The 144,179-nt window shown below is 39.8% G+C and overlaps 2 protein-coding genes across 7 annotated transcripts; one reads left to right on the top strand and one right to left on the bottom strand.

Moving 5' to 3' along the window:
* Positions 1 to 9,296: 9,296 nt before the first annotated feature.
* On the bottom strand, positions 9,297 to 13,601 carry LOC104638803 (cryptic protein). The gene is made up of 6 exons (XM_075740721.1): positions 13,489 to 13,601; positions 12,934 to 12,983; positions 12,612 to 12,788; positions 11,594 to 11,708; positions 11,379 to 11,488; positions 9,297 to 9,429 (listed from the first exon to the last, which is right to left on the bottom strand). Exons 1-6 carry the CDS (start codon positions 13,599 to 13,601, stop codon positions 9,305 to 9,307), a joined length of 690 nt encoding a protein of 229 aa, XP_075596836.1. The 3' UTR covers positions 9,297 to 9,304.
* Positions 13,602 to 59,197: 45,596 nt separating this feature from the next.
* LRRC2 (leucine rich repeat containing 2) lies at positions 59,198 to 132,814 on the top strand. 6 transcript variants are annotated; one of them, XM_075739543.1, is made up of 11 exons: positions 59,207 to 59,307; positions 59,969 to 60,084; positions 63,240 to 63,461; positions 72,476 to 72,621; positions 82,732 to 82,942; positions 90,696 to 90,852; positions 102,480 to 102,616; positions 124,323 to 124,468; positions 126,727 to 126,882; positions 129,553 to 129,689; positions 131,148 to 132,156. In XM_075739543.1, the coding sequence occupies exons 3-11, from the start codon at positions 63,450 to 63,452 to the stop codon at positions 131,195 to 131,197; spliced, it is 1,152 nt and encodes a 383-aa protein (XP_075595658.1). In that variant the 5' UTR covers positions 59,207 to 59,307; positions 59,969 to 60,084; positions 63,240 to 63,449; the 3' UTR covers positions 131,198 to 132,156. The 6 variants fall into 6 exon arrangements, with proteins under 6 accessions (XP_075595662.1, XP_075595658.1, XP_075595661.1 ...); XM_075739545.1 differs by having other exon boundaries at positions 59,249 to 59,307; positions 59,972 to 60,084; XM_075739546.1 differs by lacking the exon at positions 63,240 to 63,461 and having other exon boundaries at positions 131,148 to 132,814.
* Positions 132,815 to 144,179: the final 11,365 nt, after the last annotated feature.

Raw genomic sequence — 144,179 nt, 5'->3', positions numbered from 1 at the left:
GGAAGACTCTTGGCAGAAGAGATACATACCTGTGTTTTATTACTGCCTTTTGTTTAATGGTGGCACAGTTGTGGTGTTAGCCTAGCTGTACCTGTAAGGATTTTGAGTGAAGTTGGAAAATGGGCATCTAGCATAGACATTTTCACAAGTCATTAGAAGAAGGCAATTCACTGATGAGAGCACCATACAATTTTTCCTGACCTTAATGTTTCTGTGATATGGGGTACACTGGCATAACTAAAATACCAGTCTCTTTTTGCTCTTAATTCCTGAGAACATTATCACAGGCAGAGCTGTTTACCCATAGCTTTTTCTAGGATTAGAGCAACCCTTTAGTTTGCCTAGCAGCAGTTCTTATCAGTATTCAGGAGCAGAATGATACAGTAAAGGAGTCCAGGTAGCATATACCACAATACTTGTTTCAATATATTTTGAATTATTAAAGAAATATTTTTACTGTAGCTAAGATAATCACATACGCAGAATATCAAGGTCAATGCATGAGACTGTTAAGGAAAAACAATAAATGCAGCAGATATAAGTAATTTATCTCTTGGGAGTGTTATTTCACGCACTGACACATTTTCCTCTTTAGCATCAATCTATAAGGCTGAGTTCTGTGAAGTGCTTTAATTAACCTATCATCATGTACATATTTGTGGTGTTCCTAAATGATATTATCAAAATACAATAATTTGTTTTCTATCTCCACTCTATAAAATATTCCAAGATCTGAATATTTAGAGAAATATTGATTTTTGAAAAGAAATATTTTCAAGCCTATTTTATATGTATCTTGGCATGCTGTCAAACTTTAATTGCCAGCAGCCAGGCAATGCATATACTCTTGAAAAGTAACAAGTCCCTGTTACTTCTTTTCATCTGGTTATCTGATAAAACTCCTTTAAATTAGTATTCAGCGCCTCAGAATCCATGCACACAGTGCTGGTATAATTTGTCTTTCTGACATACTTAACCCAGCAAGTGGGTTCCTTGGTCTCTTTGATAGAACAGTAAGATTAAAGGTAATTATTTCACTTTCTGTAAGTCTTTGCACAGTGATACAAGAATCACTTCTCATCCCTGCAGTAGGTTGGATCATGCTTATTCACTCCCTGCAAGTTTGATTTAACATGAGTGGAATGGTGATATGAAAACCACTTGAAAAAATAATGTATTATTGCCTATAACTTTAATTCTGTGATATCCTTTACATAATTGCATGCTTCTTTTACCAGCCTAAGATTTTCTTTCTCTTAATTGCCACAGAAAAACTGTCTTTCATTGATTCTACAGTAAATGTAAGAGCAGCCTTTGCTAAGTGCTGACAATATTTTCAGCCTTAATACATACATGGAGGTACGTGATTTGCAGCCAGAGTAGCACATAATAGCAGCTTCATCTTTTGAAAATTACATTTAAGAAACGGACACCTTGCATTCAAATACTTGCTGTGGTTTGCTTTTGGTATGTTAGGTTTTATCAGTAGTGTGAAGCTCAGGAAGTCATTCATTAGTACTATATTCAGTCTCACACTTGGGTCTGACTGCAAAGTTAAGAGTCAGTGTTACTGACTTCTAGTGATGCCATCTCCTGGTGAGTGGTAACTGTGCTGGTGGTGTGATCTAGGAGCAGTAAAGACAAGATGGAAAATAAACAGCAAAACCAACAGGGCTGATAAAAACATGACTGAAGTAGGAGTGTGCGCACACTAAGGGTTTTGCCTTGGAGTATGGAGCCAGACTTTGTGGTGACAGATACTTTATTAACTGTCAGAAAATAATCCATCAGGTTTTGTCAGTTGCTGAGGGCAGTTCATTCTTCCTATGCACTTGTACAGTGCCTAACACAGCGAAATCTCAATCTTGGTCAGGGCTTGTAGGCACTCTACTAATAATACAGTTGTATTTTAATACAATGATGTTTCTTGCAATTCATGTTCATGGCTTTTAATATTCTTGTTTGCAACGAATCAGTGCACAGATAGCTAATAATGTGTCATCTTCACTCCATTTCTTTGGGCTTCCTCTTTCTTCACTTGTAGCACCTTCAGTGATTGCAGCAGCAAAGCCTGCTAAAGAGTTGCCTTCGTTCACCAAGCACATGCGTGCACACACCAACGTGCATGCAACAGTGCCAGTTCATTGGCTTGATAGACTTTTAATAAGAAGTCTGTCTGCAAATACTGGATTAATCTAGATTTTTGACACTGGTAACGAATGGCGTCTTTGTCTCCTGGTGAAAGGTACACTGGCTGCATCAGGGCACCTCTGTGTAAACAGTGAAAATGGCTCTATCAGTTCAAAAAAGTAATGGGACTGAGTATCTTCTCATGTGATCCTGTGGGGAATTAAGTTACTAGTTATTCTTGCCTTCATAATGGACTGAGCTTGCTACACTTTTCATGGTAGTGTATATTTTCATATCTTAAATGATGCTTTTTTTTTTTTCTTTTTTCCTGGAACTTCTACAAATTTCAATACTTTTCAAATTTCAATACTTTTCAAAGTAAAGATGACAAAATGGCATGTAACATTCCATTAATGGTGTCACTACTGCCAAATACATAATTATATTTTTCTTTTGTCCCCATGGGATGTTGTACTGCTTATACACTGTAATGGAAATTCATGACCAGCTTTTCTGCCCATTGACATTTAGTTCTTTCCATTGTCTCTGCATTCCAGGTTGCTGTCTTCTTCTGAAAACAGGACCTGCAGTCTTTCTAACTAACTAAGCTATTAGCATTAAAACAGTTATTACGTAACCAGTTTTGGCATGTCTAATGTGTGCTCCCCTTCACCTTTGCTGCATGTCTCCACCACATCCTTGTGTCAGTAAAGATGATCTAGCTGGAAATTAGGACAATAAAATCAGAAAAGAAAATTTTGGATGGATAAATGAGTGAACCTGGCTGATAGTTCGGCTGTGCCCGATACCAGTACAAAGGGGACAGTAGACACATGTCTTTGTAGTCTTGTTATCACCTCAAACTACGTGAGAAAGTTACAGCATTGGGCATATAATTCACACCTGGAATTTGCATTTGCTACCTAATTTTACCTGCATAGCTGATTTCCTGTTGGAGCTGTTGGACTGGAGTTTGGCCTACGTATATTTTAGCACTGAAGTCTTACTGCTGAACTTTTGCAGCTGGTTTTGGTTAGTATCACTCATGGCAGGCATATCACTAAGAGGATGTGCTCAGATAAAAGGAGAACACGACACAGGAATATACTGAATTGGCTTTTGTTGCACGTTATTGCACTGCTGGAGATGTTGTACTTCACAGCATTTCTGCACAGGTCTTTTTTTCCCACTGAGTTGCTACTCACACGTCCATACAGACAGAGCTGGAATATAATCGCTGTGAATAACAGTGGAAGGGAGAGACACAAAGGAGGGAGCACACGCCTCTATTTTTTGTTTCCTCTGAAGACCGATGTTAAAAGCAATAGGAAATTTCCAGCTGTGTTACCAATATGCATCATAAATGTTATTAACTAAATTTAGCAAACACACACCTCCATAGCAGAAAGGAAAACAGAACTCATTTCATTTTCAGCGTCACATGGCCTTCATAATCTACCTTCAAAGCTAAAGACAATGTTTACCGACACTTTGTTTTCCAGCTGGGATTTCCCCCTTGTACAAGAAGCACCTTTGTTACTGGTACTGCATTATACAGGTTTGAGGTGAGGGAACATAATGCTGTGACTGAAAAAACAAGGCTGATGTGTGAAGCATGGGAGTTGACAAGTCTGTTACTCTTCCTTCTTTTTTTAAACTTTTTGGTCCAAGAAACAGTCTTCAGAAGAGTTCGTGTACAAAATCAAGTGGGAAGGATCTTTGACACCTATTCTTTTTGATCCTGAGTCTCTGCTTGTTCTGTTTAAAGATGCTCTTGCAAAGATTGTCTTTCCAGCATTGTACCACTTCTTCGTCTCAAATTAAATTTTTCATGGTACTCTTTCCATACTTTTTGGAAAAAAAAATCTTGGTGATATGAAAACAGGAAGCACAACTTTTCCCACAAAACTTTCTAGAATTTGACTAGACAGTTTCTGTCAGTACAGGAGACAGAACGGTCTGTTTCACTGGTCTATATATGAGATTTCTTCTTAACAAAAATCTTTTGAAATGCTTTATGAGTAGGACAAGTCACGTAAAGCTTTCTGTTTAGTGGGTAGATACAAGCATCATATTGAAGAGAAAGGGGCAAAAGAGCTGCTGCTGGTAAGAGATGCAGGATATTATATACCATGCCCATAAAGGATGTTAATGTTCAGCACTCTTGTGTTGTCTGATGACAGAAAACTCTGTATGGATGGGTAGAAAATATGTGCCATAGTTCTGCCAGACCCCATCTTGTGACTTGGGACCTCATAGGATGTATGCCTATTTCCATTCACAAGTCTCTGTGCCTGGTGAAAGGTGACCAGGTATGCCCTAGGCAATATGTGAAGCTCAGAGAAGTATCTTGGCTGGCAGAAAAAGAGATCTTCTGAGTCCACGGGGACAGCTGCCAGGAGGCTTAGCCAGGACAATGTGCCTTCTTTAACTAGTGGAACTATAATGCTGATGCTTTTCTGGCTATTTGATTTTGAGCCTTTACCAGTGCTTCTGTTCTGGTGATACATTCCCAACATTTCACCCGCATGTTACCATACAAATAATATCTGAGCTGAAGCCTCACATGCTGGTTTATAAATTGTAGTTTCATAAAGAGGTAGTTGGGCTGCAGCAGATGAAGACAGCTGCTAATGAAAGCTATTGCTGTGCCAGCATGTACCTGAAGATAAATGCTAGGGCCAACATGCATAAAGTTTATTCCAGTGGCATGTGGCAGCTTCACGCCCTTAACAAGAAGTCACCCTCACAGCAACATTAGCCAAGGGCAAGTTCAATCCATCAAATGTGGAGGGAATTACATGTTTTAATGTATACTCTGACCAAGAAAGTGCTTTGCAATCACAAGGAGTATTCATGACGCTTGGGTAATTTTACAGAGTGCAAGTATACAGCTGCTCGGTAGTCGTTAAGTCCCCCACTCTCATACATGACTCTGCTGTAAAAAGCTGAGAGAGGCACTGAATTACAGGTACTGATTGCAGGGTGACTACATAGGACTCCACACGACATACACCTATAACTTGCAATTCACAGGGCTGCTCAGAACATGAGCCAGCCTGCTGTACTATATCAGCCTTCCAATAAACAGAAGCCAAAATATGAAGTTGTTATATAGTTGCTCAAGCACATGAAGCTGGTGGATGTAATGATCCAGACACATAGCTTGCTGACGTGCTGTTAACGTCAATGAAAGATGAATAATAAAATGTGTGAGGGTAGACCTTAGCAATCTTAAATATGCCAATTAAAAAAAACCCCAACTCTGGGTAAACAAGTGTGGGAAATTACTTCTGATTCTGTTTTGGCTGGCTGGAAAAAAAAAGGCCTTTTTCACAGTTACAGGTCAGGGAATGCTATTGGCACCTATGGGCACCATTAGCACTTCTCAGACAAAACAGAAATTCATCTCTCCTTGCTAGGAATAAAGTGACCTTGAGAGATAACCATCAGATATCAAAGAGCCAAATGAGTGACACTTCTTAGTGTCTCGTGCCTGCAAGTGAGTTTTTCAGGTTTGCATGAGGAAACCTTGTTGGACTAGATGGCCTTTATGCAAAACGAGTCGCTTCCTTTAAATGGGCGGTGCAGCGTCCCGCTGTGGACCTCTGCTGGGCTACGGACCTCCAGCTCTGGGGGGTCTTGGCGACAGAGGAGGCAGCTCCCACCACCACATTAGTCCCCTGGTCTGGGGTCCTTATCAGCAGCGTGCCCCAAGGAGTGGTGGAGGCTGGAGTGATTGCCGGGTGAAGCCACGGAGGTCAGTGGCGGGCTGCACCATTTGTTTTAGTTTTGGAGTCAACTGTGAGGAGCTAAAGCTCTAACGGCTCTGGGGCCTATGAAGAATTTGATAACTATTTCTCTCTGAGATTCTTCACCCTGCCCAAAGGTGGCTGCATATAGAGAGGGCACATGCATGAACTTGTGGCGACAGATGTCTATTTTGCTGGGACGTGCCATGTTTGACGGAGTGGCCCATAAAGGGTTAGCATGAGGCTGGAGAGCAAGCATTGCTGTTTGCTATAAACAAACCCTACCAAAGTGCCTGTAATTGCAGTGTTGGAAGGTTGGCCAGGCCTACATGGTAGCAGGGGAGGAAAATAATGCTTTCTTTTATCTGTTCTTGCAAACAGCTGGAGACAGATAAAAGCGGAGACAGTTTTAACCTAAGCAAAGATTGTGACTGTATGCTTTCCTTTGTTCCTCTGTGCTTTCTGTTTTCTTCCTTTTTAGTTATATTTTTATTTGCGAATGAGACTGTGCATGGGACAGCTTCTGAATAGTTTTTCTTTTTTTTTTTCCGCTTCTTTCTTTTTCTTTAACTTAAGGAGATACCTGTTTCTCCTCAAACTGAACTCCTGTGGCTGCCTGTGCTTCAGAGGTATGCAAGGATAACACATTCTGTGCTCTGTTCTGCCTACTCATGGCAACTTCCAGAGCCCTGACGTAAAGACCAGACAAACATTTTCTACAACTACCCATCACTGAGGATAAGTTTTGCCAGAGTATGGTAGATGTAAAACAGTCCTGAAGCAATCATTTTCAGATTTTCCAGTAACACAGAATGCAATGGCATAAGAAAGACAAAGAAAAGGAACTGTTATCTTAAAATCAAAGAAAGGCCTTCTTTCACTTCTTCCAGGTACGCAAGAGAAAATTTTCAAATCCTAGCATTCAGAGTGAGTAGTGATTTACACTGACATTGATTAGAATCACTTACTGAGCCAAGTTCCCCATGCAATGCTTTGAAACTGTAGACACTGTACCTTGCTGCTTCTAATTAGATGCCTTGGACTGATGTTTTGGTACAGCAGGCAGATGTTGCTTTGCTAGACTTTTCAAATGCTCTAATTCTTCAAGTCATACTGATCCAATAACGTACAGCTCCATCAGGGTGACACTTACAGGCACATAGGCTCATCTACATAAGGAGTTATTCCAGATCAGCTTTTCCTGATTAAATCTGCTGTGGAAGTTACTGCAACAGAAATAGCTCTGCTGTTGTAAAACTTGTATTAGGCCACTCTTTCCTTTTGTTAATTGCAATCTTTTAAGGCTCTGTATATTTTCTGTAGGGATAAAAAGTAAGTATTACTTCAGATATATTTTTACTGTACTATGTACTTTCCACGTATCTTGCTGCTTTCTTTCAAAAAGTAAAGCCTATTTGAAACACATTACAATCTGTATTGCCTACAGTCTTCTCAGGTATGCTTTATGGCAAGCCAAGATGTTTTCATGATGGCATTTGTGCAATTTCAACATCTGATAAGTAAAGGGATGACTATTTTCCTCCAGCTGTTCTCTTTGATATTTAATTATCCTAAGCTGGTACTTCCTTTTCAAAGTCTGTGGAAACACCGGCATATGGGTACGGATGAGCTTGTGGGAAATAATGAGAAAAGGACCATTTCTGGTCTAGTGTATCTCATGTGAAGAGTGAGAAACCTTACTCTTCCCACTCAAGGGATTTGTTGGTGATGTATCCTTCTCTGCTTAATAACTGGACTGTTGTCTAGGTTTGTGGCAACAAAGAAATTAATGAAGAAATTTTAAGAATTAAACATATTGAACTTTTTCAATAATAATATCTTTTAAGCCAGCAAAATTGTAAATCTGATTGTTTCTATGAGGTAGCTTGTCTTGGTTTTGCCAGGGCCGGCAGCTAAGCACCATGCAGCTGCTTGCTCACTCCCATCCCCAGTGGGATGGAGGAGAGAGAATTGGAAGAGTGAATGTGAGAAAACTCGTGGGTTGAGATAAAAACAGTTTCATAGGTAAAGCAAAAACCGCGCATGCAAGCAAAGCAAGACAAGGAATTCATTCCCCACTTCCCACCAGCAGGCAAGTGTTCAGCCGTCTCCAGGACAGCAGGGCTCCATCACGCGTAACGGTGTCTTGGGAAGATAAATGCCACCACTCTGAACGTCCCCCTCTTCCTTCTTCTTCCTCCAGCCACCGATATGCTACGGATGACACCACATGGTATGGAATATCCCTTTGGTCAGCTGGGGTTAGCTGTCCCGGCTGTGTCCCCTCCCAACTCCTTGTGCACCCCCAACCTCCTCGCTGGTGGGGTGGGGTGAGAAGCAGAAAAGGCCTTGGCTCTGTGTAAGCACTGCTCAGCAGTAGCAAAAACACCTCTATATTATCAACACTGTTTTCAGAACAAATCTAAAACTTAGCCCCATACTAGGTACTATGAAGAAAATTAACTCTCAGCTGAAACCAGGACATAGCTCCACAGTCAAAGACCAAAGGTATATTTTAGGTTTCTCTTTACAATTTTTTTTAAAATAAACATATTTCTGGGTTTTTATAAACTTGCATTACAAATGTAGTTCCACGTTCCAGACATTTTTTATTGTACAGCCTAGAAATACTCATATTTAAATAGTATATAAATCAAGACAGGTTTCCTATAGAAAAGTTTAAAGAGGTTGCTGTTTGCTGTCCTTTTAAAAAGAAGAGAAGCTCATATTTCTAGGGTGTGAAATAAAATAAAACCCCAAAGACAAGTAAGTATCAGCTGTGCTCTGAAGAAGCATGTTTCCTGCCTAAATTATGAGTACGTACAATTTAGCTATAATAAATAATAGTAAAACCTGAAAGACTATATAACTTTTAGAGTTCTGTATATTAGGGTTTGAAATATATCACCCCTTAAAACCATTCTTATCTCTTCAAATTTCACATTGTTCATTCTACCCTGCCCTTTTCTTACTGTTTTGTTACAGGATACAGTACAATGACAAATAGTAGATAAGAATTTTCAAGTCTAAATAAAACCAAACATAAAAGCGCTTCAGAAATGAAATCAGCTTTATTTGTTAAAATAGTTGTACTGTGTACAGAGGAAATTACTATAATTTACAGTACTTAAGGCATAGAACATTGAGAGTTTTTTGCTTCCAGTGGAAGAACAGTATTTTAGAACTAAAAAATCGTTAGTATCACACATTGATAGTAGTAATAATATAATAATATATAATAAATACTTCACATTCATATAATCTGAATTTATAATAAACCAAGCATTTCAGCATTGACTAATACATCTTAATCTGCCTCTAACATGTAGGTATAAGTGTATTCTGTAGGTCAAAGAAGAAAAAAGTTGTATGACTCATTGTGAGGGTTACATCAACCCTAAGATATTTCCCTTTCTCCAGTTTCACAACTGCCAGCAGTAGAACTTCAGGAGGAAGAGAAGCAGGCAAGCAAGTACAAAATTTGTTTGCTGTAATCTTAGCCCATTAGAAGATACTGTGGTATTTTCCTCCTTTCCTGACTTCAGGTCTAAAAAAATAGCAAGAAAATAAACTGGTTAATAAGTAAAATAGGTAAATTTTAAAAGACAAGGGTTTTCAACATACTTTGAAAGTCCTCTGACATCTCACAGGTACTTAAGTTAAAGGTATCAGCTGTTAAAGGCAATCAAAGAGTCTATTCTCAGGGGAGAGATGTGAATAGATGTCCCATCAATGATCGTTTGAGGAGCAACAGATAGCACTTATCAGTTCTTGCAGGCATTAATCTCAGAATAATCAAAAGTAAATACCAAGCAAGAGCAAGATCTTCACAAGAGGTATGCACTCAAGTCTGCATGTAGCCTTTTAACCCTTCCTTTACAGGAACAGCCTTCACTTATTAGCACAAGCAGAAAGCCATGCCCTCAAGCAAGTGAAAGCCAGTGAGTCCCGCTTAGAATATCATTAGACGGTTCTCCACTGCAGCCTTTATGGCCTTTAACAAGCTGAGCTCGAAAGTAGTAAGCAGTAGACTGCTTTTACTGAGCATGGCGAGGCCTGACAGGTCTTTAGCTCCTGTAATGGTTAACAGTAGGGCTGATTCAAAGGTGAACACCCAAGGGACCTTGACTTCATTTAACTCTTCTGAAGAGTTTAATGAACAAGTTGGGTGCCACACATAATTAGTCAATATGGAAGACTTCAAGGCAAAAGTTGTTTTGGTGGTGGTTTTTGGTTTTGGTGGGGTTTGTGTGTTGTTTGGGGTTTTTTTTGTCTGTGGTTGAAAAGATAGGAATGTCACCTTTCTTTTGCATTTCACTTCTTTGGACTTGTGGACTTTATCACACAGTAGGGCATATCCTGGGGAACTAAGAGACTCAAGTTTGAAATATGTATTTACTTCTGAGCTGGTGGTATAACTCAGGAGTCACAGCTTCAATGCACTGCTACTCAGTCAGGAAAGAAGCAACTGGTAGTTCCTTGGGGTGCAAATGAATCTTTAAGCTATTTAGGCCTGTCATTTTCTTACTCTATAAACTAGTGATGTTGGCACAACTGAAGGAAGGTGATCACAACACAGGGTGGGATTGAGACATGGGTAGAGAAGGGCAAGAATATTTTGCACGAACTTTGCCATTGGAGACAAAATAATATTAAACTCTTTATTAGTCATCTCAGAGTCTTGAAAATAGTCTGGATCTTAGTAGCCAGCTCTCCATGGAAAATAAGTACCTGTAAAGTAATCCTTCAAGTTTCTATGCTAGCTATCTGATATACACTGTTTTCAAAAATACTCAAACCATTTTAGAGGGATTTTCACAGGCTGATGTAGAGAATCTTGACTTTAAGTAATATAGTGCTTTTGGGGAGACTGGGTACTACTACTTTACACTGATCAGGACTATGGCTACACATTTTTTGTGGAGTGTGCTCAGTCTTAGAACTCTGTACAGGAATATTTTGGACATTAAGATATAGATTTTAAAATAAGATTCAGACTAGTTTTCTGCCATTTATGTGTTAAGTAGTTTATGCCAGAACATGCAAGTTTTCAGTACTTGTTTCTCTAGTGTAATACCGGTTTCTACTTCTACCACATCAGTTTACACTACTGTGTTTTGTCTTTCCTCATCTAAGAAAGACTTTTGTATGCTTGGATGTGGTTTAGTTGTATGAATTCTCCTGGTTAAGTGGGAAATCATAGACATGTGCAGGTTTTGCAAATCAGAGAAACATTTAATCCCTGTAGTTTTCAGTTAAAATGGGGGAAGTTTCCTACTGCACAGGATTATAAAGATCTCAAAGCTTTTTATGTGATGTACTATACAGGCAACAGCAGCATTATTTACTGTCTCACTAATGCATTCTCTGAAGCAAAGCAGGCCACTACATAAGTCTAAATAGAACACATACAGCATCCTTTGAGTACCCCACCATTGCAGAAGGCAATTCTGTTACCCAAAAGATAAAAACAGTTGATTTAATGCCATTCCTTACCACAGTTACCGTGCATTATTTCTGAGAGACAGTTCAGATTACCATAGCCACACCGACACAGCCGACAGCCTTTCAGCACCCAGGTACCATGGGCAATGCTGCCGCAGTTGCTGTCAAGGACAAGGGAAACATTTGGTACGTCCCTGATCCCACCACAGAACAGTAAGCACCCAGAGCAGCTTGCTCGCTCTCTCTGGTTTTGGTCTGGTATTTACCTCTTCCGCTCATCATGTTCACAGTATCTGCCAGTGAAATGCTTTAGGCAGGCACAGAAAGACCCGAGGATACAGGTCCCTCCGTTTTGGCAGCACTGTTTGTTCAGTTTTTTACCTGCAAGACAATATTACAGAGGTTACCAAGCATACAGGAGCTCCAAACCTCCCCTTTTCCTCACTTGTTCTCTCAGGTCTCTCCAGTTGCCAAAGGATCTTAAGGATATCTAGTTTTATTGTCTTTAGAGACAATAAAATTATCTGCCTGTTAGGAGTGTTTGTTCGGTTAAGCCCAGTTTGTTTAGTTAAGGATTAGAAGCAAACTACTAGGGATTACAAGACGGTCAAGAAGCAACCCTTGGCAAATCCCGTAGCAGCAGCAGCAGCAGCAGCGTATATTCAGGTGAAACATTTCACTTTAACGGAGGCAGGTTTCAGTCACACGGAGAAACGGGGCATTGTTACCGGGAAGCGGTGCTTGTTTTTTTAAGAAAGGAGGTTGTGTAACTGGGAAGAGTTGCTTAGTTTTGAAAGGGGAGGGAGAAGCTTCCATAAGCTTCTCTCAGACTCCTGGGATTAAGCATCAATCTAAAATTTTATATATGTATGAGAAAACATAAGTCTGTCCTTGTTTTTTTCTGTTAGTACTGCTGCTTTCCAACAGCTCAAACTTTTTTTTAAATTAAATAATTTTTGGTCATGAAATATGGTGAATGTTAAAAAAATTAACAGAATTTTACAAAATTTTATAAACACTTTTCCAAATCCAAGTGACCAGCCCCTTCTTAATTCCTAGTATACATCCCTGATTTTCGTTACCACCTTTTGCAGGTAAGAGATTCTCGGTTCTACCTTAAATTTTTATCACCATTTCCCAAGTGGCCATGGGAATAATTTAAATAAGCGGCCACAGAAAACCAACCGGCTGGAATCTTCAGGACAACAGTCAAAGCATTACTGTGATATAATATTTAAAACCCCCAAATTTTATGGCATTGTGTAAATAAATAATGTTACCTACTCTCTGTAATCCCAGTGAAAGGTACCAATACCCTGGAATGCTGTTGCCTTCCGTCTTCGTAACTCTGATTCAGGTAATTGAGAAAATTTATAATAGCGTCTTCTTTCCTGGGCTGCTGCTTTTGTGCTGTGGCATTGAAACTTTCCACATCTCCTTCTCGTTCTTCTTTTTCACGGCCTTGACAAGAAGTGCAAATATGGAAAAGAAGGGTAACTTCTAATGAAGCAATGCATACTGGAAATGTACATGAGAAACACGGGGGGTGGGGGGTGGATGAGGGGAGGGAAAGAGAGGGAGGAGGGCGGCAGGGAACTTTCCTTACCTTTTCCTAAATGAACAGCCTGCCAGATCAGAATGACAGTGAAAAGAATTCTGGAAAAAAAAAAAAAAAAAGCTGAAATAAATTTGTGCTAGTAAGACACAAACACCAAAATGACGATGGGGGGCAGGAAGGAGCTTTATCAACCATTATGATATAAACTGTAAATATTTTTATGTCAGTAGTAATTCGAATTAATACATGAAAAAATCTCAAACTAAGCTTGAAAATTGGAGGATGGGGCGGGCAGAGAACAAGAACACACAGGTTAGGCTTTCTTCCAGAAAGCTACAGTTTCCACGCATTTGCTGGTTGACAACCAGTCAAAAATGTCTTTTTCTGTACATTTCTTTACCACAACTAGGTTGTTGCCAGCAGTTACAAAAGCAACAAAGGCAAGAAGGAAACATTAGACTTCGTTTCACCTGCAGTTCCAGGTATATTTTTTTCTTTCTGCTTCCTGGCCTGATTGTCAGCCAAAAAAAAAAAAAAAAAAAAAAGGCACTGCTAAAAGGAAAAGCAGAGAAGGTAGGTCTCTGGCAGCTCAGGCATCCTTACCTAACGCGATTTGCCCAGTACATTTTCTTGCAGCTTGAAATACCCGTGAGATCCTCCGGGAAAGCTTGAGCAGAAGGAAGAGGTCCAAAGCCCCTCACTGAAGGCTGTTGCATGCAGCAGGCATCACACCATACACGGCAAGAGAAGGAGAAAGGATGAAACTTTGATCTTTCTGTCCAGCTTATAGCAACGTCGAAAAGACATAGTTCCCAGTTGTACTGCTTGCTGAGTGCCCACTGAAGTTCTGGCAGGCAGGGACCATCCCTCCTAGCTGGGACTCCCTGGTCTGCCCCTGATTTACATGCACTGCTGAAGGGTGGAGCAAATTTGGGGCACCTAATGCTGGGGGGAGACTTAAGGGCCCATGGCCACAGAAATGCCCCAGCCAGGAAGATCTCAACCCCAGTTTATTTTTTAACATAAAAAACTTTGTACCACCACATACTGCATGGGGAATAAAAAAAACGTTCAGCAGAACTGCAATAGGTATGTATAATAAACTGCAGCAGGTATATAATGAAGGTTAAAAAGCCTCAATTCTACCTACATGCCTTGTGTCTACCAGGGCTTTCCAGAGGGGATCTACTTTATGAAATTGTACCACTTTGCAGCACTGATAATCCTTAGAGCCTGCATTAGACGTTTCTACCAAAAGTATTACAGAAAGGTTCTTGACAGAAGTTTATTGTCTCACAAGAGCTGTTAATAAACTCTTGAAATATCTTTTGCAACTTTTTTACTATTAGTAAAATTAGACCCATTAGTGCATATTCCTAGTCTGAGTCCATGTAACATCAGCAGATACCTGGATTTAATTTACCACATGCACTGAAATGGGCTAGGACCACTCATACAACTTTACTATGGCTCAGCAGCATCAGCAAAAAGACCTTCAGCTGGACAGTGGTAAAAAAGCAGCTCTGGGCAGTCTTTTCCTAATTGACTCTACCTATGTCTGGGAGTCTATATGGCCTTTACCTAAGTTGTAAGAGGAAACTGCAGCAATACAGTTTTGTTTTGGGGGGATGATGTGGAAGAGGGATGCTTTCACTATGCCAGTGCAAATCAAGCCAGTACAAATTGCACCTAGGCTAGATATATGATCACATCAGACATATGGGTCAGACCTTCACTGAAGAAATGGTTATACTGGCTAAAGACATTGTCATCTCACGTTGTTTGTAACTTGCTGTGGTTGACACTTGTCAGCTTTGCCCCTAAACTGAAGGTTTGGAAGCTGTGAACACGCCTCATCCAATTTGGTACAAAGGCTGTCTTAATTTACCAAGAGAGCTGTCTGAATTAAGTCAACCTGCTTGGCACTGAAGCAGATGGAGAGTGCTCTGAGGACATGCTCTTTCATGCCTCCTGTGAGGACACTGATCTCCAACAAGAGGATAGAAATGCATGGCTGGAGATGTGAAGCGGCTGTTTCTGCAGGGAGTGCTCTGCTGGTCTACATCAATCTTAGTGGATAAGGCATTCCCAGCGCTGGCACATTTGTTGAGTCCAATTGATCTAAGCTCAACTATTTTCTTGTAGATGTAGGCTAATTCCTTTAGCTTCATGGTATCTTGTTTCATTGTGTGTTTTATGTTTATTACTAATTTAAGCTGATTTAGATGATGCTATTCTTGTTCCAGACTTGTACTGAAGTACCCTGTCTTTTGGAATTGAGAATCTGTGATGTCCGTTTGTGTGTAATTCAGCTAAATCAGTGCTAGAAGGACTTATATGCTAACATTTGTAGGTAAGATATTTAATAGAAAGAATGTTATGATAAAAATCACAACATGCTGATTCAGGAAGGGATTTTGTTTTTCCTATCTTAAGTAGTGAAAACTTTGAAGAAACAGATTACTCTCACCATTATGCTGCCTGCCTCTACCTGCTGTGATTCACAAGAACTTCTAAACTAAGCATGTATTAAGGTTTAAGTACTTGCTTAAAGCCTATCACAGTGTTCAAACACTGTTGTGACAATAGATGCTGTTCTGAATTAGGACTTTCACACAAAATGAAAGAGATGTAATTTTTGCATGTAGTCATAAAACATGTATGTTTGTTTTATCAACATATTAAAAAGTATTATTGCGGAAAATACAATCCAAACAACTCTTGCTTTCATTTGAGTTCTCTAGCTGTATAACAAGGTTAGTATTTTGAGTTTAAAAAGAACAACTGTAGTTACATTTGTTCACTGTTTTCTGTTACTATATTAGGGACAAAATATTCATTTTCAATTTGGTCTAACTGGTAGCATCACTTTAAGTTACGATACTCAGATGCTGAAACGCTGTCATTCAGCATCTAGTTTGTTGGTTTTCCACTCACCATAGATCGAAGGCAGAAAAAATAAACAGAGATAAGTAAACACAGGAACATCACACTTACTGTTTTTTTTACTAAATGCAGTGTCAATGTAATTCTCCTGGAGAGCTTTTCTGGGTATCAGATTCCCAGCCCTATACTGGAGGTAACTTTTAAAATGGGGATGCTGGTAAAGAAACACTGATCAATTTTCACACCCTGTGCCATTTGTTTAAGATCAGAAGTCATCCCTGTAAGTGCAAGAGCTAACAACCTGGGGAACTGTAAAGCAGTTGGTAAACATTTCTCACTGTGATACCTTGTTTCTTCCTTCCTTCTCCCTACAGTCTCACCAGCAAGGCACACATAGGAATGGGGACAACATAAATTGCTCAGATGCTGCTGTTGCCTCACTGTCCGATAGAGGTGAGATTGGTGTGAGACTGCGGAAAAGCGCTGCTGTTTGTTGTTGACAGAATCTGCCAGAAAGTGATTGCTTCTGCCCAGGCATTTGCAAGGAGCCGCAGCAAGGGAAGATGCACCCCCTTTATCAGCTTCAAGTAAGATAAGAATGGAGCCAACCAAAAAGCTGGTCCTGAGCATTTCAGTCAAGCCCTGTGTACACAGGAGATGGTTAACCATTAGTTAGGGGCCTTCAGTGCTGTTAGTTCCCACAGCAGGTCAAGTAGCCTATAGGAAAACATGGCGTTACTTTATTAGTCCACATAACCTCTCTTGTGCTCATCCAGGGAACTGTAGGTCTGTAGCCTGTAGATCTTCTGGCATTGTTTCCCAACATGCAAGTGAACCACTACACTGAAAGATGAAGTGTGGATGATACGTGCTATTTTTTTTTATGTATTAGTGTTTCATACCAACTGTATTCCTCTGTAGATACTCAATATTTCTGAGAGCTTCAGGTGCCTAAGGACTGGAGATAGCAATGAAAAAAAAAAAAAAAAAAAAAAGAAAGAAGGATGAGGAAAATGTGGGTGTTCCTGGCTTCCTGGGAGCTGTGCTGAAAAACCTACTCAGGGGTATGTAAAGTTTAACGATGGCCAGTGCAGTCAAAGTGTCTGCTGACTAGAAAGCTTTATGTTCCCAAATGCCAGTTTAGGGTTAGGATAAGATCTCTGACCAGACTGGGCAATGTTAAATCAGTTATGCAGAATATTAGGGAAAATAATGGGAAGCAATTATCACTCCCGGACATTTATTGAAATCTTGGGAATAGAGACTTCTGTGAAGCAAAACTGTCAGCTTTGCCTGGGTGACTTACAGCTCTCTGAGGAAAGGGCAGACCACAGGCAGTCTAGACTGGTAGCTCTCAGAGTGTGCTTAACTTTTTAAATGGTAAGGATCCTGGATGGAAAGCCCTAATAGCAGCTTAGTCTGAGATTTTATTTTTTATTTGTGGGTGTTTGGTTTTTTGTTTGTTTGTTGGCTACAGCTGCTACTAGGACTTCTGACAGCTGACAGGTCTTCTTGCTTTCTAAAGGCTATGTAAAACTTAAATACAGTTGGACTGAATGATTTTTATGGTGTCACAGAACGTTTTTGACAGGGCCTGGTTAGATCAGCTCTTATTACTGACAGGAATTTCTTGTAGGATCATGTAGGGGTTGCTGTTGCCTCTTCAAGTCTGTGTATGTATGAAGCAGAGATCACACACAGGCACAAGAGCTTGCATTTGTTCAAATGAGCAGTATAAATGCCATGAGCAGCATTGGTTTACGTTGTTTTAGTTGAAATCTGCCACTAATTGACTTGACTAAGGAAGAAGTAGGAAAATAAGATAATCCATACAGTGACTGGCACAAGTTTAACTAATGCCACAGGTCCACGATCAACTTAAGCAGGATAAAAGGCTGCTGCTGCTAAAAGGATGAGTCCCCCTCTGTCTTACACCATGGACTATTTGTTTGTACTGCCTCCCTCACACTGCCATCGCTGTTTGTGCAGCCATGAGTGAGCTGAAGCAGGGAATTTATCTGAGTGAAAACTCAGCTGGCAAAAAAAAAAAAATGGTTAGTTTTCATCTGGATCAGCTCCCTGATGCAGTTCACCTCATGGGCACTAGTGCTGGCAGAAGCAGGAGGCAGGGATAAGCAGCCATGGCTGTGTGATGGGCAGCCCCTTTCTGTAGCACAGCTGATTTATACCAGATTAAATTGACTGTGGAATTTGTAAATAGACTTCAGTTCATAAATTTAAACTAGTGTTCCCCTCCCTAGGAAATAAACCACAGCCAATATATCCACTTGATTATGATACCACCTTCTATGCTCTCACGCTATTAGCACTGACTGATAGAGAGGAGTAGACCAGTCATCCTGCATCTCTCTGACAGCATATGGATGAAGGTTAGTACAAACAAGATGGGAGTGATATGACGAAATGAAAGGAAACAGCTACAGCAGTCCCTTGGAGAGGGAACCTTATGCAGATGTTGAACAAAAATGTAATGCTCTGTCACAGACTGACATAAATTTATGGTATAAACCCAGCCTCATAACAGAGCATCCTGTAGGTTTTCCTTCTATTGGGTCTAATGGTTAATCATTAAACATGATGAAAAAAATCAATATGATAATGAAAGGGTTTTGTAATGCAAATGAATGTAATTTATGTCTTTTGTATACAGGAAAAAAAAAAAAAATTCTGCCAGTACATAGGGGAAGTGATAAGAAGATCCCGGTTATCTTCATCTGAGGGAAAGGTTCTTTGGCAAATGAATCAACACGAACACTAGAAGACTGCAAGACAGACTTCTTTTCTTCTTCAAATAAAAGAAGTTTCAGTATGTTATTAAAGAAAATGTTAGTACTGAGAAAAACAAAGTTTTGCACAATTATTTATTTTGAAGTTTGTAAAAATGATGCTTTTAACCACCCCTGGCTTTGCAGAGAGCCAGAAAGTATTTTTGTAGAGTTTGCAGTGTTGAGCTCTGCCACATTTTTGGCTGAACGCGCTTCTACTCCACATGCTATCAGGTGTGTTTCTCTGTCTTGTCCACCTTTCAGGAAGCTGCGTCAACATTTCAGGTTTAAGAATGGGCTCTTTTTGGCTGCATAAAGCTTACCAAGTCTTGTGCTGTCTTACTAAAGGGTAATTTGGGGACACTGTATTAGTGCAGTCATGCACTCAAGCTATATCTCTCTTGCAAAATTACCTTAGGCATCTATCTGAAAATCTTTTCCATATACAAAACACAATTGCTTGAGTTTAATGGTGTATTTTGACCTGGCTCAGCAGTCTTGTTTGGTGCTGTCAGCTGAAACCAGAGTGAAATTTTCACTCAGTCAGGTGATCCACCCTAGCAGTAAAGACAGAAGCAATTCAAAGGTTGAATAGCTGTCAGGTGTTTCTTCTGCTGTTTTCATTTGGAAGTATTGCAGTGTGGCTTAGCCTGTTGTTAACAGTGCTGCAGTAGGATATGACCCCAGAAAAGCTTCTGGGTTTATGTGGCATGATACGAACTAGGAATTTCATAGCAGCCTTGAAGGAGTCCCAGATGAAATGGTGATCCCACAGGCTAATTTAGGGATGGGGATGCATATACCAGGTGGCTGTGAATGGAAACCCTTGCATAGATCTTGCCTTTGACATTCAAGTTAGCTAAGGGTGCTGACATTTCTTTAAGATGAAGCTACATGTTAAAGCTGAGCCAATGTTAGAAGGCTAATTCCCAAGTCAAGCATGTGCTAAGATTTGCACTAGCTCTAATGGCATCGGACCTTTTATGGAGCTGAATCCATTTGTTAAACTGCAATAAACTTATCTACCTTTTTTCTGCGCCAGCTTTCTGGCTTATGAATTGAAACACTGCAGCAAGAGGTCCACTGAGCACTGCTGCTGACATGTGAGGGAATGTGTGGCTGGGATCCAGGCATCGAAGGAAGGCAGTGGCCAGGATATCTTTTCAGGTCTTATGAGCTATTAGATAATCCTAAACCATAGCATTTTGCTTAATCCTTCTTTCCCCCCCCCTCCCCTTCACTGTTTCAAATACAAAATAGAAAGCAGCTTGTATAAATATATAAAAGTCGCTTTGCAAAATTGAATATTTTATGGTGGTGAGATATGTGTAAGGAACAGGTCTGACACTTCTTGGAGAGTTATCCCTGTAGGCACTAGGGATGGCAGGCAAAAATGAGAGATTCGGTGGTTATTTTAATCTATGAAAATAGCAGTTAAATGTTAGTATCAATTCAAAGAGAAACAAAACACTGTGTCATAATTTATACGGCTGTCAGCAGTCCAGGCCTTCCTTTTGTCTCCAGTCTGTTGCTCCACTTGAGGGCTTCTGTCCCTTGTGCCAGCCCTGGGTTCCAGCTTGAACCTGGCCCAATAATTCAAAATGGGCTTCATGTGCCACTGCTTGCAGATGGCTTGTGCTCCACATTGCTTTTCTGCGAGGAGTGTGTTGAAGTTGAACTTCTGCCATTACAAAGGCTTCATTTCTCTTCCATGCTAACTGGGGGACTGTTTGAATTGAACTGGAGCTGCATAGGTCGGTGTCTCTAAAACACATCTGTATACTGGAGCTGGCACATACGTAATGATGCTTGGGCAAAACTGCATTTGTCAACAAAGGCCAAATTTTAATATCTTCATCCAGGCACTCAGAATGAATTGCTGTATTAAAAGGCAGTTTTGAAAGTTGGTCTGTGGTTGTTAGGGACAGTCTGTGAAACGCTTCTGAGAATACAAAAATCCCACAACAGAGAACAAACTAGAAAGCCCATGAGTGAAGTTGGGAATATCAGGCTTATTTTAAGTAGTTAGATCACACAGGGGGCTACAGAAAGAAAGGAGCCATTTCTGTTTCAGCAATGGTAGACTGCAGTGTGCTGGAGGGCTCTGTGCTGACAGTGGGATTAATGTGGGGGGAAGCAAAAGCAACAGTGGGATCTGTACAGAGAGTCATGCTCATAGGGACAGAGCACATCTCAACGTATGTTTGTCTTGGGGATTAGGCTTCTGACATTCCTTTTCCCTTTCGGTTTGGGAAGAGTGATTGCAGATTTAAGGAAAGTGACTGTTGCGGTTGTTGCGTAAAAGGCTGTAAGTCTGATGTGTGGCTGAGGGAGGCCCTCCCATTGAGTCACGAGGTTCAGACAGGACCCCCTTGCTTTCTATACTCCTTCTCAGAGAGGAGCCTAGGTGTGGCTAGGTCCAGTCTCAGTCCCAGACTTGGTCAACGGTTTATGTCTAATGGATTATGTGTGTAGCCACGTATCAGAGTCAGCATTTGCTTGTTGGAGCCCCCAAGGGACTTTCACTAAGGCAGTTTCATAAAGTTGAAAAAGGTAAGTAACTTATTAAGGTGACAGATATAAAAAGTTCAGAATTGCCGTTGATAAACACACTTACTGTAGTAGCACTAGTATATGATGATAGCGCTAGCAAAATGCTATCCCGGGTATTCTTCACCAAAAGGTGAAGGCGCAAAGCTTACCGAGAAGGAGTCCCTGTCGTGGGTGGAGGAGAAGGAGCACAGCCCGTCCACTGCCTCTCCTGGATCTGCAATCTCTTCTCTCCCCTGGGGTATTTTCCTCAATGTCCTTTATATCCCAGCCTTAGCTGTTCCCCTCCCTGGGGTGATCAACATCATTTGGGCGGAGAGTTGAGTGTTATAGTCACATATGTTCAGCATGTACTTCTTTCAGCTCATTATCATATTTAGGGGTGTTAACTTCAATATTCATTTCACGGATAATTGAGCAAAAGGTCTCACTCTGGGTGCTGAGACCTTCAAGATTCAGTGTTGAAACCATTTATCTGCTTATTCTACATTCTCTAGACAAAACAGGGCCATCCTGCTGCCGCAAGGCTCCATCCTTTGGCTGCTTCTCCTGCCGACCTTGTGGTTCTCCATCCACAAGGTTTGCTTCAGAGATAAGTGGACATCAGCGTTTTCAGTCTCTTATGTTCAATTCTCACAGTAATTCCATAGTCTGTTACTAAGTGTCTGCAAAAAGTAAAACTTTCTCTTTTTTTTTTAAGCATGGCTATATGGTGAGGAGAAGAAACAGTTATGAGTGACATCATAACTAATTATGACAAACTCTGCTTGATGCTATTTGTTTGTTAAGACTGGAGAGATGCATTGTGAAAATCCAATTTTCTGGTTACTCTGCAGGTTAGGAATGATTTAACACCGGCATGGTAGGACTGTCACTCTGCCACAGAAACCACTGGCTATGGCATGAATGTTGTTAATATAATTCCCTGAAGACAAGAGGGTAGAAATAGTCTGAGTCACCTAACATGGGCATATTGAGAGCAGTTATACTAATGGTGTGACTGCTTTAACATCACATGTTGTGAGGAGGAACTTCCAGAAGCCAGGAATGGTACATTGATAGAAGATTTTTCTGGAACACAAAGTTTTACTTGATAATAAGCTCTATGAAGGGTACAAGACAGGATGCCAGCTGCAGTTTCACACTGCGATATACATACATATATATATTTGTGCAAATGTACCTTTTTTTTTTTCTTTTTTGGCAGAAAATTTGCTTTTTATGAGCTTCCTGCCTTGCTTCTCCTCCCACAGGCTTCTGTCTCCTCAGTTGTGCTGCTCAAGTCATTCAGATCATCATTCACAGCAGAGAAAAGGTTCAAGTTCCCAATTTCATTTAAATTTGAGCCTTTAACAGATCAAACATAGAGGGCAGCTTCGTAAAAAAGTTGAATGGACATAACTTTACCTAAATGAAATCTTCACCCATGTGCTCAGCTCCTCTGAATATGGCACACCTAAATGACTGAAGAAGAAAACTAAACTGCTGTAAATATACTGATTTTTCAGCAGTGTTTGCTTGTAGCTGCTTCTAGGGGTAAAAAAAGATTGAACCAGTTTAATAGATTACCACTACATCCTGAGTCTTCAAGGGACATAGAGGTCCGGAATGAGAACATGGTGTGTGTGCATTTTGTTAATGCAGTTTTGTTTGGCTAAAGATGAGAAAGAAATAGTTTGGGAATTCTTGTCAGCAGTAAACTTAATCCCAGGCAATGACAGCAGAGAAAATATCTGTGAATTTGGGACAACTTTACAGCTTGAGATGTCTATGTGTTTAACATTTATGGTGAAACTTGGCCTAGCTTAATTCATTTCAACTGGTGCTTAATGGATACTTTGGGAACACTTACAAACTTCCTCTTTGAGTGAAAATCTACCATTTTCTCTGCTAAATCTTTCTGTTTTTACAGAGGCACAGATTTCCAGGGGCCTATGACAGTTTATCATTTGGAAAACTGCCCTTCATTTCCACACATAAAAATTGACAAGAAAAAAATGCTTTCTTCTTTTAGTAAATTGTGTTGATGCTTCTCTAGCGGTATAAAATTTCTTCCACAGTCCTTTCCCTGGCTAAGTGTGCATTTGTAGTAGGTTAAATCTATTCAACAGAAGAGATTCTTTTCACAAGAATAAAACCAGAAGCATTTGTGGGAGAGGAACACAACCCTTGATCTAGGTGAAGAAACTATGTCATGATACACCCTCTGATGTATGGAAGCGTTCTGTTCACTGGGGAGAGTGCATGTGCAGCTGGGGCTAATGTCACTGAAACACCCATGCCCACTGATCCCATAGTGATAAATCTGTACTTGCACGCACATGTCTTATGTGGTCTTATCAAAATTATGGCTGCCATCTATAAACTACTGCAAATCATCTGGCAAGTTAATTTGCAAATTAGATGCAGAGCTACATTAATGAATATTTAGTCTAGCACTGCTTTCTGGGACATATTTTAACACCCAGATAGCAATCTGATCCAATGCCCATCTATGTGTGCCTGACCTTGAGTGACTACATCATGATAATTTTTATGTGTCTTGTCTTCACTGTGATTTTAGTCTGAGATAACTGTCTCCAGTTAGCTGTATTTTCCCTAAAAATATCACAAGTATATACATATCTGTTGAGGTGAAGCCACATCATTATGTTAACTTTGTAGGCACTGGCTGGCGTTCTGCAGAGCTGCATTTGCCCCACAAGGATGGGCCGTACCCCTTCTTTAGCCCTGTGCAGGGACTGGAGGTTAATCTTTGTCTTCCTGCACACACTAGGTACCAAACTGAGTTTGCTTTCCTCCAGCTGTGCAAAGGAGCAAAGGAACTATGTTGGGGATCATTTTGCTTTTTTACCTCTTCCTGCACTGAGTGAGCTGGCAGATTGGCAAGAATTTATCGCAGTGGCTGAAGGTTCACCAGGATGTCCTGAGGCTAACCTCTCACCAATTGATACAGTTTGCATTTTACGTTTCTGCTGGGCATTGCCACTGCTCAATTTGGTGGCTGTCAGCCAGGGCCTCATCATTATCTAGGACTCTGTTGGGATAGGTGCAACCAAACATTGACAAGTAAGAAAGCCTCTGCTCCATAAACCTTGTAGATCACTAGGTACTTAGAGTAACTTCTAGCTTCACATTTTTAAGTTAATGAAGGAGAAAAGGGGAAATGAATAGCTACTTTTCAAAGCACTGATCTACCAACTACTTCTACTGCTTGATAAGCCTGATCTTCAGTCTGGTTGTTTTTCTTTCTCTAGCATTGCATCTCTATTTTCTCTCTTTCAAACTTGCCCCAGCACTAAACACTTTAATGTAGTGGGGTGTACCTCCCACTCTGATTAACCTCTCTGGGATGTTCCCTGTTTTAACCTTTCATTGGGTTGTGCATAGGAAGGCAGATGTTGGTGCATGCCTGAGCTTGCTGTCCAGTAGACTGTGCAGAAGAGCACAGCCAAGTAGGGACAAGTGGTAGTTCTTGGTGTACAGAGTTATCGTGTGTGCTGGTTTTGTCTGGGACAGAGTTGATTTTCTTCATAATAGCTACTATGAGGCTATGTTCTGGATTTGTGCTGAAAACAGTTTAGATGATAGAGATGTTTTTGTTATGTGCTTACACAAAGTCAAGGCCTTTTCTGCTTCTCACCCCACCCCACCAGCGAGGAGGCTGGGGGTGCACAAGAAGTTTGGAGGGGACACAGCTGGGACAGCTGAACCCAACTGACTAAAGGGATATTCCATACCACATGAAGTCTTGCTCAGCATATAGGGGGCTGGAGGAAGAAGAAGGAAGGGGGGGGATGTTCAGAGTAATGGCGTTTTTCTTCCCAAGTAACTGTTACGTGTGATGGAGCCCTGCTTTCCTGGACATGGCTGAACACCTGCTTGCTGGTGGGAAGTGAGGAATGAATTCCTTGTCTTGCTTTGCTTGCATGCACAGCTTTTGCTTTATCTAATAAACTGTCTTTATCTCAACCCACGAGTTTTCTCAGTTTTACCCTTCCAATTCTCTCCTGCATCCTACTGTGAGGAGAGTGCGCAAGTGGCTGTGTGGTGCTTAGCTGCTGGCTGGGATTAAACCACGGCACTCTGTGATGTGTCAGTTTAACTATTCATTAGTAGCTGACAGTTTTGCAGCATTAGGAGCTTCGGGGAAGAGTCTATAACCCTCTGCAGATCAAAGGGCCAGAACAATATCTTATTTTATATGAAACAGCCCTTTCAATGAGCCATGCTACATCTGTTCTCTTACATACACTCTGTCACTTTCCTGCTAACAGGAGACTTTTATATATATTTACATTAACAAGACAGAATACCAAGCATACTCAAAAAATATTTTGGAGGATTTGATATTAGAGGGTTCCCCTGAAGGGTTTTTTTGCTGCTCTACAAACTTTGGATACCTCCCTTCTTCTCCAACTGTGAAAAGACTCCTTGTGCATAGGTTGCCACCTCAGAAAGACTGGCTAGAAACTCTTAGCACTGGGTTGTAATATTAAAGAATAAGAGTTGTGTGATGAAAAAGAATTACTCTTAAAAAAATATTACAGGGACCACTTTAGTGATGCATAGAAAGAAAATGGAAAATAATGTATACCCCACAAAGGAGTGCTTTGAGAAACCAAGGTGACAAAATGTGTAGGCTGTATGTAGGACTCTTACATACACTAGATATAGTTCATTTGTCTGTTTTAGGTGAATGGTGCTTAGACTACACAGGGCAATGCTAGCGTGGGTGGCATTAATGCTGCAGGCTTGTTTTTACCACAGGATTCCACCGCGCTTCAATGCAGTTCTGAGAAGCTAGATTTGCTGGTGTGATGCTGTTGTGGGACAATGGGGATTGAATGTGAGCTTTACATTGCCTGTAAAGGAGTGGTCAGCCTGAGCATGAAACAACTCCATCCTAGGGATCAGCGGAACTGTGAGCTACAACCTCCTGGCTTCTACTCCAGCTTAATTTTCTGTCTTTTAGAGACCTGCCTGTGAATTTGTACCAAAACAAAAGGAGGTAGATTCATAAAAGATTTTGCAGCAGAACTTATATTTCAGTCTGATCACTTTCTCCCATCTAGTTTACAGCATAGCCTCCCAAATGCTTGAGTAGCATGTCTGAGTGGAAGGTGCACCCTGCTGTGGAGACTGGAGGAAGGAGAAGAGGAAATGGGAAAATTGTAAGTTGTTATTTCTCCTAAAAGGGGAACTGAACCTCTAGTAGGGAGAAAAGGGCAGAAAATTCACAACAACATTGAAAAATGATCTGTTATCAAAAATTCAGATAAAGGGTTGGTTATATTGTTTTAAAAGCAGAGTCCTGCTGTCAGTATAGTTTATTCTGTGTTAAGGTTTTACTCTGTCAGAAACTATGTAAATTCCCATGTGTCTATTTAGCAAAAAGAAAACTCATCTTTGGATGAGAAGAAAAAAAAAAAAGCTCTGTCTTTATGCCAGGTTGAATTTCTGGGCTTGCATAGAGGTAGCCTCAGGCAACCATTCTGTGAGTCTGACAATGAGGATGCAGTCCTGTAACTATGGCTGGTTGGAAATGTTGACAAATTGGAAAAGGTCTGATGTCCAAATGAGATGCTGTGGAAATGTATCGTTTTGACAGAGCGTTGTTCAGGAACAGGATCTCAACTTCAAAAAAGGGAAATAACTTGACAGTTATAGCTCTCAGCTGGGATTTGTGAGACCTAGGTTTGAATTCTTACTTCTTCTGATTTAGCCTAAGGAATGGACCTAGGTTTTCAGAAAATCTAATTTTAGTGTCCTCACCAAAAGTCTATTAGCTATTTCAAAGCCCGCCTCTGTTCATCTGTTCCTTCCTTCCTCTGTCTTTTGTGTCTTGCAGATTCTCTTTCCTTTAAAAAAAAAAAAAAAAAAAAAAAAAAAAGAGAAAGAAAAGGCTTGGCTTTGTCCTGATGCAAAGCAGAAATACATTTTACATCTCAACATTTGCAGGACAGGGAATCAATTTTGTGCCCAGCTCTGTCTGGAATGCAATTATGGCAATTTTAATATCCTTAGCTTTAATTCTTATTATTGATCCTTTTATTGACCCATGTCTGCTTGTTATTGTGTAAATACTTGGAAAGAAACTGGTAGAAAATAACAGTTTTCAGGTGGCATCAATTATTTTTTTTCTTTTCTGAATGGAGGAGGAAAGAAGGTTCTTAATGTTTCTGCAGCAAAAATCTAAACTTCTCCCATTGTCTTCACAGTCCTCAATGCAACCCTTGCCTTTCGTTTGGTTGCAAGCATTTTATAACTCTCTACTCTCATATTCACATTGTGTGGCTAAAAAATCCGCTGTGCCCTAAAAAGTGAGAACTGGGGGCAGCATAAAGCCAGAAATAAGTTCTATGCCCATTTTGGAATCAGAATGTAGGAAAAAAGCCAGCAAAGGGCCCTGCACTGACTGCAGTGATTTCCATAATGAGTTTGGTTTTGTTTTTCAAGTATTACATTTGAGTTAACTGCTTTGCTGAATGGCTGCAGAAATCAGAGGTGGAAAGACAGTAGGATACAGTGGCTTGGACTGTGGGCTTACACCTGATGTGAATTCTTGGCTGCATCTAGGCCATTTCTGAGCTTCTTCATTTCTGATGTCAGAGCATGTCTGGCATCCAGGGCATGCATAGCACAGTACTTAGATTCAGTCTGTTTTAGCATGCTTTGTGCATAATTAAATGGGTTAGGGGTAGATTGTCTTTGTCAAGCACCTTGGTAGATTGTTTCTCCTGCATGGTCAACATAAGGAAAAATGATCACCTAGCTCTATTTTTATCTACTTACTTTATTGTTTTAAAAGAAGTAGTGATCATGATTTTGCTGTGCTCATGTATGCAGTCATGACAGACATTTGTTTGACAGAAATGTGGAGCTCTTTTGCTGGGTTAGTCAAAGCCAAAGCTAACTGCAGTTAGACTGTTTGTATTTGAGCAGATTTTATTTTTCTCTCTCATTGTATTCTGAAAGAACTACCTAATGCAGACAAAATGTAATTATCTCATTAATAGCTAGGAATACCATGTCAATCTGTTCATATTCATGGTGGAAGTGAAAGGTTTTGATGCAAGCAGTGTGTTGCAGTCACAATGAACCAAGCAGAAGTAGGTCAGGTCACATGTAGGGACAGATTTCCCGGTAGGGTCTTTTTTGGTGGTTGTAGTTTGGCATTGCTGCCAGTTCTTCCTTTCAACTCCTATGTGCAGATGTGGGGAGGTGGAGGGAGGCAAACTGTAGTGCAACACAGCTATTAAAGAACATGCAGTTCTATCATGTAACTGCTGACCATGAGGAAGATGGCCGAGGTTGTGCCCTCTTTGTGCTGGGGCTGCATGTGGCCCTGGACTTGTATTAGGCAGTGTTTTTGGGCAAAGCCAAGAATGATGCCTCAGCTGTGGGGACTGGGACAGTTACAGGCCACAGCATCAATATGTGGCTGGAGTCAGAGCAGCTCAGGTTTTTACTCACTGTACCAGGACATGACAAATCATGAAAACAAAAAAGACTCTAAACCTTTTTCTAAAACCACATGATAAAATATAGGATGAAATAATAATGAAAAACAACAGAGGCTGTCAGGGGAAATGAGGTATTATGTTTGGTTGGAAGTTTAGAAAAAAGGCTTGAAGAAAAGCCTACAGGCGATGAAATGAAATCTAATCTGTTTCCCTCTCTGCAGGACCTCTGGACTGGAGTGTAATCTCTGTTACTGTCATATTGCTTTCCAAGGATGCAGGTTTAAAACTGACTCTTGTTAATTAGTTTGTTTATTTTGCAACTACTGGGCTTCTTCACTCCCGTCACGAAAGATCTGTTAGTTGTGCAGTTTGATGAGTGTGCACGAACATACCCTCACTGAACATTACTGTTATTGAGAGTAAAACTTCTAAAATTCTGCAATCCAGGTTGAGCTTACATTTGCATTTGGATATTTGGAAAAGAGTGAGGAAAAAAAGCTTCCTTGAAGTTAGCACTTTTAATTTAATAGTTTTTTCCTTTTTATGAGTGTTGTTTGGACAAAACAAATGATGACAAATACTCTGAGGGCAAGGGGAAAAAGGAAATTTAAATATCTTGTTAGAAATTTGAAAAGTTTATGTTCGAGTCTGGTCACGCAACTTTACTTCCGCAGTCTATGGGTTACTTGGAAATGCCTAGGTGGGTTTTTTTTCCTCTTGGTTCTGTCCCCACCCCCACCCCGCAGGGAAATTCAGTGCAATAGAAACAAAGTGCAAAGCCTTCAGGCTTCTTTGAAACCAGCCTGTTGTTTTCTAGGCAACTGTGTTTGGGACAAGTGAGCACTGGCTCCAGGACAAAGTGGGGTGTAGTTTGTAGCAGGCTTTTCTCCTTGCCCCTTGAGCTCTGAAGCTACTTCTTGTAAATGGCAGTCTGAGTTGAGAGGGAGACCAGCAGGACCACAAAGAGAGGAGGAAAGCAGGAGACGTGCTGCCCCTTGCATATCTTGTAAATGCCTTTCTTAGGCCTTGAGCCTGGTCTGTCCTGACAAATCTTATCTGTAGAACTTGTCTTTTATTGTAATAATCTTCATGCTGTACTTGGGCACTCAGATTAAAAACCTGAATTCACCAGGCTGTTAGGTTCTCCACCCGTGCAGCTCTATACGGGCAATGCCTTGTAAAGCATTCTACTCTAAGCCATGATGTCCCTGAAAGTGGGGACCCCTAAAATTTCAGGGTTGATTGATAATATCTTCTTTTCCTAAATGAGTTCAAATTAAATAGATACAAAATGCATATTGCCTTAGGTAATCTAGTATTTACTGTGAGGTACAGACAGGCTTCATATGTAAACTCTTACCTTATGGAATTGAAAATTACTTTTTTCACCAGAGGGCAGTGAATTTCATATTCACTGCGTAATCAGAACAAATACCTGTGCAATCACTGTGAAACAACTACCATGTGGGGGGTACACATTTTAGGGGTCCTGCATCTTGGTGTGGGAAATTGCTGCCCAAAATATAAGCACAGTGAGTGTAAAATGCCTTGGACACACTGACTGCTTTATATGGTGGGTGGAAGGTATATAGAATAAAAGGTCCCTATACCACATACAGGTAAAGCATAATGTATTTGAGTGTGTGTACATCAAGGATTTCCATACCTCATGGAATCCTGTCAATGCTACTGCTCCAGCTGAAGTGGTTGTAAAGTATTCAACAAAATGCCCAAACCCTGCAATGCCAGTTTGTCACTTCACAGGCAAAGGTTCTACTTGAATGTCTCTTCTGACTGACTGTCTCTCCAGCAGCTCATCTGTTGGGGCTACCAAGGTAGGTCCTGCTAGAGCCTGAGCTGCTACCTTGCCTCATGGAAGGTTTAAGATTTCCTTGATGCAGTAAAAGAGTTGAATGGCTTTCTGTTAAATGCCTGCAGAAATAACAAAATCTGTGCTAATAATGCAAAAGGATCACTGAATCTCAGCTATGCCAGGGCTGCTTCAAGGAGAAGAAGCTGTAGCAAGGTTATTAAAAGCCACAGAAAAGCAAAATGTCTCTTTTCAACTTTTCTTGCTTGCCAGTCTTAAAAGCAATGATCGGCTCCTTTTTGTGTCTGTAGGAATAGGACGAGACACTGTATGACTATGGGGCAAAAGGACAAGTAACTTGCTCTTTTAAATGCCAGAGGGTACTGAGGGACTTCTAATACTCTTCTGCTTAATTTGCTCCTGTAAGTGACACATGCGTCTTGGGTGTTCAGAGTGCTTTCTTAGCTTAGCTCTGCTTGTTTCTCATGAGCTGTCAGATTCAACATGTGAACTGTGGCACTTTTGTGCACCTCCTTTCTGAATGTTTTATTGATAAAAGTTATTATATCAGAGTTTTAGACAGTAGGTGGCTGGAAACATGTATTCTAGCCCAAGGCAATTTAAACTCATGTCTTCTAGATTTGGTGAGAGTGACCTTACCACCTAACTACAGGCTAAATTCATAGCTGGGAGTGGGTCTAAACTTGTAAACTGCTCTTTTGAAGCTATGTTCCTGTGTACCAAAAAGCCCCATGGGCTGTAGAGAACAGGAGGCATAAATCTGTACTTCTTGTGTGGTGACAAATGTGTGCATTTTTATCTCAACTGTCTCTATGCAAATCAGAAAGAAATCTGTAAATGGAGGCTGGCAGCCCAGATCTCTGCTTTGAAAATGAGTGCTCTTAACACCAGAGTAAATCAAAAGCATAACTCTAATTTCTCTCTAGTCTGGTGCGCTTGTGTGCTGGCACAGCTTCAATAACAGCAGTAAAGGATGCCCTTGCTGATACCTAAGTGTTAACATGGTGCTTACAGCTCTCAGATTGGGAGTGAGAGAGATGAACGGGAGTTGCTCATGCTGAAAAACAGATTTTCCATTTCTAGATGAGCAGCTGTGTGTATAAAGATGGGTATCAGCTTCGAATCAGAAAATTATTTTAATTCAGTCAGCTGGAAAGGTATTATAACTTGATTCCTTAAAGACTCGTGCACTTGTGTTAGCTATGCACACAGATGTGGTAGATAGACACCGAGAACACAATTTTGACATTGATCTAGGTAGTGCTTGCCTATGAATAATGACAAGGAAGTCAACAGCAGGTAACCTACACTATGGATTATAGCTCTTCTTTATATCTGTGTAATTTTTCACATTCACTATTTAATGCCCAATATGGATTTATCCATAATTTCATTGTAGATTAATCTTTTCAGAGAGAAGCTTGTCTTCAATTGCAGAGACTAGCACTTGTTAACTAACATCTCTCATGGTCTCAGCTCCCTTGATTGAGGAGTTCTGTACAAGTTATTTGGAAAGATGTGGAATGACCATTCTTTTACGCAAGCACCTGCTGAAATCTAGCTGAATGCAACAGAAGACGTGCTGAAACAGTTCTTTCGCTCTTTGGTGTGAAAAATCAGCAGAGAGGCTTTGCAGAGATCTTTCTCTTCTTTGCTTTAGGTCAAAACTAATTGTCTAAGTAAAAAAAATAAAATAGTAAATATACTTTAGAAATGTTCCACTAGCAACATGAAAATTTTACTTTCTGTTTCGTTTTACATATATATACACTTAGGTAGTCAAACTTATCCTGTCTCAGAAAACTGAAATTCTGAATTCTTTCTCATTTATTCATTTCGATGGACTTCAGCTTTTTGATGATCTTACTTAGCACTTGCTTTGACGATAAGTATCAAACTTTTTATGGAAGTAAACTCTTGGGCTGTTCATGAAATATGAAAAATACCATAGAAAGAACTAGAAATTTATGAAACACTGTTTAATTCTGTGGGTGTAAGAGTTCAATGTTCCAAAAGGTCAAAGACTTAAGACTGTAATCAGTGTAAATTTTGGATATTTAAAGACCCAAATTCTGCTTCCTTTTTGTGGATGTCCAGCCTGAGTGCTGAAATTAATGGCATGTCTGAATTTATTATGGTGGTGTAATAGCTCAGATCTCTGAAAAAGTAATTGGAAGGATGAACTAGACAACCAGTTTATTATCTATAACTAACTTATATTTTATAGGTGCTATAGGAAAGGTTTTTAGTTGAACTGGAATTCAGCATTTGAGTCTTTGCCATTTTCAGTTCATTGCCTATCAGGGAGGAGGATTGAATGCATTATGATAGGATATGTGTGATAGTTGCAAAATTCAGGAGACACAAAGGAAGAAAAGGCAGTTTAAGTTGAAAAATATTGGTCTTTAACTGCCAACTACTTTAACAAAAGTTAAGATATGTCACTATGCAGCTGCCACAGTCCTTGAAAGGCATTTAAACAACAATGCAATCATCAGGCACAGTCAACATGGGTTCACAAAGGGAAAATCTTGTTTAATTTGATATCCTTCTATCATAAGGTCAGTCCTAGTGGATGAAGGGGAGGTGGTGGATGTAGTTTTCATGGATCTTAGTAAGGCATTTGACACTGTGCCTCACAGCATTTTTCTGGACAAGTCCAACTGTGAGATGAGCAAGTACATGGTGCGTTGGGTGAAGAACTGGCTGAATGGCAGGGCTCAAAGCATTGTAGTGAACAGGGCTGCATCTGTCTGGTGACCACTAGAGGTGCTCCTCAGGGCTCAATTCTGGGGCCAGTTCTGTTCAACATGTTTATGAATGATCTGGATGCAGGAGTTGAATGCATCATTAGCAAGTTTGCTGATGACACCAAACTGGGAGGTGCTGTTTACTCTCTTGAGAGACAAGAGGCCTTGCAGAGGCATCTAGATAGATTGGAGCATTGGGCAATTATCAATGGTATGAAATTTAACAAGAACAAATGCCAGATTCTGCACCTGGGAAGGAGTAATGCCAGGCACAAGTACAAACTGGGAGAGGAGTGGCTGGAGAGCTGCCCTGCAGAAAGGGATCTGGGGGTGCTGGTGGCAGCAGCTCAGTCAGAGTCAGCAGTGTGCCCTGGCAGCCAGGAGGGCAAACCGCACCCTGGGGTGCACCAAACACAGCGTGACCAGCTGGTCAAAAGAGGGGATTGTCCTGCTGTGTTCAGCGTTGGTGTGGCCTCACCTTGAGTACTGTGTGCAGTTCTGGGCCCCACCAATTGAGGAGGATGTGAAGGCCCCTGAATGTGCCTAGAGGATGGCAACACAGCTGGTGGAAGGGCTGGAAGGCATGTCCTGTGAGGAGCGGCTGAGGTCTCTGGGTCTGTCTAGTTTGGAGAGAAGGAGGCTGAGGGGCGACCTCATGGCTCTCTGCAGCTTCCTGAGGAGGGGAAATGGGGAGGGAGGTGCTGAGCACTTCTCCCTGGGATCCAGAGACAGGACACATGGGAATGGTTCAAAGCTGCGTTAGGGGATGTTCAGACTTGACATGCACTCTTCATCCATCCTGACCATTGATGAGGAGCTGCTGGTCCAGATGCTGGGAGTATCTCTTCAAAACTGCATGGTGACATTCATGCAACAGCTTATCTGTGTTGCCGTGTGACAATGCAACAGGCCTGCATCTCTGTAGCTGGTCCTGGGGCAGATGCTTTCAGCGGGGACCTCTCCAGGGTCAGCTGTGCCCCATCGCTCATCACAACAGGACTGTCCTCCTCCTCACCGCGCCCTATACTCCCAAGTCCTGGGGCTCTGCTCTCCTACCAGCCTGCACTGCTGGGTGCAGCCTCGCTACAGTGGCACCCACCCAAATCCCTCCTCCTGTGCAGAGTCACGGACGTGGTGCTGCTCTGTGTCACCCCAGGGTCACACCCTGCCATGGCAGGAGCCCCAGGAGGTTCAACAAGGGGAAGTGCCAAGTCCTGCCCCTGGGAAGGGACGAGCCCAGGCCCCAGCACATGCGGCGGGCTGCCAGGCTGGAAAGCAGCCAGGGAAAGGGGGCCATGCTGCTGCCCTTGAGTGCAGGCTTTCTTCCCGCTATTCCAGAGGCAGCCTTGGTGCTGGCATTTGTTCTCCTCTGCTTGGAAAGGACCCCTCTTTGGCAGATGGGTGCCATCAGTTTCCCCACGCCCCTCACTACCACCCCTCCCCATCGCGTGGTCTCTGCAGGACTTGCCCCAGCACGGCTCCTCTCTGCTGCCCGTGAACCCCACAGAAAAAGCAGAGCATCTTCTCCATGCTTCCCAGGGCCCTTTGCCCTCCTCTTACATAGGACCACTTCTGCAGCCAAGCCGGTCATGCAAGATGAGAGGAGGTACGAAGGGGCTGCTGGGTTTGGCACCAAGAGCTGCTGCTGGGCCCCAGTGAAAGACCCATGTCCCAATGCCAGGGCCGCAGGTGATCCTGTATGCCTCAGGCACCGCAGCAGGAGCCTGGGGAGAAGTGGAGGGGGTGAGGCTCTGCGGGCAGGCAGGCAGAAAGCAGCGAGAGCAGCCCAGGTCCCACCACTTTGGGGCTGCACAGAGGGCCAGAAGTCTGCCCTGGGAGGAGAACCCAGCTGCAAGACATGGGATCTCTCTGGAGACCACATGATACAGGAAGTTCAGACTTGATATTAGGAAACATTTCTTTACCGAGAGGGTGGTCAAACACTAGAACAGGCTTCCTAGAGAGGTGGTAGATGCCCCGAGCCTGTCAGTGCCTTAAAAAGAGGCATTTGGACAATACCCTCAATAATGCGATTTAATTTTTGGCCAGCCCTGAATTGGTCAGGCAGTTGGACTAGATGATCTTTGTATGTCCCTTGCAATGGGAACTATTCTATGCTATTCTATTCTATTCTATTCTATTCTATTCTATTCTATTCTATTCTATTCTATTCTATTCTATTCTATTCTATTCTATTCTATTCTATTCTATTCTATTCTATTCTATTCTATTCTATTCTATCCCATCCCATCCCATCCCATCCCATCCCATCCCATCCCATCCCATCCCATCCCATTCGAATTCACACATGTCCCTCCAAGAGATTGGTTCTGCTCAGAGGTCAAGTCTCATTCATTCAAAAACCAGTACTCCCACAGATCTGTTACCAAGCCTTGAAACATAAATAGTGTAATCCTGATACAGAACTGACAGAAATATAGAATGAATGATTTTTTTCAGTCCCCAGAGATACTGGCTGGGACATACTGACATAAAAGTACCAGTAGATGTAAATGTTTAAGACTTGATCTCTCATTGTTTGGAATGGGGACTGTGGTCCTCAGCCTCTCCCTGTTCAAACTTTTTAACCTTGTTATGACTGGAACAAAATAAAATGTGGATGAGCAATAAGACTAGTAATATGTTTTCACACATTTGCCCAGTCTAAAAGCAGCTGAGGTACCCCTGGTAAGTTGAAGAGTTCTTACTGTATTGAAATCTGGCGCCGAGTCTGGGCTTAGTAAAATAGCACAAAACATAAGTAATTTTGACTTGTTCTTTAATTCTGTGTAAGTTTTGCAGTTGAGGCACAGGATAGGTACATCTATCTTCCCCTAAACCTAAGGTGTGGGAAAGATCTTAAGGAAAAGAACAATGCACCCTACATCAGCCTGAATGACAGAGGTGTAGCATCTCCACACTGAGGATGTTACTGCACGGGATAATGCCTGGTGAATCCTGATTTCGTTATACATAACTTGCCAAGAGAAGCCCACAGTCCTTGAGGAGACCTTCCTACAGAGCAGAAATTTATGAGATATCTTGACAAGATAATTTTAAATGGTCTAAACTTTTAAGTGTTTTCTTGTTACAATCACTTTGGTGAGGGGTGTGATTTCCTGATATAAATCCTTATGTGAATGTGCACTTATACTGCAGTAAAGATACTTCATACAATAGAATTGCTCAGGAATAATTATAAAGCTTTTTTTACTGCTGTAACTTGATCTGCTTTAAGTCATGAGTACTGCTTTAGCCTACCAGACTAGGTAACACATAGATATTAACTATGTATGTAGTTAATACGGCACCTCTTTCAAAACTGGAGAATAAATGATAATGACTCTCATAAGAAGGATTGCTTTTTTTTGAAAAGCCTGAACCAATACATAATGAGATATTTAGAGTGATATAACTTACAAAACCACAGCATATATCCCTTTTTCTCATTCTAGAGCAAATGGGAGGGGAAGCCTTCTCTGTACTTACAGAATAAATACATTGCTATAAGCTTAAAAAAATATAAGACTTTCAGTCTTAAAAAGGTCAAGCAAACAATGTTAAGTCTTTACACCAGCATCAGCAGTTCAAGATGATCACTCAGTCTCTTCAAAGAGGCAGTCAACTCGTAAGATGGATGATATTGTCTGTGGGATGATTTTGGAAAAAGGTGCCACTCGTTAACAAAAACCCCTGTAACTGCCCATTAGTAAGAAAGAAAAGTAACACCACTCAGGCAACAAATTATTACATCAGCATGTCATTCAGTTACAATGAAAAATTGAAAGTGATGAATCTGGTTGCCACAGTTTTGCAGGGAGGGGGTTAAGTTTAAACATATGGGGAAAAAACAGACCTTGTCACAATCTATCCTGTGAGCTTGCAGCCTGGCACCAGCTCCTGCTGTGCACAGCAGGCATTTCCCTTCCAAACTAGAGCATATACTCACAAGACACTAAAGAGGATCAGAATTTCTCCTGATCCCTCCTTGAGGAACGCATATTACCTCTGGCTTTTTCAAGAGGATATAGATCTGTCCTGGGATTGAGAAAAGCCAACAAAAACAACAAAAAGGCAGGCATAGATTCAGTATTAAAGATGCTGTTCCTGACTTTTGCTAGCAAAATGCTCACCCCCAAAACCGAAGCAAGCACACCAAAAACAATCAAAGCATTGCAAAGTTGTTTTCCTCTCTTTCTGTCTTTCTTTCTCTCTTTCTCTCTGTGTAATCTCTGCTGGTACAGAGCTTTTTCTTAGGAATGTGGAAAAGAGAAAAATCTACTCTAGGTATAATCACACCAGCAGAATACTTCTTTTTTTTACCCTTGAGGGTCACCAAAAGCCATACTTACATTTTCAGCTACCTCAGTAGAGAGACAAAACAATACAGAATCCATGATGTGGTCAGAATTGCAGTGGAAAAGTTGAAAGATACTCCTGAAGGTAATTTTGTACAAGCAGCAAAACGCATAGGTCAGAATAAGTGTCTGAAAGAGTTTCTTCCACTGGACATGTACTACCAAAATCCCTTTAAGATCAGCATTATGCTACTGTTGGATCTCCTTGCACTGATATAGTCATGCTTATAGTGGTGGTGGTGTTTTTTTCTTGCTGCTTCTAGGCATTTGTTGATACTATCTGTCTCTGTGATATTTTTTTGAGAATCACAAAGAGCAGAGACAGACTTTGGCTCGGACTTTGGCTTTAAGCCATTTTTGTCCTGTTCAGGTTTGGGACTCACAAAGGTTAGATTTGGAGTGAGGTATTAGTTGGGGTTCCTCCAAGTTTTTTTCTCGTTTATCACAACATAATGAAGACTTTTATGAGGTGCATCATTGCGAGAACCTCCTGCTACAGCTGTGTCTCCTGGAATGAATTGCTGAAGGAAGGCTTACCACCATCCTGTCCCTGGAGGCTGCTTTGTTTCAGTTTAAATCAGGGATGGTGTTAATAATAATTAAGGTGTTCACATCCCTCAGAATTCAGTGGAAGGCTGCCTGGATAATAGTGTTGCTGTTTTCCTCTTCCACCTGCTACCATTTAACATCTGGAAACTGAGTCTGAACCTATGGTGGTATTTGAGTGCCTTTGTGTCAGTATGTCTGCTCCTTTTTCAAGAGTGTCCACTGCAAAAAAGTTCTATCTGTGAACAACAGGGGATGTGAAGCACCTTTTTATTTCACAGAATCGCAGACTGGTAGGGGTTGGAAGGGACCTCTGGAGATCATTTAGTCCAAACCCCCTGCTAAAGCAGGATCACCTAGAGCAGCTTGCACAGGATTGTGTCCAGGTCGGTTTTGAATATCTCCAGAGAAGGAGACTCCACAACCTCTCTGGGCAGCCTGTTCCAGTGCTCGGTCACCCTCAAAGTGAAGAAGTTTTTCCTCATGTTCAGATGGAACTTCTCGTGTTCCAGTTTGTGCTTGTTGCCCCTTGTCCTGTCACTGGGCACCATTGAAAAGAGTCTGGCCCCATCCTCTTGACATCCACCCTTTAGATATTTATAAGCATTGATGAGATCCCCTCTCAGTCTTCTCTTCTCCAGACTAAACAGACCCAGCTCTCTCAGCCTTTCCTCATATGAGAGATGCTCCAGTCCCCTCATCATCTCTGTAGCCCTCCACTGGACTCTCTCCAGTAGTTCCCTGTCTTTCTTGAACTGGAGAGCCCAAATCCAGACACAGAACTCCAGATGTGGCCTCACCAGGGCAGAGGAGAGGGGTAGGAGAACCTTCCTCGACCTGTGGGCCACACTCTTCTTAACGCACCCCAGGATACCACTGGTCTTCTTGGCCACAAGGGTACACTGCTGGCTCATGGAGAACTTGTCATCCACCAGGACTCCCAGGTCCTTCTCCACAATGCTGTTTCCCAGTAGGTCAGCCTCTTGCCTGTTCTGGTGCTTGGGGTTATTCCTCCCTAGGTGCAGGACCCTACACTTGCCTCTGTTGAACTTCATTAGGTTCCTCTCCACCAAAATCTCTAGCCTGTCCAGGTCTTGCTGAATGGCAGCACAGCCTTCTGGTGTATTGGCCACTCCTCCTGGTTTTGTATCATCAGCAAACTTGCTGAGGGTACACTCTGTCCCTTCATCCAGGCCAATGATAAACATTCAATATGTTGAACAAGACTGGACCCAGTACTGACCCCGGGACACACCACTAGCTACAGGCTTCCATCTAGACTCTGTGCCACTTGCCACAACCTTGTGACCTCTGCCATTCAGCCGGCTCTCAATCCACGTCACTGTCCACTCATCCAATCCACACTTCCAAAGCTTACGTGTGAGAATGTTATGGGAGACAGTGTCAAAAGCCTCGCTGAAGTCAAGGTAGACAACATCCACTGTTCTCCCCTCATCCACCTAGCCAGTGGTGCCATCATAGAAGGCTATCAAATTGGTCAAGCATGATTTCTCCCTGGTGAATTCATGCTGACCACCCCTGATAATCATCTTTTCCTCCACATGCTGAGAGATGACATTCAAATGTGCTGTTCCATCACCTTTCCAGGGATGGACGTGAGGCTGACTGGCCTGTAGTTTCCCAAGTCCTCCTTCTTGCTCTTTTTGAACAATTTCACATTTTTTTGGCCTACTATATTCTTTGACATAATTTGTAGGGTCACCCAAAGGCATTCACATGTCTTCCTTTTCCTCCTGAACTGAAGGGGGTCCAATGCCTAACCACCAAAGAGAATTTGGACCTAATTATCCATGTGATGTACAGACAAGTTGTTGAACTTTTGAGTTCACCTGCTGAAAAGATTAGGTCTGACATTAATTAATTAGTGGTGGTCATTTCTGTTTAATATACCTCTGCTTGAATACTTGTTTTCCTGTTAGAAACACTTGAACAGCAAGTGAGAAACCCCCTTTGTTGGTTGTGTGTGAGGTGAGATAATTGAACAGCTCAGAAAAGGGCCACAAAACATGACCCTGTATCCAGTCTGTCCCACTGGGTAGAGGTGCTTAGACCTAACATTTTGATTCAGGCCCCATCTTTAATTTAAAGCTTCACTTGACCGCTTTAAACAGAAGACTTATTGCCTAGATGGATTTTCAGTGCTCCACAGCAGCAGTCTATTAACCTATTTAGATAGTATCTACAGTAGTAATGAGATTAGAAACTAGAAAGCAAACTGGGAGAGAAAGAGAAGTCAAGAAACTCAAAAGCAGGGTAAAATTTTGGTGCTTTTTTGATGAAAGCACCAGAAATAAGGGTCATATTGTCCCATAAGTGAGTCTGGCCAGCTGATATGAGGTAATCTTGTAAAGACAGTCATGTACTAGCTAGATTCTGAGTGAAGCTAATGCTTAGATAATACAAAATGATTGGAAGATTTTATGCATTTCTCCCCAGTGACACTTCCTCACAGACTAACTGTAGCTCTTGGGAGTAGTATGTTTGCAATAAAACTAGTTTTTCTGGATTATAAAGACCTGAAAGTTGTACTTTCCAAACTTTCACTGATGACATTAAGTGCAAGACTGCTTCAGCAATTAAATTTCCATCAAACTCCTAATTTGGCAGTCACTGCTCTAGGGCAGAGGCACTGTTCTGGGCCTCAGAAAATCCAGTGATGCTTTCTTCAAAAGTACCTGTTGTTCCAGAGCTACTTTGTCTCTGATCTCAGTTTTATAGCTTTAAAATTATGACAAATTTTAATTTATCCCAATTTGTCTGTTTTGCCTGTTATAAATTGTCATCTTTCCAACGATAGGATCTGTTTCTCCCTCTCTTTATATGGGACCTATCTTCGTGAGATCTTCATGTTGCTTGTAGGCCAAGGAGATGTTATTGTAAAGCATTTATGTGAAATCTGTACTTGCTAATTTGCAGGAAATCCCTTCAACCAACAGTTTTGGACCTTATTGGAAGCTGGGGATCAGAGGGTTTCCACAATAGGTCCTTGTTGCTATATTTTGCTATTGCTTTGATTGAAACAAAGGCTGGCCATCCTACAGCCTTGCAGCAGGAGGGAATTTGTTTTTCATGGAAAACCACAGCCTATTAGCAGTTGTGAGCACAAGCTATTGCCCATTACAGCCATTCTTAGAAGAGACTGCCTGTGTACACACATGGAAAAGTGATTCACTGGACTATGCAAATCAGGAAATGACCACACTGAGATCAAAATCAACCATGTTTAAAAGTTTGCAGCTCAGCAAAAAGTTCAGCAAGTGTTATGCTGTAACAGTGCTTTGAGACAGAAGATAGTCTTAAAGCACAAAGCAGGTATCAACTGTAGACAAATGTGAAGCTGAAAATTGTAAACAATTCACGGAGTAATGGGGGAAATGTAAGACTCTAAGGACACTAAGCCTTTTTTTATTAAAAGTGTAAGCTTCTGGCAAGAGGTTAAGAGAGGCCCTGGGAAAATATTATGGGCTTTGTTTGTTTTGCCATGATTGAAGTACAGAAATTCAGGTAGCTAAAATAGCAGGTTATAACACAATTTACAATTCTTCCATTGCATTTGCACATGCATGGCAGGAGCACTTCTGACCATAGAAGCAGACACGTATACACAGAAAAGTCTGAAGTAAGGCTAAGTGGTATTCAAATTAACCTCCTTGATGAGATAGAGAAAGGAAAACTTCCAAGGTGTGAGGAATAGTCACCTCAGTTATCTGAAGAATAGTCATATGAAAAAGTGACCTAGTTGCCTAGGAAAAAAGGTTTAATAAGTAGTTATTTGAACTATTTAAGTGGGTACTGCATTATTTAATTTGCCATTTTAACTTTCATATCTGTCACTGAAACTAATGTATTATACTCCTAGAGTCTTTCCTAAAGAAAATATATTCTCTTCTACTTTGCAGTACTTGGGAGAAAAAACCCACTACTTAAAAGACTCCATTCCTCTCAAGGAAGATAATTTGGGGAATTGGAGACATAACTAATAGACTTGTCTAGATGTCCATAAAAACCCTACAGATATTTAAGGAAACAAATATCTTCTCTATACCTTTGTAGAAAATTACATCCTGTGTCGAAATCTCTATTTGCAAATCCTCTCCACCTATTTTTCCTCTCAGAAAAGAGTGTGAACATCCCTGGATAGTGACTTGAGGTGTACTGACAGTCAGCTTGATTTCCCTGTTACATCTTCCACGGTGATAGAAGCAGATCCCTGCAGGTACAGAAAACCACAGCTTTAGAAGAAATATCTCATTCCATTTCTCAGGACTGTTAAAACAGTCAGGAGAAGCTGATGTTGCTAGTTAGGTTCTACAAAGCGTTTCTGTTAAAAGAACAATACCCAACTCTGAAATCTCAATTGTAAGCCCAAGGACAAGTGAAAATGGTCCGGCCTGCTTCCATACTGTAAGGCAGAGTACAAGCAGTGTAAAAAAACCACAGATGTTTTCTGCTGGTAACACTCCAGGTAAGTATTCTGAGAATCTCCTCTTCATCTTTACTTTCCTCTGTAAGTGTAAATCAAAAGGAGGAATTCTTTCAGTAGTGAACATGCACATTTTCTCCTTCTATTCAAAAAACCTTTCTGAGCCATTGGAATGCATTTCTGGCGGGCACTCAGGAGCACAGGAAATTTGAAAGGAGCTGTGAATAGCTGCTAACAGTTGCATTCAGAAGAGACAAGATAGTGGAAGCTAGAAAAGCTAGGGCAGCAGTTTGTTCTTTACCTCGTAGGCAAAAGTCAGATTCCTGGAGTTCCAGGTAGCTTACTAAAATAATTTTTTTATAAAGCTAGATTTTCCCTTTTTCGTTGTTTTATTAACACAGACCTTTGATCTAGCATCTTTCACCTCAACTAACTAGAGAGTTAACTTGTGGTATCAGGTTTCTATGAGATGCTTTTTGACATGTTTGATGTCCTAGTTGTAATGTTAATGTCAGCCACCCTCTGCAACCTAACAGTTTAGGATCCTGCTTAGTCAGAAAATGCATACTATATATCTGCTGTCTCAGCCTCTGAAGCTAATTTACTTACCACAGTCATCTTGAAATATGTGCTATGTTATGCAGAATCCTACAAACATGCTTGTATAGAGAGAACATAACAGCTTCACAGTCTCTGTTAAGCGCAGAAAAACAGTGCTTTTAAAACGAGCCTATTGGAAAACCAGTAGCATATAGACTGCTTTTAAAAATTTCCTTCGGGTTTTTTGTTCATCAGTCATGCTGTCAGCCACAGAAGTGTTTAGGACATTCACAAAAAGCTGCCCGAGATACAATTTCTTCATTTTTGCAGCAAAGTTTAACAAATTTAACAACTTGGCTGTGAAATTTTGTTAAAAGCATTGTTACACTCCTAAATCCTACCTTCACATATGCATGTGTTTTTATGTCTGACATCATCTTAGAGTTATGAATAATGATATTCCTTCAACAGTATTGAAATACAATGAACTAGGGAAAAAAATGTATTTTAAAACAAAAAAATATTGGAAATGTCTGTTGTACAAGGACTATATTGCTTTTGGGTATTCTTCATCCTGTCCTGGACCACAGGGCAGAACGATAAGATGACCTCTTGATGTCTTGCCTGCACTGTTTTTTTTTTTTTTTTTTTTTTTTGTGGCTCTGTAATTGCTTGATGTTCTTTCAACAGAAGCTGAGAAACAGGATTGTCCTTCGGTACTATATTTTCCTCATTTTATTGCCTAACACAGATTGAAGTCAGGGTGAAAGGAGGAAATGGCTCTGTAAAACCATTTTTAGTAAAAAATCATCCCAGTCTGTAGTGGTCGGGAAGCTGTATTAATTTATTGCCAACATCACTTTGGCAAGGATACAGAGAAAACTCGTGAGTCTTTTTTCAAGTAAGAGTGCACCTGAAAAAATGATTTTGAGAGAAGAAATTTGGGATATTGCCAAAGTTTTAAAATATGATCATGAAAAGGCTAAGTTGGCTCCCTCACCCATTACTGCCCTTTCCCTATCAAGACCAAGTCTCTTCTAATACAGAAAAGGTTATTTTCAAAGCACAGCAAGTATAGTTCATTTCCCACATGACTTCTTTTTAAAAAATATTTGCTTCAAGTGATTGGAAAATAGGTTCTTTGAAACAGCAAGCTCTCCCTGGCTTCCAGCATGAAAGACTTTTAACAGCTTCAAGTAGAGGTTGGTGAATACATAGCGAGGTTACACATATGAATTGTCGTAACCGGTGGTCCTGCTTTTTTTTTTTTTTTTTCCCTAAGGCGAGCAAACTTACTAGCAGCAGACATACTTTCCTACAAGAATGATCCCAGAAATCCTGACCATTTATGTTAGAATGATTTTAAAATAAGACCGACTCATCTAAATTGGCAAGAAACATGCAGAGCAAGTATGGTGGTCAAACAAAACTTTAAAAATTAAATACAGATGGAGAGTGTAGCTGTTTAATAACTAGCTGAAGAGGAATGAAATCTGCTTACAGACAACTGGCAAAAGAAGAGGGAGAGGCAAAAGCCACCAAGGTAGCTAGTGTGAATTATTCAGCGATGTTGCCACAATTCTTACGGCAGAAAGATTGCTCAGGTGCATATTTCTTAATTATAGAATAGCACATGAACTTACTGTCTGTGAGGCCAAGAACAGGTAGCTGAGGATGTACCTTTGAAAATATATTTGTTCCATTAATTGACTCCAGGGAGAATCCAAAATATCTCAGGTATGGTTGTGTTCTAAAGCAACTGTCTCTGTCCAGTTCTGTGGATGTCTTCTGTTGTGCTCTTAATTTTAAAAAGTGAAAATAAACTAGGAAAAAAAAAAAAAAGGGAAATATTTTTAAATCTTCCGTAGTATACTGAAAGTGAAAAGGCTCTTACCAGTTACCAGTCCCAGCTTCACTGTGTCAGAGAACAGAAGCAGAACCCTAATGAATCTAAGACACAAAAGGGGGCTCAGCAGAGGCACAAAGGGCAAGTCTAAGTTGCAGTATAGGTGGGAAAGGTGGAGGAATCCCTCAAAGCAAGTATGTAAATGATTTTAAAAATCAGTTAGCAAATGTTCATGTTAACTAAATTCAACCCACTGGAAAAACAGAAATATTTTCTCTTTGGTTAGTGAAAAAACAAGTCAAGAACACTGACAGAGCTGTAAAGAGGATCTTGACCTTTCTAGCCTAGTAGGGAGGCTCTTACTCATTATCCTTCTGTAGCCTTTCAACACCAAGGAGGAAATAACAAGGTATTCTCTCCTCAAGTCCCTCTAACCATTGTTTACCATCATCTGTTTCAAGAACAAATCACCCTGAGAACTTGAAGCAGCTTTCCAAGTTGTGTCCTGTAAGACTTAAAAGCTGCTACTTCTGCTTTCCTGCCTAGCAAGTCAGTCAATAAGCAATTGAAAGGCAATTATCACCTGTCTACCCCACACTCCCAGTATGGATATCTCCACTGCAGCTCACCTGAGTGAACATATGTCACAGCAGATACAGGCTGCCTATGCCTCTTTCCGGCATGTACTGCCCCAATACTGCACACATTGTGCAGCAGGTGTCAGAGGCAGAGGTGATTTCACTGACATACATGGGATGAAGTTTTATTTATGCCTATGCAGGAATAATTGCCCCAGGAACATTTTGGAAAGCCAGCAGGTAGTGCAGAAAGATTTTTGTGAATTAAAAAACCCCATCTGTAACACATTCAAGGAAATATCTATTTAAAAACTGAAACACTGCGTCAATGAGTTTAATAATTTCTCATCTTTAAAATAAATCCTAATTGCATTAAGTCTAGGATGTCTAAATAGGGTTGAGTTATGCAGTAGAAGACAATATTGAAAGCTGACCCAATCCTTTCCTTTCCAAACAGGGACCCTGACCATTACTTGGGCATGGAACTGAAAACTGCTACAAACTGGCAAGTCTTTAGTCCTGTCAAAGCCTCATGAAATCACAGTATCTCTAGGTAGGCTTAAGGACTGCCAAGCCCATACACAACTGAGTGCCTTGTATGCGGAACAGAAAGTCTTGTATGTGAAACCTGCCTTGTATGCAGATGGGTGCCTGCCTCAAGGAAATTTGCACCTGTAATATTTAAATTTGAACAAATCATCAGGTGAATGTCAGGCAGCTGGCCAAGGCTCTTCAAGTCTAACACAAGCCATCGAAGCTTTGTGGGCATTGTAAATTATACATAAATTGCCATGTCAAAGGGCCCAGCCCTTTGGGAGAAGAGGTATGACTATATAGATTTATGCACTCATTTTGCAACAGAAGGGCACAACACAAAGTCAAGGCAATAGAGAACAAAAGGCTAGAAGCCATACCTCCATTAAGGAAATATTAATGTCATTTCATACGGAGGTTAATAATCAGTGAGTTCCACTACTGTTGAAATTAGTGGTGGTCCCTTGGGTAACCATTGTTGATGTTTTGAGTATGCTGTCATCTGCAGCTATTTGGGATGGATCTCACAGAATTTGTGCAGTTTCGTGAGTGCACAACAGAATGACTGTACTGCAGTCCTTGGAAAAACAAGCATCTCTTTTTCTCATGTGCAAAGCTACGTGAGTAAAATGTGAAATGACTTGCTAGGTAACTTGAGGAAATGGAAATTTAAAGGCCAAATATAAGTAAGTGATTACTAAAATTTTAGTCTGGGATACCAACATTCCTTGCATGCTTTTGCATTTCCCTGGTTTTCATATGAAGCAAAGAGAGAAATGTACAGGAAGGGAACAGTAATGTCTGTTCCAGAATGTACTGAGAAATATCAAGTCATAGACTCGCTTGTAGCACTTGCATAGTTTTTTTCCTTACCTTCTTCTTTTACTGGCTTCAGCTTCTTGGTGTTAAATTGAGCTGGCAGTGTTACAGGCCATTTTAAATCGATGCTTGCAGAACTGCAAGAAGTGTGAAGCTGCCAATGAAGAGTCAATGAGGAAGCAGTGACAGCAGTTATCAGCTTCTCCACACAAATGTCCCGAGTTTTCCAGCTGTGTGAACCTTTCCAAGTTTGATTAAAAAGGGATTAATGCTACTTTTTTTTTTTTTTTTTTTAACATGGATATGCGTATGTGTAAGAGTTTGTGTGGGCTTGCAAGTTATAACCCTTCAGACAGGTTTACATTTGAATGCACCCAATTTTCCCATGGTGAACCATGATTTCAAATAGCTAAGTCAGCATTAGACTGGACATATTAATATCATCTTGCATGTGTTTCACACCATTTCACTGTCCTGCTAGAACTGGAAGAGGCTATGCTTCAACAGTGAAGCCAATGTGTTGGTTATGACATCGTTCACATTGTGCTGCAAATACAGAAGGTCCCTGGCGTGCAAGTGAAGGCAGAGTTTTCTTTCTTCCCTTTGTATTCCTTGCTACTGATGTGATGCAGTTCTTTCTGGATTAGGCAGGGTAGGTCACACTGTTTAACAGGGAATATATGAGCTGCTCCTGTCCAATGAACTTTCTCCCATCCCTTCAGACAGAAAACACATTGAACAACACCGAGCAACAAGAAAAAATGTATTTTTCTTTCTTTGGCCTATGACTTGAATTGGTTCAACTGATATCAGATTGGGTATTTCTTGGTCAAAAGCAGGGTAGGTGGGAACGTGATTTGGAAAAGGAAGGAGTGGGAAGCATGGCTTCTACTGTTTTCAGCAAGCAATAGCAATCCCACTGAAATTCACCTTGGGAATAGAGTTGGCTAAATATGTAAAATATGAAATGTTGGATCCTAAAAACTGGATCAGAAACATCACAGCCTCTCTCATCTGCAATGCAATGATAATCCACAATTATTCAGACTTCCCAGTGAGTACATTGGAACAAGGACTGGCCAGAAGGCCAACAGCACTTTTTATATATGTATCTATAAAGGTATAAAGATATATTACCACTTTACATTAGCCTGATAGACATTAAAAATGGGTATGTGCTGAAGTCAATAGAACTATGTAAGTTAAGTTCCTAGCTATGTAAACTAAATATAATAAACTACGCTTTTCTCTGCATGTTTTCTGTATTCTTCAGGAAACAGTTTAGAAAGGGTGCCATGAATCTATCAAACGTGTAGTAACTTAGAGATCCTGCAAATCTCTATGTCTTCTCTTAGCCATAGTTGTATTTGCAATCACCAGGATATAAATCTAAGCAAAACAATCTGTGTCAGTAAACATACTGCAAGTTTTTCCCTTCTGTAACTGTAAATATATATAAAGCCTAGGGGATGATTTGGATATGGGGTGTTAAATGATGCTGAGTTAGATAGTGAAGTCACATGACTCCAGAGGAGAAAGTGAATGCCATCTCTTCCAAGAATGTACCAAGAGTAACTAAGAGAAAACTAATAGTGCTATGACATTCTTTTTCACTACCTGCCCCCATCCTCTTTTTTTAAAAAAATCTAGTTTAACCTCCTGCTGAACTGAATATAAAAACTTGTTGCCACTGATGAGGGAAATCTCCCTCTGACTCTCTGCTTTTTTTCTTCCCACTCCCAGCTGAGCAGCCCAGTTGTGCTGGTATGTGTTAGATACAGAAACTCTACGCCAAACTCATTTGTCTTTTAGAAAGCTACAGATATATTTTCCTGGAACAGTTTTCTTTTGAGTTAATAAGAAGCTCACAGAGAACAACTGATGATTTCCAGAGCTGGCACAAAGTAAATGGTGGGAGTATCCAGCTGGGAGCAGGGAAGGAATTGAGACTTAAAAAGGGACATCAAGGCCTCTTGCTTTTGACGAAATTGACCTTCAGGTCAGTTCACCCTGTCTCATGAAATCATGCCTTAAATATTACGTTCAGACTTGGACTATATGTCATTATAGGGAAACAATGCCTGGAGATGATACCTCTATATGCTACTCGGACCTTAGGTCTGCAGACAGAAACTGCCATGGTGTACATTGTTCTCTTCCAGAACAGATTGTTGGAGACATAGGGACAAATTTGAATTTAGCTCTCAAAATCTTACACCATCAAATTACTGTCTGTATGGACCAGGCACAAACAAGATAATAATGGTTCATAAGAGATGCTATGGATACATTGGTCAGAAACCACTCAGAGCAAAGCAAAGGTCTGATGCTTTCACTGCCTGGTGTTTAGCTGACGATCACTGCAGAGGTCAAGCACGGCACAGCAGGTGGTTCTCACTGATCTTTACTGGAACTTCTTCAAGATACTGTCATCCACACTTGACCCAAACCTATCAATATTTATAGTTAACAGTCAATATTAAAAGTATAAATTTTCAAGTACCTATGCACGATCTCTTGATAGAGGCCAAAAAGCTCTCTGAGGTCCCTTGGGCTTTTCTGAAGACTCTTAAGTCTCTTTTAAAATCTGCTCAGTAGTAGTAAGGTCATTAGCTCTCTTGTCAGCTATGAGTTGTGGTTGTTTGTCCTAGACTGTGCTGAGACTTCAGTTCCCCAAGAGCTGAGCTAAGTTGGCTTTGCCATAGTCCTGCTTATCTAGAGCTGTCCCTGTGTGGGACACCTCCCTTCTGCTGCTGCTGCTGCTCACCTGAGACTGAGGTTTGCCAGGTGGGGAGTTAACTAGACAGAAGCTAACACTGCTAAAAGAGATGGATTTTTTTCCCCAGATGCTTTAGCTCCCCAAACTTGCTGTCTCTGGAACAATGCAAGTAGCAGTGCCAGCAGAAGAGAAGGGTGGAGGAGGTACATGTACAGGGCAGAGAAAAAGGTAAGATGACTGAAGCAGATCTAGTAGGCTTTCTTCTTTTTCTGGCAGATGTTATCCTAGCTTCTTCTTCTTATTCTGCCTCCTATAAGGGGACTCATGTAGCCTTCCACTACTGAAAATTGTCCAAACTTGAATCAGTCACAAAGCATCTGTTCACCTTTCAAAAAACATGTTCCTTCATTACTCGTTTGTAATGCAGATCTCAAATTGCTGAAATACAGTCTTCCAGTTAGCCTTATCAGAGCTAGAAAAACTATTTAAAACACAAACAACCTGAGATCAATGGCAGTTAGAAAGCAACCTTTTGTCTCCCTTTCTTTTTGGCACCCACTGCTTGTGGATACAGAGTAAAGTGCTGCTTGAATCCTTTTTTATTCTTAGGTACAGAGAAACGTAGGTTTTAATTACTCTGTTTTCCACATGGTATGTATTTTTCCTAGTTCTTTTAGTCCTGGCATCCTGTGTTGTTTGGTAATTATTGCAGAGTTAAGGAATCTGGTAGAGGTATCCTTTATTTGGCTCTTGTGCTGGTGTGGGTCAGTGCTGTGCAAGTCTCTGCACAACCCAGCAATCTGTCCCAGCACAAACTGGCTTTCAGTAATTACAGGTAGGACACAAGCAGAGGGCTACTCACCTCCAAACAAATGAGATGTGGGAGCCTCTTTTTCTATAGCGCTGGTGGAGTTTGATCAGCTGGTGAAAAACACTCACTGGTGCCTGCAGTGGTAGGGGACCAAATTCAAAAGACCCTGGAGTTGAAAGGACTTTCTTAAAAGATGTTTTCACAAGAGTGGCTGTCCATAGAATGATACGTAAATAATGCCTCTTCTTTTTGGGTTATTTTGTTATTTCCATTGTAATACCTAAGCACTTCATATGCTTTTTTGAATATCCATGTTTTTAGAAGCCTGTAATTTTGCTGCTACAGATCATAATGTCTTACAGTCCTAGTAAAATGTACCTTTTTTGTTGTCGGAAATAGTTAAAAACATAGCAGAATATTTCCATTAAAATTATTACCAATCTCTCTGATTTTAAACTTTCTGAAAAATTATTAGCAGCTCTATGTATGAGTTCATTGTATTAGGATATTTTCCACCTCACACATTCATCTATAAATCTGTAATAAAGTTATTAAAATCATGCTAAAGGTTGGGCTTATTAAAGCTTCCCTTCCAAATCAAAATGATGAATTTGGGTCTTAATGGGATAGTTCATTTAAACAAATTAAACACCATTTAAACTGTTTTTAAAAATCATTATATTCTACTAGGTTAATTATTTTAAAGTTATTGTTTAATCTGTATGAATTGCCCAGACAGAACAAGGGTCCTTCGTCCTTTCTTGCAATTCATCATCTGCGGTGATAAACTGCTTTGTCTCCACCTGTAATTACCTTCTGTAATTGCCACTGCCCCTCTTGTAATGTTTGCTTGACAGACTGAAAGGCAATATATATTTTATGGTTGTAGCACCTTTAATATTTGCTGTTGTCGACAATACAGCGCTCAGCTGCTTAAAGCTGTACTGGTAATGGGTAATGCTGTTAGTGCATTGCTAGTACAGAATTAGCTGGTGTGGAGCCTTTCATCCACTGGCTGGCAAGATCGTCAAGTGTGTCTTTTGTCTGGAGACTATGGTACGAAACTGGTGGTGGGTCTGTGTAGGCACAGAAATAATTAATATATCTGACTGGGCAGGGGGACCCAGAAAGGGCTGCTAGGACCTTCGACCATTCTCAAACCAAAGCACTTGCCAAACTCAGTCCTGCCTCTTCTGCAGCTGAGTGGTGGGACTCCTGGAGTTGACCAAGTGTCACCTACACCCTGTGTACTATTCCCAGAGCTCTGCTGGCCCTCAGCTCTCCAGGGCATGGGGATATATATCTTATAGCTTTTGGCCATGTGAAGATTTATAGGCTGTGGGATCAGCAAACTTGGTGACTCTGTCCTTCTAGAATAGAGTTTCTTTTGCCAGAGACTGTACTCAGTTCCTGCTAAATATTTGATTCAGTGGCATCCACCTTCTGTTAACTAGCCCCATGAGTCATGTGTAGAGGAGATGCCTGACTGTTTCTGGGTGAATTACCTTATCAATATTAATGTGTGCTAAGAATGTTCTTGAAATTAAAACTTCTCCTTATCCACCTCCAGGACTCTATTCTTATTCTTGGTCTTTGTATTTATCTCCTTTTAAGTTAAAACCCAGTACTCTATATGAACGAAAAGCATTAACAACCCATCAGACTGGCACAATTAAGTTATTTATCTCCCTTTCAGGACTTTTCTTGAGGTCTTTACAACTGCAGTGTTAAAATGGCATCTTTTAAGGCCGAACTTTCATTCAGTGTAATTTCTTTCAGCTCTGTCTGCAGTATAGAGCAGGAAATAAAGCATGGAGAGAAGCACTACAAAATTAGCTTAACTCTGACGGCACAAGAGCTATAGTGACCACAAACTTTTCATTACTACCCTAGGTCGAGCTTTATTGCCCTAGTTTGAGCTAGCTTCTTATGTGTCATTTTGAAATTATCCTTGTCTGATGGCCCTCTCATCTGGGCTGCAAGCATAGGAAATTCACCTGCACTGTTGTTGTCATATTTATTAAGTCCTGCCAGTGTGATCTAAATTTAATCTATAATCGGTAGCATGACACTGAGTTGAGAAGTCACTCAGCAATTTTTTTACTGTGCTTATCTGAAAGTTGCTTCTGTTGCAGAAGATCATGTCCAGATTCCCACTTTCTCTGCTCATAGTTTGTAGGTATGGATTAAAAGTCCTTTTCCCCATGGATTTATCTTGCCTTACAAAGTTATGGTAAGAATTTGGCAAAAGCTCAAAAATATTGTGCAGGTAGGGGCAGAAGAGGTGGCTGGCTGCACGTGAGCAAGAAACAAGTTTTAAAAACTGTTGAGGCAAATTTTCTATTTAAACCATCTGGGTTACATCTTTATTGTAATTAACTCTTTCTTCTGGCTTATGTGAAGTCCAAGAGGTGGCTCTTGAGTCAGAAAAACATCATAACTACCTGATGTTTTTATGTAAATTGAAACCAGTGCCAGCCAACCTCAAAATGTTGTCTGCAAACATGCTTCAGATCCCCTTCATAGTCTGCTCTTACATCAGCACAGTTGGTGAGAAGCAAGCAATGGGCAACGTAAGGGTGTTTGCCATCCTGGTTGGCAATCCTTGGTCATGAGTCAGAATCCCAAAGTTCATTGTGAACCTTCAGTTCAGCTTCCTTTGATTAACCAGAATGGCAAAATGAGGTCAGATTACACCTTTTCCCCTCTGAAGACAGGAGTGGGCACCTGGCACTCCAGGACAAATTTCTTTTTTAATGTCACAGTTTTTGCTCATTTGCTGACCCATGTGACAGACTCATGAGTTCTCATGAGGAATCTACAACAATCTTTTTGTTTTTTAATTCTTTGGTATGTCTTTTCCTTTATTTAACCAAATTCAAGTTCATTGCCCTTGGATTCAGGGCCCTGCAAAGGCCAGTTCTATTTTCTTATATGCTTTTGTGTCTTCTTGTGACAATTAATTCCAAGCATGCAGTACTTAAGGAATGCTTAGAGGGCATGCTGGCTACTAAAAAAAAAAGTTAAATATCAAAGGTTACTTACTGGAGAACCTAGCTTACCAGGAGCAGGTCAGGAATTAAAATAAAAACACATTTTTGGATTACAAGACAGATTCTCTCTCTTTCTTTTCTATCTGTAGCTAGCACTCATACATCCTGTTCCTCTAAGAAAATTACTGCCTGTAGCCTAGTAATAGAGACATAGACCCCTGTGTAATGCATATTGTATATGGGACTACAGTGCAACTGCTGGGACAACGCAGTCGTGTCAGAGCATTACATGTTCTAGTAACATATTCTTTCATGTATTCTGCAAAATAGACTGCCAAAGCAGATTTGTCTCTGAGGCTCCATGTGATACACAGAAATAAAGGAAAAAGCAGATGTGTGCATTCATTTCTCCGTAGCAGTATTGTTGAAGGCAGAAAAACGTCAGTGTTCAATGCTATAGATGTGAAGAGCTAGGTGTCCCTGTCATTTGGACAGTAGATGGCACCATTTGTTTCATTCTTAAAAACATCTGCTGCTGCTGTGGTTTTGTAAGGCAGCAGATTTGGAGGAGGGGGGTGAAAACAGTGTGTGTGCTGCTTCGTAGCTGGCTCAGAGTAGGAATATTTCTTTGATTTTCTTTAGTGTACCACAGCGGAGTGCAACGGGGCATGAGCCATAAATCTGTGGGGATCTACAGTGCGATGCGATTTTCATAGGGCCAGTGAGTCACCTCATCCTCGCAGACGTACTACCTGAATAGGCTGCCACGGCAGGGTGTTGCATTTGATAGCCCCATGGTCGGTCTGCTCTGGTGCTCCGGGTGGACAACAGTAACTATAAAGGGAACTGAATTTTCCTATATTGCCTCTTCTTCTTCCAGGTTTAATCTTCCTTGGAAAACAACAAGTTTGTATCCCTTGATAGTGCCCTATTACACCTTGATGAAGATATGTACCCCTGGAAAGAGCTTGTGCTGCTTCACTGACTTGGTCAGGGTGGACAGATAGCTACGGTTCGGTCCTTTTAATGGCACATCTAATGAGGCTGTCTACTGAGCCTGGCTCCTACCTAAAAGCCTCCTGTTCTCAGCAATTGCTGGTCAATCAAATGTAACATACACCTCATTTCTGTTCGTTCACAACAGCGGGCTCCTGTGCCTTCAATTTGTTGCACAATTAAATGTAATAAGAGAGAGATCAATAGATAACATGCCCGTTATTTTGCTCAGAAAATGCTTCTTAAATGAGGTGATTCAGTTCAAATTAGGTACAAGTGTAAGTAGGTCTAAAAGGAGCCTGAGGTTGAGTAAAGCTGTGCTTCCGCTTACATCTTTGTGCATCTTTCACGTGGAGGGCTGATCATCAAATGCTAATGCTAATATTAGTACTGACATGGTTTCATCTTGGGATCCCTTGTAACCTTGTTAACAACCTCATGGGAAGAACTCAACCAGTCAAAGCCTTGTCATCTACTCAAAGAGACTGGCAAAGTCTGTGGTGTCTTGTACAACTCTTGATTTTAAGCGCTATATTTCTTCTTCACAGTGCCTGCAAAATCCTTCAGGAACTCTTAGACATTCTTTCTGTCATGATTTTAAGGTCATTGCACATTTACTGGAGGATGATTTACCTCTGGACAAACAGCCTCGATTAGATGAAATTATTTCAAAGACATTTATAAAATACTGGGGACAAATCTAGAGGTATCTTGTGGTTCTTTGAGAGTTGTTTATTCCCAGATCACTTGAGAGCTGTGACTCTTGAGGACTTACCTACTACATCAGGAGGATCTCCAATGAAGTCCCTAAACAGCAGCAGAGAAAGGGTTTGTTTTCAGCAGAGCTATGCAACCTCACCAAAAACCTGTAAGCTGAGCCATAAGCCAAGCCTGCTGAAGCACTTGTGCGATAGCAGAGGTAAGTCTGCACAAAAGGGCTTCATAACACAGGTAGGACAGCAAGACGGTGTGACTCACAGCCCACAGTTACAGACACTGCCTGAGACTTTGCCCATCATACTAATGCTCTGGGCACATTTCAGAACAGCCATTTCTGGGCTGTAGCTCTGTCAGGAGTTATAAATTGGATCTTTCCCTTGGTGCATACCGAGATTGTATCAGAAAGGGCTGACCCCTCAAGACTGAAAGGTCACAGATGTAAGAATGTGCCCTGCTGAAGTGATTTGTAACATGACTTATGGATTCTGCAGTATTATTACAGTTATTCTGCAGCTCTGACAGCTCTAGACTGAAGGCCATATTGATAGTGTGAAAACAAAGCAACAAGCAAAAATATTTTGTTTTGGTGTTTTATCATGTTCAGCACATGATAAATTAGTACTGCAAATTCCATCCCCTCTTCAGCCTGACTTTGTGTAGTCTTCTCATAGATTTCACATTGTTGTGTGTTTATGGCAAATGTGTCCCTAAAAAGCTATTAATTGTCATGTGTTTCCTTCTAGTAGGTTTTGATGACAGCTGTGCTGGAAGCACTTCTGATGTCAGTCTTTTTTGTCTGAAGTGTTGGCGTGAAGGTGCCTTGTCTACACTAAATGCTATTCCCACTTCTACACATGCTAGGTTTTGGCTGGAGCCTGTGTTACCCAGCCACTCACCTGAATGTACAAAGTCTTCTAATCGATTAATCACATATTATTATCCATAGTAGGATGAACAAGGAAGAGAAAAATAAACATCTCTATTGCAGTTGATTATCTGTAGCAACCATTTATACAGTAGATTGTGTTGTTAGTATCTTTGTTGCCTTTACCTTGTGAGTTTTCTATAAAGTGGCACACCAGAAGAGATTGTTTAAGTAGAGGAACTGTGCTCCAGCTAGTGCAGAAGTGGAAAAAAAGAAATGTCCCTTGGTTTATTTGTTAATAGACAACTCTTGGTTACCCCAGCTGGATTATCTGAGTTGTGGATTTATCAGTGTCATGGGTAGAGGATCTACTATCTTAGGATAGCAGCAGGGTTAGATGAGTGCAGTGATTCATGACCAAGGCTGTACTGCTTTCAGGGCGAGCTCATCACTGGAAGCAATATAGCTGCTGTTTCATGGAGCAGCTGACTTCACACTGGGACGGCTTAGGCATTTTTGCATGCTGTTCCCAAGACTGGGATGCCAGGGATTTCAGGGCAGGCTCTATCTCCATTTGGCGATAGCTCCAGTTCTGTGAGGCTGATGGGTTCCTGCAGCCAAAATGGACCTGCCTTTTTGACATGACTGCTTTGGTACCGCTTGCCAGGCAGTGCTCCTCATCCCGGAAGATGATTCAGTAGACTGCAGTGGCACAGGAGTACATAGATCCTGGTCAGCCTACTGGATCAGCTGGATGAGGAGCTCTTCCCAGGGGAGCACTGCGGCTGGCGCGCAGTGCCGTGTTTGAGACTCTGCCGAGACCAGCTTGGCTCTGGCAGGCTGCTGCACTGGGATGCAGTGTGCAGAGAACACCTCTGAGGGAACTAGCCTCTGTCAACCAACCATACCTTAAATTGGTTCAAGCCTGTCAATGGGTATGGTTGGATGCAAACAATCTGGCTGTTCACTGGTCTGTGCTGTCTACTACTCCCTTGTTTGTGGTGTTATCCTTACTATCCAAGTTTTCCTGCTATTTGCTAGCATAGCAGCTCTCCTGTTAGCTCCAAGAATGGACTACAATTTGACTGGATTTGTGCAACCTTAGGTGCAAGATACTCTTTGAATGAGGCTGGTTTTGGAGACACATTTAGGTATTGACTTAACTTACAATTTTCCTTTTCCTTAATCTTTTTTGTAGAGTACACTGAGATCCACCACTAAACAATATTATATATTGTCTCTCTCTCTCCATCTCTTCAGTCACTTTTTATGCATCCTCTAAATCTCACGCCCTTCCTCAGTTGTTCTTCCATCATTAGTGTCTTCTCCTTCACAGGGTAGCTTTTTTTTTTTTTTCACATTAGGTGATGTCTATTTCACCAGCTGATCCTTTTTTCTCATTCCCTTCCCAGCACACATAACAAGTCTTTCCTTCTCACAGATAGGCTATGATTGTAATTTGAATAATGACTTATCTATGACTCCTTGGCCAGGGCCAGGGAAGTAACTGCAAGGTCAGCTGCCTGTTGCTGAGTCACTTCTCAGTATTTCAACATTTGAAGAGCACAACTACTCTTACCTTCCTCAGCCAAAATCAACACCTGTACAGCAGCTGGTGGATCCTGAAAAAGTGAGGTGAGGATCACATATTTCTTAATATAATTGCTAATTAAGAATTACTATTTTTCTCCTAGGCAGTGTACAAGAAAGCAGAAATATGGAGCATGCTTTTGATCACACAAGGCAGGCAGTTTCTCTGCCCCTGAATATTGTCTCCTTCACTGATTCTTTCATCAGCTTTTGCAGCTGAGGTCTGATATGCATCACTGCTACAGGAAACCCAGATAGCTATTTGGCAAAAATATGTATGTTGGTGGGCAGATGTATCAGAAGATAAAAATATCTTAGGCAACTCAGATGTCGTAGCGGTGATCAATACAATTTTTATCACTGATATTTGTGAAGAATAAGATGACCGAACAGTAAGGACTTGTGATGCAGGTTCTTCAGGCATGTTACCATACCTTGAAACATGCTACATCACAAAAGATCAAAGTGAGTCCTGACATTATCTCCTTCAGTCTTGAAGACAAAATTGAATGTTTAAATCCACAGTTCATTGTTTTCCCTGATTTTCCCCTTCCATTGGTACCAATGCGATGTGATTTCAGTGAGACCACTGAAAACACAGCAATGTAAAACTAGTATCTGAAGTTTCAGCCAAGCCCAGCTGCTGTAATTAATGCTTATTATTACTGGCAGTGATAAATAATAAACAGAGATGCTTGAAAAATGCCAGTTCTTTTTTAATCAGAAAATTAAATAATATTTTAATTGAAAGCAGAATTTAAAAGGAAATTAAATGAAGAGCAGTTTTTGGAAACATTTCTGGTGAAAAACTTTATTTTTTGAAAACATCAGACCCAAAACCTTGTGCTAAAAGTGCTTTCTTTCTTTCTTTCTCTGGTTAGGTATAAATAAGTTATTTTTTGACCAAGAAAGATTTTCTAATTAGGAATGAATGGGCTTATCTCATCAAAGGTACAATCAGAAAATTTCAACCATTCATGCTGAATCATGAGGCCCCTGGGCCCTTATGAGCCTCCCTGTCCCTGCCTGCATCTTTCCCCCACCCCCCTTCCCCAACCCTCCCCGACCCTGGGACCTTCCCCATCTTCCCACGGCCCTGGACCCCATGTCGGCCCCCCAGGGCCATCAGCTGCTGCCCCAGCAGTGCCAATGTCACAGCAGGGATGGTCTCCAGCTCCTCACAGCCCTGCGCTGCTTGGCCATGGGACAACACTAACAGTAAGCAGGAATACTGCCATCGATACCAAGCAGCGGGCATAAAAAAAAGTGAGCCACCATCAGCAAGCAAAAGTGGAACAGCTGTAAATCAATCACTCATGGCGACTGCACGGTGAGCGTCTGCGTGCATGTGGATCTATTTATCTCTAGCACTTGCACGGACGTGGAGAAGAAGAGATATTCTGTACTAGAAAAATGCAGACTACATATTTTTTTTTTTTTTTATTCTCCTTGCCCTTTTCCAAGGAAAAACATAAGCATGAGTAACGTTAGCTCTGCACACTTTCCTTGGTACAAATGAGATGCTGTCCTAGCACTGTTGTTTCTCGTCCTGTGTCGAGTCATGCAGTGTAGATACTTTATCCTGCCTGTGTCTCTGCTGTAAGACCACAGATCATGTTATCACTTTACAAATATAGCATATTAGTACATCTGGAAGGCTAGTCACGCTGTGGGGTTCAAACAGGTCTGGCTGGCCGTGAGCTATGCTGCTGATATAAACAACCTCAGTGTCCCAAATTGAATAACCGCAGAGCACACTCGGGAGCTCTGGACAATCGTGTTCTTTAGTAGTAGGTAAGTGACAGTTTTGCTGATTATCGTGTTTCTTCAGATGTGTGGGGTCAAGGTTGGAAATAGCAGAGAAAGTAAGAAGTCATTATCAAGTCTTTGTTGCTGCTACCATGCTGTGGATTTTTAAATGATAATGTATATGGGAAAAATAGCTGAATCACGGAGCCTTAGTCCAAAGTGGTGCGTTTGCTGCATACCTTTAAAGACAGTAAGATTCATCCCATATATAGTTCCTCTAAGTAGATTTACACCCATGACAAATCCAAACTTTATAATTTAGGAAAGCTTTCAAGACTCAGTCCGTGACTCAGTTGTAATAAACCCTTGCTATTACATCGCAAGGACGTGTGCTGGAGTGAGAATGATTTTCAATAAAAAAATGGTTGGAGAAGTTGGTCATTTATCTTTGTTGTCTGTCAAAATTTAGAGTGGAATTTAAAAAGAGTTATAGAACTTCAGTTTCTGAAGGCCACTTACAGCTAATCTAACTGGTATAGAACATCTAGCCTGCTAAATCTTTTGTGAACAAAACCTATCATTTAAAGTCAAATATTGTCATTGTTGTTGTTGCTGTTGCTACCATAAGTATTTATGTGCTGTCTATCACTGACATGTTACTTTCTCTAGGCTAAAAGGTACTGACCAGCTCTCTTCCTCTCAACAGTAGTTAAGTGAGCACCTTTTCAAGGATCAGTGATGGATGATAATGCCCATTAGCTGAAGAGGTAGATCCTACCAAAGAGTTTCATCCACTTTGCTTTTCTCAGACAGAGGGTGAAGGTGGGGAATTATTCCAAGGAGGACGTCCAGCTATCCATGCCACCTGTGTCTCCTATCCACAGGCATGGAAAGGTTTTGTGTGGAAAGGCTAAAGACACAGTTGTGGTAACAGAAGGGAGTGATAAAATATGGCTGCCACCTCATGACTCTGTGGTGGGGTTTGGACCATTTGAGCTAAAATGACTTTGCTGCTGGAGTAGTTGAAAGCAGCATCTTCTCTTGCTTATCTAAATTGTCTGCCATATCTTCTTAAATCACAGAATTTGTCTGCTTATGAACTGGCTATGAGCATTTTACTCAACGTATGAGTAAATTTATCTTGTATCAAAACTGGAAAAAGGGCTAGGAGGCTTGATGCTGTGGGTCAGACGTAGGCTTTTGTTCTCCTTCTGCAGTAGAGGAAGGTGCGGGTGATAGGACTGGATTTTTACATCTGACCATGGAAAATGGACCCCTGGGAGCAAAAGGAAATGACCAAAATTTTGAGGGTCTTTTTGGCTAGGTTCAGGTAGGACAGGGAGCCTAAAATAACATTTATGATGCTGTTATCCACATAGATAACTTCAGAGGCTGGACCCTGTACACAAAAGGTAACGGTAGTAGCCTCACTTCCGGGGGATGGTCCAGGTCCATTAACCTTAAGACAAATGAGAATAAGTCAATGAAATGTTACGCTAAAAAACCGGATGGCATAAAACAGGTCTGAGAAACCTGAGACTGTAATTTTATGCTTAATTAAGATAATCTAATTGTATATGGAAGCCTCCATGTTTTGTTCAGTGGCACTGAGTGCAATTTTATTTGCCATGGGTCTTTGTGTATGAGTGATTAAGTGGGGTTTCTCTAAACATTTCTTAGCACAGGCTTGAGCTTTCCCAGGACTCGTCTACTACCTAAGACAATTGTTTTCAGCTGCTGACTACAGCTACACTCAGAGACTCAACCACCTTTAAAAATATGTAACACACTTTTGAGCTTACTGTTTGTCGTTTGACAAGAAGCAGGCTTAAAGTACATGCACATTTCAAACACATCAGCCCTCCCTCAATCTTATGAGAATTAGCTATCTCTTCAGCAACGCCCAGTGAAAAAAAAAAGAAAGAAAGGATTTATGTCACAGATGTCAGTCCAGTGTTTCATTAGCTTCATTGTCAGTGGAAGAATCACTTTGAATAATTAGTCAGCTTACTGAAGTGCTAGGGGAATACATCTGTAATAAATCCCCTTGCACATGTAACATCTATCATGCTTGATGGCAAACATATTAGTGCTACAAGAGTTGAGGAAGTATAAGGAATATTGTAATTCAGCTGCTAATTAATCCATAATTAAAGACCTAATTAATGAATAACCCTGTGAAAAATTGTCTAAAAATCAAGATGTGAATACTGCAGTGATAAAGAAGAATCTTGTTTGTGAGACTTGTTAATTTACATCCAGAATAGGAATTGATTAATGAAAAGTGTCAGGAAGACATTGTGCTACAGCACTGGACAAAGAGAAATGTGCATATAAAAATGTGTGGAAACCAAGCTCAGCCTTTGCATATCTATATTCACATATCTTTGTAATTTTATGATGTTCATAGTTATTTCTACCTGAAGTATAAGGAGTAGGTTAAGAGAAGACATATTTGCTCTCTTAGCTGTGGTATGTAAAAAGCAGAAAACTCAAAAGGAACTTGATTCATCAGAGCATTCAGGATTAAGCCCCATGATATGCAAAGACACTAATTTCTGAAATTAACCTCAGTGAAAGCTGGACTATTTAATAGCTTGAAAGTGTCACTGTCTCTGTTTATCTAGGAGCCGGCTGGCTGAGACTGGGCTCTTGAGAGAGCAGGAGGGAACATTTCAAACTCCTAAAACATCTGGGCTTAAGTCCAGGTGTCAGGACTGCTTTCTCCAGCCCTGGAGCAGCTTGTCCCTTTCCTCTTCTATTTATTCCACGGTGCAGCTGCATTTGCTGGATCTCTGTGGACCCAGGCCTTCAGGGGGGCACCCGCTGTGATCCATAGCATTGCCCGGCCCGCGTGCTCCCCAGGACCCAGCCATCACATGCATGCATATATGATCTGAAGCACAATCTAACTTGGATCCCCGACCCAAAACTCTGTCAAATCTGCACAGTCGGCAAGTCTAGTGACAGACAAACCAGCCAAACTAGCAGGGAGGATAATTCCCTGTTGGTGTAAAACAACAAGATTGTTACTGGCAGCAAGACTAGGTAGGGAAGAGAAGCTTCCCGCTTTGCAGCCCTCTTCCACTCCCTAAGTGGCACAGGGAAGCACTACCCCACTTACAAGCTGTGCACAGTTAGCACAATATAGTTGTATACTATGAACATTGTCATCATTTCTATTGCTCTTTCAATCACAGCATGTTTCTGTAATTTAATCTTTCCTTGATAACACAAAAAATTTGTTCAGTTGCTATCCAAATGTCAGATTTTCTTTGAATTATTTAAAGACTTGTGAGATAAATGACTTGATGATTCTGAAGCACAGTGTGAGTGAGCTTATTTCCTAAGAAATTATTTGCAGGATTGGTAGGAAATATGTTCACCCACATTTCCCCCTATGTAATCCTGCCAGTAATATTCATAAGATTGCAGCAGATCTCCCACAGTGGTTATCTGAAAGAAAAAGGACCCAGGTGAATGAGGCTGTTAAACAAATTGAAGAAACCAAAACATTAATAATTTTGTAAGTCATGTAAAGCAGCAACAAAGGAAAGCACACACAGTGCTGTTATTGAGAGCAATCAGGCCCCCTATGTACTCACGAGGGCTGTAATGGAGACTAATATTGGCTGTGTCTCTAGTATCGAAACTATGTTGGACATCTTCCAGACTCAAGAGAAGACACAGGTCTTGTTCTACAGAATACACTGTGCACAGGCGAGTTGGCCAGCATTAACACTGATGCCAGCTATGTTCAGAAGAGACTATAGTATAGTAAAGCCAATATAATTTTGGCTTATGACTGGCTGTACCCAAACCACTCCAGACAAGACAGAAATAATGTTGGTAAACAGGGAGGAACTGTAGAAGCGTTGGTACTGTTGAAGGCCACAGTCATCATATCTAAGAACACTTCACCCTTGTGCACCAATACTTTCCAAAGAAGACCTTGCCTTGTCTTTAATCTTTTGTAGTATGCTCCTCAGTGCATCTATACATTGATACATCTCAGATGCTAAGATGAGAGCAGAAAGGCTACAAACTGTTCATTTGATGAAGCTGCTGATTTGAAGAGCACTTCTTCTCTGTGGAAGGCCTTCTGTCTGGAATGCAGCATTACTTTCAGCTTATGTATCCTTAAACAGTTTGCTTCTCAAAGATCAGGCAGACAATGGCATCTTGTGATGCAAGCACAGGTAACTGAAATGCAACTCCTTGAGCATTAAACACCAGGAGCTGCCGAAAGGCAGTCCATTTTAAAACCCGGTTGCCGATTGTTCCTCCATATTCCAGGCTGGTTACACTTCCAGACGTATTGCAACTCATCATTTCCCCCTTTTTATTAAGCCCAGGGGAAAAAAAAAAAAGAAAAAGAAAAAAGAGTCAAATGCCTGCTCTGGGTTCAGAGGCCAAGTGGGAACTAATACAAGTCAGTGTTCATGAGATCACTGACTGCTGTCTAATATGGCAGTGGAAACATCTGACAGGTCTGTGGCAGAGCTGTAAACAAGGGATGCAGATATCAGTAGCTGAAGGGAGCAAGGGTATTTAAGGGGTATCATACTAAATCTCTCTAGTTTTACTGGTGGATTGACATGGTGTGAAGTATGCATATCTTTGTAGCAACGATATGAATAACAATAAATAGAAAAATCTGAAGATTATAGACATTACAAGGCAGACATCTTTTTCGTTCTGCAGTTTTTCAACACTTTACTGAATAGATTCTGGTCTAGAGCTCCTGGATACTCCTACTATTTAAAGAATAGAGTCGGAAGTAGATGCTAGAGAACTGACTGCATACCTTTAGGTGAATTTATACGATAAAATAAAATAAAAGATAATATAAATGATAAAATAAAAATCCATGCAGATACTTAAGCAGATGCTTTTACTAGCAATAACATTTGGCATTAATGTTATGGCATTTCAATGAAAACATATAATGAGTATTATCACTAAGATTTTGCTATTTTTGCCCCATAATCCTCCAAATGGTTAGGGGTGCCAATATCCTTATACACATATGGACTGTGTTTGATTTTAATAGGCCTATTTATATATACAGTTAAATGAATAAAATTTTTGCAGGGTTGTAAAGGAACAGTGTTGTTTTCTTTTTAAGACTGGAAATCTCACAGAAGTGTCTGTAAAGGTATACATCCCTGCATGCAGGGATAGCTCATGGCAATCAGAGCCCTAAATCCAAATACTGATAGCAAAAGAGTGCTCTTAATGTGAGCAAGAGCTTCTTCTTCATTTCAGCTGGCCCAGAGGGGTGGTGGATTTTTAAATTCACCTGGAAAGAAGTAAAGATGGATTTCAGTGTTGAGATGGGGTCTGCAGTAGGGCAAGGTTGAGAAAGTTGCTTAGGACAGTTGCTTGGTAGGGTGCTTTAGTGAAGGCACAGGACTTAGGAGCGGTGAAACTGAGAAAAGTTTGTAGGTCGTAGTATCTGGGACTGGAAGTATAGCCCTGAGGAGAAATATGAATTTGTGGTTTAGAATAGTTATAAAGATTCTTATGAGTCCCGTGTTGATGAAAACTGGGACAAGGTTGAAGATGACCTAACCTATTAGTGGAGAAAGAGAAGATGTTGCGAAGGCCATGGTGTTCAAATGGATTGTTTTTTTGAAGATAAGTGGGTTTTTTTTCTTCTCCCTCATCTTAAGAAAAGTATAAAGAGAGAGAGGGATTGAAGCAAAGGGAGACTTCTGTCTTCTGCTATTAGTGCAATTTTTTCTGGTTAGAAAATCTAGAATTACTTTGCCAACTACTGCAAATGCTTAACATCAAAAAAGCTCTTTTTTATTGTAGAATTAATTACTTAAAATATATATGACTTAAAAATATTGTCTTAAATGTAATGTGTAGCTGCTTATGAAGGGAAAATCTTGCAATCATTTTTAAAAAAAGAAATCTATCCTGAATAGCCAGTTTGTTTCTGAGCTAACCATTATGGGAAAGATAAGAAATCAGACTGACTTCCCAGTATGTTGCCTTTTAAGGATATTAATTAAGGCCTTGTAGATTACTTCTTGGGAGGTGTAAATGGCTAGGGATAAGATTATTTGCTTCCGTAGACACAAACAACTACTTTCTCCACAAGTGATTCTCTTGTAAATGACATCTTTGCCTCCTCTTTATGTTCCTGAATCCCTTTTCTCCTGGAAAGCACTGTGCTTTCATTATCATACATTACTAAAGAGCCTTGCTTTTGTGATCTATTTCACTAATAACTCATAAGACTGAATGAGTGTTATAACCATGCATCATCTAAGAAAGGTGTGCTGATGATCTACAGTGTAATTTAGATTAGATGTATATGTCACCCAAGGAAGATGGCATTAAGCTGCAAACTCAGTGTAGTTATGAATTAGGGCCTTGCAGATGCAAGTGATAGTTGCTTTTGAGGTCAGGACTTGTCCTTAATGAAAGCAAGTTGCCTGTTTCTTGGGTGAGAAATAACTTGAGTATGGTTTTTCTTTTTAACTTGCTGCCCTATTAGTGAATTAGGTAAACCTCACAAGTATGACCAAGGCTTGTCCTTAACGAGCATGTGTAAGTATGGGGTGTGAAAGGAGCAATGCTGAATTGCAAAAGGATGGGGAAATTGGAAGAGGAAACGGGCTGAAATATGTGTAGATTTGGGTGAATAACCATGTGACTGCTTTGAGCAGTGCAGTTGGACTAGGTGACCTCCAGAAGACCTTTCCAACCTTCCTGGTGCTGTGATTTCTGACAATGGGTAAAATGCTAATACTGATTACCTGTGAAGAGCCAAAGTATGGGAGGGAACACAGTTGAAGGGAAGAAGTTAGAAATAAGCCTATAATGAGACATTTCTTTAGCCAAATGTAACTTCCCACCTGTGACTAATAGATGATAGCTTTGGGTTTTCTTGTGCAGGCCTAACCTGATCATTGGAAGAAAGCAACTGCTGTATGTGAACTTGAACAAGTACAGCCCTATGTATTTCTAGAAATGAAAATTATTATTTCCAGCTGCCACTTCTGTCACAAATTCTTGCCATGCATGAGTAAACATCCTGAAGAACCTACATTTAGGATCAGATAAGTCTAGTTTCTGCCAGCTTGCCAGGCGCTCTTTTCTGGGCAACATCTCATCATCAGGAAAATGATGGTGTCTGAACTTGGGGAAATACACGTTTTGCCATCATGCTTAATACTTCATGCCCATTTTTTGGACTTGGATATGGGGTAAAGCAACAGCCCTGTGACCGTTGTTGGATGACCTTTTTGGAGCTGCAGATAGCAACAAAGTTTCATGTTTGTCCTGATGAATATTTCTAAAGCCTTAGCCACCCTGTGATCTGCTCAGGATTTATGGCTTTGCTCCTTTTGAAGAGATTAGTCCTGACGAGTTATGATGGACACCTCTCACGTCCCACCCACCTTCCTCTGCTTAGTTTTACCAATGAAGAAAAGCCCTGATGCATTGCAGCCTAATCCAATACCCGGATAAAAGCTGCACAAATTTTTCCAACCTGAGTGTCTAATAAATCAGTGTCTCAATAAAGAACAGATGACTTAACCTGGGAGACAGGAAGGTGGGGAACAAGTCAAGGAAATAGAGTACTTTCACAGTTTATTCAGACTTTGTGTTGATTAAGGCCATCTAGTTCCAACAGAGGTCAAGTGTCCAGCTGCCACTTCACTGTCTCTCAGCAATTCAGCTCCTGCAATAGCCCTTCTACCAAAACACACTGCTATGAATTGGTCTATTAAAATGAATTAGATCCTGTAGAGTCACTGCTGGACTGCAGCTACTGTGAGGGAGAAGTCCTTGTCACTGGGTTTCTTGATTTGGGCAGTGGAGGAGAATGTTTTATTTTTTCAGTAAACAGTTTCCTGTAAATTATTAGTGAATATGTTTTAGAAGGTACAGCAGATTATAGATAAACCTTTCCACTGAGAATAAGGTCACCATTCTTATTACACTGCTATTAATGGGGTTTTGACTTGGCTGTTGTCAGCAGACTGCTCGAAACTACTTTTGCCTCAATGTTAGTGCTTGTAAAGTTAAACAAGCAATAGAGGCAGCTTTATGAACAGCAAAAGTAGCAGTTCATATAAACATCCTAAGATACAGAAGACTATTTCATAGAAAAATACTGGTTTCTGACCAGTCTCCATAAGAGTGTTTCTGACTGAGATGACAAGGTGGACAGGCAGGAATGTTTCCTCTTGGTGTACCTATGCATAATCCTTTTTAGTCCATGCTGTGCATTTTCCAGAGGACATGAGGGTGTTTTGCTGACTCAGAAGAAATTATTCCTTTATGTGTTACATATTATAGAGAAATGTATAGGTGAAAGGGGGTGAAAGAGAAAAGGGACAGTTACAAAGTTACAAGAGGAAAAATGCAGAGGAGAGAGTAATTTCCCCCTTCCTCCTCAGTATTATAATGGAAGGACAGATAATAAACAGCCCCAGTTGACAGAGGTAGAGCTTGGGAAAAAACATCACAGTAAGGTCTGAGGAAAAAGTAACAGATGCAAGCTTGAAAACACCCAGTAAAGGAAGGGGCAGATTGCTTTTTAAATGATCAGTAGATGGTCCACCAGGGTCTTTTCTTTTCTTTTCTTTTCTTTTCTTTTCTTTTCTTTTCTTTTCTTTTCTTTTCTTTTCTTTTCTTTTCTTTTCTTTTCTTTTCTTTTCTTTTCTTTTCTTTTCTTTTCTTTTCTTTTCTTTTCTTTTCTTTTCTTTTCTTTTCTTTTCTTTTCTTTTCTTTTCTTTTCTTTTCTTTTCTTTTCTTTTCTTTTCTTTTCTTTTCTTTTCTTTTCTTTTCTTTTCTTTCCTTTCCTTTCCTTTCCTTTCCTTTCCTTTCCTTTTCTTTTCTCTCTTCTCTTCTCTTCTCTTCTCTTCTCTTCTCTTCTCTTCTCTTCTCTTCTCTTCTCTTCTCTTCTCTTCTCTTCTCTTCTCTTCTCTTCTCTTCTCTTCTCTTCTCTTCTCTTTTCTCTTCCCTTCCCTTCCCTTCCCTTCCCTTCCCTTCCCTTCCCTTCCCTTCCCTTCCCTTCCCTTCCCTTCCCTTCCCTTCCCTTCCCTTCCCTTCCCTTCCCTTCCCTTCCCTTCCCTTCCCTTCCCTTCCCTTCCCTTCCCTTCCCTTCCCTTCCCTTCCCTTCCCTTCCCCTTCCCCTTCCCCTTCCCCTTCCCCTTCCCCTTCCCCTTCCCCTTCCCCTTCCCTTCCCCTTCCCCTTCCCCTTCCCCTTCCCTTCCCCTTCCCCTTCCCCTTCCCCTTCCCCTTCCCCTTCCCCTTCCCCTTCCCCTTCCCCTTCCCTTCCCTTCCCTTCCCTTCCCTTCCCTTCCCTTCCCTTCCCTTCCCTTCCCTTCCCTTCCCTTCCCTTCCCTTCCCTTCCCTTCCCTTCCCTTCCCTTCCCTTCCCTTCCCTTTTCCTTTTTTCCTTTTCCTTTTTTCCTTTTCCTTTTTTCCTTTTCCTTTTCCTTTTCTTTCCTGTGAAATAAATGTGGTATCTAATGAACTCTCAAGCAAAGTTTAAGTAACTGATTTTCCTTTTCTCTGCTTTTATCTTGGTAGAAGCAATTATTTTTAAAAAGCTTTGAACTTTGTTTTATAAGACTTGTTTGCAGTGGATCAGCAGCAAAGAAGTAAGCATGACAGAAGTCCTCTGTAAATGATCTAGCTGCATTTCATGAAAACCAGTGTATTGTGATGATTGTACCCTGACCAGTGACTCCAGGCAAGAGAGTACAGTTTTACCTACTTGATCAAGATTTGTATCTGTACTTGCCTTAGCGATTTAGTAGGTGATTCATTTCCTTTGTTGGTAATGAACCATTGCTAGAGTTTAGTAAGGAACACTATGTTGCCAGTCACGCTGTGTTTCACAAGATGTAAATCTGAGGTCTTCATCTTTTGTGGTTGTTAAGGATACCACAGCATGGCTTTTTCCATGAGTAAGAAGAAGGTAGTGTTCATATTGGGTCAAGCTTAAGCACCATGCCTGCTAAAAAAAATGAGAGCTTTGTCATGGACTTCAGGAGGGGCAAGGTTCCTGCAAGAAGTTTCTGCGGTTTTAACGAAATATGGAAAGCTTGGCAAGTTAGGGTCCAGTTCAGCTCAGTTCTTTTAACTGCACGGGACATAATACATTGATACTAAACCTTCAATTGTTGCAAGGTAATTCTATGCATACTAATAAATGGGGACCATGTGTTCTCAAACCTTAGGTCTCTCTGACTTAGGTTAAGTTTTCATTGTATGTTACAGGGCTTGTCTTTCAATACCTTTCACAAGGCATTGCTGTGCAAACACTGGAAATTCTCAAATTCAAGTAGAACACAATAGCTTGGATGCATAAAGATCAATACATGAGAAGCTAAGATAAAATGCTTGTGCATGATTTACAATGAATGTAATAATGGAATTCAGGATCCTCAGGGCAGCAAGCTTACTACCCTGGACTTCAGGAGAGCAGCCTTTGGCCTCTTCAGGGATCTGCTTGGTAGAATACCATGGGACCAAGCCCTGGAAGGAAGAGGGGCCCAAGACAGCTGGCTAATATTCAAGGGTCACCTCCTCCAAGCTCAGGAGCAACGCATCCCAACAAAGAGGAAGTCAAGCAAATCCACCAAGAGGCCCCCGTGGATGAACAAGGAGCTCCTGGGCAAAGTCAAACAAAAAAAGGAAGCCTACAGAGGGTGGAAGCAAGGGCAGGTAGCCTGGGAAGAATACAGAGAAACTGTCCTAGCAGCCAAGGAGCAGGTTAGGAAAACCAAAGCCCTGATAGAAATTAGTCTGGCCAGGGATGTCAAGGACAACAAGAAAAGCTTCTATAGGTATGTTAGTGAGAAAAGGAGGAAAAGGGAAAATGTGGGTCCCCTCCGGAATGAAACGGGTGACCTGGTTACCCAGGATATGGAGAAGGCTGAGGTACTCAATGACTTCTTTGCCTCAGTCTTCACTGGCAAATGCTTGAGCCACGCTGCCCAGGTTGCAGAAGGCAGGGACTGGGAGAATGCAGAACCACCCACTGTAGGAGAAGATCAGGTTCGAGAATATCTAAGGAACCTGAAGATGCACAAGTCCATGGGACCTGATGAGTTGCATCTGTGGGTCTTGAGGGAACAGTCCAGGCTACTCTCCATCATATTTGAGGAGTCCTGGCAGTCTGGCAAAGTTCCCGCCGACTGGAAGAGGGGGAACATAACCCCCATATTTAAGAAGGGTAAAAAGGAAGACCCAGGGAACTACAGGCTGGTCAGTCTCACCTCCGTGCCTGGCAAGATTATGGAACAGACTCTCCTGGAGACTATACTCAGGCACACGGAAGATTAGGAGGTGATTGGTGACAGCCAGCACGGCTTCACTAAGGGCAAATTGTGCCTGACAAACTTGGTGGCCTTCTATGATGGGGTTACAGTGTCAGTGGATAAGGGAAGGGCAAGTGACATCATCTACCTGGCCTTGTGCAAGGCATTTGACACTGTCCCGCACGACATCCTTGTGTCTAAATTGGAGAGACATGGATTCGATGGATGGACCACGCGGTGGATAAGGAATTGGTTGGATGGTCACATTCAAAGAGTTGAGGTCAACAGCTCAATGTCCAAGTGGAGAACGGTGACGAGTGGCGTTCCTCAGGGGTCGGTACTGGGACCGGCACTGTTCAACATCTTTGTCGGCGACACGGACAATGGGATCGAGTGCACCCTCAGCAAGTTTGCCGACGACACCAAGCTGTGTGGTGTGGTCGACACGCTGGAGGGAAGGGATGCCATCCAGAGGGACCTTGACAGGCTGGAGAGGTGGGCCCGTGTGAACCACATGAAGTTCAGCAAGGCCAAGTGCAAGGTCCTGCATGTGGGTCAGTGCAATCCCAAGCATGACTATAGGCTGGGCAAGGAATGGATTGAAAGCAGCCCCGAGGAGAAGGACTTGGAGGTATTGATTGATGAGCTCAACATGAGCCGGCAGTGTGCGCTTGCAGCCCTGAAAGCCAACCGTGTCCTGGGCTGCATCAAAAGAAGTGTGACCAGCAGGTCGAGGGAGGTGATCCTGCCCCTCTACTCTGCTCTTGTGAGACCCCACCTGGAGTACTGCGTCCAGCTCTGGGGGCCCCAGTACAAGAAAGACATAGAGCTGTTGGAGCGAGTCCAGACGAGGGCCACAAAGATGATCAGAGGGCTGGAGCACCTCTCCTCTGAGGACAGGCTGAGAGAGTTGGGCTTGTTCAGCCTGGAGAAGAGAAAGCTCCGAGGAGACCTAATTGTGGCTTTCCAGTACCTGAAGGGTCTTACAGGAAAAGATGGTGAGGGACTGTTTGTCGGGGAGTGTAGTGACAGGACAAGGGGTAATGGGTTTAAGCTGAAGGAGGGTCGATTTAGATTAGATGTTAGAAAGAAATTCTTTACTGTTAGAGTGCTGAGGTACTGGAACAGGTTGCCCAGAGAGGTTGTGGATGCCCCATCCCTGGAAGTGTTCAACGCCAGGCTGGATGGGGCTTTGAGCAACGTGGTCTAGTGGAGGATGTCCCTGCCCATGGCAAGAGGCTTGGACTAGATGATCCTTAAAGGTCCCTTCCAAACCAAACCATTCTGTAATTCTATGATTCTGTGATTTTCAACTTCTATAATTAGAGAAAGGATAACAGTGCCTAGAGTGAGAAGGGAAAATCAAACCAGAGTACCCAAAGATGTATTCTGTCTGAAAGCAGATGAGGCTTTGGGCAATGTGGTCTGGTGGAGGGTGTCCATTCCTGCAGCAGGGGGGGTTGGATCTAGATGATCTTTAAGGTCCTTTCCAACCCAAACCATTCTATGATCCTATGATTCTATGAATAAATTCTTTATGAGCTCTCGTTTTAATATTATATAAATTGTTAAAAAAACCAAAGTCTTTAAAGTTATTTTCATCTGTGTTACTTAATCAAATTAGTATTTCTTTGCAACTGTGTCTTTATCTTGGACAGGGAAAAGTGCAAGGAACACAAAAATTTCAACATTTAGGTGTTATCATGGATTTTATGTAGAAGTCAATTGTCTGCTACATTGATTACTGCCAGCACAAAACTCTAGACAAATTAGGTAAGGTGGAAAGCATACTATGTTAATATTTCTTATGGCTTCAGCTTTTTTTTCCCAGATAATTGTAATGAAACTTGATTGTTCAATTCCTTATTTTTCCCAATATTTCTTTCCTGAAGTGTTGATGATGGTTTGTTCTTGCAGGAGAAGCTTAATGTCAACAGTATGGGGCATCAGGTGATAATATTTGACTTTTCTCTCATAAGAGGACTGTGGGAAACTCGAGTTAAGAAGAACAAAGAACGTCAGAGGAAAGAGAAAGAAAGATTAGAAAAAAGCTCATTGGAGAAGTAAGCCAACTTTTCTGCTGTTCATTTTAATGGAATGCATTATTATTGTCCACTAACATTACCATATACTAAGTATTATCAGATGATTCAAATTTTATTTTTTTGGGGTTTGATTACAATGATTTCTCACCTCCTTTCCTCAGATGATTGTAAGAGAAATGTAGCACAAACAGTACCTGTATTTCATTAGTCCCTGCTCTTTCCTATGTAGATTGTGATTTACTAACGTTGTATTTTATTGTCTACTGTGTAGATTTAATTTGAAGAGAAAAATAACACATTTTGTACCTTTCTATTCCTTATGTGCTGTATAAAAGTATGGGGTTTTATTATGGAATTCATGAAAACATGCTCATAAAATTCAGTACTAAGAAATACTTTAGGTATTTTTGTTGAGTTGACAGGAGAAACAAAAGGAATTAAATAAATGGACATATACAATTGCTTCTGAATAGGAGAGAGAGAATAGAATAAAAGAACTATCAGAGGATTTTTTCCTTGTTCAAATATTAAAGCTTTGATTATAATGCTTACACCCAGTAATCATGTTATTGTTTTTATTATATTTAATTTATGGTTTCTTTAAGCAATATTTTTGTTTCTTTGTGCTCATTCCCATTACAGACAGTGAAATATTATACTGTGCTGGCAATGTTGGAAATATATGACTTATCATTTTTCCCCTCTGAGAAGAGAACAAAGCAATAAAAATCACTTTCTGCTTTAAAAATAAAATGCACAGGGTTAAACAGTGCCCTTGTTTAAGAGCATCATTGCATTGAACCTTTGTGTGGTGTTTCAGCCATCTCAGGAGACCCACACTCACAGATTCTCACTGCCACTGCAGCTACACTGACAACAGAGCAGCTGGGCTAAGAGGAGACCAGGGTAATACAAACTCTGACTGCCCTTTCTGCAAGAACTTCCTCTTCAAAACATCCATAGTTGCAGTTTTGGTTCTCCCATCTCTACCCAAAGCCTGCATTAAAAACCAGAATCCTAACAACAACAACAAAAAGCAAAAAAATAAGAAAAAAAAAAAAAAAAAAAAAGCACTTGTGCTTCAGATTAAATTCTCTACCAAGGATAAGCTTTTTTTTTTGTATGCGCTGAGGGATAGAAAAAGTTTGCTGTTGTGTAACCTTTATGGTGGAAAAGATTTGAGACGAAACTCAATCAACCCTTATTTCTGTCCCAGATGCTACATTAAGAAATGGCTTTGTGCAATTCTAATGCAGATAAAGCAGACGACTCTCTACTGCTGTCTATATCAGCTAGTGGTTCTTGGTGTGCCACTGCAGCCATATCATAAAAAGAATATTATGACTAGGAATTCAGACCCGTACTGATGAAAGGTCAGTCCCAATGTCAACTTAAATGTCAACATGCCCCTGCCATGTTTTGTTTGGGTTTTGGTTTTCTGTGGTGCAGAAGATAACTTCTGAGTTCACTAGTACGAAAGCAAACCAGAAGCGCCAGGCATGGGGAACTTCTCTAAGGATGAGGGAAAGAGGGTAACCTTATGTGCTCTGAGGCAGCTAATTTCAGCTCCCATGTTTTTTGTCAGTAGCATATGTTAAGCCTCATTTCTTACTGTGAATTGTGTATTCTATAACAACAATCTCTGCTCTTTCTGCCTGTGGTTATTTGTCTGCAGCCACCCCTACAGCTGAAAGAGTGGAGGCTGACCTCCTGTTCTGCTCTTTTGTACTAATGAGGTCCAAAGTCATTCTTTTATCTTCCTGCACCAACTGGAGATGGGGAATTTGGGATTTGATGCAGAGAAGTAAAAGGTTTTGAGTGCACTTTCAGAATTCACAAAGGATTTTTGTTTTCTTCCTTTAGCTTTCAATTTGCATAGGATACTTTGTCTTGTTACATGTTTTCACGCAATCAGATTGCTTTCCAGTTAGTCCTGCTTCTTTTAGAGCTCTTTGAAAAAAGGAGGAAATATATCAGACTTTTGTTTCCTGAATGTGAGTGATCAGTATTTCACCCACTGAAATAAATGGCAAAGTTCATGTCCATTCTTATGATGCAGGCCCCATAGCATGGATAAAGCTGGTAGGATAATGGTCAAAGTCAGGAAAATAGTGGTAATAAAATGCAAAATTCAGTTAAAAGAAAAATCTTTGTTTTATAAGGTGTGCAGAGACCACTGGCCTTTAGGTCCTAAAGGTCTGATTGCAAGTTACTTCTTAGATGCTTTTCAGTGCTTCCAAAGGTTGGGCCCAAAACAGGACAAGGTTTTGCTTGCTGTTAGCTCAAAAGTATAGATAAAATTGTAATTGTAATTAAATGCTTAATAGAAATAATGTTTCCCTGTATAAATACATTTCATTATTTTAGGGAGTTCCATGTGTGACTGATTTCTAATATTCTATTTAGAGATTAAAATTTTACCACTGTCAGGTAGGTCCACTGAAATCAATGCTAGTACTTACTGTCAAGTCACAGTAAGAAAGTATTTTGGAAAGGATTGTGACCCAAAATGATAATTACAGAAAGACTTTCAAAGAAAGAAGTTTCTCAAATTGAGGGCTGCATTTAAGATTCTAGATATTTACTTTTGCCAGCAGCCAGAGTGAATTCCCAAGGAAGGCTGAAATTAATAGATTTTCTCTGCAAATATACTCATGTAACAGATGAGTTTGGAATCTGGCCTGCTGAGGCTGCTTTGCCCTTTTTTTTTTTTTTAAACAAAATCCAGTTTTTCTTAAAGAGGTTACAATTCACTAATGCCCTTGAGATTGTGCAGATCCTTATCAGCTGTGCTGCTATGTAAAATGACCTGATAATATATAGCGAAATGTGGTATGTATTATTTGAGGAAAAATTCCCAATTAGTCTCTAGGGAACTGTGCTTGCCTTGGGGCAAGGTAATTTTGCTCATGCAGGGTCAGTAAGCAGTCACATGTAAGATATTTCTTTATTTTGACTGAAGGTTTTCTCAGAGGAAAACCTCACAAATAAATGCAAAGCCTGAACTGTGTTTGCATTAATGGTGAGGTCTTGTAAAGATCTGGGGAATTTACAGGTCTAGAACAGATGTTTAAGCAGCTGGCCAGTGAAAGCTGATTCTGGAGAACGGTCTACTGAGAATATTGTGAGAGGGTCTTCTCTGGCTCTCTGAGATAAGGGTATCAGATCACTTTGGGTGGAGTTAATTCAGTCCTCTGCTTCACCTTTGGTTTTGTGGGACTGTGGAAATGCAGCAGTTTAAAGAATGCTGACTTCTGGGGGCAGGGGGTATATATAAACCAGCAACTGAGTATAAAAGAAAAAGAACAGTAGACTGTTGTGAAGGAGTAATTTAATTTTACTTCATGTCCTTAATTCTATCATATGAGCCCATTCTAAATCTCCCATAGGACATGAAACTCAAACTGCTACAAAAAATGTGCACTGTTCCAGGGTTATTTACATGTTTATGAAAGTCCATAATATGGAAAGAAGTTTGTGTTTATGGCACTGTTTTATATTTCATCTTCTAGATTCTGATAGTGGTGAACAATCTGATATTGTACCCTGAAATCCTTAATGCTGTCAGACTAACTTGATGTGGTATGATGGTTTTCCTCAATAATTTTTCCTTTCTACTTGTCAATTTTTTTGGAAAGGGAATGAGAGTGAAAGTTTACAGTTAGTTGGTTTTTTTTTTTAAGGATCGCAACATGTTTGTCTTCTGTGTGAAAAGAAGGTAAGGTAAAAATTGAAGGCCGACAAATTAAGCATTCAAGTGAGGAAATGCCAGAGCTGTTTGCCCAGATTAGCTATCTAAATCTTTGCTGTGAAATGGCACAGCCTCCCCTGTCTACCAACCAAACATGCAGCAAAGGTAACTGTTCAGCCACCGCTTCCAGTGTCTCTTCTCCAAAAAATTCCTCTCAAGGTCTGGCTAGCTAAATGTGCATGTATTGCTTTTCTGAGCTATGCACTTCCTGAATGTTAAAAGTCAAAAGAAAACTTTCACTCTATAGGCAGACAGTGACTTTTTTTCCCTGAGAGGTTATGTGTTTGTTTAATAAAATAGATTTGTCTCTATCTCTCTGCCAAACTTCAGTGTTATAACTCTATTTGTACCCGAACGAAGATTTTATTTGTGATGTTTATCTTTATTCTCCCACTCAATACCCAATTCAGAAAATTTTCTAAGCAAAAGTAAAACTCAAGCTGGGAGTCCTTAGCCCCAAACACAAATTATAGGCAACAAGTTGGGAGTAGATCTGCAGTGCTAATAACCACTTATGTTATTTGCTTTTGTTTTTAGGCACTTGTGCATACAGACCTTGCATCTAATATAATGCATGCAAATGGGTTGAAAGATAAAAGCTGCTGTTGAGCTACAATCCTTTACAACCTATGGAAGAGCCTGGCAGAGGGACTGAAGTTAAATCAATTGAATTTGAAGCAAATGTTACTCGTCCATCAGGAATGTTAGTCTGGGCAGAGCTCCAGTTTAACTGTACTGCTCTTGTAAAAATTCCATAGGATTATTTAATGGTCGTGGGTTTAAACATCACCCAGGAGTACTAAACTGGTGTCACCATATAGTGTCCTGGCTGTTTCTTCCATCCTCATTTAGGGGAAACAGTGCCATCTAATGAAACTTCCTTTCTTTAAGTAAAAAAGCATAACTTTTCCTCAAGACCTTCTAATCAGACACTGAGCAGTGGGTAACTGCAGAAGGAAGAACCATTCAAAAAAACCCAGCTACTCCTCATTAACTGGGATGGCTCTGAAATCCTTACTAATGCAAACTTCTTGTTTTCCAAGCTGATCCCTCCTTTGAAGGGTCCAATCATTGAACTTGTTCTACAGCATTCTTTGTATCAGCTCGATTAGATTCACGATTTTGTTGGAAAATCTAATATGCCAAGCAAAGAGCTCCCATATCCTCAAAAGGAAATATTTATAATAAAAAAAAATTTTAATTATATGTTGTTAAATCTCTTTGCTGCAGATATACTCCAATAGTGAAGTAATGTTTGGGGAGTACTTGCCTGAAGACAAGTTCAGCGCTAACCAAAATGGAAATACTTGAATATTCCATTTCCCTACTGATTCTTTTTCATATCTGTAGTGTATTGCTCTGAAAGCTTACTGAAAAACAGCAATGTGTTGGGAAATAGCTTGCCAGAATTAACCTTTGCTCTATACCATTTACAGTCTGCTTTAGTGTGCTTTTGTGTTACAGATATAAAGGTTTGAAAGAACTTTTTTTTTGGCAAACATAAGCAGCATGCAATCAGTCTTTTTTAAAATTAGTTGGACTATTTACATGATTAAAGTGAAAATACTGGTTTAATTAGCTGAGTTGGAACCTTAGTTCTCACCTAGGTCTTACATCCAGAAAAAGATATATTTTTTGTCCATGTTCCCATTTAAATTAGGCTTGACTTGACAAACACCCACTTTTCTGAATATTGAAAATGGCAGTTGTTTCTTTAATCTGGCTGCACCTGTTTGACCAAGCTCTAGAGGAAGATCAAATATTTTATTGCTGAACATTAATAAAAAAGACATAAACTTCAGGACGGCTGTGATTTTGTAACTTACTCATTTATTTGTCATATGTGAAAATGTGTTCCTGGAATATCAGGAGCCTTTAAAGTGCCAAGGCCAGAAATTTAATTTCTCTAAAAGTATATTAGCATATTTAAAGGCTGATTTTATTTGTGTGGATTTTTTTTTTCCTCTGATTGCCACACTGGTTTAGATGCCTTTACTGTCTTTCATGAAGATTCATGTAATAGCCCTCAGATACAACAAATGTGGTGGTAATTCTATTTTATTTGAGAATTGTCACCAAAAGAAGACTTAAAATGGTATTTATTTTATAAAGATCCTTTAAGAAGTACCATCATCTCAATTTTTTTACAATGACAGAGCTGAGTGACAACCATATAGCTGAGTAGATCCCTTTGGTTTGATCTCAGCTGTAACCTGCAAATTACAGTTTTGTAATCTTTGCTTAATGATACATACCAGCTAGTTGTAAGTCACACCTCTGGGCCAGGAAGGCTCATATTGATTTGTTTGGTTAGTGCATACCCCAAGGATACAAGTGGGGATTCTAAATTGTTAGATCTTCAGCCTTGGGATATATCATATTTTCATTCTGAGATGTCCTGTACAAAATTATGCATGTTTATTGCTCCATTATTAATTAATTTTCCATCTGTTTAAAATGTGCTTGTACATAGTAGTTAGCTGGGTGACCCTAAGCGGGCATTCTTTAAAAGCTCAACAGAGCATGTTGCCATAATTTAACGTATGAGTAAAGAAGAAATTTGACACAGGTTTTGACATCAGTGCGTGATATCCATGTTGAATTCCTAACCAGGTTTAATTTTTAATGCCTGTCTTTCTTCTGAGGTCAATATTTTTCACTGACTGATTTGGTTAACAGTGGGTTTTGTTATGTGCATTTTATATTATTTGGCTAACAATATGTCGTGACCTCCTGAGATTTGTGTTTGGTACATGTTATCATGTAAAGTGCCAGAGGACAGTTTATTCTTTCATCTTTAATGTAGCTCCCTTCTTGCTGTTTTCTATATTCCTTGTCATGAGAGACTGAAGTTTTAGATCTGAGCCCTCTGCTTTTGTGTTCCTGGGGTCTATCTGACAGAGCCAGCACTGAGGCGTGGTAGAGCAGCTCAGTGCATTACTTTTTATTCAGAGTTAGACTTTTTTGACCTCTTCTTTCTGTTTCTAACATTTAAGTTTCTAACGTTCTTAGAATTTATACTGTGAGGAACGAGTCAGTAATTTTTTGTGCATAAGTGAAGAGCAATGAATACAAAAAAAACATCTTGGGGGCAAGATTTTCAGTGCATTGAATTATGCACTGAGATCAAATGTTTATCGCTTTGGTAGAAAATGAAGGAATTCCATGGAAATTAGAGGGCAGTAATGCAGTTAAGCTTCACAGAGGGACAGAAAAGCTGTATGTGGAGGACTGGAGGAGGATGTGAGAAACAGCAGTTCAGCCGTGGTAAGTAATGCTAGGATTATTTAGAAGATTTTAGGAAAAAAGAATGCCAGGATTTTGGTGCTTTTCAGTTCCTGCCTTTTAATGGTTCAAATCCTTTTGTTGTCCTCTTCCTTGGGGATTCAATTCACTCCCCCCCCCCGCCCCCCTGCCCACTTCACCTCCCACCCACCTTGCACAGTAATACAGAGCTTTTATAGATAATTATCAGTGGTAGACAAGTTTTGGAAAAAAAAGATAAGTAGGTGGTTTGGGCCTGTTTATTTTTCTTATAGTATATAAAAGTGCTATTTTCTAGCTTTTCCTAGTGATCTCTTGCTATTGCATTGTGTGTCCTCTGCTGTGCCAGTGGTCTCTTGGGTTCAAATGACAGATTGAATAGGCAAGATCAACACTAAAAATTGAAATGGCTTATGTGTCAAAGCATCTGAAAGAGGTGTTTCAACTTTCATGTCTGCTGGTATGGAAAATTCTGTCATCTGAGCGCTTCCAAACTGCAGCTGGAAGGTATACCCTTTGGTAGGGCTGCCTAGTGCAATCAGGTACTTGGGTGTCTCTCCCTCTGTAACCAGAAGTGTCAGATGCAGCATGCTGAAGAATCACAAAATGGGCTAAGGAGCTGAGTCTACTCTAGCCTGTTTTCTTGTCTTTGTTATATCAAGTAGGTTCAGAAAAGATTTTGAAATGTTGTGGGTTGGTGGTGGACTCTTCCTTGACTGCACTAGGAGCCCTAGTACTCCTCTAGGGACTCCCTGAGCTGAACGTGTTGCTGGACGTGTTTTTCTGTCTGTCCGGTCTTGTCTTTTTCTTCCTCATTTACATATCACCCCTTGCTGTGGTATAAAGCAGTCCACAATTAGACACTGAAAGAACCTGGGAGATTTACTTCAAATATATATATATATTTTTTTTGTTCTTAAGCCTCCTCTATTGACACGTTAAATATCAGAAAGTCCTCCAGATGCCTACTTGTAAAGAGCATACTGATCTCTCTAATGAAAACTGAAGCTAAGGATGAGTAACTTTTCCGCAACTCTCAATAACTTCTTTAACTATTCCTTCACTGCTCCTTTCATATCTTGATATGTTATTGCTTCCACTGTCTCTTTGAGAGGTTTTCTGCTTCTGATGTTCTAGAAATTGTTTTCCTATTTGTTTGTACACCTGCAGTAAGTGACTTCACTTGCTTTTTTTGTGTGTGTTTTTAGGTTTATCAGAGCTTATACTGCTTTCTCATTTCTTCATTTGAAGAGAAATGCCATTTTACCTTTTTTCATTTTTCCATTTTTGGAAATGAGAGGAGAAAGACATCCTTACAGTAGCTTTCTTAGAATGTACTTATTCAGAGGTTGTGCTTTCTTAGTGCAGTCTGCTGGCACTTTACTCAGGGAGCTGCACTTTTAACCAACTTCACTGTTATATGTAGCTCATCTTCTGAAATATTTGTAAGGATGATTTTCCATATTTACTGTTTCTAAAGATGTTGCATGGAAATACATTGCGGTCATTATTACGGTCATTGTTACAGAAGGGGCTTTCTGTAGTTCTCTGATGACCCAGGTAGAGCGTGCTGCTCCTTGAAACTAAATTGGGTCCTCTTGTGGTCTTTCAGGCTACCTGCTCTGACAGTCATATGTAGTTTCCAAAAATTTATATTGTTTGTAGTGTGTCAATGTGCTGTGTGTATGCCGATAGCTGAAGTCTCCTGCTGTTGCTGTGCTTTCTGCTTTCAAATCTCTGTAACATCCCCAAAGGTTTCAGTGGGTGCCACAATTTGTGCTGGGCAGTCTACAGCTGTCTCAGTAATACCTTTCCTATTTAGGCATGCAGTTTTGATCCCTAAAGATTTATTTTGATAGAAGTGAGTGAAATATGACTCTTAATCTATGCTATCGTGTTCCCATAAATACACTCTGCCCTGCAGTTTCTATCTTATACCTTGCTATGAGTGTCCAAGAATTACTTGTTTTCACCAAGTTTGGAAGATGCTTCTTGTACCTAAATTTGTAACCCATTTCTTGTATGTGACTTAAAACCAGACATTCTGTTTCATGTGCCATTGTTTTAACATATTAGCATTTTAGAGAAAATCCCATGCTAAGCTGGGAATATGTGCACAGGTTTTGTTACTTCGTACTCGAATTTTACAAACTTGCATCTGATTCTCTTTGTAAGACATGTCATTTTTTTACTTTCTCTAGAGGGCGCATTAGCCTGAACTTTGTGCCCTTCTTCATTTGTCATTTTTTTCCAAGTCTTTAAAATTTCTGCTAGAGGCTGGAGATTACATAAATGAATCTCTTGTACCACAAGAATCTAACATTCAAAGAGTGAGCTCAGATTTATGATGCAAGGGGCTCTGCAGAGTCTTATTTTGGTATAAGGAAGGCTTGCTTCAGTTAATCAACCTGTTCCTTAATTGACTAAGCTGAAATAAATCTATCTTAAATTAAAGCACATGCGTTTGGCAATGCTCAATTATATGAAATTGAAGTTATATGGGTAAAAGTTTGCCCTGGAGGTGAGCCTAAAGTTACATTGAAATTGAATCTGAAATTAGTTGGCATGAGATAACTTTGACCTTTACCTCTACCTTCTAAGATCATATTGGAAGATAATGTCTAAAAAATGAAAATAGATCATAATACTTGAATGAGAAAGGGCAGGGAAAAGGGAATATTTCTGAATTCTAATTTTCCAAAATGACTTTTTTCCAACTGAAAAATTTTACATACATCACCAGGTCTTTGTTTTTATTTATACATATAACTTGTTCTGTGACAATGTGTTTCCTACCTTATTGAAGCAAAGGGCATCATTCATGCTGTTTTTTGTGACAATGTGCTCAGTCTCCATTTTTCTATTATTCCCTGGGTGTCACTGTTTTATAGTCAGTAAATGAAATCCTGCTCATCTGAAATCTATATGTAAGTCTAGAAAACCTAAGCATGAATCCAGGAATTTTTTTTTTTTTTTTTTTAACTACCAATATCTTGCATGCATAATTATATTTTGTTCAGTACTTGTGCAAACAAAGATCAAGCTTTCAGACTTATTTCGCATACTGTATTGTTTCACCTGATTCACACAAACCCTTTTGGGCACTATTTCAGGATAAAGCAGGAATGGAATTTCATACTAGAGTGCCGGAAGAAAGGCATTCCTCAATCAAAATACCTCAAGAATGGCTTTGTAGACACCGATAAGAAGATCTTGGACACTTACGGAAAGAGTCCTCAGCTCAAGAAGAGGCATACTTTGTCAGATGAAGAAAATAAGGAAAGAAACAAGTTTATTTTTCAGCTTTCTGGAGAGCAGTGGACGGTAAATATAATGGAAAATATGTTTCTATGGTTAAAGAGTTTGGGTAGCTTAGCACTGTAACTCTTAATCTCCAAAACCTTCCTTTTTTTGCTAGTGCATATGACATTGATGCTTTTTTCAGTGTTAGAAGTGTCAAAAGCATTTCCTATCTTACCCTGAACTAGGGGTTTATTTTTCAAATATGCTTATTTTAAATCCTCTACTGATACATGTAAACTTAGCCCTCTCAAAAATTTTGGTATAAGCAATCATATTGCAATAAGATATCTTTCTCTGAAATTCCCCAATGGATGGAAAGAGATGAAAATAATATTCAGCTTTGTTGGCTTGTTGATGTCTTCTACTACTCAGAGATCTGTCTTCTTGCTCTAATGGTGTGATATAACATTTTTCTCAAGCTCTTTTCAAATCAAAACTAATATTAGCATCAATCCACAATGGTCTTGCTGAAAAAAACACTTTTTACATGCGGTTGTGTTTGATATTAAACAGCAGTTTGGAAGTAAGCTCTGAATTAACAGTTTGGAAATTCAGCAAAGGTTTGTCTGAAGTTTTCCAGAGTTGTTAACGCTTTGACTGAAATGTATTTTGAAAACACACTACTTTTTATTAATGAGAAAGTAAAATTAGAATTTTGACTTTCATATAATTTATAATTTTGAAATTTATTTTTGAGATTTTAATTTCAAAGAGTGCCAGTTAAAAAGTCAATTGATAAAGTGGCTAAATTTTACTAAAGCAATTCTTTTGATTGACCTGAAACATAACTTTTTCCCAGATTTGATCTTGAATATGAAAGTATTTTCTTTTTTGGCTTTCATTTTTTTCTGGCTTTAATTCTTTCCTGAATAAACATAAAATAGATGAAATTTCTGGAAAACAGAAAACCCTGGTTCCCATCCAGGTCTAGTAAGGAGACTATTTTTTCAACTGATGCCAATCATTCATGTGGTAGAATTGGTTGCTGGAGAGCTATCGTATCTCATATTTCAAGAATCTTGGATATTGAAAATAATGTTAAAGCTGTGTAGTCTTATACTGCACACTTTACTGTGTTGTAAACTCTGTAGGTAGGTTAGGAGGAAAAAAAAGAGCTATTATATCTCCTTAGACACTGATATAGTGGCAACTGCAAATATTTTCAGTGCATCAGGGAGCAGAGAGCTGCATAACTAAACTTTTCTATTGCTTATCCTCTTTTGCCAAACAGTTAACATTTTGCTTTGTCATCATAAACAAGGCTTTACATTAGGAGGCAAAATCAAACATACATAATTTGCTGTGTTTTCCAGAGCATTTAATTTCAGTTTGATATACCGAAAGATTATGCCATTATGCCACCTTGAGCAGTATGTTCCTAAACACCATGTGCTTTGCTTCTGTCACCGTATTATATGCTCACTGTGGCCATATCACACAACCACTGTGCCTCGTTGTCCAGCTCTAGCCTGGTTAAAGTGGGCTTGCTGTTTCAACAAGATACTGTGACATAGTTCAGGTGTCTGCAAACAAAGATGAAACCAAAGCTGCTTTGTTTAGAGAAGACCAATTCAAAATCAAAGACCATTGCCAGTCTCTAACAGCTGAAAATTATTTTAAAAATGTGAAAATCAACTTGACAGAGTTCTGAAAGAAGTGTATTTCCCCTTATTGCAGAAATTTTGTAAAAATTATATCAGTTATACAAATCATACCACTTATTTTGCTGTTTTTAATCTCAAATGCTGCTTCTAAACCAGAGACAGAATCAGACATGACACTCTTTCCCCCTGTTACTCTCTCACAAAAAAATGCACTTAGGCAAAATGAATTTGCAGACTATACAACCAAAGCTGTGCAGGCTTGCAATTTGCATGTGAAAAGATCTGTGGATATGTGACAGTTTTCTCAGAGAAGCCTGTATGTTATGTAGCTGGGAGCTGTGATATCATCTGTGGTTTAGTTTTTGTAATGTATTTTGCACACAAATACAGCTATGAGTTGAAAGTTTGGAAGATTAAATGCTTAGACACTAGGAGAAGTCAGAGCTGGGATTGCCTGTGTGGTTTTACAGGCACATAACCAGCTTGGTTTGCTGTTGGCTGGCCACTTACCGTTGGCAGCAGCAAATAGCACAGCCCTGTGAAGTGTCCATTTGGGAACTAACTGCTGAATCCAGTATCTCACTTGCTTTTAGATGATAAGTATTTCTATTATGTTTCGCCTTTCCTCTCATCAATGAAACAGTAATACATCCTCTAGACAGTTGATAGCTAAATCTGAGTAGATTGCTGGTATGACTTACAGATTTAATTTTGAGAACTAGGCTTGCTTCTGGGCTGTACCCGTTCTCTTTCTGGACACTGTGAAGCTAAGTCTCACAGAGGAGTAATCCCTAGCATAGGGATTTTTCAAGATCAAAGCAAGTAGCTTTACCACATCCTTCCCATAGGTCTCAATGTAAGGGCTCTCACTGGAAACTTCAGCAGCAAATGAGCTGAGTCCACAAATCGGCTAATGTTGTTATTTGCAATGTTGCAGTCCATTAGAATGGTAGCTTGTGTTGAGCAGTAATCAGCGCCCAGGCTGTCTAGATGGTAAAAATGCAGACATGCAAAGATGCTACTGTCTCATGCTCCATATCCCTACAGCGTAACAGTGAATCTGGCCCACTGATTCTGCATTGTTGAGTACGAGGTTAAAAATGGGTTCTGTAAAACACCCCATCATATACTCAGATAGCTTGGACAATTATTTTGAAAACCACCTCGATAGTGCTCTTTTGAAAATCATCTCGTATCTCCTTCAGAGAACCTTTGTAAGGGAGAAAATCAGAGTAGATCACACATTTTGAATGCCTAATAGGAATTCCTTCCTTTGGGACCGCTGTGCCACTTTTTTCCCCACCTCTCAAATGTCTTTGAAATGATAATGTATTTTCATTAGGTGGAAACCCACCATTCCTTGTACTTGTAAAGTAATTATTTTAACATATCTGAGGAAAGATAAAGCTTATGCAATGATTATCAGGTTAGACAAATAGGCACAGTGTATTAGCTAAAGAGTGTAGGGCTTGATTTTACAGTATATGAATTCTGAGGAATTGTATTCTCTTTATGCAGATCCATAATTCCTTGTGCATCATTAATTCTTCCTAGTTAATGCTCACTTTTAGGCTAATTTTTTGAGACATGCAGCTTGAGCCTCTAGACATCTCAAGTCACAACGGTTTTCTAACAGCGGGGTCACGCTAGTGTAATAGGAATCTTCTGAGCTGCAACGTTGCAAATAGGATTAGTATCAAGCCTTTACGCTTGAAGAACGCATACTCAGTGAATCCCGCTGAAGCTGAAAATCCTCGTCTAACTTGGGTAATGGTTTGGCCACATCTGCCCATGGTGGCTAGCTTCTGGCTGTGGACAGTGGTTGATACCTGCAGTGCTGAGATAGTGTTACCTTTGCCTGTCAGAGCTCTGCCTGGAAGAGGCTGTGTGACAACATCCTTAAGCTTCAGTGGCCCTTGCCTCCTCTTTCACATACCAGCCAAATATTCATGACTCAAGTGTCTACATCCCTGTGTGGTGCATTTCTGCTGGCTGGAAACAGTAATGAATTAATATTTGTATTTAGGAAAGAAAAGGACATATAATAACCAATGGGCTAGTCTCATAATCTGATGTTGTGAATGAAATCAGACAGGATTTTCTCCTCTTTTTATAAAAATGGGCAGAATCCAGTTGTATTGCCCCAGCAGTGAGTCTCCTAAATCCTCCTGTGTTTGCAAAACCCTTGGGACTTGACAGCATGAGAATGGTGTGCTGTGCCACAAGTAATTTGAGGTTCCCAAGGAATGTTTCAGAAAAACTTTTTATTTATCTGAGAGTTTTCCAGGAAAACCCACCATGAAAAGGAGCTGTATAAGGTCTTTGGATTCTTGAATTGTGCGTTTGAATCAATTGCCTCGGAGAGAATGATGGAGAGTTGATGAAACACTTAATTGAGAACCTTTGTACATGTAAACATGTATCTACTGAATTAAATTAGTTCTTCAGAGAAATAGCACTGCTATTAGAGCAGAATGAATACTGTGGCAAAATAATGCCATGAATATTCATATGAATTTTTCAATGAATTCACTTTATCTCTGTTTTCCCCCTCTGAGTGTTGACTCTCTGCTCCTAACTAATGAATACTTATACTCTGGTGGATCAGCAAATTTTAAATGATTTTCAGAAAATATTCAGGAAAAACAAATTTTTGAATTTTTGTTATCAATATTGGCAAAGGAAATGTGATGATGTTCACTCAAATACAGAGTAGGACTGTTCTTGGCTGTGGTGCTTTGCCTAAGCAGAGGATCTAATGCATATCTACTTTAACGCCAAATGTGCACAACAAATAAATGAATGAGTGGTGGTAAAACTCTTCACTTGTAAATCATGACCTTCTTGCATATCATTTCTTCACAGAAAAAGGCAGCGAATTAATTAGTACATTTGTATTTATTCTCCTAGTTTTGTCATCTAACATACTGTGTATTTTCAGAGAACAGAGAACTTCTATTTATTATTCTCAGCTGTTAGTGACAGTGAGGTGTTTATTTGCCACAAAGGGTCAAGTAGAATTGCTGCATTGAATGAACAGAGAAAAATCTCTTTTGTGCTTAATTTAACTTCCAGAGATTTCCACGGGCCCCCTCCTCCCCCTTGCCCCCCCCCCCCCAAAAAAAAAAAAAAGAAAGTATAAAATTCCTGACCCGGTTAGGAAGTACAGGTAGCTCTGAGACATACTAGTTTTGGAAGTAGCTCCAAACTTACTCAAATATGAGGGAGACCTGGATCCATGGTTTTGGTTTGGCTCATGACAGATAAAGCTACAGAGCTGGAAAAGAAACAGAATCGAAACTCCTCAGAGCTTTGATCATGGTTTTAGTTCAGGCTTATGTCTAGCAGGTAAATTCTCTCCTAATTAGAATTAGTATAATCAACTATGGTTGTAGGTTTGCTATTTATTCCCTTTTAAAACCTTTTTTCTTTTTTTTCCCCTCCCAAAAATCAAAGGAGTTTGAGGGATTGTTTTGCTGTTAAAGGCAAAAGACTGGCTATCCTCCAAGTGTCAGTCTTTGTGGAGCAATTTATCAGTAGGCTGCCAGCTTTAGTGTGGCAGTAGAAGATTACAAAAGAACACAAGGGAATCAGAGAGTAAAGCAAACGTAAAGCTTGTGCAAATTTCAGTTCCCATCCCTATCTAGTTTGTAAATGAAGTAAAATATCACATCAATTTATGCTTCAGCAACACAAATAAAATGTATTGTAAGATGGAGAATGCTAAAAAAGCACATTATAGCAAAGTATTTGTAAACCTACATTTGCAAATTGTAAGTATTAGTATAAGATATAAAGAAATAATTGCAAGAAAGAAACGCAAGTCAAGACAATGGGTAAAAGAATGGAACCTCCTTCCATTCTTTTGAAGTCATGTTTGAATTTATTTCAGTTGCCACATAAGACTATCTTGGTGCTTTAAACTGCCCTTAATACAAACGTAAATATTTTAAAAAATCATTTTTGTGTTAATAAGAAATATTTTTTTTTTTTGCTTAATTTTTCTAAAATTATGAAGAAATTTGATCGTAATTTGAGAGGGTGCTTTGTGTGCTGCACTGTTTTCAGTGTGTCAAGGGGAAGTTTGTGGGATAACCCCTTCAGTCTGGGAGCACAGCAAGGCTTTTGGCTTCACAGGGGTAAGCGTTCCCCTCTGCTCCCTGCTGTATCTGCCAATGAGAAGCTTGAGATGGTCTGCTATGAAAATGCGGTGCAAAAAACTGGTTAGTCAGTAGAAAGACAAAGACAGACCTGGACTGTGGAGAAACAGAGTGGCAAATGGTACCTGTTACCAAGACATCTTTTTCCTTCTGTTATGACTATTCTGTATCTGCTTTCCCTGTGTATCAGGGTTTTTCCCTACATTGGCATCTATGACACTAAGCTAAATGCTATCCACTATGATGTGCTGCATTTTCAATTCTATACAGGTGGGAAAGACAATTCTAATTGAATTTGCTGTATTTATTCTTTTATTTTGCTGCAGAAAAATGTGCAGCACTGAAGGTGGAGGAGTGGAAACCCCCTCCAGAAAGTTGGAGAGATTTCTCATTACCAGCCCTGAGGCATTTCAAGCATTTTATTTTTTAACTGCCATAAACTGACAAATATAGAAGATGGATCACAATGCAATATACACCTAGTGGGAAAATGAAGCAAGAAATGAAATGATCCATATCAAATATGGAAGGGCAGGTAGCAAGGCAGAACTACGTATATCGGCTAAGTGTCTGCATGTGTAAATTTGAAAAGAACTGAAATCAGAGGCAGCAACAACCAAAGAGCAGCTTATGATCAACAGTTCAATATATCTTTATTTACAGCTAGATGTTTTAATTTAGCTAAAAGTTAAGTAGCACTGTTCCTAGTTCAGAAGTTTGGAATTAATAAAAAACGGTTAAAATGCATCAGTCTTGTTAACGTCTTGGTGAAATCTATGAAATTTAGAAGAAAAAAAGATGTGGGTGATGTCCTCTGTATAAGAAACAGTAATTCTTACTGTGTCATATTCTTCATGCACAGGAAAGAAATTTGGAAGTTATAAAGGAATTAAAGGCTGAAACTCTTACATCTCTTTTTATGGAGCAAAGTTAGCAGTAGCACCTCATCCAGATTATTTATTCCAGACGTTACCAATGCATAGTGATGTAAAAACAAGGACACACTGGTAAATTATGTGCTGCTTTAGAAAGTGGAGTTTAAATGATCTGACCTTCAACTTTATGAATTGATTTTTGTCTATTTCAAGTTCAAGGAATTTGATGACATAATTCAAAGAAAGATTCAGATTCATCTGAACTGAATACCAATTAACTAAAGCCATTTTGTAAGAATTAAAGGCTTTAAAACTTTTTAGTTTCAGTAACCTATTCATTGGAGATTTTGGACAAATAGAACAGTCTGAAAATTACTCAGAAGGAAATTTATTTGCTGTGTATTTGGAACAATACTAGAATTCTTAAAGAAAAATATTCTGCATGACTAAAGCAAGAATTAATTGCAATTATGGGCTGATTTAAAAATTGAGTCATTTTATTCTTCACAACGAAATTTAGTAAAAATTTTCAAACATTGCTGAAATAACTTAGGAAGTTAAGTTACTTATTTGAAAAAAGACTTTCAAAATGTGATATGTGTGCATCCTATCTGAAATATTTCTGTTCCTTGGACGGTGTTCCATCTTGGCAAACAAATTTTGAAACATTGGCAGATACTAACAACATAGTCACACTTTTTTTTTTTTTTTTTTTTTTGGCAAACACTATTTAGATATTCTCCATTCACCTACTCTTCTATTCTGTGTTGCATTTTACTGCATCTTGTTGTGTGAATTAAAGCACTGAAATGTGTTTTTAAAAAATGCTCCAGCTGGAAAAAGGAGGTGATATGGGAGACACCAAACAGGTTGAGTGCTTCAGATAGGTTTTAGTTTTAGAGCAAAATGATTGCATTAGCAGTTAAAAAATGAATATGTGGTGACAGACAGCTGCAGTGCTCTTCAAAAGCAAACAGCTCCTATGAGGATTTGGCGAACTGCTGTTCCACATCAAGATAATTAAGGCAAAGTGTTGAGGTTTGGCTGTGGAATTTTTCTGCCTGTATTTAGGAACATGGTGGAATGAAATTCTAACTTGATGCTTTCTATTTACCTGTTCTTATTTCATTTACAGGAATTCCCAGATTCTCTGAAAGAACAGATCTATCTGAAAGAATGGCACGTGAACAATACGTTGATACAAACCATTCCAACCTACATTGCGTTATTTCAAGATCTGAGAGTACTGGAGTTATCAAAAAATCAAATCAGCTATCTCCCAGTGGAAATCGGTAAGTTGGTTCAAGATATTCAGCTATTTATACTTATAGCATTTAACTTGTTTCCAGTGAGCAGTCCCTTGTAGATATAGAGCTCTCTGGCTGTAATTATACTTGCCAAATTATATGCAATACCATGTGTGTAGTATGGCTCAAACATGGGAAAAAACTGACACATTTTTGTTATCTGGCTACAAGGCATTTATTGCTTGTATTTGAGTAGATGGAGAGTTTTTCTTGAGAACAGGTGGTGTTTTATGTTCCTTATAGGTTAAGAAAAATAGAAGTGTTACAGAATTTTAAAGCTCAAACAAGATGAATTGAAACACAAGATCGAAGCAAAAAGGAATCAAAAATACACTGTTGCAAAAAATCTGTCCTTTGAATTTTATAATGAGTTCAGTAATGATCCCCATTTAATAAAGTGATGTATCCAACATGACATCAGGCTTTTAAGAGAAACAAATTCTTAATGTTTACATGGTTTGGCCTTTGCTATTTTAAGCTACATAATAAAAAGAATTTTAGTGTTTGGGTCTCCTGTGTTTTCTGATCTTATAAAAAGCTTGTTCGAAAGACTGTAATGGTCTGAGAGGGATTTACTGCTCTTACAAGGAAGAAAATTGCTGTAACTGGTGGTATCTTTGGGAGATGAAGAAACTGGGTCCACTATGAGGCCCCCATAAGCTAGTCCATGCAACCAGGTTGTACTAATACCTCAGTCTTTGTTTTTAAATGCGGTAGTCCTAAGCTTTCCCCATGACTTATGGTATTCCTTATGTATGCTAAGAGCTAACAACTTTCAAATAGAAGATAAAGGCTGAAACCTCCACTTCTGTAGTTACCGTAGGTTTAACTAAGAAAAACGGGAAGAGAGAGAGCATCCTGAAACACAGGAGTCAGTGCTAGACTTTTCTACCCTTTTCTACTTTTTTCTACTTTATTAGTAGAGTAATACTAATGCTTTTGATTTATTTACTAACATTATATTTTACACAGAAAATTTCCCACTGACACCGAAATATATTTTATAGTTTCAACCTGGCAGCTCAATACAGTAACAAATCATAAACAAGACACAAGCAGGAGATAATGGACATAAAATAAACACTAACTGTTTTGTCAGCACTTTGACTGTGGAACTCAGATGGGTCAGTCAGTTTAATGGACAAATAACTTCTACCAGGTGGTGTGGAAGAAAGGGGAAAGAACCTAATTCCTTTCCAGAGGCTACTCTAAACCATTAAACATAAGGTTTTAAGGGGCTGCTGCTTAACAATTGATGCAGGTAAAGGCTGAGAAAGTTTTTTCTTTCTTCTTGTAATATTGTGCACCATTAACGAAAATTATCCCCCAAAAAAGTGATTATGAATGCTAATAAAGTCTGTTTCCAGAATAAAGGCACAAAACCAGGTCATTCTAGCATGACCAATTCTCTATAGAGGGTAACGTAGAGGCCATATCAGATCTCTCTTGGGAAACAAGGAAGAAAGTTTCAAATGCTTCTAGTAGCAATCACTGTTCTTTCAATTGCATTTAAAGGATGTGATTTCTGCTCATCAGTAACTTTCATTTTATTCCCATTTATTCACTTTTCCTCCAATATGCTCATACCTCTAGCTAATACCCAAGGTGTTGCTTGCTTTCTTTCAGTGTTTTTCTTGCTGCCTTTTTATGTAAATGTTTGACTGGAAGGGCCAGTGAATATTAGAAAACTTTGTTGTAGTTCGTGCCTCAGACACAATGTTATAGCACTCACCATCCTCCTTTTAACAGTGAACTCTTGTTCAGAATTTTTTTTCAAGATTCATTAAATGAGAGTGGGCATGACTGTACTAACCACTCATCTGGAGAAACCTGGATTTGAACCTTTCTTTTTGAGACACTGCATAACCAAATTAACAAATTTGGTTAGCCATAGATGCTATTTATACAATAAGTCTACATCACAGCAGCAACTCTAGCCGATCCAAAGACACAGATTCACCAATGTAGTTTGAAAAGAAATAACACAAAAAAGCCACTCCAGGACTGTGCAACTGAACTGTTCAGTACTTTGTTGGCAAAACTGCCTAATGGTTTTCAGTCTTAGTGAACGTCCTGTGTTGATAGACCACCTATTAGTAATGCAATGGAACTTCCCTTGTTGTTATGACAAAAATTACAGAGAATTTTTCATCTCAATTTGTATAATGCTCTTTGTTGACATGTAAAGTAGTTTGCTTGTAAATGGCCATGCTTTTATTTCATGTACTATATATGCATGCAGACATAACAACTAATATGTATTGGAAATGCTCGTTATTTTAATAAGACATTATTATGAAAGGTCTTGGATATTCAGAAGTTTTTGGATGCTGCTTCAAAATGAAACCTTTCATACTTTAGTCATCTAGCTGCTAAATTTTCACAGTGAAAATAATTGATGTGGTTTTGGTTTGGGAGCTCTATCTAAGCAGGGAGTGAGGACGGGGTGCTAAATCAGAAGGTAAGGTCTCTGGAAAGGTTAAGTGCTAAAGTATTCATCATTTTGTGTTCTGTTTACAAAACAGCAGCAAATAGGTAAATATCACAGCTAAAACGTGCTTGAGAGTAATGACAGATGGTTGAAGTTGGCAGTGACACGCGTGCTGTCGAGTCTTTAATCTTCAGACAGAATTGAAGCCAAGTTTAGACCAACAAATCATCCAGCAGAAGCTAGACCAGTGAGCCATGTTCGGACTACTTTTGATTCTCATAAGAGGGCTTTAAATGTGTGAGAGAACAGGAGTTGATAATATTTTCAGTGAAAAGAAGTATTGCTACTATAGCAGTCTCTGGACTAAAATATCTGCAGGAACTGGAATCTGTGTTCCTGTTTTACCTGATTTGGAAGGGAATGCTCTACTCTGAATCAGAGAGAAGAAAGACAAATCTGTTCTCAGATATTTCAAATCACACTCTTAGCTATGATCACTTGAACAGATCAAAATTGGATCAGAAGACAGATGAGAATACTTTTTATTTGATTCTTTTTGTGGAATAGCAAGTGTTTTCATGGGAAGCAAGTAAACAAAAATGGAGAAAACTGTAAAATGGATTTGTTGTCTGTCTCAAAGTTGTCAGGTCTGGTTTTCCCAGGAATTGCAGAAAAAATAAGCAGGAGTGTAGCCAGGGGATTTTCTTTGGCAATGGCTTTTGGATGAGTTTGCAGTTCTGGCTCGGATTGCATGGCTGCAGTGCAGTCGCTGTATATCAGTTAGTGCCAGTACGTTAGTAATTGCTATAATTGAAAATATCCGATAGAATATATTCCCATATTCATGTAGGAAGTTGTGAACTGCATTTTCATGTGATTCCAAAGCTTTTGTGCTGGGATGGGATAGTGAGGCTGTATCAGGAGTTTTTGTCCCACAAATTATTCATGAAACATCTCAAAGAGCTGTTAATAAAATCTTTGTACCTCATTATGTTCTCTCACATTTTTGATATGCCAAATATTTAAAAGGGCAAAATAACTGTGCTTTTGAGACATATTTTAATAAGAAATCACAGGGAGTTTTTTGGTCTCCTCCCTACCTCACAGTATAAAATTTCATTTGTGCATACCATTAATCCAATTTCCTAGAACTCAGAGGGGAAAACTATAAGTAATACAGTTTTAAATGACTTCTAGATACCTAAAATAGCTTCTTCTATTAATAAGATTCCCAGTGTGCTGATGTGTGAGTTTCCAAGAAGAAAATACATATTCTCAGCTTAAAATCAGTCTAGTTCTGAGGAGTTGCAGACTCATCTATTTCTTATCCTTGCCATTTATTGAGTATTGAATATTATCTGTCCAACAGCTCAGTCTTGTATACAAATGAGGAAAATTTTGTTTATATTCCCCATTGGAAGAGGAAGTATTAAACACATCTGTTGCAAGTTGATGGTTTTTAGGAGTATGCCAGTTGGTTTAAGGCTAGCTGCTCAAATGATGGCTTGCTCGTACTGGAAGAGCTGGTAAGCTCCTAGAAATTTAACCCTTGGTTAGTGCATCACAAAAGTGCAAAACTGTACTTTTTATTGGACCAACTAAAGAGGAAATAATCTTTTTTATTCATCTGCTTAAGCTATCAAAAATGGGAGTATTATACTAAAATCTAACACAAATATACTTCTACACAGAGCAGATTGGTATTAGCAAACTCTGTGTTTTATTGCTCAGTCTTCACTTGGGTCACAGTGGGAATGTTGAAAGCTGTGCATACCATTCAGGTTATGATGGAAAAGTTTTATCCAAGAAGCTTTTTCAGTTTCCAAGGTGATCAAAATGTATTGTTCTACCTTTCCCAAAGTCTACTCCATGTTTATTTCTGATGCTCAGAAAGTGTTTTTGACCAGGAGACTGAGCTTATTTTACTTTGCTCGTGGGAGACACACTCTTTCTTGGGGATTCCCAGGGAGATCCGAGTCCGTGTTTCAGCTTATCTCCTCCCATGAAAAAAGAAAGTCACATATTTTTCTATAGAATTTCTGATCTACCAAATTCAGCTCATTGCATTTTTGTTTTCATTAATTTCCTTTTCAGCCCTTTCAGTAGACCCTCACCCTACATTTTTTTCCCCAAAGGTATGACTCTCTACCATTCAGCCCACAAGAATTTCTTCATGTTTTGCTACAAAAACCACCCCCCCGCCATTGTAATAATACTCTTCTGACCACAGAACGAGATCCCAAGTTTTACTGTTTTTACTTTTTGTTTGTAGTAGTCACTTGCAATTTCTCTCATCATGTTTAAAATTTTTAATTGAACATATGAAGGTTGGTTAAAGAATGAAATTTTACTAGGCCAGGGTCAGCCTGGTACTGTGCTACAGCTTTTATAAGCCCAAGTGGCAAAAGAAGGTTTTTCAACTTTGTTATGTGAAAGGAGTTCAGGAAGTCTTCATCCCTCCTTTGCTTGGAGTCTTTGAGCTGAAGAGAAAAAAAAAATAAAAAAAAATTGATGTTTTAACTGTTACCTATAAGCTTGAACATCAATATCTCCTTTCAGATAAATCAAAGGCAATGTCACTGATTCAGCAGAGAAGATTGGAAATAGGAGACTATTTGTCTTGCGCAATAGGAAGCTGCTATCAGATCATTGCAGATCAATGCAAAAATTTTCTTTGCATTTTGCTCCAGTTTATACAAGTTGTATCTGCATTTGCATTGAATGGGATCCTTAGATAATAAAGGCTCTCTGTAGCCTCATCTGTATTTTCTCTCTGACACCTTGTTAGGAGCACTAATGTAGGCTTGTCTAAATGGTGAAGTTGCATACCATTATTATGCTGCATTGCCCATCAGAAATTATAAAGTTTAATTACTGGTTTAATTTTTTTAAATAATGAATTAAAAATTTAAACTGGGAATAAATGCTATCTTAGGCAACGACTATGGCATTGAAGCTCCCACTTAAAAATAAAATATTCTTAATTGTGAAACTGCCAGGGAAGCCATGGATTTCATTACTGCTTTAGTGCCTCTCCTTGGAAAACACAGAGATGTTAGCTGTTTAACTCCCTAATTTGCATTTTTTTTATAGAACTGAAAATTCAGTGCCATTAAGCATAGTTAACAACAGTGTTGTAGCAGCCACAATTTTATTATTACTACTTTTAATTGAGAAGTTGTGCTTGAGCATTATTTGAATGTATAGATGGCTGGTGTGGCAGTCAAATCCTGCTCTACATTTGTGCAGCTGTGAAGGGGGTGTCACAGCCTCTGCCCCCCTAAGGCTACTTCAATGTCTCTGTTGCATCCTCATCAAGCCTGGTGGTGGCTGGGCACCATACCTAAGACAGTGGAGAACTTCTGCACTAATAAGGTATAAATAATCCCCTAAATACAGATTACAGGGTAGTGAAAGTTGTTCATACTGCCTTACCACCCCTCTCACTCCCCAGTCCCCCAGCTGCTATTGCAATAAACTCCAAATGTCGGTGAGAGTGGCTGGAATCTTACTGACAATGCCTGTGGTGTTTGAAGGTTATTTAGGGATTCATTGCTCCCCAATTTTTTTTTTCCTTCAGCTAAGATACCTGGATTTGATAATCTTGAATTGCCATGAATGTAGTCTTATAATCATATATTTGTACTCGTTTGGTGGCAAAAATAGCCGAGCAGCCTTGTTTAACAGATCTAGGGGAAAAGGAGAGTGACAGTCTTACTCCTTTTGTCTGAGAAAAGAAAAGATCTCAGTCTGTAACCTGGATTACCATTCAGGCAACTCATATAACCTAATTCTGTCCCTGTGTAGATTGTGTCTTGTAAGAATTTTAAACAGTTTTTTAGAGAAAGGAGTAATTAGAGACTGAATGGAAGCTAGGTTGAAATTAAAAATTTATAAAGGAAAAGCAAGTTGTGCCCAACTCATTTGGTTTCTGTCTTTCTTTTGAGAAGATGATTGAGCTTCAAGTAGTAGATCTTGTCTATCTGGCATCCCATAAAGTATTTGATACAGTCAACTATGGAAAAAGAATGTTTGAATCTAAGAAAATGGACTTTGATGCAACAATTGTAAAAATGAGTAAAGGACTTGCTAAAGCAGAGGCGTCAAGGCATTTGTTTGGAAAGAGAAGCTATCGGTCAGGAGGAAGATCACTTGTGGAGTTTCTCAAGGATCGGTCCTGAGTTTACATCTTAATTATTTTGAGGAACTGGGCTACTGAAATTTTCTGCTGTCACAGTTTGAGTGTTATTGTCACTGCACAGACAGGAAGAAATATGAAGAGCTGGATGAGCAGATGGGCTTCTAAAAAAGTAGAGAGATTAAATTAATGATTGAGGATTTCAAGGTCATGTACTCAGGTGCTAATAATTTGTGCGGCAAGTCCTGAGATCATTAAACGCAAACAATTGAAGAAAGGAAATTCCTAATCTAGCAGTCACAGAATGACAATCCAGTACCAGAAGGACAATCCAGTATGATACATACATAAAGTTGTGGTCACCAGATTCAAGAAAAGTTATTTCATATGGAAACAGATACAAAAGAAGTCTAGTTAGGACCATTTGAGGAGGGGAATTCTTATTTTGTGAGAGGAGATTAGAAGAATTGGCTTAGTCAGGCTAGTAAAATAAATTCTGACATGTCTGCTACCTATGAAAACATCAGAGAAGTAAACACCAGGGAAGGAAAAGAGCTATTTAAAGATAAAATTGGCAAAATAATTAATGGTTATTGAACTTATATAAATAAATTCAGACTGGCAATCCGCAGACTATTCCAAATCATGAAAAGGACAAAACTGTAGCTTGGTTTTTCCATAAGAGCAGTGAATTTAAAAAAAAAAAACACAAACTACTTTTATGACAGAATGTTATAAATAAATAAAAAAAAAAAAGCGATTAGGTGAAGTGGTGGTGTAAGGGTTTTATCCAGGAGGTCCTGGCAAGTCCTATGTATGTCTTGTGGTCCTAGATGGAGGGTTAATGCTTGATTACTGCTCAGCTGACAGGTGGCATAACTTAATCCACTAGAGAGCCCAGAGGTGAAAAAATATCCGTTACACAGAATGCAAGAGATTGGTCCTGGCAGGCAGATCTCAGTGAAGTGTATCCCATTCATCTCTGTTGTCCTGAGTTCATGAGAATTAAATTCAGTTGTAAGACTCATGGGTTTTTTCCAGTAATTTTCATAATCTTAGCCACAGCAATTACTGGCAATTGTCTGTAGATTCTGTAGTGCGCTTCTGTCAGATTAGACAGAGATTATCTATGACAAGAAATAATGTGATGCATCTTATACTTGGTTTCTCATACCTACAAGCTGGGATAAACCATATTGTGAACATTGACGTACATGTTAGAAACTGTGAAAAAAAATATCTTGAAAAACCATGGTTTCAGAAGGCAGAAAAGTCAGAAAGGGAAGCTGTGCTTGTGTTCATCACTCTACCCAGAAACACTTAAATTTTTATGATTTTTTGGTAAGCAGTTCTGCTCCATGTCTCCTAGTCATGCACTAGAGATACATGACCTGAGCAGAGTTAGACAAGAGGGTAACTAGGATTTTGGTGACACTAGCTGTCTTGCTTATATTAATTCTCCAGCTACTAATGGAACTGAGAGGTAGAAATTTCAGTGGCCAAAAAGTTAGCAAATACACCTGTTGTGGGTTAACAACTCGTAGGTAGCTATGCCTCACACTGCTTGCTCAGCCCTCTGCAGCTGCTTGTTCAGGCTCCCACACCAGGATGGGGTGAGAAATCGAAGGGCAAAAGTGAGAAAACTCATGCATCAGGAAGAAGGCAGTTTAATAAGTGAAGAAAAACAAACAAGCAAACAAACAAGTGATGCAAAAGCAATCACTCACTATCAGCTGACCAATGCCCAGCCAGTCCCTGAGCCATAACCACCTTGGAAAACTCTCCTTGCATTCCTTCCCAGATCCCAGCTTTTACTACTGAACGTGATGTTACATGTTACAGTATATTCCTCTGGTCAATTTGGGTCCACTGTCTTGTCCCCGTCTCTTCCCAGCCTCTTACCCACCCCTAGCTGTCTCACCGGGACAGCAGAGTGAGAAAGAAGAGAAAGCCTTCATGCTGTGTAAGCACTGTTCAGCAACAGTGAAAACATCGTTGTGTTATCACCACTGTTGGGTCACAAATCCGAAAGATAGCACCATATGGGCTGCTATGAAGAAAATTAACTCCTTTCCAGACAGACCTGGAACAATATCCCAATTCTAAAAGAAAAGATAAAACATTCCAGTGCTAATAAGTAACTAGTTTCTTTTTCATTCCAATGGGATTTGCTCCTCTTCACTGAGGGATTAATTGGATGAGGAATTAATTTGCAATTTTCTGCTTCATTGTTTTATTTTAAGGCATTTCTGCTTCAGTGATTATTTTGTTGCAATGAGCTGGTAAGTTTATGTTTATGCTGCTTAGCATGTGATTTAATACCTTCATTTGTCTGCATCATGATAGTAAACCAGGTGAAGCTTCATCATGGGTAAGCTAAACTTTTATTACTTTTACATGCTTAAAAATCTGGAAATAAGGCAGTTCACACATTTACACCATTAAGCTGCTTCTATTAGTCTCTTGCATTAGCCCCAATGACCCTTGTGGGACAATAATGTACTGCCAAAACAATGCCAGTTGTAGTCTTTCAGAAAATTTTGCTTCTGCTATTTTAACTAAAACAGCACTTCACAGTGAATAGGAAAGACAAGGTTACCTTCCTAAAAGGACAGTTGAATTTTGAAATACCACCTCAGTTTCTATTTCTGGCAGAGCAAAAACTGGGAGGAAGCTGAGTGGAAGCTTCTATATTTTTATCTGTTGCAGCACGTAGAGATTGATATAATGGAATTCTTACCATATATGGCTTGTCTGCCACCTGTGAGAAAGATTTGGGTGGTCCAGCCATCATTTGAAGACAATATTGTGTCCAAAGGAGACTCTGGGGTTTATGTATAATGCTGTGTGATTTGGTGGCTGTTAGTATTGGTCATCAAACTGCATGCTGCTGCCTCTGCCAACAGAAATCTCTCAGGGAAAAAATATGGTGCTTTCATTTCCCTATGTTTCTTCCCTGTCCTTTTCTGTGGAAGCACCATCTGGCCTTTGGTGAGGATTTCCACACATTACAAAAGGCGAGCAGCTCCAAAACTGCTTTTGTTTTGAAGGGAGTTTAGCTAAGTGTTAGTGCCTTAAGTATAAGCTCACTATTATAACACTGTTCTGAGCAGTTGAGATGAGATGTACTGTAGAGAGATTCTTTCCAGTGTCATCCAAATCCCATGAAACACCAGATTCTTTTTAAAAATTTGATTATAAATAGAAAAATGATATAAAATTGTGAGTCTTGGGTATGTCTTGTCTCAGTTTGCCAATACATAGTCTGCTTTGAGAACCCGTTGACACAAGATGCTCTTCTCTCCTGATTTCCGATTGCATTTAAGTTTTACTGCTGTTTTTCTTTGTGAATGCTGTATTGTATCACTGGTTAGAGGGGAATATCTCAGGAATATCACAGATTAGAGGGGAATATTGCAGGTGATACCAAGCTAAATGGTATAGTTGATATACTTGAGGGATGGGATGCCATCCGTGAGGACCTGGACAGGCTTGAGGAGTGCGTCCATGTGAACCTCATGAAAGTCAACAGAGCCAAATGCAAGATCCTGCATGTCAGTTGGGGCAGTTTCTAATACAAATACAGACTGGTGGATGAATGGATTGAGAACAAATCCATAAGGAAGGACTTGGGGATACTGGTGGATGAGAAGTTGGATATGAGCTGGCAATGTGCACTTGCAGTCCAGAAAGCCAACTTTATCCTGGGTTGCATCAAAAGAAGTGTGGTCGGCAGGTTGAAGGAAGTATTCTCCCCTTATACTCCACATTTGTGAGACTCCTCCTGGAGTACTGTGTCCAGCTCTGGGGTCCCCAGCACAAGAAGGAAGTAGATGTGTTAGAATGGGTCCAGAGGAGGGTCGTGGTCAGTAAGCTGGAGCACCTTTCCTGTGAAGACAGGCTGAGAGAGTTGGAGTTGTTTAGCCTGGAGAAGAGAAGGCTCTGGGGAGACATAATTGCAGCCTTTCAATATATAAAGCAGGCTTACGAGAAAGACGGAGAAAGACTTTTTACCAGAGCCTCTAGTGACAGGACGAGGGACAATGGTTTTAAACTGAAAAGGACAAGCTTAGATTGGACATAAGGAAGAAATTTTTTACAATGAGGGTGGTGAGACACTGGAACAGGTCTAGAGAAGTTGTGGGTGCCTCATCATGGGAAATGTTCAAAGTCAGGTTGGGTAGGACTTTGGACTAGGTGATCTTTGAAGGTGCCTTCTAAGTGAAACCATTTTGTGACACAAAAAAACTTGTGCACAACTGTTCATAAAATGTTCTCATTTTGTTATATATGTATTTTGATCCTTTTGCTACTTGATATATTCAAATTCCTTAGCTCTTCCCATTTGACTAAGTCACAGTATAATTTGCATTTTTTCAGTGTAATAAATACATTTTGCATTTTAATGGTGTTTCCAGACCTGTTTTTACTGAAGATTATGTAATGCTATAAATGGAAGAAGCAGAATGTATAATGTGACTAAACGTAGCCTGAAATTTTTTAAGGGCCTTAAAATTAAGCCAACAAGGATGATAAATTAGAACAAAGAAAATAATGAAACGAATGCACATGTCCATTATCTTTTATAATCAAAAGTATGCAATGCTGGATATCAAAGACAGAATTCTTGAGGTAGTAAGTATAGTAGGAGTGATTGTTCCCAATAAACACATTCTATAAAAAATACTAAGAGGCTTCTCAGTTAGCAGGCAAGTTTTCTAAAGTGGCCAACTTCTCTAGTTTCAACAGAGGTCAATAGTTATCTCATCCCTGGTAGAATCAAAATCTTTGCAAGTCTTTACCGCCCCCTTTCAAATTCTCGCCAAAATCTTAGCTGATTAAGGGAAGTCCATACGAGTGCAACACAGCACTATTGCCTTGCCTAATGTTAGTGATCACTGCAGAAAATATCTACGAATCTTGCTCATCATCCCATTAAGGAGTTTTTTTCTTTGCTAAACTGAGTATGCTTTTTATTTTTACTTTCTCACTTAATTTTTTTTTTTTTTTAATGTGCTGATTTTAATTGTCTTTCCCTCACAGGCTGCTTAAAAAACCTCAAAGTGCTCAATGTGAGTTTCAATAATTTGAAGTCAGTCCCTCCAGAATTGGGTGATTGTGAGAATCTGGAAAAACTGGATTTGTCTGGAAATATGGAAATAACAGAGCTCCCATTTGAAGTAAGATAATAGACTATGTTTGTTCCCTCTTTTTAATTTGGTTTATAGGTATTTTATCACAGTCTTAAAATCTTTCCTTAACAGATTAAATCACAGTCCTTGCAGTTTTTAGCAATAATGTTCTAGTAGTAATATCACTGAAAATGCTTTGGCAGCAGGTAAACAGGACCAAGCTTCTTTGTTTTGGTTTTCAAGTGACTAAATTTTGCTTGTATTTATTCTGATATATGAAGGAGGACGTGATCCCAAAGGGGATTTGGCCGGTGGTGATAAGGAGAAGGCTGCAAATAGCTGTTTTCTGTGAAAGTGAAGTACATCTTGACAGTCAAATTCATGTACTAACCTTCGTTTGTTCCCAGTGTCTGTTTTCCTTTAAAAAGAGTATGGAGAGCTCCATAAACAAAACTGCATGTTGCTATAAGCATAAATATCTGTCTGAAAAGGGGTATTATGTGTGAGGCATGGTATGAATATATAATAAAGACTGAGAAAAGGACTCCCAGGCGTGCACCAACATTGTTTCTTGTGTTGGATGCATAACTGCTCTCTGCCACACCTGCTCTGAGACTTACTGTTGACGGAGAAATGAAATCATTGGCTGGTACCTGACCACAGTTTCAGATGTCATCTGTATTTCTCAGGTTCTTAATATCTTGATTCCTGGAGGATGAGTGGGGGGAGCTTTAGGGAGAAGTGTCGGCTCTTCTTTACTGATTCCTATTTTTTCTCTAAACATCTGTTACTGGTGATTTACAGGCAATGTTGGAGTGGATTAAACTTATGTGAGATCTGGTCTGGCCATGCTTATGTTCTGTTTTGAGGAAGTGAAAACAGTAATTAACTTTCCCCTCTGACTTTTCATTGTAAGGTAGTTTATCTAAAAAGAATTATTAAAAATGATGTGAAGGAGACAGAAACAAAGGGTGAACATTAACTTCACAGTCTAAGTGGACACTGCATAGAAATGCTAAAAAAAGCACAAACAATGCAGATGTCCTTTCTCCTTCTTCTCCTCCTCCTTCAGTTAGCAAAGATAGGGGACAAACCAGATAAAATTTAACTGGTTAAAAGGAATCATAATGGAATCAGAAAAATGAATATCCCGAACAGGCAAATGAATTAAATACAAACATCTAGGAAAAGTAAGTATATTCAAACCTGTGGACTAGAATAGTGAATTTAGCCCCAATCATTGGCATGTTAAAATCAGTGAGTATTTTCCTAGTTGCCTCTAAAGGCCTTTTAGTGCAAAGGCTTACCCATGTCTATACATTATGGGTATCCTTTGCATGTAAACCTAACTGTGCTTGTGAGTCTTTCCAGGGCCGAGTCCTAAGAGACCGGTTTCTCTTGGAAAGCTCAAAAATGTTGTTCCCTTTTGATATAGTCTCCAAAGTGATTGAAATCCACTAAAGCTGAGCGTAGGCTACTGGGTAACAGTTCACTTACAATCTATGGAAAAAATTTGGAGCTGGTGTAAATGACAGTATGACAGCAAAAACTGGAAGCAACATCATGTCAGCATGGTCTAAAAGGTCAACAAGAAAAATATTGGCATTGTTTATTGTGTTTCTTTGTTTCTCTGGAGGTTGGCACTTAATTTATACTTGCAGTGACCTGGGAGGTAGGCTACACAAACTCTTCTGATTTAGTTTATAAAATTAGTTTCCCAGAATCAACATTTTGAGGGCAGCTTTGGAAGCTGAACATACAATTAAAGGAACACTTTTGTCAAATAATTTTAAATGCTGCAAAGTATTTGGCCTTCAGTGTACTCAATATAGTTGGTGTCATTCAGAGCAATTGCATCAGTATCCTTGCTAGTGTAATGGGTGTCTGATGTTTGATTCTCAGATGGGCAAAAGGTGGATGACACTGGCAGGTAACTATTTAATCAATTAAAATATTGAGTTAGTCTGAACACTCTAAAAAGGGAAAACAGAAAGACACTGCGAAGTGTTGTGGTGGGCTAACTTTGGCTAATAGCCAAATGCCCACACAGCTGCTCACTCCCTTCCCCTTCTCAGCATGACATCAAGAGAAAATAGAATAAGAAAGCTCATGGGTCAAGATAAAAGACAGGGAGATTGTTTACCATTTATTTTTGTGGGCAAAATAGACTGTACTTGGTAAAGATTAATTTAATATTTGCCAATATATATTTGGGTAGTGAGAAACAAAGACATTAAAACAACATCTTTCCTGCTCCCTCTCCCGAGGTGAACGTCATTCCTTCACTCCAGATTCCTCTCCCAGCCCTGAGCAGTGCAGGGAGGTGGGGGGAGTTACAGACAGTCCACAGTGGTTTCTAGCTGCTTCTCCTTCCTCCTCACACTCTTCCTACGCTCCAGCATGGGGTCTCCATGGGTTGCACTTTCTAGGAACATCCATCTGCAACAACGTGGGTCTTCCATGGGCTGCAGTGTGGAGATCTGCTCCACCATGGAGCACCTCTTCCTCCTCCTGCTCGGACCTTGGTGTTCCCTCTGCTCTTTCTCACTCTTTTTATTCTTGCCCCTTTCTCCAGTGTTTTTTTCCCCTTTCTTAATTAAGTTTTTAGAGTGGCACCACACACTTTGCTGAGGGGCTTGGCTGTATCCTGTGGTGCGTCCATTGGAGCTGGCTGGAACTGTATGTGTCCAGCACAGGGCAGCCCCATATCTCTTTCCACTGAGGCCATGCTGCATCCCCCACACTGCCAGCTCCTTACTATGGACATCCAAAACAAGTATTTATGATGCCAAGTTAGACAGATTAGATCAATTATTACCTAATACAACTGTTGCTAACATCTATTAATCCAGTGAAATCCTCATAAGGGTCAGTCATCATTCTCTCCCATGGTGCAAGTACTGGGAACTGGAGAGTGTAAATGAGCAAGTAGGTGCAAGCTCTGTTTTGGTAGGTGAATGGATTCCGCTTACAACATTAGGAAATAAAGAGAAAACTTGGCAACCGATACACAAAATAAGGTAGACAGTTGCTAAAAATGTTTCCCGTTTATCACCTTTTAGAAAGTTAAATTTTTATTTGACTTTCAAATCCTTAAAACTTTCTTCTGGGAAGGCTAAAGTAATGCATGAGAGTAGCAACAGTATTCTCCAGTGTAAAACTTATGCAAAAGAAATAAAGACAAACTTCAGCCAAGCTGAAATTATCAAAGTCTAATTTTACCTTGGTTTTGTGCATAGAATAATGGTCAGAGAGACACTGATAACATATACGAAAATGGATTCAAAGAGATTGATAACATGACTGTAATTCAGTCAAGAATTTTTGACAGATCCATAAAGGTTTATGAGATCATCAGAACTCTGAGACTGCATTACATCGCCAGTAATCAGTCTCCTTGTTCCCTTTCTATCCATTTTCTTTATGACAGGTGCAAAAAATAGAGAAGTCTTGAAGCTGTTTGTTTATTTGGTTATTTAGTTGTTTCCTTTCTTAGGAAAAGAATTCAGTTTTTTATTTTTTAGACCCAAAATACTACATGATGAACTAATTTAGGGGCAGAAATCTCAATGAGATGCATCATATAACATGTGACTGTAGCTGCTACCCAGAAGTGGTAGAGGGTGAATGTACATTATTATACAAAACCATACGGTGTCATCAAATACCCATTTTTGAATTGAAGTTCCTAATTTGTGAAGACAGCTACCATATACATGTATAAATTTTTGCTGCCATATCTGTTGTTTCTGTGCCTGAATTTGTCAGTCAGCCACAGAAGAAATTCACAGACTGTTATGATGTCTGTTAAGACTGTTAGTTTGTTTTGTAAACAGGGGAACTTTAGGAAAGATAAGATGCTAAGCACCATTCTCTTGTACCACTTTTCAGGTAAACTACAGTTAAGGAGGTTTCCAGCATGTATACTGACTATACTTCTTGCCTTTTTAATCCATCAATTTCATTTTTCCATGCAGCTCTTTTAAGCTGAGGTATGCTATGATTGAGGTGCTCTGGCACAACTGAAATCTTGTGGATCTTCATTCTCTGTTAATAGATTCAATATTTGGCAGTGATACATCCACCTTTTTCAGTGTGTGTGGGAAAAACCCCCACCGCAAACCATAACATTCTGCTTGGCCTAATGCAACTTGTTTCATGGTGTTGCTCTGTCAGCTTACTAGGAACGTGTATTTCCAGTACCTGAACTTTTGTCAGTATTTCTGTTTGGGTGTGCTTTGGAGCCATACCTTGAGTGACATGCCTTATGCCATAGCATCAGGAGGCAAGCACTCTGCTCACTTGTCTGTTCATTTCTTGTAGAAAGCTCTTGCCCTGTTTTCAAAGGCCACTTCCAGCACTCTGTAAGTCATCTCACTGAATCTTAAAATGAGTGTATGTTATCCAGTCCCTCTCCTAGCACAGTAGGATTATACTGAGTACCATACCCTGTAGCTGCAGAGAGAAGAGGAGAGATGGATGGATTTGTTTCTAAATTTCTTGTACATTCTGTGTGTTAATTTAAGAATTAGTATGATGCTGGTATTTGTATTTTAACTGTTGGGTAGAGTTCCTATTGCTATTTTCATATACATTATGCAACTAATTTGTTTTTCTAGGAATAAAAATGGTATTATAAATAATGTGTGTTCTGATTTAAGTTTGTAGAAAAACTGCTCTGATCTTATTTTGACGTGTGCTCCCTTCAGAAGGTATTACTTTCTACAGCTATTTACTGAATCATCCAATTAACGTTTCCTGTGCATGGCAGAATACCTGCTTTTGTGCTGATATTTCAAAGGGACAGCTTTGCTGTGTGGAAGGTCCAGTTCTTCTTCCATAGTATAAAATTCTGCTAATAATGCAACATCAGCCAAGAGTATCTATAGATGTGACCCAAAGGAACTTCAGTGAGAAGAGAGTGAAGATAAAGAAATTCTCATTTCCTCCATCTGTACCATCTAGTTTGGCACATGCTGTCAGTGACAGGACAGGCAAGTCACTCCACACTACCAGCAGCAAGACAGAAATGCTTACAGATAGACGTTCTGATATTGAAAATAAATTAAAAAGTGGCTTTGCAAAGTTGCTCTGCTTTGAGCAGTGTTCAATACCACATCTAGGCAGTCCCAGCAAATGATCTGAAATGTTTTCTTTATCCTTTGTGAGGTCTGGGTAGTGCAAAGTGAAGCAATGACACAGAGAGTGTTACAGAATATGAATACTTTGTCAAGGATAGAGCATATGTCTGTATGCCTGCATTTCCATGTCAATCTTGTATAAGCTGATCTTTGAAGTTCAGAGAAATGGCAAGGTTATGCTTTCTGGCTGTTTTAGCACACAGTGTTTTCAACAGATCAAATAAAATCTTGTTTTGTATTTCTGATGCATAGAAGGTTTCAGCTAAGTCCTGATACAAGCAAGTGCAGATTTAGGGAGCTTTCAATATCATAGAAAGGTGCCCACCGGAGCCGCTCAATCACTCCCCTCGTTCACTAGACAGGGGAGAAAAAGTACAATGAAAAGCTTATGGGTCGAGACAAGGACAGGGAGAGATCATTCTCTAATTATCGTCACGGGCAAAACAGACCGAACTGAGAGAGGGAATTCATCTTATTTATTACCAGGCAAAACCAAGTAGAGGAATGAGAAATAAAACCAAATCTTAAAACACCTCCCCCCACCCCTCCCATCTTCCCGGGCTCAACTTCACTCCCAGCTTCAACCTCCTTCCCCTCAGTGGCACAGGGGGACGGGGAATGGGGGTTACGGTCAGTTCATCACACGTTGTCTCTGCCGCTTCTTCATCCTCAGGGGGAGGACTCCTCTCATTGTTCCCCTGCTCCAGCGTGGGGTCCCTCTCACGGGAGACAGTCCTTCACGAACTGCTCCAGCGTGGGTCTCTCCCACGGGGTGCAGACCTTCAGGAGCAAACTGCTCCAGCATGGGTCCCCCACGGGGTCACAAGTCCTGTCAGCAAACCTGCTCCAGCCTGGGCTCCTCTCTCCATGGGTCCACAGGTCCTGCCAGGAACTTGCTCCAGCGTGGGCTTCCCACGGGCCACAAGCTCCTTCGGGTGCCTCCACCTGCTCCGGCGTGGGGTCCTCCACGGGCTGCAGGTGGAATCTCTACACCCCCTCATCCTTCCTCCATGGGCTGCAGGGGGACAGCCTGCCTCACCATGGTCTTCACCACAGGCTGCAGGGGGATCTCTGCTCCTGCACCTGGAGCACCTCCTGCCCCTCCTTCTGCACTAACCTTGGTGTCTGCAGATGTTCTTACATCTTCTCACTCCTCTCTCTGGCTGCAAAAGGTCTCTCTAACTGTTTTTCTCTTTCTTAAATACGTTATCACAGAGGTGCTGATTGGCTTGGCCTTGGCCAGCGGCGGGTCTGTCTTGGAGCCGGCTGGCATTGGCTCTGTCAGACACAGGGGAAGCTTCTAGCAGCTTCTCACAGAAGCCACCCCTGTAGTCCCCTGCTACCAAAACCTTGCCATGCAAACCCAACACACATAGAATACTTTGGGTTGGAAGGGACCTTTAAAGGTCACCTTGTCCAAACAGCCTGCCATGGGCAGGGCTATCTTCAACTAGGTAAGGTTGATGTCCAACCTGACCTTGAACGTTTTGAGGGATGGGGCACCTACCACCTCACTGGGCAACCTGTTCCAGTGCCTCACCACACTCAACATAAAATATTTCTTTCTTATATCTAGTCTGAATCTACCTTCTTTTAGTTTAAAACCATTACCCCTTGTCCTGTTGCTACAGGCCTTACTAAAACTTCTGTCCCCATCTTTCTTATAAGCTTGCTTTATGTATTAAAGGCCACAATAAGGTCTCCCCAGAGCTTTCTCCTCTCCAGGCTGAAATATGTTCTTGAGTATCTCACTCTTTTCCTTGTCCGTTGTTACCAGTTCGACAGTTGTGTTCAACAGATGCGTACGCTTTCTTTGACCTTCTTTTTCTGGCTGACATACCTATAGAATCCCTTATTATTCTTTGCACCTCTTGTCAAATTCGGCTCCAGCCGCCTCTTGAACTTCCTGACCGCATCCCTACACAACTGGGAAGTGTACACTTACCAGGACACCTGTCCTGCTTCCACTGCCTGTGCTTTTCCTTCTTGCCCTTCAGTTTGATCAGCAGGCCTTGACTCACCCATGCCAGTGTTTTACCTTCCTTTCCTGATGACTTACACCTGGGGATTGAGAGCTCTTGAGCCCTATGGAAAGTGTCCTTAAAGATCTGCCAGTTCTGTTTTGTTCCCTTGTCCCTGATGGCAGTTTCCAGGGAGTCCTATTGACTAACTCCTTGAACAGCTGGAATTTTGTTTTCCTAAAATTCAGGATCCTGACTTTACTCTTTGTCTGACCCATATCCTTCAGGACTGCGAACTCCATCAGTGCATGATTACTGCAGTCCAGGCTGCCTCCAATATTGACGTCACCAATTAGCTCACTTGCTTTGGTGCCTAGTAGGTCCAGTAATGCATCTCCTCTGGTAAGGCTGTCTAGAGTTACAGGAGTTATAACTAGTGCCATTTCTCTGCTTTGTTTACCTGAAAACATAGTTATAATTAGTTATCTCCTGCATCTTTCAACAATGCTCACATGTGTGACCCTAAAAAAACCCAACCTGATCAGAGATTCATTAAGCACTAACGTTAGTCTCCTAAGGTTTTAAAACACAGCATTATCCAGAACAGACATAATTAACTTTTTATACATTCATACAATTTCAAAAGATACTTTAAAACTGAGGTTTAACAGCTGGAAAGTTTTCAAACTCTTTTGGTCTGGTTCTGTTTCTCTGACCAGTCCTATTCAGCAAAGGAAAACATTAATAGGAAAAGCAGAGACGCAAGATCTGTAGAAGTGTGGGGAGACTTTAAATAAGTCCCCACTGGGCATGTCGATGTAACTTGTTGTCTTTGTGATTTGTGACTCGCACATCCCTAAGCCATACCCTGATTATGCAGGCAGGACACCAGCAGTCTCAATAGAAATGTAAAATGACAGGTTGTTTTATCAGCACGTTATTCTTCAAAGCTGTAAACTTCCAAACTTGTTTCTTTTCCTTGCCATTTGTTTTTTACATGTGTAACAATTATAAAATGAAAAAACATAATCAGGGGAATGTACAGGACATTAATTTCCCAGGGCAGGCACCGGAAGAACTCACCCTTAGCTCCCTCCTCTCTCATTCAATGGGATTATAAAGGACATGTAAAATCCTCACATTCGTAGATTTTTTAGAAAGTTACAAAGGAATCATGTATTGGATTTGAGAGAGGTGGTGTAATAAAGGGCTTAACTTGCTACTGTGAAGCCAACAGCATTAAGCCAACCTTTGGTGAAATTCTTCATTCTAAATCACTGGCAAAAGTCCAGTTGACTTTAATCAGACCAACATTTCTGTGCATACATTTAGTGGTTTCAGAAATGTTTTTCCAATTGATTGGCTGGGGTGTATTTCTGTTAGACAGGATTTCATCTGGCCCTTTTTTCCTTAGTGCTTGTATTCTCTTTGAATTTGCTTAATGCTCATGACGAGTCGCTTTCCGATACAGTTGGCCAAAGTGCTGTCAATCCACGCAAAGCAACAGCTGCTTTATGGATCTGATATAAGATGTACCATCAAACGTTAGCAGGAGGGGTGTGAAACCCACAAGAGCAGGTGCAAAGGTGTTAGGTGTCAGAGGAGATTCATGGAGGCCTTACTGCTGCAGTAGCTCTCATAAATGTTTTAATAGACAAGGGGCTAAAGAAGGGCATGGGTCTATGTTAGGAAACAGGATTATGCAGTTAGGCACAGGAAAGTGTGTCAGTTGATCCTGTTCTTGACACTGTGCTTCCAAAGGCTACTAATTAATACAGTGTCACTTTAAAACCACTCCACGATCAGAGCAAGTCAGCAGCTAATAATAACAGCCCACTTCATTGGAGAACTGACCCATGCCTACCTCTGTGCGGTGGTGCCAGTGACCTTTCCTTTACCTTTCACAAGAGTTCAATAAAAGTAACATCACCTTTCATGGTCTGATTTTTTTTTTTTTTTTTTTTTTTTTAGTAGGGAATGACAAGGAACTAGTTTTACAGTGTAAGGGAAGACTTAACAGTGAGCAAAGGGGCATAATGTGAACACTACAACATAGCTATGTTGTTATAAAAAGCATGAGTCTAAATGTGAAAGAATTCAGTGGTAGGAAAGAGTGTTTGGTACTGTTCCATCTGAGCTTGCTCTGAAAACCATTCAAAATCTCATTGAGTCCAACAGCAAAATAGCCTTTCAGAATCCTGGTTATATATCCTCTGTTCATCAGCAAGATAATCTGAGGCAGATTTTATACGACTACTGAATAGAAGCAGAAAGGAGAACAAATACATAGCACTATCACATTTGCATATTTTAACATAAAGAAAAATGTCTCTGATATGCACATACGGATTGATGAAAGTCAGAAGGCAGTTGTAGGTGGAGGGAGAGAAAAGCAAGTTATTTGTTATTCCATAAAGTGCAGCTAATGAGAGGTATTATTTATTCTGTAAGAAGAATAAAGTTGGAGAGTGTAACTGAAGTTAATGCATTTAATTTATTACTGAATAAGTTCCTATCAGTTGCTAACTAATTATAGGTAGTTACATGATTGATCAACTCTTCACAGCTGTAAGAAACACTTGGTAAGGCTGACTGTGATTTTTACACATCATCATAGATCAGTGGGAAAGGCATAAAGACAAGATCCAGCCCTATCAGTTGAAAGCAGATATCATCCTATTTTTTTGTCTCAAACAGAGCTCAGTCAGGTTAAGATCTCTGTTCTACTAGTGTTGGACAAAAAAGTGTAGAATTATACCCAATGTGAAGTGGAAGTGATGCTGAAGATGCAACTGAATTCAATGGAGGATATGGCCCAGAGGTTCCTGCTTTTCTTATTGAAGAGATGCCAGCTCACAAACCTGGATTTCTGTGATGCTTCTGAACTGCAGTGCAAAGCATGATGAATTTCAGGTTAAGAAATTAATGGCTGAAAAGCTCAGAACAAATATACAAAAAGAGGTGAATCTAAACCTGCTGTTTAGACTATCCATCTAATTCACTATTGTGGCTTGTCATAGAGCTGGTTACTACTGATGGAGTTTAGGAGGAGGCGGGTAATTTTACGAACAGTAAAAACACAAGTTACAAAGGCTATGGTAAGGTTAAAGTAACTTCATGCTTTATGGTGTAAACATAGCTTTGCCGGAATAAGATTTCCCAGGCTTCCCTTATCTTTCACTTTGCAAAATTGATCCTGGTAATTTTTTTCTTCCTATCTATTTTTAATTGACATATGTTTTGTTTACTTCCCAATCAACCGTGTTACCCTACCCATATCAGGCAACAGATTTCTGGGCTAATCTGAGGTGATACTATTAATTCCGGTCTGCCAAATTCCTTGACCCCAAATTTGAGACTCCACACATCAGTTTATATGGGCAGTGTGGGTGCTGGGTATATGTGGCCAATGCTCACCTGTATGTAGAGTTTCTTGCAAGTATGTGTATGCCTATGTGGCAGAACTTCCCCTGACTGTGTCTAGTTACATGGTACATGATTATATGGCTGTATGATTGGGGAGACTATGCATCACTAGACTGCTGCTGAGGGCTATGACTCGTATCTTCAATCCTGTCAGGCGGTATACACTGGCTGCCAAGCTGTCTTGAGGCTGCTGTTTCGTCTCATCTTGAAATGCAGAGCTGGTCAGTTAAAAATTACGTCTAACGTGTATGATCGTGGTGGCAGGAGGGCTGCAACGAATTAGAAGATACGTGTGTCAGGATTACATGTGGGCATCAGAATTTCATGATTCAGTGTTCTTCTTTTCTGGCTGTGTTGCTGGTGTTAGGCTTTTTTTTTTTTTTTTTTTTTTTGGCGGGGGGTTGGTGGTGGGCACTGTGTGTGTGTGTATTTTTGGGTTTTTTTTCATTTCTCTTTGAATACACTCCTTGCAGGGCAGGGGCATGGTTAAGAAGAGGCCAGGCTACCTCAAACTGCTTTTAATGTAGTTGAATTATTTTTCATTCTCAGAGGCTGGCTCCAAGTCTTCAGGTTACTAATACAAAATGCTCTTTGAAATGCTGATTAGAGGCAATAAAAAAGTCAACTAGACTTGAGGACCTAATGTGATGCTTCAGAGTTGTAGAATGCTGGACTACACTTCTTAAAAAAAGGGAAGAAATGAGGAGATTATAAAAAATATAGACCATCTTAAATTCCCACTAATTTCATTACCATAATCAAATACAGTCTTGATAGACGCTTGAGACTTTTCATAATACATACCTAGAGTGGTCCTTAGTATCTCAAGACTAGAAATCAGGAAACCTGTGTTATACATTCTCTGATACACTTTTTAATCTTGGTAAGTGACTTCTTGCCACTGTGTTTCTGTTTGCTTTCTCCCATTTGCTTGTCATGGCTACTAATGATATTAAAACTGCACTGTAGAGATCTCTCAACATGTGTTTTTACAGCATAGTATCACAGAGCTTTATTTGCAGTTCTATGTGCTCTGATAATAAAGATGCTAGTATTGTAATACGCTAAGTTGCAAATCTGCTTTCCAAAGAATTCAACTTTTAGCAGTTCTCACCTTTGAAATCTCAATAAACAAGCTGTATATATAGTGTTCAGTATTATTCTACTAGAACATCAGTGAGGTGTTTGTGCCATACTCTGAGAGTGAAAAAAAATCTGAACAGTGCTTGTTTGAACTGTGACATAGAGACAGAGGTTTTCATTATTTGTGTAAATGTCAGCTTCCTCTGAATTCTGCAAAGTTCTTAAACTGAAAACCATGTTGGTGTTGCAAATCCTATAGCCTAATTGCATAGAAGTTTCATTTTATTGAGAAGTGCAATGCTTTTGGGTTATGTTGCTCTTGTATTTTGAAGGAAGAATGCACCATGAATTTACCATTTCTTGCTCAACTGTTCTAATTTTTACAGTCTTTCCTAATTTTGGTTTAGGCCTTTCAGAACTACTGCAAAACAAACAAACAAAAATAAAATAATGAAGTCTTTCCATTCTGTTAATGACTGTGCTCATCTCTGACTCCCATCTACCTTTGTATTCCTCCTTGAGAAAAACTGACAAGACATATGATGTTTTGTATGTAAGTGTATAATTGTTTTATTTAGTGGCAAATAATTTTTAGTTTCATTATTGAATATGACATTATATATGTATCCAACTACTTATTTTCTTTTTTGACCACTAGTGCTTATTGAACACAAGACATTCACTGAGTTACATAGTTATTTTTTTCATCTTTTCCCAGGTTTCAGTCAGTTTAAGAAATGTGTGTAGTTCACTGTTCTTGTATTAGCTTGTACTTCATATTAGATTTTATTTGCAGTTGTGAAAATCATGACAGTTTTAGATGCATTCTGTTAACAATAAATGTTACTCCTTCTAAGTATTTGTTCAGTAGTCATAGTTTCCTTTGTTACATTCATGTGTTTATATGCTCAAAGCATTACATAGGTATTTGTAAAATGTCATGTTCACAGAAAATATCATCTGGCATTGCACATGATATACAGAAATATGAAGAAGTTTTTTGTTTACTATTAAAAATTACTAGGGGAATATATGTCTCCAGCAACAATGTGTAGCTAAGAAAAGATAAGTTGCTTGGACACAATCTGAAGGGGACTGGGTAGTAAAACACTTGTTTGGAAGCTGCTTGTTTTGATGTAGGACATAGAAGGAAAAGTGTAAAATGTATTTGAGTTTATACTGTTTCAGAACCATGAAATCTGATTCTACAGGTTTTATCTTCTGTGTGACTATGCTGGGACAGGCCAGATGACTGATTTTATTAGACATCTTTTCCTTGTTGTTTAAGAGATATAGGACAAAATTTAACAATCCAAGGAACTTTATGGACCAAGCTTTCAGTTGTATTTGTGCCTACCTTTTCCTGAGGTACTCTGAGTTGATGGACGAGCTCCTGATGTAATTTAGACCTAGAAGCTTGCCTGAGATATAGGAGTATCTTGGTTACACTGAGGATCTGGACAGATGTTTTCTATGCAGGCATTTTTTTTGTTGTTGTTGTTTTTCAAAAAGACTATTTCAACATGTGCTTTATTAGTGTCTAAGAAAAAAAAAAAAAAAGGAAAGAAAAGAAACTCTAAAGAATTTTGAGTAAAAAGCAGATGAGATTTGTAGGCTTGCTATGTTCTCATCCATGGGGCAGTATCAAAGATTACACGACTGAGTGGTATTACTGGGGGGCTGCAGTGTGTCCAGTGCCTGCGCCACGTCTCTGTAAATTCCAGGTCAGGGGACTTCTTCCTGTAAAATGAGTCTTGAAGGCTCAGCTTCATTACAAGCTTTCATAAGTAAGTATATGAATATAAATTATTCAGTTATATTTTTATTAGCAGACACTTAATAAGAACAATAATAATTTAATACCTTAAATTATTTAGACACAGGTTTCCTGGACACAGCCTTGATGGAGTAGTGCAAAATAGCAATGAAGCACTAAAAACTGCAAGAAGTTGTAGCCTCATGCTTGTAATTGCACCAGCAAGTTCTTAGAAAGCAGCCAAATGTCTATTTGTGCAAAAAAACTGGCCACTGTGCATACAACATATGTGCCATTCCTCAGCTTTCTTGTCCAGGTCAGGGAAAGATGTCTCCCATATCTAAGTCTTTTACTAATATTAGCTATATTTCCAATTTTTACATGTTTGTATCAAAGCAAGATAAAGCCTCCTAGAAATATTGTGTGGTGGGTTGACCCTGGCTGAGGGCCAGGTGCCCACCAGAGCCGCTCTATCACTCCCCTCTTTCATTAGACAGGGGAGAAAAGGTACAATGAAAAAAAAAAACAAACTTACAGGTCGAGATAAGGACAGGGAGAGATCATTCTCTAATTATCACCACGAGCAAAACAGACCGAACTTAGAGAGGGAATTCGTCTTATTTATTACCAGGCAAAACCGAGTAGAGGAATGAGAAATAAAACCAAATCTTAAAACACCTCCCCCCACCCCTCCCATCTTCCCGGGCTCAACTTCACTCCCGGCTTCAACCTCCACCCCCCGCAGCGGCACAGGGGGACGGGGAATGGGGGTTATGGTCAGTTCATCACGCGGTGTTTCTGCCGCTTCTTCATCCTCAGGGGGAGGACTCCTCTCATTGTTCCCCTGCTCCAGCGTGGGGTCCCTCTCACGGGAGACAGTCCTTCACGAACTGCTCCAGCGTGGGTCTCTCCCACGGGGTGCAGACCTTCAGGAGCAGACTGCTCCAGTGTGGGTCCCCCACAGGGTCACAAGTCCTGTCAGCAAACCTGCTCCAGCGTGGGCTCCTCTCTCCACGGATCCACAGGTCCTGCCAGGAGCTTGCTCCAGCGTGGGCTTCCCACGGGCCACAGCCTCCTTCGGGTGCCTCCACCTGCTCCGGCGTGGGGTCCTCCACGGGCTGCAGGTGGAATCTCTACACCCCCTCATCCTTCCTCCATGGGCTGCAGGGGGACAGCCTGCTTCACCATGGTCTTCACCACAGGCTGCAGGGGGATCTCTGCTCCGGCGCCTGGAGCACCTCCTGCCCCTCCTTCTGCACTGACCTTGGTGTCTGCAGATGTTCTTACATCTTCTCACTCCTCTCTCTGGCTGCAAAAGCGCTCTCTGTTTTTTTCTCTTTCTTAAATACGTTATCACAGAGGCGCTGATTGGCTTGGCCTTGGCCAGCGGTGGGTCCGTCTTGGAGCCGGCTGGCATTGGTTCTATCAGACACAGGAGAAGCTTCTAGCAGCTTCTCGCAGAAGCCATTCCTGTAGCCCCTCCGCTACCAAAACCTTGCCACGCAAAACCAACACAATTGTTGTAATATAGAAAGAAAAGAATCCTTTGGGAAGAGATAAACTTGATTTTTTTCCGATTAGGTTTGTCACCACTTCAAAGAAAGTATATAAAAAACCCCCTGCATGTATCTAACAGCACTATGAGAATGGAAGGAAGAGGAGGGAGAGAAAATTTGCTATAATCCTGGCAAGCCATGAAGCTGTGAACTGTCGTGTTCAGTTGCTGAGTGTTCTCAGCTGTAGGTTTGTGTACTATCAGTGTCATGCACATGCAGTCTATGCCATTAAAAGAAAAATAATTTTGATGATAGACATTTTGCAACAGTTTCCTCAACTAGATAAGGTCTAATTCTGGACCAGATATGTCACAGGGTGCAAAACAAACATCTCCATTGTGCCTTTCCTGAAATTGGGGATTTTCTTTATGAATCTCCTGCTTCAAGAACAGACAAACCCAGCTCCAAGTTGCAAGGTTCTCCTGCTTGGTAGCCAATTAGTGGTATCTGTCAAACTGCTCTGGTGCCCAGCACCACAGTGGGCAAGAATCTTGTGCATTTTAGTGAAGTTACTCTGTGCCAAGGCAAAAAAAAAGTTCTACCATTTCTGTTTGCAAAAAAACATGGAGATGCTTATTCCTGGTATCATAGGAGACAGCTCACAGATCACAAACCTTCTGACCTCTGCTGCTAAAGTCAGAATGTTTTTCCCCTTAATATTCTGTCTTCCACTTACATTTACAAGCAAGATGATTTCTGGCTGACATTCCATGAAAGTTTTCTTTCTAAGTTTATCAGGCTTTATGTGTTCAATCGGTGCAGAAAGCTGTTGTCATTGCCCAGCACCAATATACATAAGGTGAGATGATTTCATCATCAATCATCACAATGCTGCTACTGTAATAGGTAACATTCTTAGTTCCACTTGAATGTTTTTCTTACACCATTTTTCTTCTTATTTATTTTACTTCTGTCAATACTATGTTGTTACCTGGTTCTTTTCTACTGATATTATCTCTTCAAATATCCTTGATTTTTTTTTCCTTTCAAATGAATGGTTACTATTTTATCAATGTAAAACAAACTCATTAACAAGTGTGTTACAATTATTTATTTCTGCTGTCATCTTTGTTTAGAATACGTTTTGAGTTGCTACAGAATAAAATTTACTTCTCTTTTGGGTGGTTTTCCCCTTGCCTCACTTCGGCAAATAGTGATTTACTCTGGGTTACAGAATGAGCTCAAATGAACAAACTCTGTTTTTAAAGTCAGAAGAATAAGTTCACAGGCTACAGTGTATTGCCATAGCAAAAGAGAATTGTTGTATATGTTTAAATCATAATTAAGATGGCAGAATTTGAATAGTATTTTTTCAATTGCTTTTGCATTTTGGAGCAGAAACAAAAAAAGTCTTTGGCTTTGTCTATTTTGTTGTGGCAGCGAGCAATTTTTGGCTGTCTCTTGGTGAATGTCCTGGTTTCAACTGGCATAGAGTTAATTTTCTTCCTCACAGCTGGTATGGTGCTGTGTTTTGGATTTAGGATGAGAATAATATTGATAACGCACTGATGTTTTACTTGTAGCTGAGCAGTGCCTACCCTAAGTCAAGGACTTTTCATTTTCTCACACTGCCCTGTCAGCGAGGAGGCTGGGGGTGCACAAGAAGCTGGGAGGGGGCACAGACAGGACAGCTGACCCAAACTGGCCAAAGGGATTTTCCGTTCCATGTGACCTCATGCTGAACAATAAAACTGGGGGGGAGTTGGCTGGAGGGCCTGCTGCTGGGGGACTGGCTAGGCATTGGTCAGTGGGTGGTGAGTAATTACACTGTGCATCACTTGTTTTGTATATTGTTTTTTCATTATTATTATTATTATTATTATTATTATTATTATTGTTAATGTTCTTATCCCTTCCTTTTCTGTCCTATTAGTCTATCTCAACCCACGAATTTTACCTTTTTTTTGTTTTTTCCCACTTCTCTCCCCCATCCCACTGTGGGGGGGTGCACGGACAGGGGAGTGAGCGAATGGCTGTGTGATGTTTAGCTGCCTGCTGGGTTAAATCACAACAGTGAAAGAGCAGAATATATCTTAAAAGGGTCTTATGGTATATTCAAAGGACACTTCCTACCCAAACATTCTGGAGAGGTCAGTTAATACCCCTATGCTACAGATATTGCCGGTCGTCCACTCCTAATAGTTTTAATTAAAACATATGAAGAATATGCACCCAAAGTGAGCTACTGGACCCATTTAAGTTGATGAGAAACCTGTAACTGACTTTTGGTAAAGCCTAGTTTTCGCTTCTAATGTGTGTCCTTAATTTACAAGTTTTGGAGATTTGAGGATGAGATGACTTTATGATGGCAAAGTGCAATAATATATGCAGACTGCGTGTAGCTGCAGTGTAATACTATGAAAATTTAATGTAACTAATCAACATAAATTTATTTTTTGAGACAGCAGACTTGTTTTGGCTTCAGCCCAGAAAATCATTAATCAGGTACTTAATTTCATGCACGTGACTCATCTATTGGCTTGGAACAAGTCCTATATTTAAATTTAAACACATGATCCACATTCTTGGGGATTTTAACTGTATGAAGATGGTCCTGCTCTTATTGCTGTGTGGTTCTTCAATCACCTGTGAATAATCAATACCTGATATTTTTGTGATTATTGCATATGCAGCCAGCTTTCTCATTCTTCGCAGACCTGATGAAAGGTTTATAGACACAAAAAACCTGCTCTAATAAAAAGCAAAGTCCCTTTCTATGAACTTTTTATGCTTAGATCGTCATAGCTATAATTACTCTATTAGACTTTGAACATTAGGTATTTGAATGATGGTAATACTCCAAAGATGAAAGGGGATAATGTTAAACTTCCAAGTAAACAGTTTGGCATCAGAATAACAGTGTCTCTTTGTGGATTAACTCTGCAGAAGATTTAGAATTTTAGCATTGCAAAATTGTAATAATGCCATTTGGGTGAAGACTTTCTTCCATATACATTTCTTGAATTGAGCTTATCGTGTTACCATCAAATGAAGTGCTGTTTGAAATCGTGTATTTTTATGCTTCAGAGCATTTTGTCACAAAATATGTGAATGAGTATTCTGTTACTAAGGGGTGGGGTTTACTGTTAAATGCCTTTGCCTCCTCAAGTTTAAAAGTCCAGTTTGGAAGTCTGATGTTGGACTGGGATATAAATATATAAGTATATCTTCATGAAATATCTCTTCTGCCTCTAAAGATGCTTGCACCCTGTTTCTTTAATTGGTGCTTTTCTGCAGGAATATCAGTGATATTACAGAAGAGGTTTCACTTACAGCTCTCTGCAACTAAAGCTGGGGATTTGGTTTGAATGCATGAGATCTAAGTGTGCAACTGTGCAGTTTGCACCTAGGGTGTTCCTTGGTCATATATATCGTACTGCTTTCAGCAACCTAATGAGATGCTTAGTGCCAATATATGGGTTTTGGTAGACAACATATATGATAACCTGATCCTACTGAGGTGGTACAAATTTTCTTTGAATTCATTGAGTCTGAAATTTCTGGGCAAAAAGCATATTTGTAATGCATTGATAGACATTTCTGGGTTAATCTTTTGTATGTCTTGTCATACATTGACTTTGATGGGATGCTGTTTCTGTCACAGGATGTTTACATGTAATTGAAAAATGCAGTATTTTTGTGGTAAGGCTTGACATGACTTTTCACTTTTTCATTTGTTGATGCTAAGTAGTAGGTAACTCATGATAAACTTGCATGCAACCTTATCAGTAAATCCTTTTCATGGCAAAAAGCAGAACAGAAATAAAAACACACCCATTAATCAAATAACTTGTTCAGCCCAAGACATGGTGTCCTTTTCTTTCAAATGAAGGTTTAACTGTCAGAGGGAAAGAGAAGCGATGGAGTTCTACAATGGTATCTGGATTATTTCTATGAACAAAATTATTAAGATAAGCAAAAATGGGGCAGTTTGTCAAATAAAAATGACAATAGTGATTAAATGTAAGGACCACAATAAGTGGGTCCATGTAGCTAGACTATCAAATATAGCTATTTTTTTAAAAGGGACTTGCATAAAGCCTGTATACTGATTGATTCAAAGTCACATAATAGAGGAAAATAGCAAAAATCAACATCAAGCAAAAATAAATTATAACATAAAAATGATAAGAGAGCCATGCTTGTTTGAAAATGAAATGTTATAAAAGGTCCAAAAATCCATCAGTCCTTCAAGAAGAAATAAAATACACACGGTTTTCTTTAGAAAATATAATACAAAGCTGCCATAATTTCCAATGCATCATATATCATAGGTGTTTGTTGGTAACATACCAGAGACAGATTAAATAAAAACTCCATTAGGTTTCAACATACTGTAGAAAATGGACAGGTTTTGTTAAATATTACCCTAAAAGAACAAGTACTGAGGGCTTGCAGATTACACAATATAATCATGGCTCCATATATTCTGTGGCATGCTGAACCAAACTTTATATCAAGAGAGTCCATGGCCTTATATTTTGTTGGTACATTGTTATGGGTGTACAAACTCCTGAAAAATGTAGGTTTTCATCTAACCAAGTATTAAAACAATCTATTTTCAATACTATATGAAAAATGGCAGAAACAGTTCTGTTTATTAAAAAAATAATACAGCTATTTTAATGTTACTTAATATTTAATGTAATAAAGCACTTTCAAGAAAACATATAAAACTAGTTATTGCTGTTGAAGAAATGTAATTTTACCACCTAGTGTTAATGTTACCAAGTTGTTTCAGCATGACAGGTGACTGCATGTGAAAGCGAAGTGTTTAGGAACTTGAGTGAACAGCGATGTCAGTTTATTTTAGAATAATCTGTCACTTGATGTTTAGAGACTGTGGCTCTTCTTTGGGGATAGTTTGAGAGCATTTTGGGTAGTGTTTAAGCCTGTGGGACATTGTTTTAATTCTGTGCCTGCTAAATTCCTTTTGGGAAGAGTTTGTTGAAAGAAATGTATCAGCAGTTTTAGCAAATTTTTCTGAATACAGAGAAACTTGAAATATTTGCTTAGGATTTGGAATCTTGATAATAATTTGAAACCACAAAGTAAATGCAGCGTAAAGATGGTGCTAATTATTTTCTGTATTCTGTCATTGTTACAATCTAGAAGAGTCACTTGTTCAAAGGGAGGTTCTGTTTTATTAGAAAAAAGATTCAGTATCTGGAAAATTTACAGTTTAGAAGTGAGTGTTCATTGCTAGTAGCAGTCCTCAAAATGAAAAAAACAGTTTGGAAGTGAGAAGTGTCAGAATAAATTGTGTGCTTTCCTGTTCTGAATCAGGAGTGAGACATTTCCATGGTAATGCCTTACCAAGGCTGTTTTAATGCAGTGGTGGGCAGATTTTGAACTTATATCTTTGACTTGAGAAACTCTGAACTCTGTTATGTTTTTGAAAGCTACACTTAATTATATAGTAATTTCTAATATGATAACTTCAGTAAATGTTCCTGAAAAGATTTCCTCAAATTTTAAGTTCTGGCAGAAATACAAAGTTATATCTAGAAAAAAAACAAACCAAAACAAACCCCCAAAACCTTAAAAACCACACCCCACAAACAAAAAAACCCCCACCACCAAAAAATTCCAAACCAAACTGGCTCTGACACAGCACCAAGCTGTGAATGTGAGCATTTGAAATGGCAAGGGTCAAATTAAGATGAACATCTGGCAGTATTGCACTCGGAAGAAGTTTGGCCATAAAATATAACAGGATTTGATTCTTAACAAATGATAATAATAATAATAAAATCCTTCTCAAGGATTCAGAATGTATTTTATTACTTTCTAATTTTTTTCATAATTTATGCTGTTGCTTGCAGTTTGCTCACTTTGGAAGTGAAACATATATTTGGTTTGGGGTTTTTGGTTCCTAATTATTTTCTACATTCTAAGCAACCTTCAGACATAGACCAGTGAAATTTTTTTGCTACTTTCTCTTCTGTATCAGGATCTACAGAGCTAGATTGTGATGGTGACACACAATTAGAAGCTCAGAGACATAATTTCCATTCTGAAGTACTTTTTTTGGTTAACATTTGTATTCCTTTGACATTGACTTTAGCTAGCTGCATGGTCTTATGAACAGTGGTAGTGTGAATAATTGATTCAGTACACAGAGAGCTTTAACACATTTATTTCTCTAACAGGTATATTTTACCTTTGTAGTTAACCTTCATTGTGCTGAAAGTTTATTACTTAAAAGTGTAATTCCTTTGAAAAGCATTCAACTAAAAAGCTCTAGTGCACCCTATTATATATTTACTTTGTAGATTGGAAGATGTATTTTTAGAGATATTTGAAAAACATTGGATCATGTTGGCTTAAATTGGCATTTTGATTTTCTAAGGGTCTCCTAGCAATACACATTCAGTGCATAACAGAGTTATAGCAAAGGAAATCTATGTATTTTTGATGTGATTTATAAAATCTCTGATTTTGAGAATGGTAACATGGCATTTATTAATTATCAAAACTCTGTTTTGTCACTTCAGAACTTAGTTCATATTGTAACCTAGGAAGGAACCAATTCATTGTCTGGTTACAACCTTGCTGTTGTCTGAAACTATAGTTTTTTTTAGAATGAAAATTTCATTCAATACCATGGCAGTGTTAGAAAGGTGATGAACACTTTGGGAGGTAGTTATTTCTGAAATCCATTTTCCTATAAAATGACGACTAAGAGATAAGGCTGGTAAAAAGTTGAGTAAAAAAATAATGTGATTCTTATTTTTCTAAGTGCTTTGAGAGGAATAAGAATGTTTGATGAATGAAATGTCTTCTTGTATTTGAAAAATGTAACTAAAATAAAGCACCACTTCTTTCTAGCTAAGTAACCTGAAACAAATCACAGTTGTGGACGTGTCAGCAAACAAGTTCCATTCTATTCCAATTTGTGTACTCCGGATGTCTAATTTACAGTGGTTGGATATTAGCAGCAACAACCTGAAAGATCTCCCAGAAGACATAGACAGGTAGCTTATGTTTTAATTCATTAACAAGATTGTGAATTATAAAGCAAATCTAGAAAGTAATGCTTCCAAGGGACACCGTTAATGAAAAATCACATGAAAAAAATCACAGGTGGAAATGCATCAGATATAGTTTTGCATGTAAGCTTTACCACTATTATTGACGGACTATATTGGAGAACAGAAACTACATTTTCTAGATCACTGATGGCAGGTTGCACAGTCAATGACTCTACTGTTCCGCTAACTAATTACATTTTCTGCTGCATTCATGATAATTTGTCATTATATCCATGCATTGTTATTTGGGAAGTTCATGGGGCATACTCTGCCCCAGTTCCAGCAAAGGGGACTCACCGTATGGAGCTGGCAGCAGTATCTCTCTGGAGGGTAAATGGGGTGGAGGAAAAGATGAACTAAAGCATATTTAAGTTACTGAAAGAACATGATCAACTTTGGTAATAAAGCAGAAAAATATTGGTAAGATTAAAAAACCCACTGACAATCCTTCCCTCCCATTCTGAAGTATATATGCCTGTGCCCACATATACTCACTCTCTCAATTTAGAGATCCACTTGAACTAGTTTTAAAAAAAAATCACGCTGATGCCTTTGATGGGACTTACAAGTCTAAGAAAGCACTTTTGTTATTCCTAGGCCTATTTATTCACTCTGGAGTCCTGTTGTAACTTGGTTTACAAAACTTTACTTAGCCATAAGTAAACCAAAACACATATTAACTAAAGTTTATTTAAAAAAAAAAAAAAAAAAAGAAAAAAAAAAGGGAAAAAAGAAAAAAGAAAAAAAGAAAAAAAGAAAATAAAAGAAAAAAAAGAATTGTTTATTGTTCTGGGAATAGAGATCCCTGAGGCAGAAGAAACTTCACAGAAAACTCATTCAGCCTTAACTTTTTGTAAGAATTTTGTGGCTGGGAAAAAGGCTTTTCTGGGATTTTATGTAATCATGGATTTCTCTGATAGCAGGGCTGAAGTCTTAATTTGTAATAGCAATTCACATGCTCTAGCCACAACAGCATAAACCTGCCATTTTTGTCCTAGGGGATCTGAGCAGAGATTTGATGAACTTCAAAGAGCCTCTAAGAGGATATTTTTATTTTATGGAAGGATATCCAATCAACTTAAGGGTCAATTTTTTTCTGTAACCTATATATATTGCTCTATCTCAAAAATATTTCTTCACTATATTTCATCTTCTCCATTTCATACTGAGTTGCCAGCCCCAATACTAAACCATCATGATCAGACACCACAAAATAACATTTTCTCTGTTTGATCTTGGGTTTTGAATTTTGAGATCTCTTGGGCTCATGTGCATTCTGAAGACTAGAAAATGTCAGGAAATCCCAACCCCCTCCCCCAGTGAAGTCATATTCTGATTCAGACTCATGATTTCAATGCCTGCAGTGTCAAAGAACTTCAATGAACTACCATGAAGTCTGTGATTAAAAAAGATGAGTTGGCAGTAAACTGAAGCCTTACTTAATATATTTCCCTAAATTCAAACAAACCATATGGGCTTGATAAGCAACAATCTGCAACAGTGTTTTAGGAATGGACCCTTCTGGTCAAATGAGACAACCTTGTTTCATCAGTTTGCTATGCTTTTTGTCTTCTGTCTATGCCAAGGAGTAAATGCTCAGCCATAAATTACTATTGCATTAGGAAAAGCCAGGGGAAATAAAGCAAAAGAATGCCTTCCTCCACAAAACATTGTCATTAAATTGATTTCAGTGGGACAACTTGCAAGAGCCATATGACCAGGAGCTGGTCTCTCTCTTGCTCCCCACAGTACTAATTACTAGTGAAAACAATAGATGGGAATATACTGTCTAGCACGAACATATCTAGTTCATAGAAACCAGCATATGGGCAAAGGTGTCAGCTGGTCACCCATATTTTTCATTAGTTCCAGGATAAACACGGTGAGGCTTTATATCATATTCTGTCAACATCTTCTGTATGAAAGCACAGTAATTTTTGTAGCCTTTTATCTTGGGCATGCTTCTGAGTACTTGTCAGAGGCATGCTATTAATATCTATAACATTGAACCATCACTGGAAATTTCCATTAAAGTTGATAACAATTTGTGCAAGTATAGTATGAGTAATTTTTGAAAGCCAAAGATGGTGCATGTAATTATTCTTCTTTTACACAAGATTAAGTCTGTAATGCTATTTTGGATAGATGCTCCTATCAAAAATAAAACATTTTAAGTTATCTTTATCTTTTACATTTTACAGGTTAGATCAACTGGAGACACTTCTCCTACAGAAAAACAAGTTGACTTATCTTCCACGAGCTCTGGTCAATATGCCAAAGCTCACTTTGTTAGTTGTCAGTGGTGATGACCTGGTTGAGATACCCACAGCTGTCTGTGAGTCAACCACAGGTTTGAAGTAAGTAAAAGTGTGAGAGAAAAGAATATGGTCTTAAGAAGACAAGGTAGATGCACCTTGTAGAAATACTTCCACAAGCATCAGTTTCTACCATACCTGGTGGTCAAATTCTGACCCAATTTATATCAGAGCCCTTAAGGAGGAACTAGAGAGAATGGAAATTGCAGAGGAGCCACAGCTTTCTGATTTTCATCTGCCAGTTCCCCCATAGCGCATCTACGTGCCTAAACTGCTATTTCTGTGTAGACTTGCTCATAGTAGCTGTAACTCTGGAGTCACAAAGGCATGCCCCAGAGTGGGACCAGTAGTCTAGCAGTTCGCTGTTGATACGCTGATTTCTGTCAAAAGTATGCTGCTAGCAGTGTGAGACTAGTGTCACATGAGTATAGTAGTTCATACATTCTTTGTTGTGAAAGCACCTTGTTGCTGCATGCAGGATAAGACTAAAAGGCCTGTTAGTCTGCTATTGTGATGATCTTGCATTTCTGCAAGTGGCGTTCAGATCTTTGATTATGAAACCATTTGAAACTCTATACTGGGTCTGACTGGGATGGAGTTAGCTTTCCCTATAGCAGCCCTTATAGTGCTGGGCTTTGTATTTGTAGCTGGAATGATGTTGATAACACATCACGGTTTTTGACCACTGTTGAGCAATGCTGCCACAGCATCAATTCTGTCTCTCCAACCCTCCTTCAGAAAGGCCAGTACGCTGAGCAGGAGCAAGAGGTTGGGGGGGGAACATAGCTGGGACAGCTGACTCAAACTGACTAAAGGGATATTCCATACCACGTGACCTCCTGCTCAGCAATAAAAGCTACGAGAAAGGAGAAGGGAGGTGGGTCATTTCTTACTAAGGTGTTTGTCCTCCAAAACAACCTCTGTACATACTGAGTGCCTGCTTCCCAGGAAGTGGCTGGACATTGCCTGTTGATGAGAAGCAGAGAATATTTTTTTTTCTTTGCTTGGCTTCTGCACATGGCTTTTAATTTTCTTTAGTAAGCTGTCTTTATCTCAACCTACGAGTTTTTTAATTTTATATTCTCCTTCTGTCCTGCTGAGGATGGGGAGTGAGTGTTGCATAAAAGGCTGTAAGTCTGATGTGTGGCTGAGGGAGGCCCTCCCGTTGAGTCACGAGGTTCAGACAGGACCCCCTTGCTTTCTAAACTCCTTCTCAGAGAGGAGCCTAGGTGTGGCTAGGTCCAGTCTTAGTCCCAGACTTGGTCAATGGTTTATGTCTAATGGATTATGTGTGTAGCCACGTATCAGAGTCAGCGCTTTGCTGTCGGAGCCCCCAAGGTACTTTCACTGAGGCAGTTTCATAAAGTTGGAGCAGGTTGTTTGTTAAAGCGATGGATATAAAAAGTTCAGAATTGCCATTGATAAACACACTTACTGCAGTAGCACTAGTATATGATGATAGTGCTAGCAAAATGCTATCCTGGGACTGAGGAGGAGTCCCTGTCGTAGGTGGAGGAGAAGGAGCACAGCCTGTCGACTGCCTCTCCTGGGTCTGCAATCTCTTCTCTCCCCTGGGATATTTTTCTCGATGTCCTTTATACCCCAACCTTAGCTGTTCCCCTCCCTGGGGGGACGTTTAACATAATTTGGGTGGAGAATCAAGTACTATAGTCATATATGTTCAGCATGTACTTCTTTCAGCTCATTATCATATTTAGGGGTGTTAACTTCAGTATTCATTTCATAGATAATTGAGCAAAAGGTCTCACTCCGGGTGCTGAGGCCTTCAAAATTCTGTGTTGAAACCGTTCATCTGCTTATTCTACATTCTTTCGACAAAACAGGGCCATCCTGCCGCTGCAAGGCTTCATTCTTCAGTTGTTTCTCATGCCAACCTTGCGGTTCTCCACCTAGTAGGTTTGCTTCAGAGATAAGTGGACATCAGCATTTTCAGTCTCTTATGTTCAATTCTCATAAGTGAGAGAACTGCTGGGTGCCACCTGGCCAGCTGAGGTCAACCGACCACAGACTCACAGAAATTAATGAGATTTTAAAAAGCCATATGATTTATTGGAACATTTGTCCTTTTGAAACTAACAACTTTATTGATTTTTTTTTCCCCCCTCTTGGAGTTCTAATATCATCAGAGATTTTTGGAATCCTGTGCACTTAATTTGCACATTATGTAAGTTGCTTATGTAACCATCTAGGGGTTTTTTCACCTGCAATGTGTAGCTTTAGGAAATCTGCAAATATGACATGATGCACATCCAGTCATGCATTGTAAAAGAGAAGTAACATAACAACCAAAAAATGGAGATACATATTGTCAGCTAAAAGTGATACTGGCAAATTTCCAGATAGCTAGGCAATGTTGAGCAATATGAACTCCTGCTCTTCAACAGATGTGAAATTACAGTGTAGTCTGTCAGAAGTTACATAATAAAAAAATATACTTGTTATTGCAAAGAATAATTTATGTAGATAGGTGAAAAGAAAGAGATAAATCTGATTGTTTTTCTATGGAAAGTGGAGTATAGAGAAGGTGCAATTTGAAATCTTTATTCCTAACAATGCCATAATGCAAAAATTGAGCAAATGTTCTTTACATTTTCCCTTCTGGCTGTAGTAGCAACTTCTAAAATGTGATTCATGTTAGCCAGTGATGTTTGGAAGCCTGTTGCACACATTCTTGTGTTAATCTCTCTCTAGATTCATAAGTCTCAAGGACAGTCCAGTTGAAACTATTGTATGTGAAGACACTGAAGAAATTATAGAAAGTGAACGTGAACGTGAGCAATTTGAGAAAGAGTTTATGAAAGCATACATTGAAGATCTAAAGGAAAGGGGTATGTGTTAACTTGCAGTAAACTTCCTGCTATATATGCAGACATACATTGGGAACAATAATTTTTAAGAGAACAAGCAATATACCCTTAAACTGTAATTTTCTGTCATGATATTAAATAAGACTAAATGTGAAAATGTCAAATGTGTTTTGTTAAAAGTTTGGGTCCTCACTAAAACACTTGATATTGAACAACTGTATACAAAATTAATGATGCATTTGTATAGGCATTAACCTAAATTCAATGATAATGTATGCAATGATTATCCTCATTCTCCAGATATACTTACCTCTCTTGGGATTAACATTAGTGATTTTGAATTCCTGCAGTAGTGCTTCTCCTCCTCAAAAGGAAATACAATGTATATATGAAATGCTTTCTGCATTAATAGAACATTCTTTAACAGTGTATCTGTATAAATGTACTACTTTTTTAGCCACTGTAAAATTGTTGTAGCAAAATCACTGCTTTTGTCTTTATTGCACACCACCTGAAAGTTTACATATTACTTTATTTTGCTATTTTGTCTTATATTTACTGTAATTAAGTAACTGTCTCTTGAGTCTTGTTTAGTAAAACGTGTAGAAAACAGAGGGAAAATTTCCTGTGAGCCAAAATACCCCACAGGCTCTGTTTAAATCTCTTTGAGAGTTTGTGTGTAGAAATGAATTTTTGTGGAATGAATCTTATGGTACATTTTCATTCCTTGCATTTCATGTAAATGATGTCTGCAGTGGTCCTACAAGACCCAGTAAAAGAGAAATGTAAAGAAAAGCCACAAGATATGGCTGCAGAACACTTTTCATGTTCTGATACTGGACTTTTGTTCCTTAGTGTACATAAGCTGCACACTTGAGTGTTCAAGCCATCTGCTTCTAAAGTGAAGTCTGCTGTAGAAGTGCCACATTCTGACAATGGCAGCAACAGTGGTTAAAAAGGAGAAAGAATGGAGGAAAAACTGAGCTCATATTTTGATTTTTAGAGATACTCATGAAATATGTAGTGATGGAGTTGTATTTACATACTTGTGAAATGTGGAGTCTGAGATAATGTCTGCCAAGCTGCCTGAAACCTGCATTTGATCCTGGCAGACATAGGCTAGCTTTATATTCCTTTGGGACAAAGCAGCTCAAGGATATGCTTTTCTGCCTTCCTAGACAAAACTTATCTCCATGCTTTTTATGATGAGCTTGGATCATTAATCACTCTTTGATTTCCTGTTCCTGAACTCTTGTGTTAGAGATTATGCCAATACCTGCTTTTGAAAAGCAGACTGAAGAAGGAATAGCATCTGTATAATATGAACCAGCAGAATTTCTGAAAGACAGAACAGAGATCACTTGCAGAGTACCTTTGAAATAAAACCAAACCAAGCTCTTTCTAGCTAAGAGCTCCATTTATGTGTGCTGGATTACATAGCTGAAGTCTGAGACGTATTTCTTTTTTCTCTTTTCACAGATTCTACTCCTTCCTACACTACGAAAGTATTATTTAGTCTTCAACTTTGAAGATCAAAAATCTCTAAATCACTGGCGAATATCAAAATAACTCTATTTTTATCCACCTAAATAGAAAACACTGGAAACCATAAATAGCCAGAAGCACTTCAAAATCATCATGAATTTTTTGTTACTGTAGTTGCTCCCAGCAATTGCAGATAAAACAAAAAGCAGCAGTCTTCAGAAGATGCTGTCTCACCTTTTAAATCGGCATATTTATTTTCAAGTCCACAGCAACAGCCACTAATTTACATATAGACCTTCTGAAAGTAAATATTCACTGTAATAAAGTATACACAGGCATAGATGCCCTCAGGATGAAGACACTGTACGTTGTAGTTGAAACAGTGGAATCATCATCTTAAAAAGAAAATTGATTTTATAGAGGGGAAGGATTAATTCAGAAAATGAATATGACCTGCTGTATTCTTAAGACCAAATAACATATTTAGTTCTTTGCGATATTTAAAATGAGAACACATGCATAGCTGTTCGCATTAACTCTCTGTTTTTCAAGGAAATTGTCCTCCTTAGGATTTTCAGATTAGATAAGTTTCAAGAACTTTATATTTAGAAACCGTAGCAATTCTGCTGTTTTTTTCAAGCATATTATAAGCTTTTACCTGTTCACAAAGTCAAGTACCAACGTCACTGAAACTTCTATGCTAAGCAGTCTTATAATATAGCAGTGTATTCAATAAGATTTTAAGGACTAAGCAGCGTGAACAAATACTATCAAAATGATGATAAAGGTCTTCTAGTAATGGTTTCAGATTACAGGATTTTGTGGACATTTATTGGAATTTTCCAAGTTATATAAGAATGAATTTCTGGATAAAAACTGATGTTGCTTGCTATTTAATAATCAGTTTATATATAATTATGTACATGTATATACTGTAGAGTTTCAGAAATCTAGTTTTACATATAATTTTTGTTTAATAAATCAATACTTTTTAATCTAAAAAGACTTGAGACTTTGAGAATTTAGACTGAAATTAGAGAATTTACATAGTCCTAAACTTATGAGTGCCGTTAGGAGATATCATATTTACACATTGCTTTTTTATTATGCATCAGCTATGTCCAGTCTTGTGCAGTAGAAAGCCACTTAAGTCAGTCATGTTTAAAAAGCAAAGCAACTAAGGATGTGCTTCTCAAGACTTTGATAAAAAATACTCCTTTCAATGTTTTTTTTTTGGGGGTTTTTTTTGTTTAAAATTTTTAGCATTCATGCTTTTGAAAAAAGAGAGCTTGTAAATACTAGGTATGTTATCTATTCCAGTCACAAGCTCCTGTAGTTATATTGCTATCCAAAATGAAAACCTCCCAAGTTGGTCTCTAAGTGTTAATGCTGATTTTAAGCAAGTCCTGGAACAAAGAGAAAGTTTCAAAAAGACTCCAAGAAAACTTGACATTGAGCTGAAACAGCATAATGGAAGATCTGATTTTTTTTTTTTTTTTTTAATTACAAAGATATTGAAATATGATAAAATAGTTGCAATCAAAGTGGGCTTATAGCAATCAGGCTGTCTGAAACTACCCTACCAAACTTTCTTCTAGTGAAATTATAAATTTGGTTGATTAGGTATTCATATTGATGTAATAAACTTCTGTAAGACATCTGATTTGGCATTGCTGGAAATTCTATTTCTAGAATTCTACTGTAGTCTAATATGATCCGCTGAAAATCATACGAATGGAAATCACAACCGCTATGTTTATAGAATGGAGATGTCCATTATGGGAGTTGTAATGTAATTAACTAAACGAAAGTTCCCAGTGCAAATTCTAGTGTCAGAATTGTTGGACAGAAGGTACTTGGATAGAGTTGTATTAATTCTTGCTTAGCATTGCTGCTAATCTTACTTGAAAGATTTCTGCTGTTCACAGATAAGAATGATGCAGATAAACTGGGGAACATTCAGAAGAAAACCAATTGCATAAATAGAAAACATGCATTTTTAAGTTCATTGAACAGTGAACAAGTCCATTTGTTTGTCAATGTTTATCACTAAAAAATCACAGTCTAGAAACAGGATTTTTTACTGCAACAGACAAACAAGGTGGAAGACTATTAAAAAAAAGGCCTGTTTTCAGTAAGAGTAAGCATGGGACAACTTAGAAAACTCTGATAAATTCTCAGTCACTAGCAATCTTTCAGTCCAGGTTAACATTTTCCTTAAAAAATTGTTGTAACAATTAAGCCACAGAAAATGCAAGATCAGTTGTATACAGGGGTCAAACTAGTGTTCCCCAACTTGACTTTGGATCTCTGTGAATCTAATTTTCATAGAATCACAGAGTGGTTTCAATTGGAAGGGACCTTCAAAGATCACCTAGTGCCAACCCGTCTGACAAAGGCAGGGACATCTTTCACTGGATCAGGTTTTTCAAAGTCCTGTCCAATCTGACCTTGACTTTTCCCATGATGGAGCATCCACAACTTCTCTGGGCAACCTGTGCCTGTGCCTCACCACCCTCACAGTAAAGAATTTTTTCCTTATATCTAATTTAAATCTACCCTGCTTCAGCTTAAAGCCATTGCCCCTTGTCCGATCACTACATGTCCTCATCAACAGTCCCTCTCCAGCTTTCTTGTAGGCCCCCTTCAGGTACTGGAAGGCTGCTATAAGGTCTCCCTGGAGCCTTCTCTTCTCCAGGCTGAACAACACCAACTCTCTCAGCCTGTCGTCATAGGAGAGGTGCTCCAGCCCTCTGATCAGCTTTGTGGCCTCCTCTGGACTTGCTCCAATAACTCAATGTCTTTCTTGTACTGGGGACCCCAGAGCTGAATGCTGGACTCCAGGTGGGATTTCATGAGAGCAGAGTAGAGGGGGACAATCACCTCCCTCGACCTTTTGATGCACCCAAGGTACAGTTGGCTTTCTGGGTTGCAAATGCGCATTACTGGCTCATGTCCAATTTTTCATCCACCAGTATCCCCAAACACTTCCCTGCAGGGCTGAAAGCTTTTATTCCCAGTTCTTGTAGAACATCACTTCCTAAAATCTTATCCACAGAAAGAAAGGATTATTTTTGTCACAGAACTTGTCAAGTACCTCTGTTTAAAGGGAAGATGGTGTGCATGTACAGCTGTCTCCATTACACCTAAGAAGTCCAGTGGGTAGTGTCAGCTATAACTGAAAGTCCTAATTTCAAATAACTGCATTTGAGTTCTACTTCTATGTCCTGTACAATGAAAATACTGTGAAAACATACTTATCACATGCTGTTAAATATAATTTTATTAGTGTCATCCATTGCAGTACAAAATCTGTGTCAAAAGACATCTCATTTTGAATTTGCTCTAATTTTTATTTTTTAGCTTGGTTTACTAGTAAATTTGTTTTAAACAATTATCTCTCACCAAAAAACAACACTTCCACAGAAGACAATTCTGTTGTTGACATGTTACATACTTTTTCAATTTTTAAAAGTGAATAATTTCGTGACTGAAAGGAATTGTGTGTACTAATGGCAATTTATGTTATTTTTAAGCTTCTGATGTCAGATGCTTAGATACCTGAAGGAAAGCAATGTGATTTTTCTTCTGACATGCAAAATCAGCATGCATGTGTTATGTACAGCATTTTTATTGGCTATGACTAGCTGCCAAATACTACACTTCCTAAAACTCAATGCTTTCCTTCTGCTTTGCAAGTAGCCACTATCCAAAAGCAGCAAGACTGGGAGCAATTGAAATACGTGTTACAGAATACTCACTGTCTCAATGTGCAAAAGTAAATCAGATAATTACTTTTCATTGTGTCCCCTTTCCACATTCTAAATTGTTTTGGCCTTGTTTTTAAGAATAGCAAAGTATAAGCTAGGAAGATAAATTTTTAATGAAAGTAAATAACCTGAAAAATAATTAATGAGAATAACATAGTCTTGCATCAGATATTGGTTTAAAATTTACAGTTAACATTGGACAATATCTTTCCCCCTCCCACCTCACCCTTGAACATTTACACACCATCAGAACTGTTTTATTGTGTTTATTTTCTGCAAAGGAAGCACCAAGCAAAATGAAAAACAGGGAATGCTCTTTTCTTGATGATGTGATTTGATTTCAGTAGCTGCCAGGTCCTGGTCTGTGGAGGATTTCTGTGCAGATTAGCTCCTACTTCCTAGAGGATGGGAGGAGATTGGAAAGTTTTGGGGTTTTTTTTCTGATTTTGAGGCCTCATTTGAACTAGTCCTAATAAACAGAAGAACTGTAACAGCATAAAATCTGGTTAACCCTTCTATATGTTGCGCAGTTCAGGAAGAGTGTCCTCTCTTTTCAACAGCTGAATCTGTTACTTGGGCTGATTCTAGCTGTGATTATATTCTATTCTACAGCTCACTCTCGTCTTCACTTCACTGGTTCATTAACAGCTATGGGTGTTGCTTAGTGTAAATAAGGGATCTGCACAATGTTTTCATTACCTGCCGACTGGCATTCATATGAAAAGATCATTGCTATCTCTTACCTCTCCCTGGAACTTTCTGTTTTCTTGTTGGCAACTGCAACATAACTACTTGAGGTTCAGCAAAATCTTAGTAAAGATGCATTTTATATCTAAAAAGCAATTACATTTTAAACATATTGCCTCTGCTGTGTTCAGAGCTTCTATTTTCCACTAATGCTTGCAGCTTTTTCCTAAAATCAACAGTGACATTTATAAAGTAATTAAATTAGCTGTCAAAACATGGTGAATAGATCTGTAAGGAAGGATATCAGCTAGAGAACTGAAAATCAGTTTTAGGCTATACAAGAGCAATGTTTGAATTCAGATTTACATATATACAACATAACATTTTCTTTTTCGTTCATTACACAGGTCCAGACAAGTTGAAGGCCCTGTGTATTGTGTAATGACATAAAATAATATGTTTAGGAAAAAAACAGTTACACTGTAGGGCCTTAAGCTGGTAAATACATGTGGTGCTCATCTGAGCTACTGAAGCTGCTGTCTGTGCCTGGGACGTGTCAGATTTTTTGTGTGTAGACTAGTTGCAGTGTTTTGCACAGAGGAACACTAGAGCATACTTCTGTCAGACTTTCACAAGTTTATGAATGGCATGAACGGTTTTTCAATGTTTCATTCTTAGTCTGTGTTTGCTGGTTTAAAAACTGCAATGGTATGTCACCTGTGGTATCTGTATAACTTTCTGTCAAGATAAATGTTTTGAAAACAAGTTGATCCCAAGTTTGTTGTGGTGCTGCCCTGGCCCCAGGAAGGTAGAGCAGGACAGCTGCCTGCTCTGAGTGCATTCAGGGGAGGTGGGTTCAGTGGTCAGACATTGGCAACTGCAGGAACCACGAGTGACAACACTTGATAAGACCAGATAGTTAAAGGAGATTGAGCTTTGAAATTTTTAAAAATGAGATTTACATTTGTTTTGTTTTTAAATTTTAAAAAGGTCCATATCACCAAGGTTCCTTTCTCTATAGCTATGGGATCTGTATGTCAAAGCACATGTTGGCATGTTACGGTAACAGATGATTTCAGGAATGATGGTTTAAAGAAAGCAATAGTGTTTTAGTTGCAGTAAAGTGACCATTGACAACACTGAGATATGGCTGAAAATTATTAGCATATTAACTGCTTTTATGCTAAAAGTAGACTTTGCATATGTTGGAAGGTCTTGCTATAGGAAAGTTTCTGCCCAGAAGATGTCCTGTAGTTCCTTTTCCTCTTACTTTGTGGTAGTGTACAGTGTAAGGTTATGCTGTTTTATACCTGGAGCTTTCAGGCTCAGGGTAAATGGGGAAAGACTTCAGGACTCTGTTTTACCTGACTTTTCTTTTCTTTTTCTTTCACTCTCTTATTTGTCTAACAATTAAAAAATCAGAAGTTCACGTTAAAAATCTTTCTTAGAAATTAAAAAAAAAAATCAGCATGTAATTTTCAGGAGCTTGTTGGCTACCTGGTACTGACAATCAACTGCTAAACTGGGTTGTCCATGAATCAGTTGCAGTAATTAGCATTTGGCGCATGTTATGTGTATAATAGGTGTTGGCATGCTGGTTAGAAGTTCTTAACAGAGAAATACTATATCCTGGCTGAGGGGTTGTTTATATCCCTTTTCTCTCCTGCCTGTCTGTCACTTAATGCTCGAGCTAAGATACTAAATTAACACTCTGATATTTGCTACTTAACCATTCCTTGGTTTGTTAAAAACATGCTTCATGTTTCACCCCAGGGCACATCACAAACTAGCAGGAAGGTTCCTGCTGCACCTGAAGCCTTGCAGCTGTGGGACAGGTTTGCTGCCTTCAAAGATGTGGAGGAGATGGGTGTGCTTTCAAGTGAAGCAACCAGGACGACTAACTCTGAACCATGCAGGATAACCTGGAGGGAGTGGCGAGTGACAGCAGTGGGCAACTCTCTGCTTCAGGGGATTAAGGCCCTCACCTGCCAACCTGACCTGTTGTCCAAAGAATTTTGCTGCTTCCCAGGGGTGTGGATCTGGGATGCTGTGGAGAGACTGCTAAATCTTGTCCCACTTTATTACCCCCTGCTTTTCTCCAGTGTAGGCATGAATACTGGCCATGATACTATCAGGGACAACCTCAAGAGTATCAAAAATAACTACGGAGTTCTGAGGGTGATAGTCAGGGATATAGGATCCAGGTGGTGTTCCTCTCAATCCCACTGATGAGGGGGAAGGGTTGACTACACGTTGACAATTGCTTGCAGAGCTGGCATTGCCAGCTGGGTTTGGTTTCTATGACCATGGGACCCTATTTGAGGATCAGCATCTACTTGGGAGAAAAGGGATCCTCCTAACTAAGTGAGGCAAATGTATCTTTGCCAGCAGGTTGGTTGGCCTGGTAAGAAGAGCTTTACACTGGACATGATGGGACAGGGAGAGAGTTACCAGCAGCTCTGTGAATGAGTGGTGGACAGCATTGACATACAAAGAACTGGAGTGATGTGAGTGAAAGGAACAAAATCCACAAGGCAGGTCTCAAGCATTTTCATATAAGGAAGTGCCTACAAGACACTGTTATGGGGAAACCTCCCAGACCATTTCTCAGAAATCGGCATGCTGGAGTGCCTCTTTGAAGTGCCTGCACACTAATGCACACAGCATGGGAAATAAACATGAGGAATTAGAGATCTGTGTGCAGTTGCAGGGCTGTGATCTTGGGATCATGAGGATGTGGTGAGACGGCTTGTATGACTGGAGTGCTGCAATAGAAGGATTCAGGCTTTTTAGGAAGGAGAGCCTGGAAAAAAATCATAGAATCATACAGACAGGTAGGGGTTGGAAGGGATCTCTGGAGATCATCTAGTCCAACCCCCTGCTAAAGCAGGATCACCTAGAGCAGGTTGCACAGGATCGCATCTAGGCAGGTTTTGAATATCTCCAGAGAAGGAGACTCCACAATCTCTGGGCAGCCTGTTCCAGTGCTCTGTCACCCTCAAAGTGGAGAACTTTTTCCTCGTATTCAGGTGCAACTTCCTGTGTTCCAGTTTGTGTCCCTTGCCCCTTGTCCTGTCACTGGGTACCGATGAAAAGAGTCTGACCCCATCCACTTGACACTCACCCTGTAGATATTTATAAGCATTGATGAGATCCCCTCTCAGTCTTCTCTTCTCCCAGCTAAACAGACCCAGCTCTCTCAGCCTTTCCTCATACAAGAGATGCTCCAGTCCCCTAATCATCTTTGCAGCCCTCCACTGAACTCTCTCTAGTAGTTCCCTGTCTTTCTTGAACTGGGGACCCTAAAAATGAAGAAGTGGAGCTGACCCTTATGTGAGACAATAGCTGTAATGCATGAAGATCTCCCTGGAGAAAGATGAGGAGCCAAGAAAGAGTTTATGGGTAAGGATTAGCAAGTAGACCAGTATGGTGACACTGTAGTGAATGATTGCTATAGGCCACCTGATCAGGAAGAACAAGCGGATGAAGTAGCCTCATATTAGCAGGCCCTGATCCTTGTGGAGGATTTCAGCCACGTCAATTTCTGCTGGATGGACAAGACATGAGGGCATAAGCAATCCAGAAGTTTCCTGGAGAAAATAAATGAAAACTTTCTGATGAAAATGACAGAGGAGCCATCTAGGAGAGGTGTTCTGCCAGACCTCATACAAATGAGCAAGGACTTGCTGGGGATGTGAAAGTTGAAGGCAGCCTTGGCTGCAGTGACTATGAGTTGGTGGAGTTTGAGATCCTGAGAGAGGAGGAAGAGTAAAAAGTAAGATCACAACTCTGGACTTCGGGACAGCCAACTTTGGCCTCTTCCATGATCTTGCCAGGCACAGAAGTGAGACTGACCAGCCTGTAGTTCTTCAGGTCTTTCTTTTTTCCCATTTAAAAAATGGGGATGATGTTTCGTCTTTTCCAGTCAATGACGACTTAACCGGACTGCCAGGACTTCTCAAATATGATGGAGAGTGGCTTAGCAATTTCATCCACCAGTTCCCTCAGGACCCGCGGATGCATCTAATCAGGTCCCATAGACTTGTGCACCTTCAGGTTCCTTAGATGGTCATGAACCTGATCTTCTCCCACAGTGGATGGTTCTTCATTCTCTCAGTCCTTGCCTTTGCTTTCTGTGACTTGGGCAGTGTGGCTAGAGCACTTGCCAGTGAAGACTGAGGCAAAAAAGTCATTACCTCAGCCTTCTCTATATCCCAGGTAACCAGGTCTCCTGTTTCCTTCTGAAGAGGGCTCACATTTTCCCTCAACTTCCTTTTATCACTAATGTACCTATAGAAACTTTTCTTGTTGCCCTTGACGTGCCTGGCCAGATTTAATTCTATCAGGGCTCTAGCTTTCCTAAGCTGATCCCTAACTGCTCGGACAATTTCTCTGTATTCCTCCCAGGCTACCTGCCCTTGCTTCCACCCTCTGTAGGCTTACTTTTTGTGTTTGAGCGTGTCCTGGAGCTCCTTCTTCATCCATGCAGGCCCCTGCACTTTTTTGCCTGGCTTCCTCTTTGTTGGGATGCATTGCTCCCGAGGTAGTAGGAGGTGATCCTTGAATACTAACCAGCTTTCCTGGGCTCCTCATCCCTCCGGGGCTTTGTCCCATGGCAGTCTACCAAGCAGATCCCTGAAGAGGCCAAAGTCTGCTCTCCTGAAGTCCAGGGTAGTGAGCTTGCTGTGCACCCTCCTCGCTGCCCTGAGGATCTTGAACTCCACTGTATCATGGTCCCTGCAGCCAAGGCTGCCCTTGAGCTTCACATTCCCCACTAGCCCCTCCTTGTTTGTGAGAACAAGGTCCAGCCATGGCACCTCTCCTCGTTGGCTCCTCTATCACTTGTTATCATCAACATATTCCAGGAACTTCCTGGATTGCTTATGCCTTGCTGTGTTGTCCCTCCGATAGATATGGGGGTGGTTGAAGTCCCCCATGAGGACCAGGGCTTGTGAACATGAGGCTGCTCCTGTCTGTGTATAGAGGGCCTTGGTCTTTCTGGCCAAGTGGCCTGTAGTAGACTCACACTATAGTGTCACTGGTCCCTGTCATCCCTTTAATCCTGACCCATAAGCTCTCAATTGGCTTCTCATCCATCCTTAGGCAGAACTCGATGCACTCCAGCTGTTCATTGACATAGAGGGTGATACCCCCTCCTTGTCTCCACTGCCTGTCCTTCCTAAAGTGCTTCTATCCTTCCATTCCAGTTAGGGGAACACTGCAGCAAACTGGACATACCTAAGTACGTGGGCACTGATGGGATGCACCCATGAGAGCTGATGTTGCTGGCTGATGTCATTGCAAGGTCACTCTCAATAATCTTTTATTAAGCACAGTGACTGGAAGAAGTACCTGAAGAATGGTGGAAAGCAAATGTCACTCTAAACTTCAAGAAGAGCAAGAAGGAGGACCTAGGGAACTACAGGTCAGTCAGCCTCACCTTGATCCCTGGAAAGGTGATGGAGCAGTTCATCCTGGAAACCATTTCTAGGCACAATAAGTATAAGAAAATCATCAGGAGCTGTCAGCATAGCTTCAGCAAGAGGAAGTCATCATGCTTGAAGACTAGATAAACCTCTACATTTAAATGTCTGGCCTGGTAGATGATGGAAGAGGAGTAGATATTGCCTGTGTGAACTTCAGTAAGGTCTTTGCTATTGTCTCCTCATGCACAAGCTGTTGACGTATAGGTTGGGTGAACAGACGGTGAGGTGGACTGAAAATTGACTGAGTGGCCAGGCTCAAAGAGTTATCCATGGAGCAAAATCTAATGAGAGACCAGTAACAAGCAGTGTACCCCAGGGGTCAATACTGGGTCTAATTTAACACCTTCATTAATGATCTGAATAATGGGACAGACTGTGCCCTCGACAAGTTTGCTGATGACACAAAACTGTGAGGAGTGGCTGATACACAAGAGGGTTCTGCTGCCATACAGATGGACCTCAATGAGCTAGAGAAATGGGCTGGAGAAATGGGATTGCAGGAACCCCATGAATTTCGACAAGGAGAAGTATAAATTTCTGCAGCTGCGAAGGAACAACCCCAGGCACCAGTACAGGCTGGGGGCTGCCAAACTGGAAAACAGCTTTGGAGAAACTGCCTGGGGGTACTGGTAGACACCAAATTGAACATGAGTCAGTAATGTGCCCTTGTCACAAGAAGGCAAGGGCTAATGGTATCCTGGGCTGCGTTAAGAGGAGTCTCATGAGCAGGTTGAGGGAGGTGATCCTCTGCACTGGTGAGGTCACTCTTGAAACACTGTGTCCAGGTCTGGGCTTCCTATTACAAGAGAGATATGGACACATTGGAAAGAGTTCAATGTAGGGCCACTAAAATGATTAAGGGACTGGAGCATCTTTCCTGTGAGGAAAGGCTGAGAGAGCTGGGACTGTTCAGCCCGCAGAAGAGAATGCCTGGGGGATCTTGTTGATGTACATAAATACCTGAAGGTTGCAAAGAAGATGGAACCAGGCTCTTTTCAGTGGTGCCTGGTGACAGGACAAGAGGCAATGGGCACTAACTGAAACACAGGAGGTTCTTCCTGAACATCAGGACACTCTTTTTTACTACGAGCGTTACTGAGCACTGGCACAGGTTGCCTGGGGAGGTAGTATAGTCTCCATTCTTGGGAGATATTCAGAAGCTTTCTGGACATAGTCCAGGGGCATCTACTTTACATGACCCTACTTGAGCACAAGTGTTGGACCAGGTGACACGTAGAAGTCCCTTCCATCTTCAACTGTTCTGTGACCCAGGGCCAGGACAGGTGTCCTGAAAGCTGCTACGCTTCTTGTGGCTAATTCCAGCTGTAATGTTTCAGCACTGCTGGAAGTTTGTTTGTATGGCATGGGTGCAGGTTCAGTATGGCAGGTTTAATGGAAGAGTGTTATCTGCTGTGTTGTCAACTCTGACACCCTGAGTATAAATCCTGACTGAATATTTCTATAATGCATTAGTGTTCAGGAGAACTAGACTGAAATAATATCTTAAGTCATGAGTGAATACTGCCTGGCATTCATCATCGTTTGTGGATATTACAAGCTACTTCAATAAACAGAGCAATTTACTCTGCTAGAACTGCTTCCCTCTATGTCTGCTGAAACCAGTATTGTTCTACTGTGCATCAGATCTTTGGATTAATACATGTGAGTATTGTAAGGACAGAAGTTTGCAATGATGCTGTCATTTCGCACCCTTGTGCGAATGTTTCAGGCCTCTGTTGTGTACCCCTTTTGGTGCTGCATGGTGAGAAGGCCTGTATAACTTGTTATATTTCCTGTTAAGGCATGGCGTCCGAACTACATCTTATTGGCTATTGGTCTAGACTGGTGGAAACTGCACAGTAAATGACCAAATGTCCTGTATTTTACAGTACTCCCTTCTTCCTCGTTAGTAACTGCAGGACTTTCTGCAAAGGTAGTGAACAAGTGTCTAAGTGGACAATTGATTTGGTGTTCTCAGATGCCACAGCTTTTGTTAGAGCTTGTTGCTTTTGGTGTTCAAAAAAAAAAAAAAAAAAAAAAAAAAGCAGCCTCTTGGCTGTGTTTAAAATCCAATCAGAAATATGAGGAGCACTGACAGGTTCAGGTCAGTAAGTAATTTTAAATATAAAAGACTAAGTGAAGGAGAGAACAATTTCAGAGGAAATCTCTGAAGACACTAATAAGATATCCCGGTCAGAGTTTGACAGTCATTTCTTTTTGAGTTGGTGTCAGCATAATTAGTTCTTCATATTGCTTTCTGCCTCATTGGGGAGCTGATGTGGGTTAAGTTTTTTGTGGATTATTTTTAATTCAGATCAGATCCTCAGTCTGTTTGACTGTATCTATTATCACACAGAGGCTTAGGAAAGCATTTCCTCTGAAAAGAAACTCTAACATTACCTCTGAAATAAGTGTTCACCAAACTACAGCCTTGTTGCATTAGCAGCCAGGTTGTGAAGGAGTTGTAGGTCATCTGGTTACACCTGGCTCCTGATGTTGTGTGACCTATTTGAAACCAGTGTAGCAGATACACATGGGAAGTGCCACTGTGAACTATCAGAATAACAATTATAATTGGCACCTCTGCAATGTGGAAATAGGAATGAACTCTGGAAAACAAAATGTCAGTCACATCTGTGGTATTTAAGTATTGTATTTTACATGCAATCTTCTGGTCATTGTACTGCATCCCCCACACTCTGTGCAGTTCCTAACATCAAGGGCTTGTTTTACTTCCTTTCCTCAAAAGCTCACAATGAATTCTATATGACCTGTTTAAACCCCATATAGACATAAAATTAAGAGAAACAAAGAAATCCCAAGGCAGAATGACCACTGCCTGAGCAATGATAGCTCTGAATGGAATTCACTGATTGTTCCTATACTTGTTTCGGAGGGACATAAACATTTCTGGAGCGGTTTTCCATTTGAACTCTTAATTTAATCAAAACTCATGTTATAGATTATATGTGGGAAAACTGGTGTATATTCTTGTGTCCTCAACATTTTTTTAATAACCTCAACACTTTAATTTTGAATACAGCATCAAGGGTCAGCTGATTGAAAGGAAACACTGATATGTA

The sequence above is a fragment of the Balearica regulorum genome, chromosome Z (assembly GCF_011004875.1).
Source record: "Balearica regulorum gibbericeps isolate bBalReg1 chromosome Z, bBalReg1.pri, whole genome shotgun sequence".
Classification (NCBI taxonomy): Eukaryota; Metazoa; Chordata; class Aves; order Gruiformes; family Gruidae; genus Balearica; species Balearica regulorum.
Note: the sequence above shows the minus strand (reverse complement) of the source record. Positions and strands in the feature narration are given on the sequence as shown.

Coding starts and splice junctions, on each gene's coding strand:
- LOC104638803 (XM_075740721.1), bottom strand. CDS start 13,601: ATGCAACAGCCTTCAGTGAGGGGCTTTGGACCTCTTCCTTCTGCTCAA. Junction 12,789..12,933: donor GGCTGTTCATTTAGGAAAAG/GTAAGGAAAGTT, acceptor CTTCTTGTCAAG/GCCGTGAAAAAGAAGAACGA. Junction 9,430..11,378: donor AATAATGCACGGTAACTGTG/GTAAGGAATGGC, acceptor CTATTTTTTTAG/ACCTGAAGTCAGGAAAGGAG.
- LRRC2 (XM_075739543.1), top strand. Junction 102,617..124,322: donor TAACAGAGCTCCCATTTGAA/GTAAGATAATAG, acceptor ACTTCTTTCTAG/CTAAGTAACCTGAAACAAAT. Junction 129,690..131,147: donor TGAAGATCTAAAGGAAAGGG/GTATGTGTTAAC, acceptor CTCTTTTCACAG/ATTCTACTCCTTCCTACACT.